This window comes from Amblyomma maculatum, chromosome 6, assembly GCF_055883805.1.
Source record: "Amblyomma maculatum isolate TAMU_Amacu chromosome 6, ASM5588380v1, whole genome shotgun sequence".
NCBI classification, from domain to species: Eukaryota; Metazoa; Arthropoda; class Arachnida; order Ixodida; family Ixodidae; genus Amblyomma; species Amblyomma maculatum.
Window position 1 is genome coordinate 47,546,867 of NC_139349.1, and position 143,295 is coordinate 47,690,161.

General features: G+C 44.5%; 5 protein-coding genes and 2 long non-coding RNA genes across 16 annotated transcripts in view; 4 read left to right on the top strand and 3 right to left on the bottom strand.

Annotated features, from left to right (window-relative positions):
* Nucleotides 1-2,296: 2,296 nt before the first annotated feature.
* LOC146185667 (uncharacterized) lies at nt 2,297-42,453 on the bottom strand. 4 transcript variants are annotated; one of them, XM_084606571.1, is made up of 13 exons: nt 42,189-42,453; nt 41,315-41,361; nt 40,558-40,701; nt 36,907-37,104; nt 34,674-34,835; nt 31,880-31,969; nt 30,515-30,836; nt 15,890-15,964; nt 11,309-11,428; nt 10,259-10,365; nt 4,583-4,691; nt 3,888-4,015; nt 2,297-2,577 (listed from the first exon to the last, which is right to left on the bottom strand). In XM_084606571.1, exons 1-13 carry the CDS (start codon nt 42,196-42,198, stop codon nt 2,422-2,424), a joined length of 1,668 nt encoding a protein of 555 aa, XP_084462697.1. In that variant the 5' UTR covers nt 42,199-42,453; the 3' UTR covers nt 2,297-2,421. The 4 variants fall into 4 exon arrangements, with proteins under 4 accessions (XP_084462697.1, XP_084462698.1, XP_084462694.1 ...); XM_084606572.1 differs by lacking the exon at nt 42,189-42,453 and adding an exon at nt 41,965-42,122; XM_084606568.1 differs by lacking the exon at nt 42,189-42,453 and adding an exon at nt 41,607-41,881.
* Nucleotides 42,454-42,718: 265 nt separating this feature from the next.
* On the top strand, nt 42,719-59,745 carry Stt3B (catalytic subunit 3B of the oligosaccharyltransferase complex). 2 transcript variants are annotated; one of them, XM_084606574.1, is made up of 16 exons: nt 42,719-42,949; nt 43,798-43,906; nt 44,584-44,693; nt 45,954-46,042; nt 47,903-48,057; nt 51,550-51,649; nt 51,875-51,973; nt 53,485-53,631; nt 54,125-54,328; nt 55,091-55,347; nt 55,768-55,955; nt 56,332-56,503; nt 56,620-56,793; nt 56,917-57,030; nt 57,627-57,896; nt 59,554-59,745. In XM_084606574.1, exons 1-15 carry the CDS (start codon nt 42,786-42,788, stop codon nt 57,894-57,896), a joined length of 2,352 nt encoding a protein of 783 aa, XP_084462700.1. In that variant the 5' UTR covers nt 42,719-42,785; the 3' UTR covers nt 59,554-59,745. The 2 variants fall into 2 exon arrangements, with proteins under 2 accessions (XP_084462700.1, XP_084462699.1); XM_084606573.1 differs by having other exon boundaries at nt 42,720-42,949; nt 57,627-57,833.
* Nucleotides 55,278-75,142, bottom strand: O-fut2 (O-fucosyltransferase 2). Of its 5 annotated transcripts, XR_014708012.1 has the most exons (8): nt 74,815-75,141; nt 74,171-74,436; nt 72,566-72,818; nt 70,379-70,445; nt 68,348-68,654; nt 66,476-66,599; nt 61,679-61,900; nt 55,283-55,412 (listed from the first exon to the last, which is right to left on the bottom strand). XR_014708012.1 is itself a non-coding variant. In XM_084606578.1 (7 exons), the coding sequence occupies exons 1-7, from the start codon at nt 74,979-74,981 to the stop codon at nt 55,394-55,396; spliced, it is 1,203 nt and encodes a 400-aa protein (XP_084462704.1). In that variant the 5' UTR covers nt 74,982-75,142; the 3' UTR covers nt 55,278-55,393. The 5 variants fall into 5 exon arrangements, 4 of the variants coding, with proteins under 4 accessions (XP_084462704.1, XP_084462702.1, XP_084462701.1 ...); XM_084606578.1 differs by lacking the exon at nt 61,679-61,900 and having other exon boundaries at nt 55,278-55,412; nt 74,815-75,142; XM_084606576.1 differs by lacking the exon at nt 55,283-55,412 and having other exon boundaries at nt 61,451-61,807; nt 74,815-75,142.
* Nucleotides 75,143-75,306: 164 nt separating this feature from the next.
* LOC146185670 (uncharacterized) lies at nt 75,307-81,973 on the top strand. Its single transcript, XR_014708013.1, has 3 exons — nt 75,307-75,452; nt 76,194-76,301; nt 81,769-81,973. It is a non-coding gene; the product is annotated as an uncharacterized LOC146185670 (long non-coding RNA).
* Nucleotides 81,974-93,862: 11,889 nt separating this feature from the next.
* Pfdn5 (prefoldin 5) lies at nt 93,863-97,178 on the top strand. The gene is made up of 5 exons (XM_084606579.1): nt 93,863-94,058; nt 94,414-94,548; nt 94,797-94,871; nt 95,451-95,556; nt 97,016-97,178. Exons 1-5 carry the CDS (start codon nt 93,975-93,977, stop codon nt 97,102-97,104), a joined length of 489 nt encoding a protein of 162 aa, XP_084462705.1. The 5' UTR covers nt 93,863-93,974; the 3' UTR covers nt 97,105-97,178.
* Nucleotides 97,179-99,508: 2,330 nt separating this feature from the next.
* Start1 (Steroidogenic acute regulatory protein-like) lies at nt 99,509-133,082 on the bottom strand. The gene is made up of 12 exons (XM_084606580.1): nt 132,917-133,082; nt 131,925-131,968; nt 130,195-130,447; nt 129,247-129,327; nt 121,248-121,620; nt 118,994-119,115; nt 112,714-112,863; nt 110,042-110,137; nt 104,526-104,602; nt 104,256-104,360; nt 101,986-102,079; nt 99,509-99,718 (listed from the first exon to the last, which is right to left on the bottom strand). Exons 3-12 carry the CDS (start codon nt 130,411-130,413, stop codon nt 99,605-99,607), a joined length of 1,431 nt encoding a protein of 476 aa, XP_084462706.1. The 5' UTR covers nt 130,414-130,447; nt 131,925-131,968; nt 132,917-133,082; the 3' UTR covers nt 99,509-99,604.
* Nucleotides 133,083-135,152: 2,070 nt separating this feature from the next.
* The window catches only part of LOC146185673 (uncharacterized), a 9,563-nt gene continuing 1,420 nt past the window's right edge, over nt 135,153-143,295 (top strand). The window contains exons 1-3 of one of the 2 annotated variants that reach the window (XR_014708019.1): nt 135,153-135,321; nt 136,872-136,997; nt 137,477-141,521. This is a non-coding gene — a long non-coding RNA (uncharacterized LOC146185673). Of the gene's footprint in view, nt 135,322-136,871; nt 136,998-137,476; nt 141,522-143,295 lie in introns of those variants that run through there. The other variant, XR_014708018.1, reaches the window with a different exon arrangement.

Consider the following 143,295-nt stretch of genomic DNA (forward strand, 5'->3'; position numbering starts at 1 on the left):
GCTTGCATCACTGCAGTGATGGCACTTCATGAGCACTAGCATTATTCACACCACGCGTAAGCATGCTGAGCATCATTTAAAGAATTCCCTGCAGGTTTTTGAAACCGAAGCACTCAGGCATACTTGAACACACTTCCCATACCTTTGGATTTGCACATGGCCCTCCTGTGAATAAATTAAAGCACCACCAAAAATTTCAATTGCAAACTTTAACTGCTAAAGTTACGAGCTCAGCTCAAGCCTTGTTGACATACTTCTGAAATCATTCTGCTGATTCATTCTAAAATCATTCTGTGCCAATTTAGAATCAGTAAAGAAAGACTAGTACTACTGGAGGCTATTTTTTTTAAGGGCATCATTCTCACATTTTGTGCAGGTCTTATTTATGTTATCCGAACATGCCACTGTGTTCAGCAAATTTCCTTTTCTCCCAACTGTTCAGTGCAATTTTTTAAATAATGCCATAAAGTTGGAATTGAGACAAACAGTAACTTGCCTTTCTGAGATCATAGTGAGGCAAAATATGCTGCCTGCAAAAGGTGTAATTTAGCTGCAACTCTTTTTTTACATACAGCAAGAGGCAAAATTTTGTTACAAATTGCATTTTTTTCCCTCTGCCACAGAACCTGAAATTGTGGCTACAAATTGGAATTTCATCATCATCATCAGCCTGACTATACCCATATGAGTGGAGAAATATGGGAGAGGCGAAGGCCTTTCCCATATAGAGACAAAACTTCACGCGTACACTACTCTCATAAGGTCAGCTCTAGAGTATGCCTCCATAATATGGAATCCAAGTAGTGTGTAATTAATTAACCATCTTGAGTCTGTCCAAAATAAAGCTGCCAGGTTCATCCTTTCGTCGCACTCAACGTATCACAGTGCGTCTAATCTTAAAAAATCTCTCAATATGCCCGACCTTGTCATTCGACGCAAGTTCTCTCGTTTATCATTCTTTCATTCCTTATATCATGGTGACTGCCCATTTGCAGCTAATCGCATCGCTCCTGCCCATCATATTTCATCCCGGACTGATCATCTCTACAAAGTACAGCCAATATTCGCAAGAACGTTAAAATACCAAACTTCACCCTTACTGTTATCTATAGAAAACTGGAATTCAATACCGAGTGATATAGCTACTGAAACTTCTTTATCACAATTTCAAATAAAACTTTCAGGGCACCTTGGTTGTCTGTAATCACCGTTGTATTGTTCCCACTATTGTCTTCTTAAGCGTTACGTGCTGTTCCCTGCACACCTATGTATCCACTAGTAAATGTAGTGCTATGTACGTCAATCTGTGTGTTGTGTATATTTCTTAAGTGCATTTTTGTTAATTTACAGAACATCCATGTATCCGCTAGTGAATGCAGTGCTGTGTACTTCAATCTGCACGTTATGTATATTTCTTAAGTGCATTTTTTGTTAATTAACACGCGTGAAGGATATGTGTTGTGCTGTTTTTATGCTGCTCCCCCCCCCCCCCCCCCCCTATGTAATGCCCACTTGGGTTTTTAGGGTATTTAAATAAATAAATAAATAAATTTCTCCACTCAACCCAGTTCTGTGCTAGCTGCATCCACTTGACCCCCGCAAACTTCTTAACCTCATCCACCCACCTAACTTTCTGCCGCCCCCTGCTACACTTTCCTTCAGAAAGAAATTGGAATTTATTCTGCTATAAAAAGCCTGTTGTTAGTTCCACAACAGCTAAATGGCTAAACCAAGGTTACAACAGATCTACGACGCTAAGCTAGCCCACTTAGACCTAAAAATTTTTCTTCATTCTGTAAAGTTTCCCCTCTCTCGAAATTTAGACAGCAGACTATAGAATGCTATAAGAATTTTTTCTTGCATTATCTAGTTTTCTGACCACTCTATCGAACATGAAGGCATACCTAAAATTACCGCTTCTAGCATTAGTTGTCCTCTGGGCGACACAACAAAAATGCCAGCATCCCCTATTTTAGCTCATTTCTAAAAGCAGTAGCATCAGTAGTGTTGTCTGCACAGTCCACTTCCTGATACTCAACACTAAAAGTAGACCTAATACAAAGGACATTGAGTGAAAAACAAAACAAAAACAAAAAAACACGAACAATGTAATCTTGGAAGTTGGAAACCACTAAAGCCTATAAAAGGCCCGATTTGAACTAAGATAATGAGGCTGGTCTACTGTCCGTCCCTCATGCAGTGATTCATACACCACATTTTGAGACTTACTTTTTTAAAAAGTCTGAGCTCATTAATTTCTTAATTAGAGCTGTTGAATACTAAAAGACATCCACTGTGCAATTTAAAAACAATGGCTTCATTGCAATGTGCAGTATATACAGGCAAACAAGGAATGGCACCCCTCTCTGAGGGTTGCCAGGTGACTGGACGATGATGGCACTCTGTGAGCTCTTCCCTTCCTCAGCTGTTGGACTTCATTTGCTCTAGCTGCTTCTTGTACTGCTCAGCTTCGTGAGACTTCTGCTGCAGCTGGGCTTTATACTGCTCCGCTTGCTTCCTGAGGGCCTCCAGTTCCCGCTGGAGCTTGTGCTTCTCCTGATCTGCTTCAGACTTTGCCTATGGAAGGAGGAAGACAAATAATGGCCATGTTAGACCAGTGAAAAGCTGCGCAGATCACCTAGCAAGCCATAGTGGATCAAGCAGTACAGTGATATTTTAACCAGTGGATTTGCCTCATGCTATGCCACACCGCAATCATCTCAATTCTTAAAATATAGCCCAGTTGAGTGACCTATTTCAATGTTAACATTATGCTGAATGTAAGCATGCTGGGTTCACTGCAACCCGAGAGTCATCAGAACTTTTCAATCACAAAGTTAGCCCCCCCCCCCCTTTCCCCCCCCCCCCCCAAAAAAAAACAGAAACCAAGATCACCAAACATTTTCTGTTTTTTTCTCAAGTCGTAATTTTTTTCATTAAATTTTGAGACTGCAAATATATTACTTCGTTGGTTTCTGGTTTCATTTAGCTGCTTTTGAGGGTGACTTTCTGCCACTCTCAAGACTTTCTGTCAGTGCTTTCTATCACTGCTGGCAGTTGGCTTTTTCTCGGTGCACGCATGTGGCAAACAAAGTCAAGAGTTGAAATTCTAGACTGTTCACAACTCTAAAGTCAGAACTGTTCCAAGTAGTGACTTTTTCTCTCGAGGCATGACATCATTATGAAATAACAGTTTCCACGCCTAAAACTTGCGCTAACAGCACAAGATGTATATTTTTTTTTCTGCCCTCCAGTGCTGATAATTGCAATCAGTGCAAATGTCGATCGTAACTCTTCCCTGGTGGTGGGAACAGCCCAACATCACTAAAAGCAAGTATGAGTGGCCATTGGTGATACTGGTACAATCGCCCACAATGAGTACAGCTATGGGCTGGTGGTCAAAGGGTTAAATACATGTCGAGTATGAATATGTTACAAAATAACCTTTAGAAGGGGAGGAAGAATGCAGGGGAACCACATAAAGAATGATTAAATCCGCACACATAGCTAACACAATAAAATCCTGTTAATTTGATTCTATTAATTAGGAAATTTGGATAATTCTGACTTGCCAAGTTGTGCCAAACAACCACGTAATTCTGGTTTACATTTTATGGCATACTTTAGAGTGGAGAAAAACTTGACGTAATGAAAAACTTTTTTCTTTTTTCAGTTTTGTTATATCCAGGTTTAACTGTATCCTAAAAAATTGAAAGCAAAAACCCTTTGGCACAATGACAGTCTGTTTTTGTTCTGCTGCCGGTAAATGCTAGTTTTGTACCTGCCTACTGAATGGGCTTAGGTTGGAGCCATATGGCCAAGTAAACATGCATGCCACACACATTCATCTAGTGCAACTCTTAGCCCACAACTGCTGTTGCACTCACATGAGATTCTGACACGACAACAGGAGTAGCTGCCGATTTCCCATTGACCTTTTCAGGAACGACCTTCTTCAACCGCTTGGTGGGTGGCTCCATGGGGTTTTTGATGATCATGTGTGAAGTGCTCCCATCTGCACAAGAGTGCAGGAAGAGCGGGTGAAATAAATAGAAACACCGAAATCAGGCTACAGAGTTGAGTGTGCAACTGCGCGTGCAAATAGCTCTTCAACTACATTTCACAGTGACAGCTATATGAGCTACACAGAGGAATTTTGTTTAAAATCCTAGGTATCAACAAGGTTTAAAAGAGGGTTTGACACAAAGCTGGAATTTCTACCACGTGCAAATGCTTCAAAGCTTCACCTAGATCTAGGCACCAAGTTTGGCACATGGGAATGAGATCTAAGGGCATATTGCATAATTAAACGAGTATGCTTTCAGAAAAGAAGAGACCATAATGCCAATTAGTGAATAAATTGTAATATGCAAGTTTTAGTGTCTGCGGAAGAGTCCAAATTAATCTGTCCATCTGGCGGTGTTTAGAGTGCACAGACATCATGCAACACACAGGTGTCTTTGAATCTCATTTGTGACCTTGAAATCAGCAGGCGAATGTCAAAGCACTGAGATCAGCGGGCGTAGCAATTTCGAACAAGACTGGCACAGAGCAAAATGGCGAGACAAGAAGGCTCAGTCACCTGCTGCCTTCAGTGCAGCACCAGAAACAACGACAAATGGTGATTGGCCAGCACCCGCTGTGACTAACGACGGGATTTGCGACTGGTCTGTCACTATGGCGATCACCTTCTGCAAGAAAGAAAGGATAGGGCGCAGGAGGTGGGCCTGGTGAGAACAGTTACCCGGACACTCAAAGAGAACATCACATGCAAATCATTAAATACTGCGGTGACAAACGTGACCGCATATCTGAACTAGACCATAATTGGTCCTTTTCACATGACCACCGGGCATGTGCATATCTTTCTCCGTCTACTCTCTCCCAAAATCTTCTGGCCAAAAGCAAGCAACCAGCTAGTACCACACATGTGCAGCATACCCACAAAATTTTGGACATTTTCCAAGAAAAAGATTTTGAGCCTAATTCTTTGGACCCGCTTCCCTGCAATGACATGCTGCCCATTGGCATAATGGGAGCATGCCACGCAGTATAAGTGCTGATGAAGCTGGGGCTCGCATCAAAGCTGCAGCAAACCGTGCTTTCATAAAAGCCACCGCTGGTTTTAAGTGGTCTAATTCTGTTACTGGTATACTACAAATGCAATAAAAACAATTAAAATTACATAGGGCTGATTTCTGCGTCAGGTTCAGCAGCGAAGCAGGCCCCGTGACAGTCAGTGCAGGCCTTCAGTCAGCTAAGCTGGTTTCACTGCACAACAACTGGTGCACCACCGAACACTGGTTTCCCCGTGCTCAAAACGAGCAAGCTAAGCGGAAGACCACTTTCAAGCGGATTTGACGTTCACATCATCATGCAGTTTTACAGCGTTAAAGCTGCCAGCAGTGCCCAAGAATGCTCAGCTGACCTGGTTCCATGCGTGCGAGCGCCTTAAAAAACTTCCCTTGCAGTTCATTATAAAGGATATTTCATTAGAGGGAGTTCGATAAATGCAAATAACACTGCTAAGACCTCCTTCATTCCGACTACGTCACGAAGATGCGGTGCCGCTGTCGTCATCAGTGACTTTCGCGTGGTAGGCAAAACAACATTTCAGCCGCCTTCGCCTACCGTGAATGCGGAATGGGTTGCTGCTGCCGCAAATAAAATAGCCTCATGTCGACTAGTTGCGTCACCGTGGCATGTGCCGAAAGGCACAGAAAGAGAAGTTTAATGAGCTTGCACAGATTTCTTGGCGATGAAGGTAGCCGTAAACAGTGGGTCGCCGCGGTGAAGAGCCAAGGCTGGATACCGACATCGGCTTATCGGATGTGCGGCAAACACTTTGCCATGGTTAAGCTAGAGCTTATTCACTTTTACACTAGAGCTGTACAGCTGCTTAAAGCCAGTATATTGTAATGCGTAGGCCTGTTTCTTTGTTAGAGCATGCATAGTTGTGCTTACCTATATGTAAACAATTCCTCAATTACGTTTTTTTTTTTTTCACTTTGGTAATTGTACGTATGCAATAGTGAGCTACTGCACGAGTGATCAGTGTTGAACTCCTTCTTGGTTATGCTGCATGGCTAGCCTTCGTCGTGTTCACCTCAGATTATTTTAGTCTCATCAGTGATGAAGATCGCCACCGCGCATTGACAGCCGCTGATTTTCTCGATTGGAGCTGCATTTTTTTTTCTGTACCCAGCGGTTTTAGTTGTATTCAATGCGGTTGATTGTGATTGCGAGTTGGGGGGTTCAGCGTGGCCGAGTGATATATGGGCTCGTGATTCAAACTCTCTGAGGATTTTTATACGTACTGCATCGTGGTGCATGGCACATTGTGGCATTCTGAGCTTATCAAGCATGTTCACGTGGCCATGGTAGCCGGGACTGAACTGAGTCGCCTTAGCTACAGAACCACCACGACCGCTGCAGCTGGTAATTGTAATGCTAGCTAAAAACGTGAATACCCGGGACGAAGTTGCGAAAGTTAACGCTGACAGTCACCCACGAAGAGAACAGATACAACAGACGTGCGGCGTGGCGATTTCAACGAATAATGCACGGATAAGAAAATCCGTGCGGTGCCAAGGCGAAATACCTTTGCTACTGTTGCCATGCTTAACTAAAAGCTGCTCAAAGCTAGCGAGGGGCTTCGTGCTTAGCAACAACGTCATTTGCCGCTCGATGGGAAGATTCATCCGAGAGTGCAATAATATGTTCCGAGCGGAATATTTCGTACGTGGTTTGCGCTCGCTGTTTACGAGCGAGAAAAATCACTGTCTACTGACTCAACTGAAAGCAGTTGTAAGAACTCAAGGTTTTGAAATTCTCGACGCGTTCCGCGTTGTTTGCATGGGCGAAAACAGCAAATATGTAATAATGTTGCTCATTTTCCCTGGCAGGCAGCAAAGCTTCGCTTCTGCGTCTTGAACCCACGCTCCGTCTTGTACGGCATATGGGGCCGGGCGCTGCGTGCCGTGTACGTGATATATATGTATATTGTATCGCTTTTGTGTGCACCGCTGAGGCTCAAGAAATTATCTTATTTCTCCTGCCAAAATTTTGGGAGCCTGCACCTCCCAAAACACGCTATTGACAAGCTTGGCCACAGTGTCGCTCCCATGCTTTTTGCCTACCGTGGGATAGCAAACGACTGCAGCGCCACCTGGATTGCCTTGTTTGTTTGTAAACATGGAGGAGGTCTATACCTTAGCATAGGATTTCCAAAGGGATACTCAGGCAGTTTAATATAAGCAACAATTTGATTTACCTGTGTTCAATGTGTCCGGGTTTGACTGTAACTACCATTTATATTCTACAGTCAAAACCTTCTCTTGAAAATTCCACTGAATAGTATGGCACGGTAGTTCCCATTTATCAACTCCCGTTCACCAGAATATGTCACATTGTGGTGCAACATTCCGGCAGACAATAAAAAATTTCAAACGAGACTCTATTCGGATGACTTATGCCCAGAAGTAAAACAAAAATTTGGAGGTTGCAATATCAACACACACGCTCAGTAGTCGTCATAAAACAAAGCATGCTGCTCTCAGCTTTGCTCAAAGCTAGCCAGGAGCCTCCGAAATGAGGTGCCAAAAACATCATTCTGGAAAACTGAGAAAGAGTGCAAGGGGCTGCAACCATTTGAGATACATCTCTTAGCACCTCACTTCACAAGCAAAACGACAAAGCTGCATGCCAGCTTTCAGAATAATTAGGACAAACAAAAAAAACATCACAAAGTTCGATGCCAATACACTGAACAGTGTACTGCACCCCTGCACTAGCACTACTCTTAAAGGACTATAGACACCTAATTTTTGGGTTCATGTTTTATCTTTTTGTAATGATGCCTAGGACATTACTCTACACTGATCACCACATCGCATTTGCCTACGGCTGCTGAATAATTTATACAGTCGAACCCGGTTATATCGAATTTTGGTTATATCGAACTCGTGAAATACCCCTTGAAAATCCCATGTAAAAGTATAGGCAAGCCGCGTCATATATCGAACTTAATTTCACCGGTCGTTCGATATATCGAACTCCGCACCACGCACTGGAAAGTGTGCCTTCCCCAAAGACGATCGCATCATCCTTGGCCGTTTGCCGCGTGACGTTTTCAAGCCATGCGCGGAAGGAATGAGAAGCAACAGAGGCGACGGCTGGTCTGGGCAGCGCCGCGCCCATTCCTCAAAGGCGCGCGCATCTGCAGTTATCGTTTCCCGCGCGCCATTGCAAGCCATGTGCGTGGGTGTGCCCATTCTTTTGCCGAGCTATCTCTCTCCTTCAGCACGCGCTACACATGCGCCAAGCTAGCCCAGCCTGTTTTCAGAGAGACGTCCGACGCTTTCTGCAGCGTGTGTTGCGAACCCTCTGCGCGCAGCGGCGGCTGGCTGACGTGGCTATGGCGCCTGCGGACGTTAAGAAGCGGCAGCTCTCTCTCTCTCTCTCTCTCTCTCTTTTTTTTTGAGAGTCATCCTTTCTTATCGTTGTGCTGTTCGGACGTTAACCGGCGGCAGTTTTTTTTTTTTTCTTTTTTTTTTTTTCACGGGAGTCTTTATCCTGCACGTATGAATCAACGAAAGCACGCGGTCAGCTGCTGCGATCATGACGCCCGCCCCAAGCGCGGCGTGGCTTGTGCAATCAAGCCATCACGGGCACTCTGCCAAGTTCGCTCCCCGCCAGCGCAGGAGCAATAAAAAGATAAACGCGCCCGGACGGATAAACGCGCCCGGACGTTATCGCTGGGCAGCATCTTGGCACGCTGCCAAGAAATGAGCTGCGGATGAGACGACTGAAACAGAGTGACGCGCGCCATCGACATGCAAGCGAAAACGCTCGCGATTTCTGGATTTCTGCCGCGGCGGCACAAAAACCTTGTTTTGAGCTGCCGCGGTGGCTCGAGCGGCGATAGCGACGCAGTTCCAACAAGTTAGAAATTTTTCGCTCTCGCTGCCGCTCCTCGCTGAGATCGCTCAATCGCTTGCATGTGAGCGAGCTGGCCTTTACGCATTTTTTTTCTTTTTTTTTTTTTTCAAATTCTCGGGTGCAAAAGTGGAGGGTGCGTTCATTATGCGAATGGGTTGATTATGCGACAAATACGATATCGTTTTTTCGCATCGTAAGTGCCGCCACAAGCCAATTTCTGTATATCGAATTATCAATATATCGAACTATTTCGCGATCCCCTTCGAGTTCGATATATCCGGGTTCGACTAATTTCTTTTCTCACCTGTTTCGGTTTCAACATCCAAACGATGACTGCGACGTCACAGTCAAGTCTAGGTCACGTGAGGGATGAAAATACAGCGATACATTCATTGCTGTGTCATTTGAATTCACTATACAATAAGCCTGCCTCAAGAACAGGAATCCCTACAAGTGAAGAATGAGTGATTATATCGCTGTTTTTTCATGCCGCGCATCAAGAAAGGATTGTGATGTCCGCAGCCATCTCTCGGCTGCTAAAAACAAAACTGGTGAGAAAATAAAATTAAATAATGAATTATTGAGCTGTCCGGCGAAAACTGCGTGCGGATCGATATACAGGAATGACTTAAGCATCATTACCAAGAAGAAAAATGCCATCAAAATTTGGTGCCTGTAGTCCTTTAATAGCACTCTTTTTGACCACTTATTATGTACCTATATGGGTTGGCCGCAAGGCGTTAGACACCAGCACTATGCAAGAGCTGGTGTTGGCACTATGCAAGAGCGTGACTAGGTGAACGTAGGGTGTGCTCCATACAACATCGATGCCCCCAGTGCAGCCAACCTGACTAAAGCCCAGCAGTAGACGTTGCCGGTGAGCTTCATTGCCTGAAGTGTTGCACAATCCTACTACATCTTAATTTTATGAAAAAATTATTGTATTTATAGGACACTGGCAACAGGATTAGACCTTTATTGACAAGCAGTGGTTATTCAGAAGTGCAGCTCACTGCTTCAATTATAGATAAGATAGGCCTAGCTACACCTAACGAGCAGCGCACTGCCCGAATGTTGCCAGCCAGCACGGTGCTGTAAGAGGAGAATTGCTAAAATGGGTGTAAAGTATTCTTGCTTCTGAGATACACGTAAGAGTGTCTAATATGTAGCGCTTTTTATAAATAAACTATCCTAACACTGAACCACTTTGCAATCCTCTCAGAATTCTATATATTCGAGATTCATTACAAGCACCAACCCCAGTCTAAGCAATGAGCATTTTTATCCACAGAAAATGACTGGGAAGCAAAAGTGGTACCTGGCCCCCTGTGGTAGCAATATTGGAGAGAGATACTTCGCTGGTGGTGGCATCTGCACTAACAGTCTGCTGATCTTTCACCCAGTTCAGTGCCAGTTTTCCAGCATCTGGAAATGATCGGAAAATAATTAATATTAGAGATTGAACAAAATATTATGGCTCATGTGCAAAAAAAATGTGAAAAACGGAAAGAACTTGCATGACTTAAGGCCAGCCAAAAGGAAGTCATCCTTGGAGTCAACATATGGCTCAAATGACAAATTACAAGTTGTATGAACCTTGCCCCACCACAGTGGTGCAGTGGTTAAGATGCCCGACTACCGTCAGAGTAACCGGGCTCGAATCCGACCGTCGGCGATTGTGTTTCGATGGGGGTGAAACGAAGAGGCATCCATGTGCTGTGTGATGTTAGTGTACATTAAAGATCCCCAGCTGGTCTAAATTACTCCCTAGCCCTCCACTACGGCTCCTCTTTCTCTCTTTCCACTTTCTCCCATCACTTACAGCACGGTTCAGGTGTCCACAGAAACAAGCGTGACAGATATTGCGCCTTTCCCTTTCTGTAAACCAGTTAAGAAAAAATATATGTCTGAGCCACACGCTGACTCCAAGGGGACATTCCTTTCACATAGAGTCACACAATACATGCATGCAATAAACTCGGGGACATTCCTTTCACATAGAGTCACACAATACATGCATGCAATAAACTCGTCATGTTCATGACACACTAATATAGATAACAATTACAAGTGTTAAATTAAACATACTAATCAAAACTTAACAAGTGCAACACATCGAGCAATCTAGATCAGCATTCCTTTGCTTTGTTATGCTGCTGAATGGCCCCTCAAAACGAGTCGCATACTCCACAGCAGCTGAGGAATGAAACAAGGAGGGGGGAGCAAGCTGCAAGCCATGAGCGTATTCCAGCTCACTTGTCTTGGTGCAAATACGTGGCCCCTTTCGTAATTGATGCAAAAAGTAACATGCACACTGGAACTCAATTAGGCCTGCCTGTGCCATTCCCACGAAACAAAGGACAGTCACCTGTAAGCGATATTGTTTGGCCACCTTCCAGGGCTGAAGCCACAATGGTCGAGTTGTCCGCAGGCAGCATGGTGATACCATGCGTCTCTAACCACTGCACTGCTTCAGTTGAGGTCAACGCTGTTGATAAAAAGATGTAGCAAAGCAGTTTGAAACATACATCAGAGAGGCCTACAGAATAAAAAAAGCTAGCAAAATGGAAGATGTGAACTGCACATGAAGAAAAAGTCTGTTTTGACATCAAAACAAGCACGGTAGAGCAAGTTCTCCTTTGTTACGGCTGCCGAGGGCTGGCAACTAACATAACTGAAAAGAAAAACAACCACAGCCAGCTTTTCTTCTCTAAAACATCACCGCTCCGAGGTAGTCAGGAAAGCTCCTTATTTATTACACCAATCAATAAAATAGAATGGGCTGACATGAGTGATAATGCGCACATTTCACTGCACTTATTAATCAAATATTTACACACCAGTGAGCTTGTTCTCACCATTTGGCCTAGTAACATCACACACCACTTTAGATGCTCTTAAGCGCAATCTTGCTGCCACAACAAAGAAATCTGAAAGGCATAACTGCCACGCTGCCAATGTCAAAATTCAGGAGCGAACAGAAGGGCTGTGCAACATTAAGTTCAGGTTTTCAGAGGATTCTACTTGCCCACTTTTAAAGGACTACAGACACCGAATTTTGGTGGCATTTTTCTTCTTGTTAACGATGCGCAAGTCATTTCTGTATATCGATCCGCACGCAGTTTTCGTCTACAACCGGCAAATAATTTATCATTGAATTTTCTTTCCTCACCAGTTTCGGTTTCGACAGCCGAGAGATGGCTGCGACGTCACAATCATGCCTTGATGCGCGGCATGAAAAAACAGCAATATAATCGCTCATTCTTCACTTGTAGTGAATTTTGTTCTTGAGGCAGGCTGGCCTTATTATTGTAGTGAATTCAAATGACACAGCAATGATTATATCGCTGTATTCTCATCCCTCGCAAGACGTATGTCACAGCCACCACTCAGCTGCTGAAGCCGAAACCGGAACAGGTGAGAAAAGAAATCCGATTATAAATTATTCAGCAGTCGTAGGCGAATGTGACGTGATGATCCGGGTAGAGTAATGTCTTAGGCATCATTACAAAGGATAAAAGACAAACCCAAAAATTGGGTGTCCACAATCCTTTAAAGTGATTTTCCCATGCAGGACTCCATGCAACTCATAAATCTACTACAAATTTCCTGAAGGAATTCGTAAATGCGGCTGCACTTCATAACTTAAGTTTTGGAGTGTCTGGCAAATGTCACTGTGACCTAGTGGCCTCAGCTGCCTGTTTTTTACCCTCGCGTTGTGCAAAGTAAGAATGGCAGCGAGCTTGTGAAATACAGTTTGCGAGATTCATAGGTAACTGCATCAAATAACAGTAGAGCGTTGTTTAAAGTGCCTGTTTCCGATAGTTAACATTAACATCCCCAGTTAGCGCGTCTGCGATAAGTAGCGAATTTAGGCATTTTTTCTCGACATTGTATGTTGCAGCCAGAGACTCCCTTTTTGATGCTACTGCTGTCACAGACATCAGTAGCAATGGCAATATCATGAAAAGAATGACTATTTTACCTCATTTTACAAAGATATTGTGCTTAGCTCTGCTGAGGGCCCACCCCTAAAACGTAGACAGCACGCTATAATATGGACGCAACAATGCTGCGATCGACATTTTTTAAGAGAAGCGTTTCAGATGTGTATGCTACCGACACTAAAGGAAAAAAAAAAAGCAATCGTCTGATACTATGATTCAATGGATTGCTGCCATCATCATTGTGCTCCAATACCTGGATGCCAGCTCTTGCAATGGTGGCTCCCACACACATGCAAAGCAGGTTCAGTCCCGTGCATCTGCTGTTTATTTTGGTAAGCCTAAATTCTGAGCCCTTTCTCCTTTAAAAAAAGTTGACGAGAAACATAATACATAGTCCTGAAAAAATATGAACAAGTTTGAACTTTTTTTTTTTTTTGCAAGTTTGCAAAATTTGCCGTACCTGGTCTTCAGATTTTAGCCAGATAACATTCACATGCTAGTGACTATGGTTTGCTGATACTGCATGCAGCAAATTGTTTTTAGTGTGAAAGTACTAAATTGGAGGTTTAGTGTCTAGCAATAATTGGTAATGCTTGTATGTCCCCTTTCGATACTAAAAAAGAAAAGCTGTCAAAGTGAAGCGGATTCGAACCCAGGAATTTCTCGCGGAGAGTGAGTATGGAATGCCCCAGATATCAAGGAGTGCACACTATAACACATTCTCGCACTGTGCATTGCAGCGTCGCAGTCTTTATAGACTTCACCTGTACGCAAGAGCTTCCACACGTCTTACTTGGTTAACTATATCAAAACCTTACCATTTTTTAAAGAACAGTAACAAACAAAATCAGGGACAGTTTTAAGGTGAAACAAGACCATATTCATACAACCAGGAGGTTCAGTTGAAATTTGGGAGAGTTACCCAAGTTAAAGTATGCAGAAAACTAACCCAAAAACTATTTTGGACAGACACTAATTTGGCCGCCTAGATCCGTAACAGATGAAACAAGACAAAGCTAGTGGTTTAACTAGGTACACCAAGATAATATATAGGTGCGCACAGATATGAGACCTATTTTTTTTCCCTAATTTTCTAGCATCAGCTAATACAAGCTAATGCACCTCAAAATAAACAGCCTTCCTAGAAGTTAAGAACCACACTACAGTGTATACTTAAGCCTACTGTAGCATATAGGTTTAGCGACAGGAGAAAACAAATGAGTCCTTTATCAGTGACCTCGACCAGAAATGTGGAGCAGTGATCAGCTGTCACTTTGGCAAAAACAGAGAGGAGCATACCTTCAGAACTGCGGAGTTCACTAGCAAAACAAACCCACACTAATTGGAATCTATACAAACTGAGTACAAGCAGATATCTAATGCTGGCACCAGAGAACGACTTCTGATTTAGCACAGCTATGCCAACTGCGAATTAGATGTGTTAGCAATTGGTCATCACTTCAGTTTCGAGTCCCACGTGCTCCTTGGCAGACAGTCGTAATCTGCCAGACTTTGTGAAAGGCCACCTGGCATAGAGATATGAAGGCCCGCTTCAATTAAGCCACAATTACGTGCCCGCATGGCCTAGGAGTAGTACGTCTTGTCCGCGATTCATGAGTCCCGCCAGGTTTGATTCCCACCTCGAAAAGTATGCCTTGTTAGGCAAGCTCCTGCCAATTTGGCAGTCACACGCGACCTCATGACATCACATGAAGCACTGACCAATCATTGCTTGACCACGTCACCTGTCAATTACCACTTGCCAAATGCATTTTCGCGAGGAGGATCAAACAAACCAACAAAAACAAACATCGACGAAATGCAGATTGGGTGTCTTGGTGCTATCGGATTAAAAAAAACCATTAGTATGCATTGATCAGCAATCAAGCACACAAATACTACTGTATTTACTCCCATAATGAACATACTTCTCCCCCCAAAAAAACCTAAAAAGTAAAGAAATGTGGAGTAAATATATCCGGAAAAATTTTACTTTTTGACAGTTGATGTGCTAGTAAATCCGGTATTAATTTAACAGAATGTCTGCACCAACACACAACCCGTGTTTTGCTGCAGAACAGCTCAGCCATGCTGTATGCCAGTGTTAGAGACCCTTGCCCTTAGACCAGAAAAGAATGCGCAAACACACTGCTGCCAGGCTCAGAAGCATGAGGGGTGCTGCCTGCTGCAAGCATAGAAATAGTATTTTGGACCGCTAATGTCCAATGCAAGGAGCACGACCTCTGAAGAACAAAACTTTTGCATCTTCTCCCACCGAGAATACTGTGCACTATCACTGTGACTGCCTACAGCTGCTTAGGACCAATTGTTCTACATGGTATGACAACCCAGATATTACTGGTTCGCACAACTTTGTATAGATGGTACCCCTTCTGCTGACACAAGATTTAAGAGGGCAGCAACATTAACCCATTTTTTCCAGCTTTCTCAACAAACCCCTTTTGTCTCCGTACACACAAAGCTTTGCAATGTCTGGCATCTCAATTAATAGTCTGTTCCAGGTAGCATTGTTCCAGTGGTTGGGCAATCAATCAAGTAAATCATTTAAGAACAAAATAATAACTACCTCCCTGCTACAAAAGAACCTTACCATACGCACGATACCCTCACATAACACACTGGTCAGCAGTCCCATCACACCGCAGGTTAGGTAGAAGGTACAGTCACTCAAAACTTTAACTGCCGAAAGTGACAGCAGCATTTTCTGTGATCCTAAGCGTTACAGAGGAGTTAACCTGCTAAATGTCAAAGTATAAACAAAGCTCTTGCTTAATCTTCACCTTGCGGCAAGTTTTATCTACCCTAAGGAACAGGAGCACAGAAAATGCGACTGTCCACGCTAGCCAGTTAAAGATTTGGGCAGCTGTACATGTACTGTGCATGCAACAAGCTCGTGAAGAACAGGGACTGCCCATTAACCAGGGGCAGCAGGGAAAGAGAGAGAGAGAGGGTGAGTGAAAGAAGAAAGGGAGCCAGCTCACTTGCATTGGGGGCAGTGGCCTCTGCAAGTGCTGCCAAAGTGGCCAGGACAGAAGGGCTCCCCTGGTCACTGCTCACTGACACCACAGGGAGGAGACCCACATTAGTTGCACAGCCCCCCGCACAGCACCTACAGACACTGCCCCCTCAATGCACGCGCAAATGCCCAGAGCAGTGCAAAAATGAGCTCAGTTTCTGGATGACTGAGCATGAACACACGTGAGTGCAGCCTGAAGGTAACCAGATGCTGCTAAGACCTCGATGCCATTAAATCAAGCTGCGTGAAATGCTTTAGCCACACCAGCACCAAGCTTAATTGCTAAAGTATTTATCAATGCTTTTCATGTGCTCGCAAAGCAGAACAAAGGGGAGCTTGCATTCTGCATTACAACGTATCGCCAACACCTTCAAAGGTGCTTGTATCATGAGCAACGTTGTGCAGTTGGAGTTAGAGCAAAACACCGAGACAGCGCCCCCATCTACTCAAGAGAAAATTCGAGCAAAATATGAGGGGGCCCTTCTTCGACTACACACAATATTCAAGATCGCCACTGAAGAAACCCGAGTCCATCGAAAGTATGCAAAGCAGTCTGCACTCATTTAGAAAAACTGATTTGCGGGGTCTCTCATTGCGACCTTTGTGTTTTTAGCTCCTGGCAACACTATCAAAGTATTTCTTGGAATCCAGCCCAATAACAAGGTCCACGCATTTGTCCCTCAGCTCATTGCCATCTTCAGGACCACAGCACCATACTCGATGAGCCAATCATGCAGCTCACCATCCAAGGCCCGCCAAGCACACGCGGCTTTGTTTTCCTACATTCATAGACTTTCTGCGACCTAGCTCAAACACCCAACACGTTCCTATGCCTATGCCAGCGGATGACCTGTATTTTCTTTTGCACGGCATACGAACACATAACGCACGCAAAACTGCAAATGCCCCCGACGCTATCGAGCATTAGAATGGCAGGAAAGTGGCACGGGCAACAAGCCCACACTCATGTTGGCTTTAATACTCACATACACTAAAAAAAAAAAACATTTCATAAAAGAAGCTATTCTTTGCAGAATCTGTAGTAAGAAAAGAAGGGCAGCTGATTGGCAGTGCACGAAAATGTGAGATCCGCAGATAAAGGGAGGAAGGCCACTTATACGAGATGGGGCGATTGCAAGGTATTTTACGGCACACAAGAGTAAGCCAAGAGAAAGGGTCATTTCCGCCTTGTAGGCTCCACTCTGTTGTATGGACAGAGTGGTATCTCAAAAGCCTCGCACTTTCAAGGGAAACAAAGGAGAAGTTGATGTGCACCAATGTGGTGCCACTGACTTCAAAATGGAGCACATGTGATGGGAAATGAACCTTTTACAGGTTACAAAAGACCCAAGAAATAAAACACAGGTATAGCCCTCAAAGGCTGATTTTCCAAGTGAAATGCTAGCGCCAACTGACTTTTGTGCACGAGTCCAGAGGTTAAGTTGCACTGCCATTCACTTCACAACCAACAGACCTTTTCTCTTTTTTTCTTCCTTTTTGTTTATTTTGCAACCAGTCCTTTAGCTAAGGGTGCAAAGAGCTCAAATAGACAGTCGCCGGCAAGGTTTTTAAATACGATTTCTCATCACCAAAGTCTTTTGCTGCCGAAAAAACATCTACATAGCCATATGTCGCCAGAAGACCAATTTTCACAGAAACCATAAATGGATGGAGTTGTCTCCACAGTCTAACACCATATCTTCATTTCTCTCAGGATTAGGAGGCAATACTTGGCAGTGCAACGGATATTTCAAGCGGTCTTGAAACTGGGTGAAGTCAAAAAGTCAAGGCATGCTTCTAACAAAACACTGACCACAAAAATAGGTTTTGCCTTGCTTATAGAAAAAAAAGCTGCTCTTACTCTTCGGGGCAATTTTTCTTTGCATGCTAATTGTTATGTTATTTTATTATCATCCAAACCTCCAGCCGGTATAAGAAACAAAAAGGATGCTAGCTAGAGATGTGAAAGCTTATATTTGCAATGCAGGCAAACCTTATTATAATGAAGGGAATTTTAACCTCTTTTCTTGCCCCTGGAAAATAAGCAACCGTATTTAATGACAAAGAAACAAAAGTTGGTGTGAGTCAAGTCTATTGGCTGCAACGCCCCAAAGCAACTCGGGCTTGGAGAGATGCCATGGTGGAGGGCTCCGTTTTATGTCAACTTCCTTGGGTTCTTGAACATGCGCTGCCATCGCACAGTACATGGATACCCAAGTCTCATCTACATTGAATCTGCCCACTGCAATTGAATGCAGGTATTCAGAACCCAAGTTTTGGTGTTTTTTTCTGCAAGCATTATTTTTGATGAAAGCATTGCAGACATTTCGGTAATCTAATGTCACAAACCTTATTCCTTAGTTGTCAAGCCACTTCAAGTATGTCTTGACGTTTGTCTGTACAACCAGTGGTTTTACCTCTAACATGCAAATGATATTACATAGTGCTGTGCTCATGGAAGAAATTTATACCATACTTAAAAAAGTCACTCATAATTAAATGAGACAGCCGATAGACAAGAAACGTTGAAATTTTGGCGGTAAGTCATCAGGCAAACTTCCAAAGACAAATTCAGTATGCTTCTATTGGCTTCTATTGGATTCAGTCAAAACTCCCTAAGTGTACCCCTAACCCCTAAGTATATAGTACTACCAGAGCATTAAAATAATAAAAAACATCTAGAGATATATTTCATTCAGTACTATGTCAGGAATAAATTTGAAGTTACAAAACTTGATACTAAATTTTCAAGTAAGAAAAAAAAATATAATAATAATAAATAAATAAATAAAATTCAACTGCTCCTATGCAGCACTTTGGGCTACTGCAATGCCAAGCTCAACCCCAAGCCTCTTTACAACTGTCTACACACTGCTGGCGGCACAGAATTGTACAGAAAATGCCTCGTACCTACCTTCACAGCGGTAAGGAAAGCAATGAATTTTCTCAATGATGGAAGTGCCAATTATAGGCAGTACACGTTGACAGTCTGAACAATCATCTTCATGAATGAAGGATGAATGAACATCACCTTTTCCCCCACAGAAGTTGCTTGCATCTACAAAGTAAAGTTTCAACGATACGGGATCGCGAGAACACTGTCGTTGCTGAGAAGGGTCAGTGTGACATGAGAGAAAGCCAGCTTGGGCACCATGCTTGCCCTGCCCATCTCCATTTAATTTTGCCTGCTTGAACTCTCAGGCTGCCCTGATTTGATTAGCAATTTCCTCAGTAAATACCTTGTAACTTTGCAACTAGAAGATAGTAAGCCAATCTGTTATTTTTTTCAATTACTTGCATCTCTTTCTCAAGGACTAAGATCATGTTAGGGTCCCCCTACAATTCTGGTGTGCTCAGCATCATGAGGCATTACGTATACAAGGTGGCCAGTTTTCTAGCATGATCTAAGCGTGTTACCTGACCCTACCTTCTCCTTTGCATTGCTCCTAAGGTTTCCTACCTTACTTTCTCCTTTATTACCTGCAGAATGTATTATTGCCCTGCAATACGGCCTCTTTCATTACCACCCTGATTATTTCGGCCACTGTATAGATCTGTGCAAAGTGCCCTCGCCTGATTAATCCGTATCCATACTGGCAATGGCACAGCTCGCCTTGCCTTGATGTACACCCGATTTTTTGCCTATGCCCAGTTCGCATCTGGCTGCTTTTAGGCTACTTGGTTCTATAGTGTGTGCTTTATTCTCTTCATACCTTCTTCAGTTTAAATGCTCTGTCAGCTCTGTTGTGTGAGTGGTGCTAGAGGCTTTCAAGTTTTAACATCTTTTTAATCAGATCATTGGTCTCCTGGGAGAACTTAGCAATATCTTGTCTAACTATCATTTCGCCCACTTGTACTATGCACCCCACAAGACAGCTGCGAGATTATCTCTCCCTGCTGAGACACTTATATTGTCCCCTTCTGTTAAAGAAAGGCTTAGCATCTGTTCTGCACCAAGACCCCAATCCCTCAGCTTTCTCCCTTATGGCTAACTCCTTGGTTGGCTCCTTTCTTACCAGTCTTTTTTTTTTTTTTCGTTCTCTCTTTAAGTCTAGGCTAATTTGAAACCTTACTATCGTATGGTCACTACACCACACCTTTCCCACGACCTCCATATCTTGCTTGGTGCCGGGTGGGCATATGATATAAAACCTATTTCAGTTTTAGTCTCCCCATTCGGGTTCTTCAATGCCCACTTTTAATTTTTCCACTTGCTGAAGGGGGTATTTGCATGATCCGTATTATTTCATTCTCATACGGCTGGAGAAAAGAAATAGATTCTGAAGCTGAAGTACAATCATTCTGCAGTATACTGAATGAAGTCACTTGTCCAGAAACAACCAGACTGCTCAGAATGGGGAAAACTTATGTGCCAAGGAAGGAATCAGACGAGAATGTGTTCGTTGTATACGACGTTCATTTTTAAAAAGTGTGCGCTTAAATTTACCGAAAAACTTCCCCGCTATTCAACAGTGCTATAACTAATGTCACTCTCCACACAATTGCAAAAGTTGCAAAGGCAACCGAGCAAATGGTGTGGCGCCTTGACCCCGAGCTCATCAGCTGGCGCACACCCAGAATGGGGACAGCGATGTGTGAGCGAGCTGCTCCTGTCCAGCCTGACCGTGGCTGGTGGCGGTAGTTTATTCTGCTGCACGCAGATGGTGCCAGTGTACAAAAAGCACGGGCAATTCAATTTTTTTTTCTTTCTTGAGAGCGATTGAAAGATTGGAGAACCAAAACGTTATGCCAGGTTTTATTCCTTTTTTTGCCAGTATCACATACAGTCTACACATACACATGTACACAAATAATTTCTAAATGGTTGTTTGCTTGCTTTCAATTTATTATGCGTAGAAAGTGCCTTGCAACTAGCTATGTGTGCTGGTAAGCACGGTAAGCAAATATATTGTTACGGGGATGTACTTAATGTAACAACACTGCGATGGGCTGGACTTGACGCTGAGACTTCAGTAGCCGTGCAGTGTTCACTCTGTCAGCGTCGTCCTCTTTTTCAACGCTTTGTCGTGCCCGTGTTCCTCGGTCGTCGTCTTCGTCAGTGAGCACATTACTTTGGTCCCCGCGTTTCCAGGTAACACTACCCCCCCCTCGGCAAAAGGCAACGTCCCGGTGCGTATTAGGCGTGCGATGTGGAGGGGGAGTAATATGGCTTTAGGCGGGCGACATGTACGATTTCGGAAGTGGGTGTAGCAGTCGGTGCCTTTGGGTGGAGCGGTGAAATCTCATAGGTCACGTCAGTCACTGGGCGTAGTACACGGTAAGGACCTGTGTAGTGGGGCAGAAGCTTTTGACACAACCCCACACGACGGCACGGAAGCCAGAGCAACACCAGAGATCCGGGAGGATAGTGCACATCGCGGTGGTGAGCGTCGTAGCGGCGTTTTTGAGCTTCTTGAGAGATGGTGAGATGGTGACGAGCAATCTGGCGAGCAGCGTCGGCTCGGGCGATGGTATCGCGGGCATAGGTTGTGACGGGGCCAGCGGCGGGAAGCAAAGTGTCGAAAGGCAGTAACGGGTCTCTTCCAAAGAGAAGATAGAATGGAGAGTATCCAGCAGTTTCATGACACGAAGAGTTATATGCAAAGGTGACAAATGGCAGACTAATATCCCAGTCGCGATGACTGTCGGATACGTACATTGCGAGCATGTCGGTGAGTGTGCGGTTAAGACGCTCCGTAAGGCCGTTCGTCTGAGGGTGATACGCAGTGGTGAACTTGTGCCGAACGGAGCAAGAACGAAGTATTTCTTCAACAACTCGGGAAAGGAAACAGCGGCCACGGTCGGTAAGTAGTTGACGGGGAGCACCATGGTGTAGTATGACGTCGTACAAAAGGAAGTCAGCAACGTCTGTGGCGCAGCTGGTTGGAATGGCGCGAGTGATCACGTACCGCGTGGCATAATCGGTGGCCACAGCGATCCATTTGTTTCCTGACAAGGACTCGGGGAAGGGCCCTAGGAGGTCAAGGCCAACACGAGAAAATGGCTCAGTCGGGATAGCAATCGGCTGCAGGTGTCCAGGTGGTAGCACAGGGGGTTTCTTCCGGCGTTGACAGAGGTCGCAAGCGGCTACATAACGTTGGACAGAGCGGTAGAGTCCAGGCCAGAAGAAACGCCGGCGCACGCGGTCGTATGTGCGTGAGAGGCCAAGATGACCAGCTGTAGGGGCGTCGTGCATTTGTTCGAGAACGGCAGAGCGTAGGTGTTGGGGAACGACCAGCAAGTGCTCAGCGCCATCAGGTCGCATGTTGCGGCGGTATAGCGTATTCCCATGAAGGAAGAACAGGGCGAGGGAAGAGTCACGGCTGTGTGTGCGGAGGCGGTCGATAAGAGAACTGAGGGTTGGGTCCAACCGCTGTTCGTCGGCTATGTGGGAAAAGTCCGATATAGAGAAAACACAGGGGTCCGACTCATGGTCAGTAGAGGAAGGGGGATCGACGGGATAACGGGACAGACAGTCTGCGTCCTGGTGAAGCCGACCGGATTTGTATATAACGGAAAAGGTATACTCCTGCAAGCGCAGTGCCCAGCGGCCGAGGCGGCCAGCAGGATCTTTGAGGGAAGAGAGCCAACATAAGGCGTGGTGATCGGTAATTACAGTGAAGGGTCGGCCGAACAAGTAGGGTCTGAATTTTCCAACGGCCCAAACGAGAGCCAGGCACTCCCGTTCCGTAATAGAACAGTTCTGCTCTGCTGATGACAGGAGACGACTGGCGTAGGCAATAACGCAATGTTGGCCGCGTTGTCGCTGTGCAAGAATGGCACCAATCCCGTGCCCACTGGCGTCGATGCGAAGTTCTGTTGGGGCAGATGGGTTGAAATGGGCCAACACAGGAGGATTGGTGAGAATAGCGATGAGGGTGGAGAATGCGTTAGCCTGCTCTGATCCCCATGAGAAAGGAACGCCTTTCTTCAGCAGATCGGTGAGAGGACGAGCAACAGCGGCAAAGTTTGGGACAAACCGGCGAAAATAAGAACACAGTCCTATAAAGCTGCGGACATCACGGGGTGAACGGGGACATGGAAACGCACTGACAGCGCGAACTTTGTCGGGATCAGGTTGCACGCCGGTGGCATTCACCAAATGGCCAAGCACTTTAAGTTCGCGGCGACCAAAACTGCACTTCTTTGAGTTCAGTTGAAGTCCGGCACGGCGGAAAAGTGCCAAGATGGAAGAAAGGCGACGAAGATGGCTTTCGAACGAGGGCGAGAAGACAATCACGTCATCCAAGTAACAGAGACAAGTCGTCCATTTGAAGCCGCGGAGTAAGGAGTCCATCATTCGTTCAAAAGTAGCAGGGGCGTTGCAAAGTCCAAAAGGCATAACCTTAAATTGGTAAAGTCCATCGGGTGTGACAAAAGCTGTCTTCTCGCGGTCTTGTTCGTCAACAGAGATCTGCCAGTAGCCGCTACGAAGGTCGATGGAGGAAAAGTAGCGGGCTCCATGTAAGCAGTCCAAGGCATCGTCTATTCGCGGCAGCGGGTAAACATCTTTCCTTGTAATCTTGTTCAGATGTCGATAGTCGACACAAAAGCGCCAACTGTTGTCTTTCTTTCTAACGAGCACGACAGGAGAGGCCCAGGGGCTGTTCGAAGGTTCGATGATATCGTTGCCCAACATCTTGTCGACCTCCTGCTGGATGACTTGGCGCTCAGAAAGGGACACACGATAAGGCCTCCGATGTACAGGCTTTGCATCGCCGGTGTCAATGCGGTGAGTCACAACTGATGTTTGGCCCAGAGAACCGGCAGCAAAGTCAAAAATGTCGGAGAAGGATAACAAAAGGTTGTGCAGGTCCTGAGCGTGTTCGGGGCTGAGGTCAGAGGCAATCATTGCGGAAATAGGGTCGGTAATTGTGGTGGAGAGTACGGGTGTTGGAAGGACGCTTGAATGTGGGCCAGGAGTGAGTGCACAAATGGTGCAGTCTGTGAGAGGGGACAAGGTAGCAAGGGATATTCCTTCGAGAAGAACTTGGGGTGACAGACTGAAGTTCAGGATAGGAAGGTAGGTGCTGTTCTGTGTAACGCGTACGATTAGATGAGGAAGAACGACGTTGCGGTCAAGAAAGACCTCGGTGATAGGGCGAGCAAGATAGTCACCGTCAGGCACAGGCGGGAAAGGTGACAGAGGTAGGTAAACAGCAGAGTCAGGGGGCAGGCGAGCGAACTCAGTGGAGCGAAGGCGGGGTACAGATGGAGGGTGTTCTGAGCAGACAGGTAGGTCCAAACGAAGAAGGCCGCTGGAGCAGTCGATAAGGGCAGAGTGGGCCGTTAAAAAGTCAAGGCCGAGGATCACATTGTGAGGGCACTGGTTGAGGACGGTGAACAAAACAGGGATGTGATGACCGGCAAGGGTGACTCGGGCAGTGCACTGCCCAGTGACGGCAGCAGTACTGCCATCGGCAACACGAACGGTGGGCGAAGCGGCGGGGGTCTGTACTTTCTTGAGGCGGCGGCAAAACGATGAGCCCATTATCGAGACTTGGGCACCAGTGTCAATGAGGGCAGAGACGGGAACACCATCCACGAACAAGGAGAGGAGGTTACAGGGCGAAGAAATGGGCAGTAGAGGATTTCCAGGTCGGGGTACCAATGCAGCGTCACCTCTGGGAGCTGCATTGGCTAGTTTCCCGTGAAGCGGCCGGCAGCGGACGGCGAGGAACTGCGGCTAGGAAGAGGTGAACGGGAACGGCGGGCTGGCGGGGAAGGAGACCGACTGGACACAGGAGGAGGCGGAGTAGTATCGGTGCGGGGCGGCTCATAACGAGGCGTGAAACGGGGGTGACCGTAATTGGAGTAGCGGTCAACGTAAGGAAAACGTCGAGGTGGTGATGTCCAGCGGCTGCGGCAGTGGCGAGCGATGTGGCCAATACGCGAGCACGTGAAGCAGATCGGCCTGTCGTCAGGGGTGCGCCACTCATCAGGATTGCGGTATTGGTAGCGTGGCGCGTAGGTATTGCGGGGTGTAGCGGCGGCGACCATGGGAGGGACGGGGCTCGAACTGTGGTGTTGCACAGTGTGGCTACAGGGGACGCCCAAGTTGACAACCTCTTGACGAACGACGGCTTGAATGAGGGATATCGTCGCTAGGTTGCTGTCCGAGGAGGGCGGGTTGGATGCAGCAGGAGCGAGCGCTTCCAGTTCACGACGCACGATGCGTGTCACATTTTCAGTATTGGAAGGTTGCCGTAGGGTCGGCAGATCCTCGCACGTGGAGGTAGGGGCAGTGTTGGGGAGCCGATCGAAGCGATGTGCAATGCGTCTGTGTTTGGCCTGCTCAAAATGTCGACAAACCTGCAAAACGGAGTCAACCGTAGCACAGTCCCGACAAAGTAGAAGATTGAAGGCATCGTCGGCTATGCCTTTAAGGATGTGGCCCACCTTATCAGGTTCTGGCATGTCTTTATCAACTTTTCGGCACAGGGCCAGAACGTCTTGTATATACGTAATATAAGGCTCGGTAGATGTCTGAGCACGTTTGGCGAGGTCCCTCTTGGCGGCGAGTTGACGGCCAACCGGTTTTCCGAACAGGTCACGTAGTTTTTGTTTGCAAATCTCCCAGGAGGGTATTTCTGCCTCATGCGTTTCGAACCACACGCGTGCCGTGCCAGTAAGGTAGAAGATGACATTGGCCAGCATCAGCGTGGCGTCCCACCTGTTGTGCTGGCTAACACGCTCATAAAGCGAAAGCCAGTCTTCGACATCGACTTCATCTGTACCGCAGAATGGGCCAGGGTCACGGGGGTGGGCTACGACGACAGTTGGAGTTGAGGAGTTAGATGGAGCCGTGTCGGTTGTCATCGTGACGGTTCCGAGGTGACGGCCACTGCGGAGATCCAGCGTCAGATTGTGTCGAACCCGCGACCTCCACCAAGATGTTACGGGGATGTACTTAATGTAACAACACTGCGATGGGCTGGACTTGACGCTGAGACTTCAGTAGCCGTGCAGTGTTCACTCTGTCAGCGTCGTCCTCTTTTTCAACGCTTTGTCGTGCCCGTGTTCCTCGGTCGTCGTCTTCGTCAGTGAGCACATTACTTTGGTCCCCGCGTTTCCAGGTAACAATATAAAACAAAGTGCATAACTCCTGTAGACATACTTTCTACACGACAGCAGCCTCTACGACGGTCCAAGTCTGGCAGCAACAGTTCTCAAAGCAGCAGAATTATGCAAAAATTGATCCTTGCTAGACAAGTATCAGGGAAAACTGGAATCCCCACTTGCACAAGCTTCATGATGCAGTGGTAAAATAGGAAAAAAATAAAATCATGAAGATGCAAATGCCTGCCCTCATTACAACCGAAAGCAATTTTAAACAGGATCTAAAAAACATTTTTTCAGTGCAGCCATTTCTGTATCTCTAATGGCGATTTCCACTGGTCGCTACGGAGCACGTTTTCTTGCTCCGGGACGACGATTTCGATTTCCACTGGTCGATCAAGATAGGTTGCGCGTATTCCGCTGGTCGTTTGGGGCAGCTCGGGACGCTCCAGCTCGATCCGCCGACCGAAGTCGGATCTCGCCGGAAGTCCTAGTCGCTGACGCGGTCACTTCCGGATGCTGCTGGATTCTTTTGGCTGTTTTTGACCGTTTCAGCGACATCGGCAGTGGACGCTGGATGTCACCGTTTTTTGCGCGAATATGTCGAAGTGCGTCTATCGAAAAACGTCTGCAGCGTTAAAAAAATGAGAAAGCAAGTTGTTGAGGGCCGCACTCCTGCCTATTTATCTACCGCAAACATTTTGGCGCTGGGATGCGGCTACAACTTTCGAAACCGGCTCAGCTTTACTTCCGCCGCGCGCTCTACACGTTCCGCTGGTCGACCAAGGCTGATTCGCTCTGTAGCGCTCTAGGTCGGCTCGGGCGCCCTGCTCCGATCGACCAGTGGAAATCGCCATAAGGCTTTCCTAGACTTCACAGCCCAGCCTGCACACAGACAAAATAAGAGAAGCATGTGCACTACTCTTCGTTCCCAGCTGGCCCCACATGCCCTCGCTGTCAGTTACCTTTTTCTGATAGGGGTGTGTGAATAGTATACTAAATTTCGAATGCGAATCAAAAAACAAACATATTCTATTCATATTTGGATCCAAAAAACTTATATTTGAATTTTCCGATTATTCGGAAACTAATGAATACACTGAAAATATTTGAACCCATCGCAATTACACTGTACTGCATGCTTCACCACAATGCCTAACCGCATAGATAGCGCAGGGCCATTCTGTGACGAAGAACCTGCCCTTTTGTGAAGCGGGCCTTGCTGACAGTGTGTGCAAAAGTAAAGTGCTTGATGAAACTGGGAAAAAAATGTTCCCAATACAGTTTCATCTCAAATGCAGACAAAAGAATTCTAGAGGGCAATTTGGACCCCTGTAGGGCGGTAGATCATAGCCCTCCACTACGGCACCTCTATTTCCCACTTCTTATACTCCCACCTTCCTCCCTTCCTTTACAGCATGGTAGTACATGTGTCCGCGGTGAATTGCGACAGATACTGTACCTTTTCTATCCAGTAAATCAATTTCAAACGCTGCTGATGCCTGCTGTACTGACGCCTCCTAGACATCTTGTCTGCTTCTATTTGCTGTGTGGTGCGGCGTTCGAGGAAGCGGCAAATAAGAAGAGCCGTACGGACAACTGGATTGGACGCCCAGCGGGGTCAGCTTCATACTATATATGCATGAATTGCCTGGTGATTTCATGACCTGTAGTGATGGTACATCGCGTGCCCCATGTCGAACACAACCAGCATTCCAATGAACGCATCAAAGTTCACCAGCGTTCTATAATTCGTTTACAGGAAAGGAAAGGCGCAGTATCTGTCACTCGCGGAACCCCACTATCATCCTCACGGTAGACAAGGGGAATTATGAAGAGCGTTTCACGATCCGGGGCGTGGCGCAGTTGGTAAAGCGCTGGGCTGGGGATCCAAGGAACGGAGGTTCGATTCCCAGTAAAGACAAGATTTATTTATTTGTTTTTAACTATCTTCCTCATGGTACAATCTCGCGATATCCCGCGAAATGTGCGACACTTCTCTCGAACGGATGACAGTATGAGCCATTAAAAGCTGTCATCTTATTGTGACTCAAATGGGTTTGAGTCACAATAGTGCGACGCAGCCTGTAACCTAAACGCAAACCAGCTCTGGCACCAACATTTTGTGGAGACTCGCTTCAATCCATCTCTTTAAAGTCATTTTCCCTACAAGGGATTAAATATCCAGAGAGGGTGACAGTGTTACAGCAGCACTAGTACAACAGACATGACTGTTGTGGACACTAGGGAGGAGACCATCCCTCTTCGACAGTGAGAGTTTGATGCAGGAACACTCCTGTGACCTCGTGGCATTTGGCACCAGAGAACTATACTTATTGCCCTAGTCAGGACAAACATCTGCCCATAGCCCTGCTGGAGAGTTGGACAAGCTCAATAGATTAGCATGCTTCGTTGATAGACAGCATTATTGTTGCTGTAGCAATAAATGTCTGTCTGATAAGCACGCTTTGTTCCTTTGTTCTCAAGAGTACAGTCTGCTGTAGTCTGTGCACACTCGGTGGAAAAGATCCCGGAGTGGAGTCTGCTGTCTGAACAGTCTGCCAAGAATAAGCAGGGAAAACGTATTTGCCTCCTAGTTGCAGCCCTACAAATTTGAACTATGCATCAAAGCACCTTAGAAGACTGGGATACATGCGGCCTACCAAGCAGCAAACCCACGACGCTGCACCTCCGAGGTTGGAACCTAATAATTGCTGCTTATCGCTGCCCATTTTGAAGGTGCCAGCAGCCTGCTGTGCTGGTGTCTGCTATTGAGTGATGAATGATGAGACCAATGCAGAGATACAGTGAATCAGGCGAGTTGCCAGCATTGCAAAAGCACATCACGCGAGACCATTTACAGAAGTAACCTCACATTAAGTCTAAGATGTCTGCCACTGTGTTAGTTATTTAAAAATATTGTCTGTCCGAAGGTAATTACAATGCCAAAACGCTTCAGAAGAATGCTGAAACCATGCATGAAGTCATTCATCATCAAACCAGGATACTGCCTACTCGGGATCAGGAGACTGTAAAGTCAGGCAACGTGTGATTGTCCTTATAACTTTTTAACCTAAGCGTCAAGCAACCTCTGCGACTTGCAAGTGTGAATTCATGGGTTGCAGAGGTTACACAACTGTTTGGTTCAAAAAGTGGCCATCACGGACCGGTTGCAAGTTGTTAGATTTTCCAGCCTTGCGACCAAGCTCATAGGCTGTCATGTGCCCTTCGCTACTGCGGTGTACCCCTCCGTTGTGCAAACTGATGAGCTGAATGATGCCCACCTAATCAGTTTTGAAGGTTAAAAGGAGGCCTTCAGTTACGTTAAGGCTTTGTCACCTGGGAAAGGGGCATGAGGTGATGAAGGCATTTCTGGAGCACCTCGCACTTGCAAGTCCCAGAAGTTCCGCGATCATTTAGGTCGAAAAGTAAAGGCCACCGAAACAGTTACATGTTTCCCATTTTACCGTCTTCTGACCCCAAGTCACAAATTTTTCCTTAACAGTGACTGCATTGTACCACACTTTTTCTGTTAATTTTTGTTAGTGCAAACTTTGGCTAATCGGAATAGACCTTTCCACAAATCGCAGCGGATCCACGCAAAGCATGATGAGAGAACGGAGCGATCGCCATCCGCGTTGGCTGCTGGCAAACGTGTTGGTGTGCTGTGCTGCTGCTTTCTGCCGTCATGCGTCTTCTCGTGCGCATTGTTGGTGCTTTGCAAAATGCAGCAAGCCCCGGGTTGCTTTGATGGTTTACTGCTAGTCTTTATGCAATTTTTTGTGACTTTTGAAATGAAAGCTTCACTAAACCATGTAAAGCCAAGGTCGCTGTGCGTGGCACACGCTGCTACAGCGGACACGCCGTAACCATGGCAACGAGCTGCTCCTGTCACTGCTGGGGTGCTCATGGGGTGCCGCTGGGCTCCAGATGCGTGCGTTGGCACGGAGGTAGCGGAGAGGAGAAGGGTTGTTTCTGCACTGCGCATGCGCGCGCCACCACGAGAAGCTGCAATGGGCGAACGCCAGACTTTTTTGTGTCGGCTGATGACCCGTGGATTTAGAACACAACCCCTAACTGTACAACACGATGCAAAGAAACGGTGGGCACAGTGTAATTAAAAGAAAACAGTGGAAAGCAGCAGCTTCCTGCCGGACTGTTTTTGCTAAGAACCTTCCACTGGTGTTCAGCAGTTGGATGCCCAGCAGAAAAGATGTCGACTAGATTGCTGTGAAACAGACAACCTCATTAGATGTGTAGTATATGTTTTCCTTGTTCTTTTCGGCCTAACCCGATTATAACAATTATTGGTTATAACATTGATATTTCCATGGCACGTCGTCAGACTGAGGGCTCCACTGACTTGACATTTCAGCCTAACACTGCTGAAAAACCTCATGTGGCAACAAATGACTGCCATTCGAATCAAATAACATCTGGTTCACAGGCACTTTCAACCGTGCTGCAGCATGGGCAGGTAAGTACCAGCACGAGCAGAATGCACATGAACGAACGCATTTTCGGGGCTCACCTTCTTCGGTGGTCACTGTGGTGGTGGCTGCCGTCGTGGCAGCAGTCGTGGCGGTGCTGGTGCCAACAGTAGCAGCGGTGGTGGCAGCAGCGGTGGTGGCGGCAGCAGTGGCAGCAGGAAAGACCCTAGTTACCGTAGCTCGTTTGACGGTGTGAGGTGCCTTGGTGGCCACAAACACGTTGCGCGTTGTTGTCGCTGTCCCTGCTGCTTTGGCTTGAATAATGGTGGGGCTGGCTGTGGCCGTCACGAGTGCGGCTGCCGTTGTCACAGTGGGGACTGCCTTCACAATTTTGTGAACCATGCCTATTGCACCAGCTGGGACCTGTGAAGCCGATTTGAGACAGTAAAAATTAAATCTAGACCAGAGAATGGTAGCGAAATGAACTTCGTAGATGTGTGAGTGGCACTTTAACTTCTTCAATGCAAAGCTTTGTAGGCAGCAAAGCCGAAAACAGTTACTGCTCCCTTTCTGTTGGTGTTGACAGACTGGCTCCGGAACTTTAAAGGCTTGTTGTGCAAATGCCAAATTTTTGGCTCAAAGCGAATTTGAAGAAATTTTGCGTCGTGTGCGATGCTTCACCTCTCGACGCACTGAAGGGCACTTGACAAGCATACATTTTGGGAACAGCAGAAGAACTGCGACGGAAGCATGCAAAAACCTACTAATATCGCTGTCCTAAACGCTGCCCAACTGCTATCTGTCAGCTGGCTGATGCACAGCCAATGACCACCGTTGCTACAGACGACGAGATGCTCATAAAAGCGAAACTGAAACTATGTAGTCGGCCTACTAAGGCCGTTGCGTGAAAGTCAGAAGTGCGCGGCCAACTTCGCAACATGTAGTTCAGGTCTGAGGAGTGCTAGTTTGACGATCATGCAATCGTAACCGGACGTGGCCTAACCGGTGCGAGACTCGTAGCGCCCATCCCAATGCCATAGCCTTACATGGGCGTTAGCTGGAACCACGCCGACAGAAACTTATCCATATTTCCAAATGAACAAAGGTCAAGTTAACAAGAATGGAGTGGAAAGTGTCGGAGGTCACGTGGAATGGACAGCAAGGGTAGAGCTGGCAAGTCCTCTAGAGGGTAGGGGGTGTCGCGGGTCTCCAGTGCCGCCGCCCGCCGTGCCAGTCATGCAACGGTTAGGCTTTGCTTGCTCAATCTTCCATGGTTTTACCTGGTTTTTATTTTCTTTTCCGTTTTGGATGTTTCGAAACGAATTAAAATATATTTCAAACGTGTGTCCTTGAATCCCAAAGAAACCTACAGCAGGCTTTTTATAGCCTCAAATGTTGGTGCCTCAACTACATTAAGAGCAAGTGAAAAAAAAATAGAGGATGCCTGAAGCTGCAGCTTTGCATACCTTAGTAGTAGCAGTATTCACTGCAGCAACAGGTAAGATGAAAGTTTGTTCCACAGGCTCTTTGGTCCGATTTGGGTTGCACGCATGTTCCTGAAACACATTCGGAAGAGGGCAGTGTCACAAAAATATGCATTTTTGTTGTGACAGTAGCACACAGAAGACCCATGACAAGAAAAAAAAAAAAGTAATGTTAGCTCAAGCAATAATAAGGGATTAAATTTAGTAAAACTATGGTAACATGCCATCAACTAGCATCAAAGTTGCTAGTGCACCACCACGCACTGCAGCACTATCAATGCCAGATTTTTCAACAAAAATATAGTGGCTGTAAGGCCGCGGTGGCCATTAAGCTTCAAAGCACCCATAAAGAAAAAGAAAAAAAGATTTCAAGAAGCTTCATGTAGCCAGTGCAGCCAGATGCACGCTCCGCCGCTCTGAGCTTTCTCTTTGCTTCCTTCAACCTGGGCGCCAGGTTATCTGTCGACAGAACCGAACACGACAGCGTTCTGGAATGGGTTAGAAGTACAATCGAACGCATCCCAGTGCACAGCCCCAGCCCACCTCCTTGCCTTACAGGTGCCACTGAATATATGAATTCTGACAAACATTTCGTGACTGGATCCTGTTGGCTGCGCCAGCCCAAACGCTTTTGCCTTGCCTATGTTTGGTTGGTAAAAAGGCTTTCCCCGCGCTTGATGGTAGAGTACAAGAGGAGGGTCTCGCGATGAATCCAGAGGGACTTACTTTGTGACTGACGGCTGCAGGGCTGAGCACATATCGTCCATTGATGACTAAACTCCGATGCTTCCTTTTGATGCCGAAATTTATTAAATCTAATGCACTAGATTATGTGACACTGGGTTTAAGGTCAGTCGATGTGGAAACTTCTATCGGCCGCCGCCAAGGATGTCTGTTCAACTTCTGCCAACTCACCTATGACCCCGGGCAACCATGGGTCCTATGCGACAGGCCCGCACCGCTGTTGTCTACCCAAAAGCCCCTCGCACTCACCCCGCACACCGATCTTGACCCATTCCCCAATGATGATCCCTTCATACCACCTCGACCTAGTAGACAATCCTCCCTCCAATCACTTCAAATTAAGACACTCGCATAAAGAAAAAGAAAACACAATATTATCCACCAGCAGGACTGCTCGCTGCTTGGCTAGCCAGCCTAAAAAAAATAGACACACGGTGCCAGAAACCCGGTGTCGTCACGTCACGTTTGGAGTGACTACAAACAACAACACCCTGCTCGGCAGTTTCGGCCGAGAAACATGAAACTCAAAAGAGCCTCGGTGCTCTTTGACGGCCAAGCCCCCGCCTTCCTATGGCGCGGTGCTGTTTTCTGGGCCAAGCTCCCATTCCTTTATCCCCGCAACGCCTTTGGGTCCAGTCCCATCTGCCTTTCGTGGTTCAGCACATATTCTAGCTCTCCTTCAGATTGCAAGTGATGTCCTAAAAAGATTTTAACAACTCATGGGAAGTGCCCAGAAATCAAAGGCACGATGTTAAGCTTCCGGGATTTCCCTTGACCCAAATTTTCACACCCATATTCTCTTGACTTGAAGTGATGTCGCACCTACCGTGGCAATGCTCCATGAACACCAAAATAGCAGCACACTTTAAAGAAGCGTAAAGTCTACCTCGTGCCTCATTTGTGACCACTGGCCGCAATGCAAACCATGTGGTTTGGCTGAGATGTACACGTCAATGCTGAGCATTTGTGAATAATGAATTTTCAGTTCGAAGCTAATGGTTTGAACTCCAGATGTAGTAGGAAAGAAGAGGTAGTATTTTTTTAGTAGCATACACCTTGTAAGTCACAGTGCACTAAGAATCATAGTCTCAAGCACTTATCACGGGGTTCTTTATATGCTGCTGACTATAAAAATAAAATAAGTTGACAGATTCCTCAGTCACCGAAATTTTCACGCACGATTCACATTTGTGCGTGAATTGGTGCCACTTGCGTAGCATCGATTCACGCACCTAAAGAGCTAGAAAGTCATGGCTGAAATTTCGCGACCGCGCTGTGCACGTGTGTTCGTACTACTACCCAAGATGGATGCGGCCCGATTCTTCCGTTACACAAAAGTCGAAGGCACCGCGAATGTGCCAGAAACAACACAGCACACCACACGGCACCACTACAGCACTGTTTACGCTAAAACCACATGCCTGCATTGCGCTGTTGTGAACGCAAGCATGCCCTCTTACACTGCCAGATAAAAAGTGTAAACAGTAAAGCATTGCCAGCTTCGAAGTTTGTTCTGTATTCAGATCTTGCTCGTCCTCTTTAATCGGGCCTTCCATGTGGCGAGCGCATTGCTGTTCCCGCTGTCGAGCGTTCACCTTTGCGGTTGGGCTTCATTCCGTGCTTATCGGCGATACCGACGACATGCACGTGGCTGTCTTCAGCAACTCTATACTCACCGCACTTTATGCACAAAGAATGTCGACATCGGAGTGGTGCTATTGCGCGAAAGTCTCAGAGCAGGCTTCAACATACTTCGAAAATATTTGAAGTTTTCAGATTTGCTTCAAGCCTGAATTGAACACCACATTATTCACTTTAATGTTCAAGTTATTTGAATATTTGCACAACCCTAATTAATGTCTGTTTCAGTGTGGCATAATCGCCCAACATATCATGCAATTCCAAGCCCTTTTTGAAGGCTTTGAAGATGGATCAGACTGAGTTTAACTCTGACATTTTTTTTTAAACTTGCGAGATGTCGCTTCTTAGCGTTTTAGGGCTAGTTAAATGTGACGGAGGAAAGGGGACAAACCTGGAGTACCCTGACCACTTCAAAGTCGTTGTCGAGGGCGATGTCCAAGGGTGTCTTTTCAAACTTGCTACGCGCCGTCACATCTGCGCCCCATCGCAAGAGGCACTTGATCACATCCAGGTGGCCCCTCTCCACTGCCCAGTGCAAAGGCGTCATGCGCAGCTGAAAAAAAAAAAAAAAACATGCAGGAATCAACTAAAACTAGGTCATGCGAGTTTTGTCAATGAAGGAAACTTTTCACTCAAAGTTCACTCGTTCGCACTTCATGCCCTCCAACTCTAGACATAAGCTGGGCCATGAACAGACATACGGTGTTCTGAAACTTTATCGAAACCGTACACAAAGCATGTTCCCTGTCGTCCCTCTTGTTGGTAGCAAGTTTAAAAATGGTGTTTGCCTGGTTAGGCTACGCATAGTGTGAAACCAGAACCATCGGTGACAATACTGAGGGAGTGAAAGACACCAACGAAGAGTTTCCGGAGAAGGGCAGTAGTGATGCTACCTGGCTAGCAGCATGCATTGCAACACTCGTCTCAGCGGTTTTCGGTCATGCCACTTTCAATACCAGATGGTGCTATCATCACTGCTCTTCGTCGGAAACACTGCGAAGGCATCTTTCAATCCCTCACTTTCGTCGCAGACGGTTGTGGTTTTGCATCAAGCACGGTCGAACCAAATAAGCACTGTTATCAAGCTTACCATGCAACAAAGGTACAATAATGTGCAAGCTTTGTTGTATAGCAGAAAAATACAGTTGAGATGGGAAAATTTTTCAAAACGGTTTCGTAAAGTTGCAGAACATTGTACAATTAAAGTCTTCTTCAATACGTTGGTGCACTTTGCTGCTTGTAAATTTCCAACAAAGTGCATTTCTTTTTTAGCAAATGCAGTTTGTACATCAGCTGTTGCATAACATCGACACCAAATAGCAAGTATTCACACAGCATGCCATGTGTCATGTCTATCTCTGTGGAGTAGGTAATAGGCACAGTTTAAGATTCTAAGTCAAACAAAAAGACAGTACTTAACGACACTATCCCTTCCAATTTGTCTCCTGTACACTCCATCTGCAGAATGCGACAAAGATTTTTGAATTCCTACTGCATGCTTTGCCCCTCACATTTGCACTGCTCTTCTGAGCTATGGGTGGAAGCGTAGTCAACAAAATGCCTTGGGACCAGCTCAAAATACACAACATCGAGAAATAAATCATAACAGCACCAGAAATACCTTGTGATATTAACACCTAGATGTGAGAAACATTTCCTGTCACCGGATTGCACATATGGTTATCTGTGCTATACCGTCACTGCTGAGATTTTGCAGAATGAGCTAAATACAGCAATAGCTGTAAAAATAATTTGCTTACTTCACCAAACCTCGTGTAAACCGGCCCTTGCCAACTTGGCGTTGTTTCATTATTGTCGCAAAGTGACAAAGAGGGAAAGAACACTAATGAACGTCAGAAACGTGACACAATATGATACGGTCCCTTATAATGGTATGCGGGGTTTAGCATCCCAAAGTCACTCAGGCTACAAGGCACGCTGTAGTGAAGGGCTTCAGATTAATTTAGAATATCAGAGGGTCTGTAACGTGCCAACCTGACATCATACAGCCTGGGTATTTTTAGTGGGCAACGTTATTGCACAGCAAGTGGGGGCATTCTGCATTTCCCCTCCACCTACACGAAAATGCGGCTGCCGCAGTAGGGCTCAAACCCAAGCAATTCCAACTCAGCATCAAAGCACCTAATCACTGAGCCAGAGTGGCTAGCATAAACATGTGGCTGCTTGTTGCCAAAACCTTGCCTTCAAAGCTACTTTTGTGCCTGTAAATCATGGAGCAGAAGGTAAAACATGCCCGCAGCACTTCTTATCACGGCGTAATACCACTGTAGTAAAGGGGTAGTTTATATCTTTAACAAAATATAACTACCACAAAAGGAATACATGGAGGGTAAGCCCAACTTAAATATAAAGTTAGAAAAAAAAAAGCATGTCTGAAATGGCCCTGTCAAAACAAACCATGGCACAGAAAAAAAAAGGGGAATAGGAAGGGAGAAAGACTCCACCAGTTTGGGCTGGCTGGTACGCCCTCTGTGGAACAGTAGTGCTGCAGCAGACAAGGAGCAGAGAACAGACATTCTAGCGCTTTGCTACCAGTGTTTTTCCTCCGTCCCTTGTCTGCTATTGCCAAGGCACCATCATCCCTCTTTCCTGGCGACACCTACCATGTCCTTGGCCTCGATGTCTGCAGAGTGCTTGAGCAGCAGCTCAACCACCTCCAGGTGGCCCTCCTGGGCAGCCACGTGCAGAGGGGTGCGGTCCACCTTGGTGCGTGCATCCCGGCTGATGCCCGCCCGCAAAAGCACTTCAGCCGTCGCCACATGCCCATTCTGAGCAGCCATGTGCAGGGGAGATGTGCCTAGCTGCACAGAGAATACAAGAAATAAGCCAACAGCGAAAGAAACCAAGAAAAGCACACTGCAGTGTTTCCTATAGTTTTATTGCGATAGCATTACTACGCCAGGTTTCACCTCGTCACGTAGCACCGGCCGCAGTCACGGTTGACCTTGAACAGCCAAGACGAAAAAGAAGACGACGAAGAAGACTAAGAAGATGAAGAAGAAAAAGACGACGAAAAAAGAAAATGAAGAAGAAAAAAAACAACAAAGGAGAAAACGAAGACGAAGAACGCTCAGTCACCCGCAGCTAATGCTTTCGCTCCACATTCGGTTCAGCAGCATTGAACCCTTCTCATTTATATGTGGGTTGGTAGTTTACGCTCTCACGTCATACTCTTAAAGGATGAGCTTAAGTGTGCCCAATAATGTAGCATCTCCAGGGCGTGATAGGGGAATAATGTAGCAAGTAAAAGAAGCTTCCGTTGTTGCTACTGCAATTCAACTAGGGTTAACCAGAGCTACATTGGCCATGGTCTCACCATTTTGCCATGCCCGTCCGTGCCTGTCCGGTACCCGAAGAGCGAAGAAAGAAGAAGAAGTCGTGGGAGGCGGTAGCTGGCAGCTGACACGGCCGAATATTAACTGGATGTAAGGCTTCCTGACATTACATTCGGCAGGAGCTGCGAACTCGGGCCTCTCTTTTCATATGGGAGGGCGATATCACAATCAGCCTGCCGAAAACCTTGCATTCACATTATCCCTAGGCCCGCACACACGTTCATACGGCTCGGTTAAAGCGGGGCTTTATATGTTGATTGTAGCTTGCGCTATCGCGTCATTGTGAAGGTGGGAGTGAAAACAGAGAGAAATAGGTGTTGTAGTGGAGGGCTTCGGACCCCCGCGCGATAGAGGCTTTTGCCTCATCGCAGTTTAGTGTCAAAAGTGCAAAACCATGTCTTTACTTTCAAGCCAAACCTAAGCGTAGCCATGCAGATAGCTCTCGCGTAACTCCAGGTTTAACCACAGCTAATTTTTGATGGCTGTGTTTGTCTCAGTGTTAGGCACGCAGATGGAACTGGGAAAAGTGTAAAGTTGGTGCTACTCTCAGGTCAACTGTTCTCCCCTGCGGCAGACACTGGCTAGCCAGCATTTTTCCAAAAATGTGTCTGTGGTATACGACATGGCGAGCGACAGCAAGAAGGCCAAGATACCGTTTTAACAATCAATAGCTGCAGCTGGTGCAGGACACAGCTATGTGGCGAGGCCCTTGTTTGGCAGCGGACATGGCGAGGCTGATGATAATCACGAGGGTGCAATACTTGGTTGAACAGTCATTTTAGATAAGAGGTGCATCATCTTACAGAGAGCAGAAAAACACACTACTACATGCCAGCAGCAATGTCTGAACCTATAGCCTCCACATGTCACATACAGTGCTCTACCAAATGAGATGTAAGACAGCCACCTCAGAGTTCAATTCCAGACGTAACTGTGTTGCATATAGCCTAAACTTGACAGTGTTGACCAGAATGCCTCTCAACTACAGCAGTAAAAACGAAAACTTGTGCACATCGCAAGCACAGAGAGTACACTTCATATTTTGACAGCATCAGGAAGGCCCTTTTTACATCCAGAACCTGTCGTCATTGTCTGCATGAAATGATATCACACAATGAGATCATGCAACCCACTGCCAAAGCCCACAAGGTGCATGGGTCAAGTGACCGACTCCCTGGAAAATCCTTCTGCATTTTTTCTCGCACATTCATGTTTTGCATACAGAGCTGACAGTGAAACTCATGTCACATTACATTACCACGCCTTGCCATGGTAATGTAATTTCACATTACATTACATTACCATTCCAGCCCCTCATAATACTTGAAGCAAAAATATCCAAACATATGCAATACCGCCAAACTACCTCGCAGTTCAATGATTGAAATTGTGAAGGAACACACAAATGAACAACGCCGGCGAAGAAAAATACAGAATTCATGACCAGAGCAATAAAACCCGGCTTGAGTTTGAGACTATTAATTAAAGTTCATTGTCACCGTGGTTAATAAAGATACTTAAATTTTGCTTGGCATTCACAATACACATCACCTTTCTACTACAGCTGCAATGCCGAAAATGACGGTCGTTTCACAGTGTGTATGGGTGTGCAACAACTGCAAAAGTGAAAAGATTTTCATGCGCACTTAATGGTAAAAATTGACTGTTGCAAAAAATTATTGTCCACCTCTAATGCTCCAGCATTTTGAAAAGCTATGTTGTGGTAAATTGATTGTGGCCATCTGGACTTCACAACAGCAAACACTATTCCTCTGGGTCTAGACAGAAGGCTTATCAGGCCCACGCCTCCATGATGTTAACAACAGTTATAGCATTTTGATTCAAAATCTGTCCCAGCTGGACTATTCCAAAGGTTTTTTTCAGGAATCAAAATTAAGGGACGATGTAAATTTAAAGAGGGGAAGGGGGGGGGGGGGGGGGGGTAGAAGAGGAGCGGTAGTCATTTTTGGTAGCTACTAGCATAAAACAAATTGTTGCGGATTAGGCAGGAGTTTCCAGAAAGAGGATGTGTAGGTAAATAATGGCCGATACTGCTCTTTCGCTTACTCCTGTGTGGTGCTATTTATAGGGTGCAGTGGAGCTGCTGGCATGGATGAAAAATGCTCCTCCATACAGTACAACTCCACAAAACCTGTTGACCAATTTCCTCTTGGTACGTCACTAGTTATGGGCATACCTCAACAAAATAGTTAGAGCTCACTCAGGTGTACTCGCAAAAGTTTGGTTAATCTCCAGTCTCAGTTAGGCTCACACATGCTTGAACTCAGCGAAGCCGTGAACTCACGCATATTCACTCAGACTGAGGACTGAACCAGAATTAACCACTCGTAACTCAACCCATCCGGACTCGCTCATTCAGACTCACAGCTCACTTATGTGAGTGCACTAATCTATACTCGCTTATTTTGGCACTCATTTCGACTCACAACTCATTTAGACTCGCTCACTCGTGTCTCAAGACGCATAGGCTCACTGAGCTGAACAATTTCTTAGATATGAGTGCTACCAAACATGGCAATAATTTTTAGGCAGGAGGCTACACTTTTTTTGTGCTTCCAAGTGGTTTGGTTGATTTTTTTTTCATTATATGAGTGAAGCAGCTAGCACGATTATTACCTTCTTAGCAAAGAGAAAAAATACGCAAGTTATCACAGACAAAAACAGAAACAGGGAGGAGAGATTCTATTTGGTCAGTGCTACTCTGCACTAAGAGGTTTTACTCACACTCGCACTGTGTACAAAACATTTTGACAAAAAAGGAAACTGACTAAGGAAGCCATTCACTTTTTGTGACTATATCACTAGTTGCAAAACCACTTCTTGCGTCTCACTTCTGGTGCCAACACCAGTAACAGCTTCCATGCCAGAAAAATTCTTGTTTAATTCATCATAGCTCACCCAGTCTGTCGTGAAAGGGGCACCACTTGTCATGAGTTGACGAACTTCTTCAGTCTCGCCATTGCGCGCAGACTCCAGAAGCTGCTTTCCAAGGTCCACAAGGGACAGGGAAGGTTGTTGCACAAGTTGCAAAGGCAACGAAATCTGGGAGGCAGGATATGAACACCATGAAAAACAAGTAGCAACCTACTCTGCCTTAAACGAAAAACTCAAACAAACAGAATGAAGCATGACATGGTATAATGTCTGCTTTGTTTTCATGCTATAAAGCACCATTTCACAATGGTGGTCAAACGCATAAACACTGATGCTGCGACCAGAGTGTGATATGGTGAAGCAGGAAAGCAGGACGCTGATCCACTGTGACACATGATCAAGATTCAATACGCATCGCAAAGAACGAAACAACAAAAGCGTACACTAAAGCTTCAGCTTGGTAAGCGCATATTTAAGGCTGTTCAAACGCAATGACCAGGCGGTCAACGTAAGCTAAAAATGACATTGTTTCGTTCTTGCTTTAAAAGATTCGATGCTAAACACACAGTGCCCCGCCCACCATCATGCCGCTGTTCCTGCATTGACTGCATTAAGCTCTATTCTAAACAACCGCTATCACATGCATTAAAAAAAAAAAAAAAAAAAAAAAAACGAACACGTCAAAAACCTAGCCCGATGTCTCTCATCAAAAGCACCAATGGCCAGGTTTATTACACGTGCGCATAGCCTGCGCGAGTTTGTACGGTTGAAAGGATCTTACCTCCATTGTATCCTCAACGGGTTCCTCTTGGAAAACATCCAGTACTCCTGCATAACAAAGCAGATGCGCGAAATCGTGTCAAAGCTGTCAGCGCTGAAATCAGACAGCCGCTCCTTGCGGCTCTCGCCTCAGAACAGCGACGCGACAGATGGCACCCAAGCACACTGATACACATTCTCACTACACAACCGCGCCAGCAACCAAGACACATTTCTGAAAGCTAAAGGCTGGTGTCGAAAACTGGCAGCCACAACAGCAGACGAACTACACTAACATTACGTAAGCTACGTACTACAGAGTCCACCGTCGGGAGATTCGTCAGAATGGCACTCTCGTGGTAGTAAAGGGCCTGGGTTGCCATCAAGATGGAGAACGGCATTAGGCCAGACCATTGTAAAGCAACATCAAGCCTGGATTGGGGCACGAGCTGTCACGAGCGTCAGCATGCCAAATTTGATCATTCGCGCGGGGCAGACGCCACTGAAAACAGGAAAACGGAAGGGGAGCCGAAAACGGAAGCAAGCTCAGATGATCCGCCGAAGACGTGTTTCCAGAGGCGGGGACGCGCCTCACTCCACGCGTCCCGACAAAGCTCGGTCACCCAGCGTCGATTGAAAGGACGGGCTGCAAAAACAACGAGATTTGTTCACCTCAAGTGTTCGATTCGCCGATTCGGAGCCTACAAAGCGTCTCTGCTCTTAAAATTGTTTCAGAAATGGCCCAAATTTCCGGAAGTAAGACATTTTTCCGGAAATACACCTGCGTTGTCTCCGTTTCCTCCGAGCTACATTCCACAGGTATTGCGTCATGTATTACTACGCAAACTGGCCGAACTGGCTGAACGCATGGACGCATAGCGCCGCAAATTACGTACCGAAAAGCATAGTTGCGACATAGGTGTACGCGATAGGCGTTTGCTGATCACTTCACGACAACGGCTATACAAAGTACCTTGCACGTGCAGAAACTAGCCTTTATTCGTTGCAAGCTGCCACGAATCTATGAGGGAGAACTACATTTCTCCGGATGACCTTGAGATTGCGTCACGGTCGTTCCGGTCCAGCACTGTCAAAATATGTACTCAAAGATAGTCCTCTAAGAAACATCCGCACGTTTGACAATAATGAGACAACCCACAATTTGTGGGAGACTATGCCTGTACTATCCTTCGTACGTTTCGATTTACTATACCGCTTTTACGAAACTGCCAAGAATGAAACGTTTTCGGTTTTTAATTTCGGTTCTAAAAAAAGCGCACTTAAAGCACCGCAGATCAAATACTGGCCTGCATGTGCATTTCGGAAAATGTGACACTTTCGTCTTTTGTAAAATTTTAATCCGAACACGACGCGTGGCTACTGCTGACGGTGTCCGAGCGCAATGTTGGCGCTGTCGTCGGGCCAACTGTTCTCTCCTGTGGCAGGCTCTGGTTGGTTAGCATTCCCCTAACAACGTGTCGGTGTCTACCGACATGGCGGGGACCGGCAAGAAAGCCGAAGGTCTGTTTCGGCAAAGTATCGGTTGGCAAACGTTACTGCGCTTCACAATTTTGGCCCTAGCATGGCTCGTCGGTTTCAGCTCCCGCTTATTCGCTGTGATACGCTTCGAAAGCATCATCCACGAATTCGACCCATGGTAAGCTCGACCCCGGTGCTCGTAAGTCGCCGCCTCCAAAGACTGAAAATGGTCCGTACCGTGTGAGATGAGCGTAGAAGACGTTTTTTTGCGACATGCGAGCCTTAAAGTATTACCCAGCGAACCCGACCGGGCGGTTTCTTCATTCCGCGCAGGCGCAGCTCGAAGGTGGAACGCGCGAAACACGGAAGCGGCACTTTGGACATGCACGGTGTCGTGTAGCGTCTGCGAGGTTCTCCGTGAAATGAGTGCAGTCTTTCCTGTTGTTTGGCGCGTTTATTTTCTAGTGTTTCTGAACTATACAACTTTCTCAAGTGTTTTGAGTTGAGCTGGTCTAAACGCACATCCTTCCGAACAGCGCCTACGAGCGAAGGCCCTGACCGTGCTTGAAACGTGTCAGGAGGCTATTATTCTTTCCTTTTGTTTATTTAATGCAAGCCCGCAGAAAATGACTTACTTTGAAAAACGCAACACACTACCGCGTGACTTTTTGAAGTGCAGGCATTTCGATTGCTGCTGTAGTCGACGCGTTGAGCATGTCGGCTGCCTACGTGTCGCCCGAATGCCGTACATGCGTGAGCACTTTCAGAATGAACAGGTGCCATGCGGGCGCGTTGCAGTGCATCGCGTAAACGTTATGTATCTGCCCAGTGAAAAAAACACAATGGTCGCGTGCACCCGGCGTTACTCGGCAGCGGCGCTACTTTACTACGACTACTACTGTGTCATAAGGTTAAATAATTCTGCTGACAGATTTGCTGTGGTTGGTTGTGGCGTAATTTACAGTGTGGTGCTTGCGACTAAAAGAGTAGGAGTGCAATGCTAACCGGATGTTCCCGTTCGTTCAGGTTCAACTATCGGTCGACACACTACATGGTCAAGCATGGGTTTTACAACTTCTTGAATTGGTTCGATGAAAGGGCCTGGTACCCGCTTGGCAGAATCGTGGGTGGAACGGTAGGTCTGCATTTCTACTTTGCGAAGAAACATAGTAGTGCGCTGACATCGTGCTCTGCTAGATAAAACGAATGTTTGCTTGTGGAGCTTTCAGATTTCATGCTTTCTGTGCTTTGCATTGGTAAAGTAATAGTAGTAAGTGGTTTTATTGAATAAAATAATAATAAAGGAAGAAAAAGATTTTTGCCTGCCTCGGTATCTGCTATCGAAACGAACTGAAGCACCTGAACTGGGGCGGCGGAAATAAAGGGATAGCAAGGAGACAGGTAGGAGAAATCAAAGAGGTGAGCGACAGGGAGAAAGGACAGTTTAGGTTAAAAGGTAAAGGAGTATAATACAATAATGTACATTCCACACAGTATGAGTTTGTTTGAGGCCCGCCCGTGATTGACTCAGCACGCTGGAGCACTCTGCACTGTGGGCGAGCCTCCACAATGTGAATTACATTAGTAAACGTCCTGTTTTACGAGCGTCTGGCTTTTGTTTACTAAGGTGGTCTACTTGAACAGTTCATTTGGTGGTTTCAGTTCTGCTATTGAAGTAGCTGGTCTACTTGCAAGTTACATAATGAACTGATATACCTTGCATTTGTATCCAAATTTTCGATTTACTATTTCTTTGTCAAAGTTGGTGATTGTCTAATTGAATTGCTTGATTTTCCAATCTTGCTTCACTAGGTGTACCCTGGCCTTATGATAACTTCTGGGGCTATCCACTATGTCCTAAGTCTTCTCCACATAACAGTACACATACGAGACGTTTGTGTCTTCTTAGCTCCTGTTTTTAGGTAAGGCACCTTTTTTCACAATTGTGACACCTTAGTTCCATGCATAAACTTATATACTGCATTCTTCACCCTACAGCTTCATGGCACAATGTGTAACATCTTCTTTACTTGATTCATTCTAAAATCTTTCCTGCACTGTATTCACAAAGCTATGCTTCATGACTGAGTGAAAGGAGCAGAAATGCAAAAATTTTGGTTTTCTTACTGAAATTGAAATAGTGTTGAACCAATAAATGGCAGCCATTTCAATTGAAAACAAGCAATCTTTGGCCTAAATAGCATGTCCAAGTCTCAGAAAAGTCGGCTGCTTGATTTTGTGACAAAAGACACCATTGGTTAATTTTTACAACCACCACTACAAAATTTATTACAAACTGTCAGAGTAGTTGGAAAGAGTAATATAAATATGCAGGATCTATGGAAATCAGCACTATAGTGATTGTGGCATTATTTTCTGCCCAAAGGTGAACATGACTAAAAACATCTAGAAAAAAGCAAGATGTTGCTACAGGTGAAGAATTTTGTCAGCAACAAAATGGTGGAAGATGTGCTACCAGGCTGTTTTGCTAAACATCTTTGTTGCTGTGCTCACTAGTTGGCACTGACAAGTGCACTAATGGCAAAGATGAAAAATACTAAATTCACCTTTAAAAAAAGAAAACAGCCCTAGCTAGTGCTTATTAGAAAAATGAGCTAGTTTGCAATATACACATGTATGAAGTGCCTGAAAGTGTTAAGCTGGGTATCAGTGAGGCAGTTATGGTATGGGGCATCACTTGTTCCAGTGTATGCAATAGACAATTATGTAGCAGTTCATTCAGCCGTATCGTTTTCATTCCTGCGGTGATCTCTCTTCACTGTTAATAGAAAATGCTTATGCATCAGTAGGAAACATAACATGTTGTTTTGGTTTAATAAAGAAGTCAGCAGTATATTGCATAATGCTGGGAGTTATAGCCATTAACACGTCCTCTTTCCTTGTCCTGTGTCATTGTGGCTCTGTTTTTAACCATGGCTTTATGCTGCAGTTTGTGAACGCACACAACCACTATCACTGTTCGATACTGGCTTCAGAAAAGAGCCTGCCTTTCTTACTCTCTGCACAGAGCTCTGAATGCTAGTACAGCCATTTGAATTATGGGTCGTGGCATCTCCCATACCATGAAAAAACAATGTATCTTGAGAATTTCACTTGCTGTGAAAGTGTCCAGAATGGTCCTTCTGACACGTTTTATGAAAGGCTGTTTCTTGTCATTGCAGCGGGCTGACTGCTCTTGCAACATACTTTTTAACAAAAGAACTGTGGAACGACGCCGCAGGTCTTTTTGCAGCTTGCTTCATAGCCATTGGCAAGTATTCGTGCATTTTACCATACTTGAGCTGAGAACACTTGGTTTGTGCAGTCTTTATCAGTTCCCCTGCAAGGGTGCATTACCTAAGGGGTGGAATTATATACAGTATACAAATATCATGATTAACAATCACTGAACATAATGGTCAGTTAAAAGTTCAAAAAACGAAGCTTTTAGAATGGCTGACACTACAGGTGTTCTTACTGAGCTTTCTCTGTCTGCTACTAGGCTTTGATGAAGCTTAAGGTGGATTCACACGACGGACCGAATAGCGAATCGCTCTCACGATTCGCTGTGACGTGGCCCTACGTCAGTGATTTCCGCTGCTTCGCTTCAGTCCGCGAGCAGCAATTCGCGACAAGGTCGAGAGTCCTTTTCACAATTCGGATCCTTCACGGACAAGACATTTTTTTATTTATTTATTTCTCTCGCGGAACGCTTTCCAGCTATGCTCCCGGTGCCCAAGCATAGACAACGTAACATACATTGCACTAAAACGCTGGAGGAAAGCGAGAAGCGGCTTCTGACGACTGACGGCAGTCGTTTCTATTTTGGAGTCGAACTAGCCTGTTTTTGCCTTCATTCGCAGTGCATGGTTTTCACAGAATTTACAGTGACAGGCTCTTGCACTGCGCGATACCGAATGCGTAAGTTTTGTGACTGCACAGAGCAGTCGCTTGAATGTATTCATCGCTTTCCTCAAGCGTTTTGGCGCGCATCAGTTTTGGCATTTGGCACGTACCGGGAGCATAGGGGCAGCAGTCCGAATGGTCGTCTTCCAAGGGTTGAAAGCAGTATTTTCATGCAGCTCTCATAGAGTAAGCGCGATCGTTTGCACTGCAGAGAACTGCCTGCGTAGTATACCACATCGAGCGAAACAGTCACCACAATACTTTGGCAAAACGGCGCAGCAGCAGTAGCTGTAGGCCGCCGCAACCCGCGCATTCACCCACCGTCCATGCATCGTCCATGGTAGGCTACCCTCGATAACAGCGCGCCAGAACAAGGCTCTCCTCTCGCGCAGTGCCTGGGTAAGTCCGCTCTGTCGTCTGCTATTCTCTCCCACCGTGTGAATGCTCGCCGCGGACGGACGGACCTCGGATCAGAGGTCACGTGACCGATCGCTTCGCTATTCGGTCCGTCGTGTGAATCCACCTTTAGAGGTTGATGTATATCCATTTTCTACATTTCTTCAGAGGAAAAGTGAGGGTGTCATTTTAAAACATTTTTTCGTAGAGCAGCTCATGCTTTGAAAGAAATCCAGCATCGTGGTAAAGAAATGACATGTGCCCACTAGTGGTGTTCCCAGCCGGGGTGGCGCAGTGGTTACGGCGCTCGACTACTGTTCCCAAGGACACGGGATCAAATCCCGGCCTCAGCGGCAGCTTTTCGATTGAGGCAAAAAGCAAGGCGCCTGTGTGCTGTGCGATGTCAGTGTACGTTAAAGAACTGCAGGTGGTCGAAATTTCCGGAGTCCTCCACTACGGCATCTCTCATAGCCTGAGTTGCTTTGGGACCCCACAAACCAAACCAACCCACTAGTGGTGATAGATTTTCAGCTTGCTTTAGAAAAAATTAACAAACAAAATTGGCATTGTGTACAGAATTGAAGTCATCAGAAGCAAAAGTTCTGGGTAATTTAGTCTTTCAGGTGGGTCAGATAGGTATTTGCTAGTGGCTTCAGTGAATTGGCCACATTATAAACTTATATAAATTGGCTTATAAGAGGCATTATAAAAATGTAACAAGTCATGCAGGATACGTTGGGTGTTATCAATCTACTTGGCTGTTGCTTGTTGATCTTCTCTGTTGAAGTTTGAGGTTTTTTTCATTAATTGTGTATTATTTACTCCGCAGTGCCTGGCTACATCAGTCGTTCAGTGGCAGGGAGCTATGACAATGAAGGCATTGCCATCTTTGCACTCATGTTCACCTACTTCCTGTGGGTCAAGGCGGTTAAGACAGGCGCCATCTTTTGGGCTGTCCTCACTGCACTCTCCTATTTCTACATGGTAAGAAAAATTACACTGGACTTAGGACCAGTCGTAGCATTTTCTCCCAGCTTGTTATTGTTTGGAGCCTAGCGGGTCACTCTAGACAAATTTATGGTAAGAATACACTGCCCTGCAGTCGTAGGCCAACTTCTGTTTGTCTTCAATTCTCCCTTCTCTCACTAAGGCTGGGCCAGTTTTGCTTCATAAGGAAGACAAAAAACAAAAACTAGACATGCAAAATTAAATGGAGCAGACCCTCGGCAGTGAACGTCGACACTGTTGTTGCAATCTTGAATCTGATCGCAGAAAGAAATGTTCCCAACCTAAAAATTTCTCTCTAACAAAGTCTCCTATTCAACAAATGTCGAAACAGTCCTCGATCCTTGGGTGGGCCCTTGTTCACTCCCCTTGGCACACCAGACCATACTAGTGTTGCATCTTGCAATTCTACTTGAATTAAAAAAAAAAAAAAAGAAATTTGGACTCAATCTGCCATTTGTTGAGCTTTCGTTAAGAAAGCTTTCATGTACACATAGATATATGAAGGGCACATTCTGCAATTCTGTCTGCAGTGGTCTCGGCAGTTCTGTCCGTTTTTAAATTTCTTGATTCCGACGTGGTGGATACTTCTTTACTGAAGCTCTGCCTGAATGGTGCCGAAATTTAGGATTTAATGAACTTGTACTTGGTGGCGCTGAAACTGAAGAGTTTGACTACTATGTGACGACGATCCCCAGCAAGCCGAAAAGCCTGCAAAGCAAGATACCACTCTGATATAGACTGGAGCTTAAGTTGCAGTCTGAAACGTGTCCTAGATTGCCCGTTGTTTTCTATAAAACCTGCTATTACGCTCCTAGCACAACACTGATATTTGAAATAGGTGAAAACGCAGTACGCAGGGAGCAGAACCTCCCCATATACGTGGCACTCGAAGGGTTAAAGACGCTAATATCGAATTTTGTAGAAATGAAATGTGGCTGAAATTTTTGTGTGTCCATTTAGCCCAAGGCTTTCTTTTTTGGCTTTCGCTTTGTCCTGTCATAGGGTGTCTTCAAGCAAAGCAGGATGACTTTAGCAACTTAACCCACTGTTTTTACATACATATTATATGCAGGGCCTGTCTTGAAAGTAATGAGACTAGTCATAGCGGTGCGCCAGTATGAGTGTAATTGGGAAGCCAGCTTTGAGGAATGGTGGGGACTCAACTTCACAATTTGGTGAGTTCAGGTGGTTTTGAACAGGTGAAGCGAGGAGACAGGCTCGAGCATGTACCCGTTTCTTAGCTGCGTCGAGGAAACTGAAGTGGACAACAGAACAGAGATATGCGGTGAAGTTTTGCGACAAACTGGGAAAGTCGCCTACCGAGACACTCGTCATGATCTAGGCAATGATGTGATGTGCTAATTGCGACTGTTCTAAGGACACAAAGCATTTACAGACGGCAGTGAAACCGACTGGCCCAGGAACAACCCGGTAGACAGTAAACGACTGCTACGGACGGCAGTAATGATAGTGTGCATGTTTTACTGAAAAAATTATATGCATATAAGCTTCGTCATTACTGTAGAATCTCTAACTCTGCTGCAATCATAAGGACACTTATAGCAGATCCACCCCAGGTGGTCGAAATTTCCGGAGTCCTCCACTACGACGTCTCTCGTAGCCTGAGTCGCTTTGGGACGTTAAACTCCACAAACCAACCAACCAGTTTTGAGTAAAACACGCACGGTATCGTTATTAGCATTTGTAGTTGTCTACAGGCGCCCCAATGGTTGCTGAGCTGGACGGCTTCACGGCCATCTGTAAATGCTTTGTGACATTTCAACAGTTGAACTCAGCACATTGCATCATTGCCTTTATCGGGACGAATGCCCCAGTAGGTGGCTTCTACAGTTTATTGCAAACTTCACTGCGTATCGCTGTTCCAACGTTCGCTCCACTTTCCTGACACAGCTACGAAATAGGGGTACATGCTCAAGCTTGTCCACTCGCTTCGCTTGTTTGGAGCCAATAGAAATCGTCAGATTATGTAGCTGAAGGGCACCCCACTCAGCTGTACATGCGCAATGCCAAGACTAGTCTCATTGCTTCCAGAACAGATCCTATTTACAGTTGTGCCTCGTTAATACATAAAGCAAGGCGTTAGTAATAATGAATTGGAATTTTTTTTTCTGAAAAAAATGACAACACTAAGGATAAGGTCTGCTTTAGAGCATAGTGTAGACCAGCGAAGTTGGCATTAGGAGCTACAAGAACATTATTCGAGTCACCATTATGCTTCAAATGCGATGCAATTAAAAGTATACTGCGATACAGTTGCATATAGTACTTCATTAATAAATTACTTGACTTCTACTTTTCGTCTCCTAAAAATCCCTGCTACGTATCAGCATTTAGTCAGCTGAAAGTTGCTGAATTCAACTTAATGAAAATGCAAGCTGCTGTCAGAGTTTTGTTCAAGTGAATTCATGCAATACAAAAAACATGCATCGACTGCACAACCTTGCAGCGTCAAGTAGAAAACCGTAAGCGAAAAGAGCAATCAGTCAGTCACTGGCGCTGTGTTCATATGGTGCCTGTCAACAAAATCTAGAAGAGAAATTATCCTTGAAGCAGTGCAGCGATTTGGTTTTCATGACTGTACATATTAACCTGATAAAAATGCGTGGGCCCTAATGGTATCTGCATTTTCTCCTTGTCCATTGTCCAGACAGAGAGTTTCCATATTAACACGACGTAAATGCATGGAAAAAGTTTGGTCCTCAGAAAAACTGTCCATAATTCGAGTCCATATTAACGGGAGTCGTATTAATGAGGCATGACTGTGTGTGTGTGTACTGCAGAGTATACTTTTTTTTTTTTTTACGCAAACTTGCCATAAGGCATATCATATAAACTCATGTAAATGCTCTTAGCGTTGTCGGTGAGCCATTTAGAAAAGTCCTCTTCCCTTGTTGTGGTTAGACCCACTTCGCGCAGAATCTGTGTCCTTGATTCCCTTGTCCCTGCACAAGTCCATAGCAGGTGGCGAACATCCACTTCTGCAGCTGGTGTGGAACACTTTGGGCATGTGGTTGGTCCGATGTCAGCTTGCGATTCCCATCGGCATTTTACCGACGGGGTAAGGGCCGCCCCAGCTCTTATCCTTCTAAGGGAAACCTCCAATCTCGTTAAGTTACGAGGGAGTGGGAATGTACACGGGGGAATGAGGGCATGTGTACTTTTCCTTAAAGAGGATGCTAAAATGGAAACAGCGGAGCGGGCATCGAAAGGGAGCCTGGTGGGGGGCGCATTAGTGTGTGGAACTTCGTGTGTGAGGTGGTCAACTTTTCTCTGCTCAAGCTAAGCTCAAGCAGAGTATACTTGGCCACACAAAGTGTCACTTAACAGCTTTTTGTGCTATTCTTTAATGGCCATTCTACAGTTATAATGTAATTGCGGAAGAGAACATACTAAAATTATCTCACAGGGTTTATATAATTGCTTTTTTTTTCTGCTTTTCTTTGACAGGTCTCCGCCTGGGGTGGCTATGTCTTCATCATTAACCTCATCCCGCTGCACGTCTTTGTGCTGCTGCTCATGAACCGGTTTTCTAATCGAATCTACATAGGTAAGAACTCGCTCATGGTGCCCTACTGTATGCATCACGATGCGTTTGTACACATTGACTCCTACACAGGTGACTGATATGGACAGTAAGCTACTCATGTGATATTGAGTGCTCTGCCTTTTGCCATTGCAAAGAAAATTTGGTAGAATGCTTTCTTGCACGGTAATTGCTGCAGCTAATTTCAATGCACTTCAGTAGCCAGAACTTGTTTAATTTCTTTTTCAGCATACAATACTTTCTTCATTCTTGGCCTTCTCCTGTCCATGCAAATTCCATTTGTGGGCTTCCAGCCAGTTCGCACCAGCGAACACATGGCTTCTGCCGGTAAGCTGTTCTTCCTTGTCTGATTCTGATGGCCTCACGATTGTCAATAGACTGTTCACTTGCACACAACAGGTGGCGCCAGTAGTAGTGCCGCTCTATGCTACCACGTTAAGCCTCTGAGCCGCGAATTGCTGCTGCACTGCTTTTGATGCCGGTTAAGTGCCTTTAAAACATCATCATAAGCTGAACTATGACCACTGCAGGATGAAGGCCTCTCCCATTTTCCTCCCATTAACCCAGTCCTGTGCTAGCTGCATCCACTTGACCCCTGCGAGCTTCTTAACCTCATCCGCCCACCTAGTTTTCTGCCGCCCCCTGCTATGCTTTCCTTCCATTAAAATCCAATTTGTTACCTTTAGCGACTGTCGGTTATCCTTTTTTTGTACTACATATCTTGCCCATACCCATTTCTTCTGCGTTTTGGCTCTATAGCTTTGGCTGCATAGCCAGAAAAAGTTGTCCGGGAGTAAATTGAAATCAGACGTTGCTCTCATCCTATTACCGATTACTTTAGTGAACATCTTGTATGTAATGGATGGTAAGCTGATTCGTCTAATTTTTTCAAGCCCTTAGTGTCCTCTTTATTATGAATTATGATAATGTTAGTATTATTCCGTGATTCCGGTACTGCCAATGACACCAGGCATTGCGTATACAAGATGACCAGTTTCCTAGCACGATATCCCCCCAAAACAGGACAACGTGCTTGGTGGTCTCATCTGCTTGCTGGCACGCTGCGCACATTAAGTCTTCTGTTTGCATGCCATCCACCACACTTCGCCCACCAAAGCTTTGTCATCAGCACCCCCTGCGCGGGCTTCGAAAAGCAGCAAGCTTCTCTAGACAGAGTTGTCAAAGAACTGCTCCTGCTCGATCTCTCCTGCTTGATCTCTGCTCTGCCGGCGCAATATATGCGAAAGGCCGACTTCTTTTCAGTGGTCGACTTCCACCGTTGCGTCTCAGCTGCTAGTCCGCGCACTCTCTTCTTCCAGAGCAAGTATTCAGTCTACAAACACGCCTCGCTCCTAAGCTCTGTCTTTGCGCAGCCCTTAAAAGCTCGGAAGAGTGCCTTGCTGCGCGTTGCAAGCACACCGACAGCCACCCAAACAGGAGGCATGCAGTGGCGGCAGGTCATGTGACCAAATCTTGCTGAGCCGGTGCTACTGCTCTGTAAAATGTCTCTATCACACACCAGATGTTTTTTTTTTTTTTTCTTTTCTTTTTTTTTTTTTTTTTTTTTTTTTTTTACATTTTCGTTGTCGGCAATCATCAGAGTTGCTCTAAGCAAGGTTCTCGGCATGAACCAGTCGCCTGTCGAGTATAAATATTAGTTTGCAATGCCGTTGACAGCATAGCTGTGCATGCTGTAATAGGAGCTTAGCACTGGGATTAAGTACGCTAAAAAATTTTTTCCCTTATTACAGTTACTGCCAAAGTTATGCACTTATTACATCTACACCCACCAGTTACATGGGCTGATGTTGCTTACTTTTCTACACTTTTCCTTTCAGGTGTATTTGTGTTGCTGAATGCTTATGCCCTGTTGAAGTACCTGCAGACCTTTTTCTCACGGTCCGAGATGAAGACTCTCTTCTTTGGAGCAGTGGCTGCTGTGGCTGGACTGGTATTCCTCTCTGTGGTTGTCCTCACATATGCTGGTGAGTGCCACTCAGTGCTCTCGGAGGAGTGTTGTCACCTCTTGCAATCGAGAAGCACGTGATGTTTGCTTTTGCAACTCCACCATACCTTGCGTACCGGTAGCTCTCATATGAAAGGCAAATCAGTTTCTGCGCAGCAACAAATTCAGCTGTTAATTGTACACTAATTTGAAACTGTTCTGTGCATATTATGCAGTCTGAGGAAAGCTGCTGGAACGAAAAAAAAGGTATGCTTCTCACTCGTGCCTGCGGAATCGTTCGTTGAATGTAGGCACTACCAAGTTCCCGTGTGTTCATAAAAGGTGTGCCATCAACTAGGTGTCAACTAGGTGTGTAGCTACTGACGTCACTGGTTTTCTGTTTATATGTGGCCCTGCTGTAGCAGACTAAGCAGTGGTAGGAGGCCTCATTGGCTGCAAACCCTTGCCCCACGATGTTCGTTAACACTGGCTGACCTTTTTGTTTTCTTTTATGTTGTGTCTCCTGTGTGCAGGCTACATTGCACCCTGGAGCGGCAGGTTCTACTCGCTCTGGGACACGGGCTATGCCAAGATCCACATTCCCATCATTGCCTCGGTCTCTGAGCACCAGCCGACCACATGGTTTTCCTTCTTCTTTGACCTGCATGCCCTGGTGGCTACGTTTCCCGTCGGCCTCTGGTACTGCGTCAAGAACATCAATGACGAGCGGGTGTTTAGTGAGTACTTTGACCTTGATCTCTCCTGGAAAGTGAGCACTTTGCACTCGCTATGGTGTGGACCAGCTTGAAACTTACCGGACTGTGCCACTTCAGTTTTGGGAGCGGTGCTCGAAACGCACCTAAAATTGTTCTCAAAGCACGCGGTAAGTTTTCTGTCAAAGCAAATGTCAGACTTTTCCCCTTTTTTCTAAGCTTTTCTCTATTTTTTTTCACTGGCTGCTAAGAAACTGACAAACGTTGTAATGCATTATCTATGAGGGTTAACTAAGGTTTTCTTTCTGACCTGCTGAGCCAAAAATAAAACAAATATTTAAAGGGTACACAAGGTGTAATGCAATAGCGTGGCTTAGGCCCATTATCAACAGAGGTGTGGAAAGTTAACTGGGCAGTTTGGTGTGTAAATGGCCAGGGCCCCGCCATGGTGGTACAGTGGTTAGGGCCGTCGACTGCTATGTTCTGTGCGATGTTGGTGCATGTTAAAGAACACCACGCAGTGAAATTTCCGGAGCCCTCCACTATATCTCTCATAGCCTGAGCTACTTTGGGACGTTAAAACCCACAAACCAAACCTAAATGACCAGGACATGGATGAAAGCAGCATTTACCGTATGCCTTGTGTTCCTTACCTTCCATCTCTATCATTTATGAAAAGGAAATGTATGGCTCAGTAGCTCTCATGTTTCTGGCACTTTGGACATTGGAACAGTATATGTAATCTTTTTATTTTTTGACAGACGTCCTTGTTATTCTCCCCCACAGTTGTTTTGTATGCCGTAACATCAGTCTACTTTGCTGGTGTGATGGTGCGGCTGATGCTCACACTGACTCCCGTGGTGTGTGTGCTGAGTGCCATTGCATTCTCGAGCACCCTCAAGCTGTACCTTCAAGAGGAGGAGCCCAAGGGGGGCCAACAGGCCAACCACCACCACCACCAGGGGGCCAGCAGCAGCAGCCAAGGTGACAGCGAGGACAGTGATTCGGTCGAAGGCCGCGAGAAGAAGCAACTGTACGACAAGGTACCCGATGTGCGCCAGCACTCGATTCCATAGGCCATGCATGCAGCTATGATGTTGGATGCATCCTAGGAAAAAAAAAAGTGTTAACTAATAAGATGATTGCATTCAGCATTATGCAAGTGGATCCATTCAGAGGAGATACAATGTATGGCCCTTTGTTTGCATCCAGCCACCCCTTCTTGCTTTTAAATTCATTCTAAGCTTACTGGAACTAGAGAGCACACAATCTATTACATATTGTGCTTTTCTTTGAACAGGCCAAATTATGTTCCAGTACTTTCCGAGCCTTTTGCTAAAAGACTGAGAGCTTATCTGATTGAAAGCAAAGTCTGAACGGTTGAATTACAAGTCTGGATAGCTTTGCCAAGCAGTGTTTTCTCCTCCTTTATTTTTTCCCAACCCCTGCCATCATATCCACAGGCGGGCAAGATGCGCAAGATTAAGTCTGACCCAAGCAGAGAGAATGTGGGCCTAGGCACCAATGTGCGCAGCATCGTGGTGGTGGTGCTGATGATGATTCTCATGATGTTTGCCGTCCACTGCACCTGGGTGACCAGCAATGCTTACTCCAGTCCCAGCATTGTGCTGGCCTCTTACAGCTCGGATGGGTAAGTGCTACCAGACCAGCCTTCTCAAACATTATATATATAGCTGTGATATTGCAGCAAGTGTTTGTACATTTTCTTTTTTTTTTTTTTTACATATACTGCTACTCACTGTGTGGTTTGGTTGTTGCAGGGAGGGGCATACACAGGGCCAGAACGGTAATCGCTTTTAAATGAAAAGGAACATCTGACTGGTCGCTATGTTAAACTGATAACAAACATACGAAAGCAAAATACAGTGAACCTGAGACTCCAACAAGCCAATGCGGAGTTTGCACTGAAATCCAAGAGTTCTGCTGAAGAAGGTCCCAAGTGTCGGGATCTAGCTGGTAGCCTGTGGAAGATTCTAGCTTATGTGGGTACTTGTTTGTTCTTCTAGATCAAGGGCAATCTTGGACGACTTCAGGGAGGCCTACTACTGGCTTTCTCAGAACACCCACGAAAATGCCCGTGTGATGTCGTGGTGGGACTATGGGTACCAGATAGCAGGCATGGCGAACCGGACAACTCTAGTGGATAACAACACTTGGAACAATAGCCATATCGCTCTGGTTAGTGCATTGCTTTTTGCATATATCTGGCTTCTTCCAGCAGAAAAGCAAGCTGCCTACTATAGTGCCCTAGTTCCATTCAGGAACTCACACAAGTCCTTGTTTGCAATTTGCAGGTGGGGAAGGCCATGTCATCGAATGAAACTGCAGCATACGAGATCATGAAGGCCCTGGATGTGGACTATGTCCTTGTTATTTTTGGTGGTGTAATTGGTTACTCCGGTGATGACATTAACAAGTTCCTTTGGATGGTCAGAATAGCAGAAGGCGAACATCCCAAGGATATAAAGGTAACTCCCGGCATGAAACTTGAAAGCTCAGTGTGGGCGACACGAAACGACCAGAATCATCAGCGGCTTGCACTCTTTATACTGGCTCTGGTCTGCAGAAAATGATTTCCTTTGCATTCCCAGGAAACTGACTACTTCAACGATAAAGGAGAGTTCAGAGTGGATGAGTATGGATCCCAGACACTACTCAACTGTCTCATGTACAAGATGAGCTATTACCGCTTCGGTGAAGTTCAGGTCAGCACCTTTCAACATCTTCACTTTGCAGACTAGTTTCGGTCTTAATGGTCTTGAGCCATGTTTTGACAACAGTGCTGGTCATGCAATGTCAACTTAAAGAAGGTTATGTGAGATAAAATGTTCCAGTGACTTCCATACCACGCCCAAGAAGCCTGTTTGTGTGACCGGTGTCCATATAATTTAGCAGTGTCGGGGGGCTGATCGCTCTTTTTACTTTATTTTGAATCGTCCTGGATATATGTGAATAGCATCGAACTGGCGGATCCACAGAGCAGAAATGTGATTTACCAGTCAGTTAAGCCTTGGAAGAGTCCTAATATAGAGAAATGCCTATTTACATAAGTATATCAGTTTCTGTGAGAGGGAGCCTGACTTAGTCGGAACAAAAGCATGTCACCGTCAACATAGGCAAGACAAATCTGATATCAGGGAGGCTGCGGCGTAGTCACGATTCTGTTTGCTCTACAGCTCTCCCTGTAGCATACAATCGTGGGCACAATCACATAAACGCAATGTTTTACTGCTTGTGTTGCAATTGAACATTTGCGCTGGCATGCGAACCTTGGTGGACTTGTGTGACTTGCGTCCCACAGTTGGACTACCGCTCGCCGCCGGGCTTTGACCGCACCCGCAACATGGAGATTGGCAACAAGCACTTCACCCTGGAGCACCTGGAAGAGGCGTACACCACCGAGCACTGGCTGGTGCGCATCTTCAAGGTGAAGAAAGAGCCCAACCGGCCTCGCATCCCCTATGTCCAGCGGCAGGTCAAGACCCGCAGCACCTTCGTCTCCAAAAAGGTAAAGCCACCGGCCCCCTCTTCCTCCATGCCCCGCGGTGACGGGCACAGGCAGCAGCCCTAGGTGAGGAAGGAGGATGGCATGGCCACGCTTGTGCACCTATGCCTGCTGCTGCATCGAGCTGCCACCACCTGTGTGCCTGCCCGCTCTACCCCTGTAGCAAGCACAGTCTTGGCATTGCTGCATTGCTCATGCTTTTCTCGAGCAGTTCTTTTCGACGTTCAGTGTCCGTGCGGCACTCGTGTGCTAGTCGTTTCCTGCGTCTCTCTTTGTGTCCTTCGTAACTTTTCTTGTCATCATGGTGTGCTCAGAGGACAGGGTAGTGTGCTGATAAGCATTCATTGGGGGGGGGGGGCACATCATTAGCTAGGCATAAAGTACACTGGGCTTGCCCCTCTGTGCCTTCCTGTAGACGTTTCCAAGAGAAAGCATTGGAGGCCTCAAGGCAGATTTAAGGAATTTTCGTGATCTACCCAGAGTACACTGGTCCTATATTAGCATTTTTCAAAAATAATGGTAGTAGTGCAGTTGAACCTCGATATAACAACCTCAGTATAACGAAGTTTGCGATGCGACATACTTTTTTTGTTCTCTATCTAAAGTTAATGTTTTTGTGAGCATCGAAAGCAAATTTCAGCAAACTCTACCATCTGAAAACCAAAATGAACTTGTGTTTGTGAACCAAGAGAGTTAAGGAAATGGGAAATTTTCCCCCTGCGCGAAGCTGCGTCTACTTGACATGCAAATAGCGCATTGATATGTTTATGTCCGGAATGACTTTCTAACTGGAGCAACTCCGTCTAGAGCGTCATTTTTATTCGCTGGCACGCAAAGACACATTGAGGCAGTCATTTTATTCTCTTGCAATCGTGCCGCTCGTACTTGTGTGCTTTAGATAAGCTGTATAAGCTGTCATGTAGAAAATGGAATAGCGTTGTGCATTTGCTCAGGCTTCAAGGCATAATATCTCTTGTAAGTCTGAGTGTAGTGATGCAACAACTTAGATGCAATTTGGGCAACATTGAATTGGATAAGCAATTGATTGGAACCAAGAGCCTTTTTAGAATATCAGCTGTCACTTGGATGCCTGCACTTGGCTTGTAACCATGGAATGAAAATGCATTGTGTAAAATTTTCAAACCAAGTTGCATCTGCATTTGCAACAGTCATGCAGTTTTGATGCGTGTGCAACGAGTTCAAGCTTATCTGTCACCGGGCGCACAGAGTATGCCGACATGACGAGAACACTAAGCTGCCGTACTATCCTGTTGGGCACTTTGTGCATGTGAATGTGAAGCGAGGAGAGTGGCGAGTCGTAGAGCTCGTTCATTAACAGCATGCATCATCGCGGTAGTGCTGCAGTACCTCTGCATGTCATATTCAGCAGCAAACGACACTTTTTTGTGCACAAAACTACACAAAACATGCCAAGTTTGCAAATGAACAATTTGTATGTTTATAAGCTTCATGTGACAGGACTGATTTACTTCGCCTAGACTGCTACCTAAGCAACGGCTGTGCACTAAGCAGGCTAAATGGGGAAGTTTTGAAATAAAATCTGAGAAAGAACCTCTTGTGTTGGCAAGTTTATGTTGTGAAACCTGATTGCTGGTTCAGCAGGTTATCTTTCCTGTACAACCAGTGAAAAAAAATAACTTGTCGATGTTTGAAACTGAGTTCTAGGTGGACATTCCAAGTTTGTGTTCTCTTCCTTTTGCAGACCTCTCGCAAGAAGAAAGGATTCATCAAGGATAGGCCAGTTGTTGTCAAAGGAAAGAAGACAGTAAAGAGCATGTAGGATTTATCAAATTCTTTTCACAATGAAAGGGAAACGTAAAAGTCTATACACAAGTTACCCTGAATGTGCACGGAACAGCGCATAGTCATCATGCGAAGACTTTTTTTTTTTTTTCTCACATGCTGCGGACAGCCGTGGGTGCCTCCATCCATCCAGTGTGTTGTGTGTGTGCGCGCATCAGTGTGTGAGCTCACTGCTCTCGGCTTTCGTTCATCCTGTACGGGTGCAAACACATGAAGCACCAGCTGGCTTCTCTTCTCCACGTCCATTTTTTTTTTTTCTTCTGCATTGACAGCTTTTGTGCAGTTGATGAAGCCTAGAGATTTCATCACCCCGAGAGAGAGAAAATGTGGAAACCTAGTTTTTATTTACCACTGTTTTTGTTGACATTTTTTCGAACTCTTATTACGGTACTTGAGTGAGCAAGAATTTATGTGGTGGTTGTTTTGTTTTTCTCGTTTTGTATGAATGCTTCATACTTGGAGAAAGTGTCCGGGGTTGTTGATACAGTGGATTTGCTTTGGTAAATAAAAACACTAAGGAAGAAACTGCAGTTTGTGGTAATTTAAGCAAAAAAATGCAACAACAAATGTGATCCGATGCCATTCAAGTGACCATGAGAGGCGCAACAGAGTGGCAGAATGCTATAAGTTGCACATCGACGCTATAAGGGCTGCCTTAGTCAAAGGTGCCAATCACAAATTCTCAATAGCATTGCAAAGCCATACAGGGCTCATTGCCAGCGTGTTGGAATTGAGCCCCAGCATTTCAGTGAATTAAAGAATCTGAAGGAGGGAAGGGTTACCCTTGAGTTCAGTTTAATACCCCTGTCAAGTGCGCAAAATAAAGTGCACTTATGGCAAGTGTCACGAAAAGTGCACTCTACCACTGCTAAACAGCTTAACGTAAGTGCACTTGCCAAAGTGTGCACTCAAGTCTGAGTGGGTTCGCAAAACAGACTGAGGGCTGAATGCATAGCCTCGCTGGCAGAAATTTCTTCGTCACAAATGTATTATATGTAAAAGTTGATTTTACATGTTTTCTACATATTTTTATCCGAGGAATTGTTTCATAATAGCAATGGGCAAAATATCGCATGACAAAAACAATGTAACCGTATACTCAACTTCCACATTAAGCGTGGTGCGCCACTGTGGCGATGCCATTTTCAGCTAGTGGGTGGTGGCTGTTGTTCGTGGTGTTTGTTAATGTGGGGTCTCCGAATCATGGCCCGGTGTCAAATTTTAAGCATTTTTTGTGTGTTTTACTAATTTAAGAAGCAGTTCTCTGATCTTCACGCTCGGAGGTTGCAATTTCTTTCTTTTTCAAATGTTTTGCAGTTGCCAGTTTCGTACCGAGTGCACTCCGCTCGCCCATTTAGCACTGCATACCGTAAAGTGTCTTTCGAGCTGCGAAGTGCACTCCCCGTAAGTGCACTTTAAATTGCACGCTTTACTGGGGTATAACCTTCCTGAAGACCCTCCTGACCAGTGCCCAAACATTTATCGGCATAGGCATAGGATCAGAAAGGATATGCACAGGATGCAGAACAGTAATGTGCTGCTGAGTGACGTAAGCTAGTTCTGGTTCTTCAGTGTATCAAAGTTTTGAATCAAAACAGTCGAACATGACATTCATTTACGAAGTGTAGGAGCAAGCATACCATTGGCTGCTACTCTGTTCCAAATTGTTGCCCAGGTCTGTTGTGTTATTGTTATCTCTACATGTTTTGGCTGTTCATCTAGTTTCGTTGGAGATGCGTGTGTAAGCAGTAAAGCATTGAACGTTAAATAAAAAGGAATCAAACAGGTCATTTAAGTATGTTGGGAATAGAAAACTGCAATTAATTATTAATTGTTTTAACCTAGAACCATGCTCTAAAACACAATTCTAATGCTCCGAAATGCTCAAGCCTGCTTCCATCCCTGGAAACTGCAAATATAGACGTATGTGCCTCTCGAACTGTAAACTTACGTCCCTTAGATGGAAGGCATCAGGTGTCACTTGGCACGATCTGCTACCTGCTTAACACCAGAGAAAATATTACCATAGGAATAAGCAGGTGGCTTGTGAAGTAGCCATTCGTGTAGACCACAAATATCTGTTCCGTCAGTCAGCGTACGCCATCCTCCACCTTGTGGGTTGAGTGCACGTCTTTTGTCCATTTCCACACAGCCTGTTAAATGTAGTGTCTGGGTCAAAATTCATGATCTCCCTTTCCTCTTGGATACGGAAAGAGAAGGTAGATTCATAGCTGCCTACAAAGAACCTGGAAGAAATAGTCTGTGCTTTATATAGGCCATGAATACTTCGGTTAACCTAAACTCGAGAACTACTCTTGCCGGAAAGCACACAAAGCACCTTGGTAAGCATGAAAATGAAGCAAATTTTCGATAAAGATGACTGGACGATGACAGGTCACCCATCCTTGCACAGGCGCCAACACACTACAAAATGTGACATTTTGAGCTTCGAAGCATTAAACAAAATGATCAAATAGGAGGAGGCATTTGGAAACCAGCAGCAGTGCCAAAGTTCTAAACAAGAGATCTTTTTGTCACTCCTTGATGGCACAAAGCGTGGATGTTTTAATGCGGGAATGCATTTTAAGTGTACATTTTCTCCTTTCTCCACCACTATAAAAATTACAAAAGTAGCCAGGGAAATCTGTAAGGGTCAATGGGATTTGAACCCTCATGCCAGAAGCCTAAAAGAGAGGACATTACATCTGTTTTTAGTATGTATGCACAAAACGTAACTAAATTTGGCACAGTTTTGTAACTTCTTTATGCAGATTCCAGGACTTCAAGCTAGCCGGTTGAGTACGGTATAATTCAGCCTTCAAACCAGGAAAGTGTTTGAATTATCGAATGTCCCTAAAAAAAAACTGATGAAAATGGATGTGAGGAATATGTCTGAGACGAAAATTAGGTGCTATTTAGTAGCTTAGTCAAGTACTTTGCTTAACACACACTGCACACTATCAGGCATGCAAAATTGCTCCAAGATTGCAAGCGCCTCCGCAGCACTTTTTGCAGTGCCTCTTCACAAACGGCCCCATCTCATTGTGCAGTGAAGCATACTCAAGATGCGACAGCTCGACGTACTCATGAAGAACAATATTTCAGCAATAGGGGACTTCCGATCGTCGTCATGCATGCATGCCTGAAGTGCGTGGCCACCACTGTTCCATGCAATTAAAGCTCGGGGAGGTCTGTTTCGGTGATCGTTAGATGCACGGGTCGTACCTCGACGCAAGCCCACCCATGTTTAAAATAATAAGCATCTGAGGCCATAGATTAAAACCATGCTGCTACATTAAACTATCTGAATTAACTAGATCTTACTGTAATTACAATTCACACTTTCACAGATTCATGCTTAAGGAACATAAAAAAAAATTGAGAAAAAAGTGCACAAGTTTTTGATGTCATTACACTTGGTTCGATTTGTAGGGTTTAATGTCCCAAAGCGACTCTGGCTATGAGAGACGCCGTAGTGGAGGACTCCGGAAATTTCAGCCACCTGGGGAATTTTGAATGTCTGTTGTGTACAATAAAACTACTATAGTGGTGTCTTGAAAACACCCAGCTATTTTAAATACAAGTTAAAAAAACAAGTTCCACCATTCATTTTACATGTCAACCATGTTTTAAAAACTCAAGAACTTGCAGGAATATACAGAAATTAAGAGTTATGTTTTGAGAGTCATGGACAGCAATAACAGCAATAAACCATCTGTAACCAGTGGTTGCGCAATGCTGCAGAGATGACCTGCAGCAACTGAATAAAATGTGAAAGCTGAAAAAATTAACATGAGCATTTATTCCCATGTTTGCTTTGTTTATTGCCTTGAATACTTTTGCTTTTCGTCAGAGAAATGTGGCATTGCACGCAATGGAAACTATGACCTTCTGATCTCCCCTCACCACGGTCAGTCATGCTCTGTTGTCAGGAACCTGCGGAATTCGTGATGCACTGGTACCACTAGCAGAGCGGTTCACTCAAAATTACACACAAAAAGTCATTTTTTTAAATCTTGTACAACATATTTTGTTAACAATTTTTCATTGATACAGAAGATAAGGAATCAAAGAACTGAAAATTTTGACCAAATTTGCTATTTACTATTTTCATTTGCTGTTTCCCCTCAACCACTCTGCTGTCTCTGCAAGGCTCCCAGAAATGTTTACAGTTTTGACCTAAACCACTGGCAATTCAGGAAACATTTCACAGATGGCAGCACTATTCCACTTTAGGTGCCAAGCTTTGCCCGCAGTGGACTTAGCTGAAGGCATCATGAGTGGGGGGGGTATTTCCAGGAGCCTTCAATAGGAACCAAGGACCAATATTGATCATCAGTGCACTCCTATGTCTCAGCCACACAAAGCAAAAGGCCAGAATATATGGTAAGAAGAGGGAAACGGAAATTTGTGTGGCGATTTCGGCTAGCGCTTGAGAGAGCAGATCGATCGACCCTTAAAAAATTATGCTTGCCAGCAATGCTTGCAAATGTACCCAAGTGAGCTGAAGCAATACTGCACATTGCTCGAATGAGCTAAGCTGCACTACTGTGCATGTACATTTTGCCCAACACAAGATGGCAAGACAGAAGATTTCACGCTCGGCATCGTTGTACTAGACCACGGTTTTCAGTAAAAATTGTTTCTTGGCATGACAACGTTAGTCCGGCTACAATTATAAATGGTGCACTAATCATTGAGGAAATTCTGTTTTAAAACTTCAGGCCAGTCTATGGCACCAAAAAGTATGGGTTACCACTTTGAAGGGAATGGTGGTGCACTGTATTTAATGCATGCATTTTACTTGTGAAATTGGCTAGCAGTGGCAATGCCTCTACTATATTTTTTTCTTGCCTTTCCGTCTTACAGTGGTTCCATTATCAGTTTGTGATTAGTGCTGCCCCCCCCCACACCTCCCCCACACACACAGACACACACCAATGAGGCAACCTACAGGAAAGAGCGGCAAGTTATAATGGAACACTAAATGCAATTACACCCAGGCTTACAGCCCCAAGCAACCACATTCTCCGGCACTATAAAATGCTGGAGGTATGCCATATTATGGTGACATCGATTTTCTTGTTGAAAGCGCTTCATGCTGCTATCATTGCAAAACGTCCTCTTCCAAGTTTCTAAAATGCTGTGACACTTTGCTAACCACTACCTTAATACAAGCCTGTATGCATTCTTGCAGCATCCCCCCTGCCCCCGCGCTATTTGCGAACAGTTTGAATATTGGAAGTGCGGTTCGGAAACTTCCTAAACATTCAGAAGTTAGGAACTTCTAGTTGATGTAAACTGGTAGCGCAGCAATGGGACATTTGCAAACTGTAGTATCTTGCAGTTGCCCCACAATTTACCTTGCTTTTTCCCCAAAGAAGCAACTGCCAGCAAATGAACTGGCAACAAACATTTCACAGGTCATCATACACATGTGTTCACTTTATCTTTAAGCCACAACTCACACGAAAAGCGTTGGGCTCAAAGACAGTCCGTGAAATCACATCACATGCATACAGTGAAGCGTGTGCATTGAGGCACCTAATGGTGTTTCGTTTCCGTGGTTGAGGCTTATCATCGGACCTGACGTGGCAGGCAGCTCAGTGGTTAAGATGTTCGGCTACTGAACCGGAGTAATCGGTTTGAACCCGATTGCAGTGGCCGCGTTTCGAAAGAGGTGAAGTGAAAAATCATCCAAGACACAAAGGCATCCAGAACTGAATGGCAACTCAAAGCAGGAGTGACGTTATCCGACGTGTAGGGAACTCCCCCAAGGCGAAGTAGGCTTGTAGTACTAAGAAATTACGCATTAGCACCACTCCCACACCCACAAGGGAACGCTGCAGAGCTTTTGCAGGAACATTATACTTGAAAAATTCATCCTGGCCCAGCTGTCAAGCCCGAGACCACCACCTACCTGGGTGATCCAACTAAGGTAACTAGGAATGTTACCAGATGGCAGGGCAAGACCAACTTGCTTGATTACTGACTTGGAGTGGAAAAAGTTATTGGTAAGAGTGTGCGAATATTGAAATTTTTTAATATAAATCGAATACGATCAGGGGGAAAAAATGCATTCTAATATTGCATCGAATATTGAAGATGCGGACTGTGAAAAAAAAAAAAAAAAAATTGTTCATTTCAGAATTCACATGATATTTGCAAATAAAATTACACTCAAAATGCATAGAAGTGTATACCCTACTAAGAAATCCAGTATAAATTTAATACTGGATTTTGTATATCAGTTTTTTGTACAGGAAGGACATGCATGAAACCAGGTAGAGCTGTCATATTGCTACTTACTACAGTAAAATTTCATTCATTCAGGGACCAGGAAAAATGCACGAATTAAGTGAAAGCTCGAATTATCGAATGCGCCTGAACCGACTGCCAAAAACCGTTCGTGTCACAGTGATATTATCAGATGAACACCTGTGCGATGGATGTCTGCATTTGAGATGAAACCAAAGTAAGAACGACATTTTTTTCCCCAGTTTCGTGAAGTGCTTCGCTTTGTGCGCACTGTCAGGAAGGCACCCTTCACAAAATCCCTTTTCACTAAACGGCGACCCCGTTGCGTTTTGAGGAAGCTTCACTGCACAGCCCCCACACAGTCTAGCATTGCGAAGCACTCGGAGCAGGAGAAAATGTGGCGAATATGAGAACGTTCGGTGTATTTGGTAATTTTGAATATTCTGAAATTTCTAATCTCAATTTCTCGAATACAAACCGCAAAACATTTGGTTCACATTTGAAATTTTGAATATTTGCAGACCCCTAGTTATTAGCCTCATTCATTATCAAGCTGCACCCACCTTGCGTGTGCTGCTATCCACTGATCGACAATGGCAAGTCCACCATCCTTGAGCTGCTCTCGAACTTCGTTACTGGGCTCAAAGCGCACAGCCTCAGGGAGGTATGTTTTCAGTGTTTTGAATTCTGAGGAAAAAATAAAAAGGAAGGATATAACGGTAGTTAGAATAGCAGACAGCGACAAGGCTGTCTGCTCAGGAACTCGAGTGCATGCTGCCGCATGACGTTGAGCTGTTAAGTGCTGCGACAAGTACAGTTGCATTTACCTTTTCACCGAGTAAATTTCATTCAGCAGTAATGGACCACTGTGAACACACCGTCAAGCATGGAAGCAACCACAAAACTATTAGAGGCAGTGTTCTGCATTTTTCAAACATTAACTATGTGATCTTTGTTGAAAATAACAGTGAAGTCCACCAGCATGAAGCCAAATGAGGTTTTAAATGGCGACACTGAGACACCAGTGCTTGTGACTTGAATGCACTAACAAGCTGAGACACAAAGCAGCATGGCAATGAAATAACATCTGATACTAATAAGCATCTCTTGATACCACCAGACGAGACTAAACAATCTGCAGCACGCATTACGTGATCACACATCAGAGGTGAAGAGAATCACTTCACCTTCAATGATGATGATGATTTGGTTTTAAAGGCACAAGGATGACTTGGCCAAATAGCAGCATGGCTAACATACCAAGTTTCCAAGAATTTCATGAAAAAGAAGCTGAGCATCAGGCCAGGAGAAAGTTAGCACCCACTCGAAACCACTGAGTATCTGACGGCACTTTGTTCCAAACCCCACGCCTCCTGCATTTGAGGCGGATGACGGAAGCACTAGGCCACCGCTCTAATCTCTCTATTTCTAGCACAGAGCAATATGTACTTTCAGACTCTTGGATCAGATCAAAGCCACCTGAATGAAGAATGCTTTCAGGAGGACGGAAAGGCAGCCATACATGCAATTACACACACAGAAACACTGCATATTTTACGATGCTGATAATTGTGGCAACATATTTACCTAGCAATTTAAATTACAAACAAGTACTTTAGAACACATTCCAAAATTCAGTTGAGAGCACTAGCTGTTAAAGTGAAGCACCCTCTTCCGTATAGAGCAGACCAGGGCATCTGTGCAACGACAAAATGTCACACAGGCGGCTAGCAAAAAAAGCTACAGAAAAAGGACTTGCGATGTCCAGAGTATGCAAGCACGGCACATACATATAAAAGGCATTGGAGCAATCGGTGAAAAAGCAGGCAGAGCCCAGAGGATGATGCAAAAGTTAATGGGCGTCGAGAGAGCATACTGGTGCAGGGTATGCTGAAGTGGCAGGTAGTCCCAAAGTATGCACGTATGGGGTTAGTCCTGTGGCATGTATGAAAAATGGCCTTCTCCTGTCTGTGTGAGGTCATCACAATCAACATCATAATATCTCGTCTCTTACCATGGGTTTGATTGTTGTCTAATTTGTGCTGTCTCTGCAACACTGAAGCACAGAAGCGCAAGGCATAATTTTATTCTCTGCTAGCACAGTATGCACCATGTAACTCAATAGATTCCTCCCCATGATTTCTTTTAAGAGCCCATGTGCTGTGCGATGTCAGTGCATATTAAAGAACCCCGGAGCCCTCCACTACGGCGTCTCACATTTTGAGGTGTTAAACCCCATAAACCAAACCAAATCATCTTTATGCAATGTTATCAAACTGTAAGCCCCTGTGCATCCTGTAGGCAGCTTCCCTCTTCCCACACCCAAATATTTCTGCTCCACAACCCACCATCGGCACAATGAAGACCAGCATTTTCACTCACTAACAACTTGGATAAGAGTGGCCACAATAAACAAGCACAGTGGACGAGCTCACCTTCGTCTTGCGCATCTGTAGCAATAAACACCTTTCTCAAGCCATGTTTCTTAAGCAACACACGGATCTGTTCTGCCGCCCACTTGAGGTCAGGCACGTCCTTGGGGCGGCTGTTCACGTAGTCCTGGCGCCTGAGGTGAACGGCCAGGTACGGTCCACCCAAGGCATAGCGGGTACGATTGGGGACAATTTTCCAGTCCTCCTCTAAAACCGTGTCATCCCTTTTGTCGTCAGAATTCAGGACTTCTCGACGGAACTTATCAGCCACATCACGAAGCTTACTGGCAAAGCGCATACTTCGCCTTATCTGCATCAGAACCAGAGGAAAGAGAGTGCAGATCAATGTGGACACTAGCATCTTTGGAAATCACGGCAATCATATAACCCAGCATTTTAGCAGCTATGATTTCACCTTTTCAGCAATGCAATTCCACGAAAGCAACAAGCTAGTAATTTAATACTGGCCTTTAACATATATAATCAACGTTATATTGCTTTCCTCAGCACCGACACTGCAGCCCATTAGCCAACTTCAAACTATTCCGTGCCAATCTCGTTCTGCTCTGGACAAATAACATTGTGAATGCAGAACAGAAATGCAGGCTTAGAAAGCCACGTATAGGAAGCGAACAGATATTGCACAGTATGAAGTAGTCGAACTGACAGAAAGAAAATGTTATTTGCAGCAGATACTTTAGGTTTTTGTAGCAGAAAAAATCGCGCTTTGTAGCAGATGTTCTTACTTTCATAGAAGAAAAAAAAATTGTTTCATAGCAATATTTTGCCTTTGGAACACACAAAATTGGGAGTTGTAGCAAAATTTCAGCTGGGAGCTGTCAAGTTCATATTTTCACTGTGATCGCAGTTAAGCAACAATCGGTACTGCTTTACTGCACTTGTAATCCTTCAGGGTGAAAAATAAACAAATACATGAAAATCCCATCTGCCCACAATGCACGAATGGTATCCTAGACTAGCGCTTCCAGACAGTATTTCTTGGTGTTTTTTTTTTTCTGCTACTCTAAAGATGCACAAAGTGATGCATTGTTGGCGAAACACAGCAAGACATAGCAAGCGAGAAGCAGCAGCTAAGGCCCACAAATGCAAGTGGCACCATCCCTTACGCATTATATCGTGACACTTGGAGAGCAGCGTTTACAGAAGAATCCCATCCAAATGCTGCTTACTCGGTGAGGTGTAGCATGTTTAATGCTCGCATACCGGTTCCATCATATTCAGCCCTGCGATTAATTTTTAAGCAATGCATTTGAACAGTAAATAGCGGAACAATTTTGGCAACAGTACTTTCTTCTCAGCACATTGAGAATTTTGACTGATCTGTGCCTTAGAGTTGGCTATTCTTTATAAAGTTGCACGCAAAATTTTTTGTGCTGCTTTGTATTGTGTTAAGTTTTTGGCACATAGGCAACTAAGGCCATCATGCGCCAAACACAAGGTTTCTGAGCTTCTGTTATGAGTGAAAGTGAAAAGTGCTTAGAAAATCACAGCTGATGTAGTATCCCTAATTCTTTAAGAAAACTAAAAACAGATGAAATTTCAACAAGTGGGTTGTTTCCTAACAGTAAGCAGGGGTGGAATGAGATGTGTTCATTATAGAATGGAGTAAAATATTTTTTGTAGCGACAACTAGATTGCCCACAGCCTCGCCATTTCACCGTGCCTGTCTATGCCTGTCCGGTGCCTGTTGTTCGATGCCTGTCTGAAGAGCGAAGAAAGAAGAGGTCGTGAGAGGCAGTAGCTGACAGCTGACATGACCGAGCACTAATTGGACATAGGGCTTCCTGACATTACGTTTGGCAGGGGCTGCCAACTCTGGCCTCTCCTTTCATATGGGAGGGTGACATCACAATCTGCCTGCCAAGACCCTTGCATTCACGTTATCCCTAGGCCACGCAGGCACGTTCCTTTGGTGCAAAAGGCACAGCAGTTACATCACTGCATTAGAGGCACAAAAGCCTGCACACACATACACAAGCCATGCACAGGCAAGAAGGGAATGGGAATGCTAACCTCCCAATAAACAGGGTCCCCAAAAATATCGTGGAGGATAACCTCTGCACGGTCTAGCATAATGGCACTGAAAAAAAAGGGGGGGGGGGGGGGGGGAATGGAAAGGATGAAGGAGGGAAAATACATTTGCACAAAACACACGAATGAGCATATTGTGAGCAGAACGGAAATACTGGCACTGTTTGGTAGAGGTCAAGCACACCAGCATAACAACTTAGTAGTATTTCTTTACCACGCCGCCAAATGTTGGATTTACCAAGAATAGGGACACTAAAGATGCGATAGCTATTCCACACATAACTAGGTCAACACTCACATTTATCCCACCCCAATGGTTAGGCACTGCCAAGTATTAAGGTGGAATTGCAATTAATAGCATTCTGTATAAAAGCACACATGGAAATCAATATACTGTGATACAGATGCAGAGTTGTTTGTGTCATATGCACATGCGTCTATGCCCTCCAAAACTTCTTCCATGGTATGTCTATATGCACTACCTCGCACTTTTTTTTATTAATATGCACCAACTGGCCCTACAAGATGTCCTAGCTTTACCAAGCAAGAATGCATGAAATGCGAGCAATATGCTGTGCTCCTTATTAGCTCCTGCAATGCTGCTACAAGTTATGAGTGTTCAGCAGCTGCCACAAAATGCATGTGAGGCAGTAGAATGGGAACTCATGTTGAAGAATTGCAGCCCACGGCCTGACTCAAGCAGCGGAGGCACGTTCTTTCATACGACCTGCATACTGGTTGCGTACACAATGGAAGCTCTTCTAAGCGAGTTGCGCTCTCTTCCGCCATGAGGGGCGCGAAGGACCTACCCAACCCTAGCCGCTCGCTTCTGTGGCGGCAGCCAGTGCACGCCTGCTTTTGCGCCTTCACGTGCAGAGGATAGGTCATGCGAAATTGAACAGGCACCGAAAGTGAGAACAATTGAAAATGAGCATCGGGGAATGCAGACTGAATGTATGCATCCTTTCACTTCCTTTCCATTCACATCATATATGCAGACTAAAAACTTTCGCTGCATCAGTATATTACTGGTGAATACCTCAGGAAGTAATATATCCAAGTTAGTTCATCTGGCGCAGCTAAAAACTGTTGGTCAAGATTGGTGTAACTGGGTGAATGGTATAAGCCACTAATCGTTTAACTAAAACTAACTCCATTTGCCCTCCGCATGTGTTCAGTTGAGTGAAATCCTTAGAGAATAATGTAGTTTCAATTTTATGTGTGCAAAAGCGGTTCAGTGTAGTCTCAGACAACAGTAATACTTAATTTATGTCTTAATTCTTACAGTGCCCGAGACATGTGCTAAACACCATCTCAAAATTCAATTCTCTCTTGTATATATTTTGTGTTGCAAAAACAGCCAAGTAGCAGCATACTATTGTAAAGTGCTATACAGAAGTTGATTTTTTTCTTCCTGCAGTAACCTTGTTTTTTTCACGATATGAGAACTGGTGTTAATAAAAAATGTAATGACAAGGCTGCAGAAGCCCAGAACTTATCACATGAGCATATCTGGGTTCTCAGGTCTGCCCACTGTCGGAAACGAAGTGAGCGCTTGTATGCTGTTCAGATGTCCGCAGAAAGAAGTACGACAGATATGGTGCCTTTCCTTTCCTGTGAACCAATTAATAATAAGAATAATAATAATAATAATACAGTTTGCAAATTTTGTGCTAGTTCAGGGGTTCTCAAACTACTTTCTGCAGAACCCAGGGGTTTTGCAAGCTTGATTTGTGGGTTCCGCAAGCTCCCTCTAAAGTGACCCCTTCCCCACGCTATTCGTTTTCTTGCTTTAAAGCACTAGTTTTTTTCTTATCTTAGCGCCTTCCTCAATTTTACCACCGTCCACAGTGTGGACCATGGCATTTCGCCAAGATTCTCTGAGCATGAGTGAGAGGTGGGCATTTTATATAAAGCTGATTGCCAAAAGCAAGAAAACAAATAAATGCTTGCGAAGTGTGAACCGAACGACAAAGAAAACAAGACGGGTTCATTCATAAGCAGCATCACCAGATTGTTCGAGTAATGGGGAATTCACTGGCACATAACGATGGCTGTTAGGGTCCCTTGAGGCAAAAAAAGTTAGAGAACCCCTGTGCTAGTTCATTATTTGACTTGCAATGCCAAAATAACTTTCTCACGGTTTTTATGCTACATAAAGTTACATACGTGCAGTTTGAATGTCCAAGAAGAAGTGGCTTTAATGTGCTGGCAGATCCTTGGACAGAGAGGCAAGAAAATCTTTTGGTAGTGACATCGGGGTAGCCCCAAAACCAGCCACTGAATTCTCCACTGCCTTCTTCATAGTAGTGAGTTTCCTCAAGGCATGGTCCTTCTTCGTACTTTTCATCCCATGTTGTAGACGTGAACGTGCTTGGGTAGTGTTGCAGATAGAACACTTTGTCAAGGGTCGGTCCCACCGCTGAAAAACAATGCAGGCTATAGAAACAGGAGGTGTTGATATAGCCTTCATGCTCTGGGACCTCCTGTATATTCATTGATGTACTGTTTATATCTACGAATACAAAATCCTTTTAAACGTTGCTGCAGTCATAACTGAAAGCTTCTGTAAGCTTTAAATAACAGAGGCTAACCACATAAACGGGGCTACCAACCATACAAGGTCACGATTTTTAAATACGATGGAAAATGCAGAGCTTCAAAGACAAGGACACAAACAGAGTTGACAATATGTGCAACTCACATGCAGGAGCTGCAAGGTTCGATCCTCACTGGTGATGGGTACAAGCTTTTCCATGGCCTGGTGCTCGGCTTATCCGAGGTAAATTCTTGGGAAACGAGTCTTTGACTCCACCCTGTTTCTGTCCGTGTGTTTGAAGCACTGTGACAAATGACCTCGCTCAAACAGCCACCCAGATCAAGTTTACTTTTAAGCACACCACTTGTGGGATCTTAGTGTGCAGCCCATTATCCCTGGAGAATTCAGTCTTTATTCCAAAAGTGCCATGGCAATAACAAGTTTTATATATGCACTGAGTCTTTATTGATTATAGTAACGCCAACCAGTTGTTCACCGTGTCGTACATAATAAGCCTACTTAAAAAAAAAAGCAAGGAATAGTAATTTCCTCTATCTGCATAGCTTCTAGCAGTGAGCCATCATGTCAGTGTCATTGCGTCTGATTAGTCACAAGAAATGAAATGGTTGTAGGTGTCATGAGGGATGTTGTGTACTATAGGTTATATCTCCTTAACCTACCTAACTAAAATAGGTTTTTGTTCATTCAGCTTGAATAAAATGTGGTCAGCCTCAGAGTTAGCCAAAAATGAAGAAGCCAGGGTCCATGTCCTAACTTGTGCCCCTTTCGAAAATATGAGAATGTTTCGGCCGAAAGGGATGTTTTCAAAAGGAATACAAGTTAAAATAGAGGCCCAGTTCACCGTATGGCATGTCTGTGGTTTCTTGGACTATTTCAGACTACTGGCCCATAAGAGGCACAAATTTGTTGATTCTGCCCATGCCGGCAAGATGAATGCGAGACCCCTCATGCAGGTGGTATTCAAATTTACTAGAAACAGCATTGCTATTAACACTACAGAAACAAATGTAAGCCTCAATTTGTGACATATGAACATTAATTTTAAGGCACTGGAGAGTTTATGCCTTTGCACACTATGCACAGGCATGTCATTTCCTATTGGGGTCAAACAAGCATACGTTAGCTGTATCAGGTCAATCAGCACGAAGCCTTCCACTGTTTGTTTTAACTTTCGTTTAACAATTATGCTGCATTGGAGAAAGAATGATGCCCACCATGACGGAAGTCTTCGAATTCCATGACTGGCACATAACCCGCCAAGCTGTTCGTATCAAAGAATTCACTCCATTTGATCTTCATCTGCGGGCCGAGGTCTTTGCTGCGCCAGTGATACAGGGGACCCCAGGGTGGTAGAACTAGCACCCAGTCTGAGTGGTCTGGATCCATGCGAAGCGCCGCAACGAGCCTTGCAACTCGCATATACACATCTCTTCTCAGGTTGAAACCTTCACCGGGATTGACGTCGTAGAGGAGATGCTTCCTGTGAAAGGCACGAGCATTAATGGTGACGGGAGCAACAAGTAACCACCAAAATGTTAGCTGTCGTTGGGCACCGCGCGGCGAAACGCGGGTATGAATATAAGATCTCTAGAACACTGCTGAAACTGGAATCGCAAGACATTATGCATGGTCATAGGGGTAAGATCTGCACATCAGCCGACTGCTCAGCAAGTTGTGCGGCCTAGATTAGTGCAAGAAATGATGTCGTTCTAGTAATTTCAGCATGGGCTCAACTCGTGTGCCACAACTTAACAGTACCGGTATCGTAAGGTAAAGCAGAACCAACCAGCCGTCATTAACAAGCTAAAAACTGTATGTGTGTATGGATGTACACAAATATATCTTGAGCCAAACATACCGAAGACAAGGAAGCTTTTTATCGGGTGTTGAAGCAAGAGTGAAACACGATTCCTCTGGCGGGTTTCCATCAGGGCATGAAGCGTGCTTCTTGGCAACGGCGAATAGGACGATAAAACAGAGAACTATCACTGTTGGTTTAATCATTAAACGCTGAAGTAACTGCATTGCGATTTTGCATCGCACACGTCTGCGCAAACATTTACTACACACTCAGATTTGCACCATAGTTTTGAAACAACCCGCAAACAAGCAGGCGAACGTTGACCTCGTAACGGCTCCACGGCTCGGTGGCTCGGTGACGGAGTTGGCTTGATCTATTGTCAGTAAAATATACAGCAAATTTCCCTCTAAACATTTTTGCAGTGAAAACTTGACTAAAAAACATAGTTCTTTATAATTTATTGCCTTCATTTTAGCAAAAAGGTAAAGCACATTTGAAGTTGGCGCCGTCTGCTGCGACCCGGTTGCAGCAGCGAAATGCTTCCTGCAACCCATGACGTCTTATCCGGTTTAAGAAAAACGTCACGTCCGGCTATTGTTTTGTGGGTAGGTGGTTGTTTTTAGTAGCAGAATGGCTGGTCGTCGGAGCCGTGGGAGCTGCGTCGCCGTGCCAGCCGTGCGCTCTCGTGTTGTACGGTACGTAAGCAATCTTTTCTATTTTTTAGATATTTCAGTATGCATGTATTGAGTCATTGCCCGCTGTCTGGAACTCTACATTTAGTTTTCAACTTCCCTGCGCCCGAATGTTCTGTTGACGACCATTGAGCCTGCTTGGCCGGCAGTGGGCCCGAACGGCCCAAAGGTGTATTATAGAAAGTTTCAATCGAAAGCTCAACGTAGTTCGACACCAAGGAACATACGGTTAAATACCGTTTATTAGGCCAACCGCACGAAAGTCTCAGTCATGTAAAACACGCCTGACTACCAGTCTTGCGTGCGCCTGAAAACGGCGGGAAACTTGGGTAAGCTTTCCTCAGCGGTCTGGATGAATAGTTAATGATTGTAACGTCTTTGAGGTGATGGAGGGACCTAAGGAGATACTAGGACATGACAAAACAACGCGTAGAAACAGGAAAGGCGAGGATCATACAGGCCTGTGTGGGAAGCTTTTGTTTCGGTGCATCACGACGTACTAACCATTTGTGCGACGTGACCCTTTGTGTGACCCTCATTGCTATGACGCGGGGTAGAATAATGATTTCATACCTCATTTTATGACTGCGCACTGTCAAGTGTATGCAGGGCCACTTTCTAATTACGGTGAGGTAAGCGATTTCGCCTTGTGTTTAAAGTGCATCAACATGTACATACTTGTCTTAATTTCTTTTGTGTGTGTAAACATCGCTTATAAGCTGACGTCTAATATTTGGTACGCAGGGACCTTCCTGATATGTGTTTTGGAGTCTAGCATCGGCTTGCTGGTTGCTGAGGCTGAACAAATGGGACTATGAAAAACGGAGGCAGCCTATGCTCCAACGCCACAAGGTGAGCCCTGTACTTAATTTCAAAACAATTGCTGTGCCACCGGGACTGGTCATTTGTTTTAACTTTTACATGGGGAACATGGCGCAGGTCACCAGTTTGCATAGGGTGCATGAATGAATCGAACAAGCAAGCATCCCTGCAGCTGCGGTGTCCAGCTTGTAGTTCGCAGCCTTTCTTTCTCAGCTGCAATTAATGCATCGCAAACAGTGTGCAATGTAACAGTTGATTCTGACTAAGAAAACCAGACTAGCTCCAAAAACAAACAAATGTTTGCACGAGATGGAAGATCAAACCACGCTATATTGTCTTCTCGATTCGCTGTGAGAAACTAGCAAAGCTGCCTTCTTTAACGAATGGTATTCCTGCAGAGATTGGTTGTCGCTTTTTTGTGCGTGTGACAAAGTTGCTGCAAGAACTTTATTTATTTATTTATTTATTTATTTATTTATTTATTTATTTATTTATTTATTTGGTTACTATCAGGGTTGTTGAGCAGCTAAAAACAGTGACAGCTTCTCCGGGCACCGATATGCCTACCATCCGATTGTGGCAGGGTTGCTTCACATTAATCAAAGCAGCCTAGCAAATGAGGCTCACTGTACCAGCAAGAATTGTGAGCACGCCCTCGCACTCACTTGCTTTGTCATCTCCTGCATCTTCTGGCGCAGCAGCGCTGGGCAGTCTCTTTCCGCTCATCAGAGATGATCCTTTTATGCCAGGGGTCTTGGAGCACGGCCAGCGAGCTGCGTGATGCAGTCTGCCCAGCTTAATTTTCAGCCGACGTTTTGAAAGCATTACCACCAGCCCTAATTTCGAACTAAAATAAGCTCAGACTTAGTACCTATTTAGTACGCATTCATTTTTGAAAAGGCGTTGACCACTTAATCTGCATGAACTTTCATTTGACATCACTATGCCTTCAAAAGCAAGGAGCCGGACATCCTGCCTTTTCTTTTATTTCCAAGTGTGCTTTTTTTTTCTTGCTGAGGATTATAAGTGTGGTATTTATTAACAGGTATGTCATTTCAGTACCTCTCTCCTAGCGATCCTGAAGCTGCTTTTGTCCGGCATTCAAGCGGAAAGGAGCACACGTTGCTTTTCTTTTGCAATAATCGAAGGGCTTGGTCTGGAAAAAAGAAATTTTGCTTATTTTTGTTCATTTTATCGTTATTTATAGTACTTTGTTTCCTATTGTTTCGTTATTTTCTGGCTCCTGGATCATGAGAGAAAAGGCTTTGTCAATGCGGCCCACGTAGCAATATGAGTTTGAGACCGATGCCCATAATGGCATGGCTATCAATGGATATTTCATAATGAGTTTGTCTAAGGTAAATGTCAAGCAAAAAACTACCATATGCCACTGGTCGGCCCGGACCCACAACCTCCGCATCATGGTGTTAGAATAGAAGTGCGTGAGCGGGCTGCTCCGCACTGAACAGTAAGTGGCGATACCGATGCGCTGATTTCTGTAGGCTTCAGAGAGACTGCGTTGACTGTTGGTGGCCGCGGGTTCGCTGGTTGCCGCAAGGAATGAGTCAGTTCTCAACTTTCGCTGACGCCCCCGCTCCACGCCTTTCTTCGATCATGGTATATTCTAAGTTGTAATGTAATGTGGAAAAAGGTGCATTGTTCTCCACTGCGATACAGGCTACGTATTCTGCAATGAAAAATGTCAGCTTTTTTCGGTGCGAAAAGATGTCGAACAGCTTCAGCTATGGCGGCCGGCATACCAAGATAGGACCGATCTATACAGTCACTGTTTGTGAGGGGCATTTGGAGCCCAGGTTTGTGTCCAAAACATGGATGACAGAGTTAAATGGGCATGAGCTGCAAAGTGTTGCGCATTGCTAGCAAAGGAAGCGGTCCCCACGATATTCCCTGCCGGCCTTGCCTACCTTTCAGACTTCGAAAAGTAGAAAGCAACCCACTGAAAGGTAGCCCCAGGAACCGAAAAAATAGAAGATCGTCAAACCTTGCGTAGAAGTGTCAGGTGAAGGTAGCACGTGCTTCACACGACACTGCGTGGGCATGGGCCGGCCCAAAAGCCGGGTGCAGCTCAGCCCACGGGCCATCTGGGCCAACTCATGAACATATTTGCTGGACCCGGGGTGGGCTTAAACGTGCGGGCCCAATCCGGATTCGGGCTTGTACACAGAGAGCCGATGTCCGATTTATAGTCACTTTGTCAGAGTAAAATACACATCCGCGGCATCGCAGCAGCGAAACGGATGAAATAACCATGGTACGCTCCGAGAAAAAGGTTTAATCTTCATAGCTTATTTATTTACTTATTACGGCACCGCGGTGGCTTAGTCATTAAAACTCTCGAGTACTGAGCTGGTATACCCTAGTCTGATCCTAATTGGGAGACAGCATTTCGGTCGGAGCTGAAAGCATGGCAGGCATATGCTTATAGATGACAGTTTCATTGAAGAACCCCATGTGGCCGAAGTGATCCGAACGCCTGTGCTACGGCGTCCGGTTTGGGACCATTGGGACCATTACTCCAGACATAGCTCTTTTGTTTTTTTGATGTCATGTACACTTTTTTTTTTTTTTTTTTTGAGAAAATTCAAAACCAAACGTAGGTATGGTTTTCATTTTGAGCTGTTGATTGGAACGTCTCATAACAGAAATAGCCGCAAAGGCTTGATAGAGTTTAGAAATCTCCTTGACGTTGAAATAAGATAAATCTTGAATGAGCAATGTTTAAATGAGTCAATTAATGTCGTACACAATTAGACATGCGCCGGCCACATTGAACGATTCAAACGAATATATGAAATTACTCCCCTCTGTGACTGAAGAGCAGCGGTCAGACACCACTCTTGCATGTTTTAAAGCGTAAAATGCCATGTGCGGGTTACTCTAGTGTGGTGCAGCGTGGCGTTCGCCTAATAAATTAGAGTAGCGCTGGATGAGGCTGTTTCAGCTATCAGCGAGCACAGACAGTCTGGTCTGCGTTAAGGTGCTTCCGCATATGATCAGTTTTGTATACCACTGGAGACTAGGAACTGGAAACCTCATACAAACCACTGGGAAGGGCCGTCTGAACGCTTTATGAGATGTGGCCTTTTCCAAGGTTGCTGTTCAACACTCGGGACGCCTCAGCCACAGATACAGTCTTGCTGCCGCAATGGCGCCATCTTTCTCGAAAGGGGAAATTGGAGGCGGGGGGGACCTTCTACATGCAGAATCAGCGGAGAGCATTGCAGCCAGAACACATGCCGGCCCTGGCGGCGGTGCGATAAATATAGCTATGATATAACAGCACCTCTAGCACACCACAGGGCGGACACGCTGCCTGAGCTTCTTGTCTTTCTTCTACCACCGTCGCCTCCAGTTCACAGATACATTAATTCGAGAAGAATATTGGCTTTCTCTTTCTTTGACGGAAGTGATACCTACGCTTGACGAACGGCCGTTTTGGCATGGCGTGAAGACTACATACGCCTCCAATTGGCTACTTTGGGTTTCCTCGAGATTTTAATCAGTTATATCTTGCTGCACGCGGTGTCTAAATATTAAAGCCTCCTCACAAGAAGTCCGATTACTTTATTTATTTATTTTTTTTTCCCCCGAGGCCCCCTCGAAAGTTTAGACTTGGTGGGGAAGGAGGAAGCCGCTGTGGCAGTGTAAAGGGCAGCACACGAGGAGCTCACTGACTGCTGGCGTCTCACAGTCTGGCACACACCTGCGTCGATCGGCGTCTGTCTGCGTCCCATTGTCGGGGGCACATCTATACATGTTTTGGCTGTTAGTCTTGCATTTTCAGCAATGCATTGATCTTTGAATAAAAATCAAATAGGTTATTTTGGTATGTCAGGTATAAAAAATTCAGCTAATAAAATCTTTTGACTTTAGAAACGTGCTTCAAAACAATTTGAATGTTTCAAAACTCTCGTTTTATAGCTTCAAAGTGCTCGAGCCTGCTTCCACCTCTCCAAGTTGGTTTGTGGTTCAGGTCATTATTGACAATTCTGCATGACTGAATTGATGTCTTCAATTTGGAGTTTTGGGGAGGGTTGCATCCATTGGGAAGAGTGAAAAATGCTGGCCGAAGATAAGGAACGCTGCATTATGAAAATTCCGATTGCTATTGGGCAACCATCTCATGGATGATGGCACTTGAAAGCGTTTTGACTGGAGGTACTCTCACTGCTTGGGCTAGGCCAGTGCAGCACTTCATCTTACAGGAGCATATGCACCTAATTTTGGTCGCATTTTGCTTGTTAACGACATGCAAAACATTACTCTGTACAGATCATCACCTGGTTTTTATCTTCAACCGCTAAATAATTTATAATTGAATTTTTGTCATCTGTTTCAGGGTGTCTATACTCCATTAACACACTGAATGTTAGTAGTGCTGCTACTGCACTTAAAATCAAGTGTTGGTCTCTGTTTGCAATATTTTTTAGCTGCTTTGAGAAGTATGATGCTCATGGACAGCCTCCTTAACAACATGAACTGGTGTATTTGTGATGAGGACCATATATCAAAGACAGCCAGAGGTTTTATGATGCTAGCATTGTAGCAACTGTTGTGGTGCTGTAGTTCAGTGAGGGATTTGGCCATCTTGTGGTTGTTGCCTGTTTGCTGTGGCCACCCTCACAGTAAATAGCTATGGTCCTGTCACATAGTTTGATAACTTTTTGTTACTTGTATGGAAATTACTGTTTGGCACAAAATGACTTATGGCTGCCATCATGTGCGTTATAGAGGGCGAGCAACTACATTTCGGTGGAACAGTTCCTCATTCTTTTTCACAGCCCATAGGAAGGATTTCGCAAGTTTAGAAAAATGAAATGTTCACAGCTGAGTCAGTCACAATTCTGGAATCATGCTGTGTAGTCAACAAACGCTACAATCCGAGAGCAACGCATGTCGTCTAATGAACAGTGCAAGCGAAACTTCTTGGATTCAGCAGCAAATGAAAATGTGCGCACATGGTTTTCAAGATGTCTCAATGTTTATTTATATGCTTCACAACCTACCAAAGCCCGCACGCTTGCGTTATACCAAAGCACAATCAGCTGTCTGTTCTGGTGTCTGCGGCCAGTGTTGATAACTTCATATCAGTTCTATACCACCCATGGTGTCCATTTCTGCTGTGCATGTGCACTGCAGTGATACATTGTCACACGCATGCAGAGAGCACTAGTACTGGCCTTACTTAGGGTAACCTTTTCGCTGTTTTGGCTTTTCTCATTCTTGAGCTATGCTACAGGGTGCACACTTTTCTTTTTGTCTGGTTCCTTTGACAAGTCATGAATTCAGAATTTGTGCTTCTTTCCTTTTTGAGGGTGTAGTGACCATATGCAAATCCACTATTAGAATATATGAGCTGCTGCATAGTCTGCAGTCCTGTTATCTTTTTATTTAAATTTGGTACGTCTCTGAGTTTCTCTGGGTGTTTTGTTATTGTTCTGAGCTTGCATTCTTTTGTTTTTTCTCCCCATGACAGCCGATCCTGCACGTGACTGATACTAGCCGAGAGATCACAACAGCTGCCCACCTTTCAAAGCACGGCATTCCCTGGCCCAAGTTGACTGCTCCGTGTGCTACTGGCTCAACAGTGTACTCACAAGTCTGCACTTCACTTACGAGCGTAATGGCAACACACACACATTGGCCATAGCTTCTGTGTCAAAATAAAGTGTTCCTACTTATGTGCCTTTTCATTCATTATTAGCGCACATGATTGGAGTAATAAACACTCCAGTGCCAAAACACCATGTTGACACACTCATTTATGTTTAGACTGCCTACCTTCTGCATTACTTCCCTTTTGTAACCTACCTAGAAAGGTAAGTATTTACTGTATGTGGCATAGAACCACATGTATTTGTTATTCCTTTTGAGACTGGAAATAATCCGCAAAACCAGTTAAGTAAGAAAAGTTCACAGATGTTTCGTAGACAATTTTTAGAGGTAAGCCCAATGAAGATGTTTCGAACTGCAGACAGGGACTGATGATAAAAAGGTAAAGTGGGCGGTGTTTGTTGAATTGCATAAGATTGGTTATTGCTTTAATTCAGTATTTTGCAGATAAGCAGCAACTTTCTTAATTGTAATGCCCTTGTCTGTGGGATACTTACACCCATACTGTCACCTCATGTAATGCTGAAACATTTGGCAGTGCTAATCACTTTACTAAAATATTGAAATCTTGGCCCTTCAATGTGAATTGTGTTCAATAGCGAGGTGACATGCTTGTAGCAATGAGATTCCAACCTTGGATACCCTCTCAATATGCTATTGCTGTGCCTCTATGCTACTGGAATGGTGAGGCAGCATACTAAAAGGGCATAAAAAAAAGCGTGTGCAGTAATTCTTTGCATGTAAGGATAGTTGAAGCCCTCGCCTAATTTAATGTGACTGCATTAAAAGGCCATATTTACCAAATAAGGCGATTTGAGCGACAAGGATGAGTGGCAGATAGTATGACCGGATGGATTGGTCTGTGTGATGTGGGGACCATGGTATGGTCCAGCTGCCTACCAAAGCAGCTCCTTTGACATGAGAAAAACTCATTGCCTTTCAGAATCCCAAGTCAGATGTGTGAGTTGGGAGTTCATTTACATAATGTGGTAATCAGTAATTTTACAAATTGGTGTGTGTGATAAAAGCGCAAACTAATATCGGTGAATCAACAAGTAGCCAACTAAATGTACAGGGATGAGGATACAGGAGTCGTAAATGCTGTGGCATGTTTTCCTAAAAAACGGTGCTGCTGAACTCCAGAAATATTTGTTGCATTTGCTCAATTTAGGTGTATTTCAGTTTCTGGTATAACCTTTCCCACACCTTTAACCTTTAGGCACAGTAATTGTAAGTAAAATCGGCAGTTAAAGAAATAGCATTGTCAAGATGACAGCGTTCCAAAAAATTGAGAAATAGTAATTAAGGTACGTATAGCAGCAAAAGTTGCTACACTGTACCGTCAGCATACACGTGTGATCCCAGCCATTTTTGGAACCATAAATGCAGTATTAACATCAGTAGTTTATCAATTCAGTTTCGGACTATCCTTATGTTTGACAAGATTTTAATGATGAAACCTTCAGCTTAATGCCTCCAGTAGCCTGAGTATTCTGAAGCATAGCATTGTTGCCTTACTTAATTACTTGGCACACTTTCCAATTTTGCAGTGAGAAATTTTCTTAGCTTAAAAAAGTGAAAAATTTGGCAGTACTCTGTCAGGGACGAAGCAAGCTCTTGGAAAAGGAAAATAGAGTAAATGTCTCCGAGTGGACACCCCATGTGCACTGTGAATGAAACTAATGAGCAAAAAAAAAAAAAAAAGCATATGCTTTCAAGCAAAGTATTGCAATGCTTAATATTACATAGAATTCCTCCTGGCACACATGGATTTCATATTTCAAGCTGCCAGTTTCCACCATGCAAGGACGACATCTGCTAGTTTCTATACAGCACCTTCGTGCTTTCGCACTGGCATGCCATGTTTTGCGAGAGGGTACCTTTCTAAGTGGACTCGGCTAGGCTTAACCTGATTTCCATGAAATATATATGGAAGAGTGCTTAAACCAGATGCTATCAGGCTTTAAGTATACCTGCAGGTAAGGGCCCTGCCAACTACTATTTTTAACAAAGAAAATTTGATATATCTTCGTCACTTAGTGTTTGTCATATATACTCCCTCAAGCACAATTAATGTGGTCTAATCGAGCTGCTTGGTTGATACTAAAAATGAAAACGCAGCACTGACACCAAACATGGACGGGCTACTGCTCAATTAAAACGCCTGGAGAGAGTGCAACGTAAATCAATTTAATCTCTTTCACTTCTTTCTTGTCGACTGCGACGTAAAGTATCGGCAGCACTTGAGCAGTGGTCACCTTTACAAACCAAGCATGCTATGCGTCTGGTCATCGACTGGCAGCTGTCGGCCGGCGCATCGTCGCCGTCGATTCTCCTAGCGACGCCACGCCCTCCGCGGCACGGATTCAACCCTCTTTCCAGTTTGGTTGCTAATGGCCATCAATTTTTGCTGATTATTGCACTATAAGCAGGTAAGCCATCTCTACTAATTGAGCACATAAATAAAATATTTTATCGAGTTTAGTTTACAGCGCAGCCCTATGGCAGTCGCGTAATCGGCGAAGCGAATAAAGAGCACATCAGAGGATGAAAGTTCGGCGATTCACTCTGATGCATATCTTACGCACTGGATTTGTTAGAGACCAACATGGAATAATTTGAACAAATTGTTCTATATAAACGGTCATTTGGCTGCTGGATATATCATTGCTTGTAAATCCGGCAGTGCAAAATATATAGTAAAAAAAATTACTTCTTTTTCCATATTTTATGTTCACAACAAACATATGCATAACCACGCACTGAGATCAAGTGCCACATGAAAATTCGCGCTTCCACTTCAGTTCGAATAATAGCTCTCGAGGTCAAATGTTCGAATGAGTCGCGTTACATATGCTGTGTATGCAAGGTGGGTACGTGGGGGACGAATTAAACTGCACTGCAAAATATGGTTTGGTTTGGTTTATGAGGTCCCGAAGCAACTCGATCAGGCTATGAGATACGCCGTATATAGTGGAAGGCTCCGAGAATTTCGACCATCTAGCTGGGTTTTTACCGTACCGCGCAGTACACGCGGGCGCCTTGTTAGTATTCGCTCCCATCGAAAAGCAGTCACCCCAGTCAGGATTGAATCCCACACCCTTGGACACAGAAGTCGAGTACGCCAACTGCACCAGCACAGCGGGGGAGGGGGGGGGGGGACTGCAGAAGACACTGTTGCGTTGTTGGGTGCTTGGTTTTGCCCGCGGCTGCTACATTTTTGTGACATGGCCATGCAGTCCCGTTCCACCTAGCTTCCACTGGGCCATCGCAATTCAATCTCGACTTCCTATAAAATCGCAACCATGCAATTCCTGGCACGAAGTCGCCCCCTGGTCGAATTAGCATGGCTTACCCTGCTCGAGTCGCTCGTTTATACACGCTGGCCAACAAAGACGTACGGGATCTGTTGGCTCTTAAATGATCACAACGGTGCACTGCAATGCCGATCGACGCCACGTACACGCTTACGGGCGGCATGCAATTCGTTGCAGCCTCCGCTGCTGCGGGTGCGGGTCGTGAAAAAAGAAACTATGCCGGGACTGCGGGCATTGCAGAATCAACATGCAGTTTCACGGGTTGGTTCGGCTGGAGGCTTTTAATTGTGCCCGTGTATGTGGTGCGATAACAATTAATTAAGCAGGCGCTGGTATATAACTGATAATACTTTTTAACTAGTCATGCGCACTAGCGCCTCATTTACTAACAGCTATAGGTTTGCTGAGGTCGCAATTATAATATCTATATCAGTTTTTTAAATTTTCGAAACACCATTATCGTCCCCGCTTTTAGCACATGAATTTAGGCCGCGCATGACAGAAAACGAAACCTCTCGGTTGAGGATAATTTAGTACGCGCGGCATATATATGTACGGGTGTACGTTGTACGATCGCTTCGCTAGCCATTCCTCCCGGGCGCTCCCGAATATTATGAAAGGAGTGACACCCGCGGCGGTGCGTGGCGCGTATTGAGTCGTAAAGATCAGCATGCATGACTAGCATAGCGATTTGCGCTCACCCGCTGTATAGTTTCGGTTTCGCCTGTGTACGGCCGAAACTACCCGAGCAGGTAGCGTAGATGGCAGCGTACTGCTCCAAAGTTGTCACTTGCTCCTTCGTAGCGCACAGGAGGGACGGCAAGCTTCGAGAGCAAGGTATACCCGCACATATGAAACGGGCTCATAAGAGAGCCAGGTCATAGCCTCCTCTATTTTTTCGAAAAAATAGAGGAGGTTATGGCCAGGTACGCGCTCGATCATCACAGTGGTTTCAATTTAGCCCGCGCATAAAAATTTCTTGCGCTAAATATGCCAACAAAATTATGTTTTGGGAAAGTTTACACTGATATAGATACTGACATGGGCGTCGGCATGAACCCCTGCATGGTGCCAACAGATTCTTATTCACTGAAACTGCATTGTCAGAACACTTAGTGACATAATTTGTTCATTCTAGAAGGACAAACTCGTGGAAGTTTAAATTTTGGGGCTTGTGTTATTAAATTAAGGAAAAAAGTATGGGAGATGGAATAAACCCTACCCTTTACAACCCCCTTTACTGATACATTATCAGAAGGTTTGATTTGGTTGTTTAATCTGATGCAAAAATTCATAAGAATAGCAATAAATGGACAGCAGAAGACAATTCAGTAGTTCAGTTTGGTTCACTGTATCAAATGTATTTTGAAGATTAAGAAAAGGTAGCTAATTTTATTTGAGTTGAACATGCCCATGCTTTTCATTTAGTGAATCAGTATATACAAAGCATTCCTCATCACCTGATGGGCCAGCTCATCAAGACACTTACAGTAATTGCTTAACTGTGGCTGCTTCCTCTTTGCATGAAATAAAAAACTAACTTGAATTTGAGGCAAAAATTTCTAAGAAAGGAAAAGGCGCAAGTACCGAGTCATCAAAAGTGCCTTAAAATTGAGATACTCGCTTAAAATCAAGAGAATTAGCTGCAGTATATGCAGCCAAAGAAGAAACAGAAAAAGGCTTTTGAAATGTCAAAACAAGTGATTTTAATAGCACCCCCAAAATTCAGCAAGAGTACTGGGAAAAGCAGAATTCATTTTACCAAAATTTAATACTCAACTTGGCTGTTCTGCCAATGCCAAATTTTTCTAAAAAATTGCAACACTTAGAAGCACAAAAAAAGCCTAGCCCTGACGGCTTTTGCTTTCTTTTCTAGAATGCATTCATACCTTCAGTTAGAAATGTTAAGGTATAGAAGCACGATCAAAAGAGACCATTCAGTTTCATTGGAACTATCCAAAATATAAGTTATAAACTGCAAAATAAAACGACCCACGTTTAAGGTCTTATTGTGTTTTTTAAGTTTTGCTCTCAGCTATGCTGGTCCCTGTAGACCTTTCCTCAACTCTTCAAATTGTACTTTAAGACCTAGTAGAAGTAGTAGTAATAAACTTTATTTGGCTACAAAAATGAGTGCCAAAGAGGCTTGCAACTTGTAGAACCAGGGCCATCTGTCACTTCGACATGGAGGACTCCAGCCAGGTACACTAATTAAAAGGAGGAGAGTCAAGATAAATGGAGGACTGAATGGCAGTGGTGCAAAGGAAAAGCAGTGTTCTAGGTTAATGCAAATGGGAGATATAGTTGGTACAAGATGCTTTAGGTGGAAACGGTACAGAAAAAAATGCACTGGGAGAAGGAGGAAGAAACTTAAATGACACGGAGTATTAGGCACCGAGAATGTCCTGAGTACGGGTCACCAAAGCCAACCAGTCCGTCAGCTGGTGCAAGACTAGCCAAACCCACCAAGTCGGGGAAGAAAAGTGCGGAAAATGAAATGTGCCGGGATGGAGAGAAAATTTGTTCCCATTTTACGTTTGACATGAGATTCATGTGACAGAGGAAAGGAAGAGGTATCAAAAGAAGAATGAGATAATCTCGAAAATTCCTGGAAAGCAGCTTCATTCATCAAACTGACAGGTTGAAAGAAGCTGGCTATCCGGAACATGGTGTCATCTCAGTTGCTGAAGGAACCTATAAAAAAATGAAAACAAACAGCAAGGAAACTATGCCTAACACAGCGTACAGAATACAACAACAAAATCTGGTTGCAATAACCTATCTGCACAGCATATCGCATGATTTGAAACAAATAGGCAAAAAAGTAAACATCAAAGTAGTTTTTACCGCTTCGAAAAAGTTATCGAAGCTTTGTAGGATCACTCAAACTTGTGGTGTGCAGCGACGCGCATGCAGCATAGAACACCAGACTTTATTTGTACCCTGCAGCACAGGTGTGGTGTATGAGACCCCATTAAGCTGTGGAAAAGTTACATTGGACAAACGGGTAGATGCCTCAATGAACGGTTCTAAGAACACAATTATACCTATGAAAAACTTGCAAAAAAGAAACATCTGCGAAGGAAACGTTGCTTTGCACTGCAGCAGGTGCACAGATTGTATGCCCTGGCTTCTACGGGGCTTAAAGCCAGGGGGTGTGTCAGAGAACCCCCCCCCGGTAATATTTAAGAGGGATCCGAGATCCCCACAAGCTTGAATTCAAGCATGAGGACTGTAAGAATACAAACCAGGTAACCATTGTTTTGTTCTTGTCAGTGGTGTAATTGGAAGATTTCTTCTCTATCGTTTTAGCAGTTTAACAGTTTCACATTGAGTATTAATAAAAACCAGAGATGGAGAAAAATAATGATTTCTCCCCTTTGTATAAAATGATTTGCAAAACAAGCAACCAGCCACTTTCTTTATTTCCCTTTCCACCAATGCTCAAACATTACAAACCCCCTCCGATTGAGCCAGACTTTAAGCACTGGGCTTCACAAAACAAGGATTATTGGTAGAAGCAACAAGCAGATTACAACAGAGATTCTGGAGGCAAGAGTCATCAAACAGAAAAAGGGCTTGTGCGTCAGTGCACCTTCGATAATGCTCAGTGAAAAAGAAATTGAGATCCTGTAAGTAGCGTAGGTTTACTCAAAATGCTTAGTATGTTATATCTTTTCTTGTATGGCAGTTTTCGGTTCTATATCTGGTGGTTTTTAAGGCTAATGACACGACTTAATCCTGCTCATTCATACTTTACATTTTGACAACAGAAGCCCATGTACAGCTCAACCTGGCTTTTTCATTTGTCTTCATCGAATGTTTAGCGGTGAGGCATGTGCTTGCTCATGGTGTATACTACTTCACTTGCGTTTTGGATTTTTGTGATTTCTTGTTTATTGTTACTTTTTTTTTTGTCAATGCTTTGTTAGGAGAGAAAACTGGTACACGTGTATATGACATTTTGACTTCGGCTGAGTCACATGTTATGAAAATGTGCATAAATTCCTCCGTTTTCCAATAAACCTCAGTTGACAGTCAGTGCTGTGTTCATCTCCCTACCTCTGACCACATCTATCTCAATCTCAAAGACCTCATTCCAATATAGTAACATGCACAAGTATTGATACAGTCATAAATTTATTACAATGAATAAGACTTTGCTGTCAACCATGATGAACTTGACTTTCTGCAACATCTAACGTCGAAGTGAAAGTGATCGCTCCTTCTGCTTATATGCTTCGCTTATTATTAAGGAGATTATTAAGTTGGTTAAGACCTCAAGGCAGAATATTAGTTTAAATAGTTTAGTCACACAAACAAAAAAACACGGGAAAGAAATTATAACCGAGTTTTTTCTTGGTTGAAGCGCCGTACAGGGGAAGAAAGTAATCATATTTACACAGGTGGAAGCAGGCTCAAGCATTTTAGAGCAGCTCAGGGAGCAGTAATAAAGTAACTTCGGAGCAGCTTTGAAGCAATAAAGCGAGAGTTTTGGAGCAATCACATTATGTCTTGGAGCAAGATTCTTTACTCGCTTTTAATAATAGAATTCTAGCTTCCTCACTTACCTCTTTGACTGTCGAATATTCCGAAAAAAAAAAAAATCACCTCCAGTGTCGAGCTATTTCAAACACCATGCGTTTAGCGCAATACCTGTACTGCAAAAACGCCGCGGGACGGCATGCGGCCGCAGCACCTGTACAGCAAAACCAGTCAAAGGGTTAAATAGCAGCAAATGGAATGCTACCTTCTACACTTCATTGAAGATCGTTTAACTAAGAGATTTATACTGTTTTGTAAGATTCAAAGGTGGACTTCACCACTTTGATGCACTCAAGTATTGCCACTAGTTCGAAGTTCACATCAATGAACAGTACATTTCTGCTTTCTGTCTTGTGCATATTCTTTTTGATCCTGCGCCTGTGCAGATAAATTTCTGGGTACTGGCCAGTAACGCCTTCAGGGAAGATAGGTGGCACTTTAAGTATAGGCTTTTTCCCCTTCAAATTCATTACTTTATGGCCCTCTGTGGCTGCTCAAATTATTGCTTGAGCTATCTTAGTTTCAACACACTGGCGATAGGCCCTGTATATGACTTTCCAACACTTTTGAAAACACATTTAGTGACTGGCACCTAAGTGGCATCACCTCCATAAGAGTTCCAAGTGTGCTTTTGTCTGTCGTAGGCATGACAGGCTAGATGGTGAAGCACCTGCTTGTATTCACAGCAGAATCGCTAGAAACAAACCGTGTAGTTTATTGCAGCTGGACAAGTTTCCAATGGCTCGTAGTCATCATCATTGGCCAGGCTATATCAACTGCAGGGTGAAGGCCTCTCCCATACTCCTCTACCTGTGCTAGCTGCATCCACTTTACTCCTGCAAACTTTTTAACCTCATCCGCTCACCTAACTTTCTGCTGTCCCCTGCGACGATTTGCTTCCCTTGGAATCGTTTATTACCCTAAGCGAACATCAGTTGTCCTCTCTACACATTACATGCCCTGCCCATGCCCATTTCATCTCCTTGATTTCCACTAGAATGTAATTAACTCGTTATTTCTCTAACTCACTCTATGTGCTTCCCATTTTTTAACGTTACACCTACCATTTTTCATTCCATAGTCATCTGCGTTGTCCTCAACTTAAATAGAACCCTTTTCATTAGCCTCCATGATTCAGCTCCATAGGTGAGTAAGTGTAAGATGCAACTGCTGTATACTTTCCTCTTGAGCAATACCGGTAAGATACTTGAATACTTACCAAATCCACTCCATCCCAATCTTATTCTTCTAGTTATTTCCCTTTCATGATCTAGATCTGCGGTTACTACCTGTCCTAAGTAAACATATTTGTCTACCACTTACAGTGCTTCGCTACCTCGTAGGTGCGCCTGCTTCACTTGCTGATCTCATTTCCCTCACCACAGGCGATTCAAAAGGCCGGGAGTAGGTGCTATATCAAGTGCACAGAACATTTTCTGTAACGAATTCCTCAAATTTGCTTATAAGCAAACATTATGGTGCATACTGAAAGTAATATTAAAATTTTATATGTATTAGGCTCGGGTGACATGCATTACACCTCTGCTAACGGTGTGCTGCCATCGTTTTGACTACACCAGCCACATACCCTGTATACAGAACTCATAACAGACCATTGCCCAGCTGCGCTTCTCATAGTCGCTTAACTTAATTGTCTCGGATTGCGATTCTTGCTGTCAATACCAGTAATGGCCCACTGTGCGGCAAAACCATGCTCCACTAAATTTAATGTCAGAACATTGATGCAGTCAAGTTGGAGCAATTTTGGAGCAGGGAAAGCAGGCTGGAGCAGAATGAAGCAGCACTTCCACCCCTGCATTGAGGATGAATGCAAATAAAGGAATACTGCAATCAAATTCTAAATTCTAAGTTCATTCTAAGTTCAAAAGACAAGCCACCATGTCAGTGTTATCACTCAGTATCCTAATTTCTAAGTTCAATATCACAGGAAAGACAGCTTAACACCGTTCAACATGATCCAGTTGCATATATATATATTCCTGCCGAACGTAATCACAGTTCCCATATTGTAAGGAATCTTTATCAACCATGCTTTTATTTATGTGTTTATTGATACCTCAGAGGTCCTAATGCAAGACTTTACAGAAGGAATGGGCTTGTGCACAGTGATAAATGGCGACAGGCTAGTGGTATACATGGCTATGATTAGACAGGTTCTTCGATGGCAGTATTGAAGCTTACAGGATCACTGATGAGGGATATGATTCCAGTTGTGAACAGTGCTTGCAAAGAATGACTCCTGAAATGTAGTTGTGCGGGCATGCGGTGAAACGCCACTTTTACGATGACCTGTGCGAGGTGTTCTGTACACAGGTTAGCCGAGACGACTGCCATGAGGTCTTGTATGAAAAGCTTGTGATAAAGGCAGGGGCATGCTGAAGGAGTATTTGAGGGAATGAAACTGGTGGCATGGTTTTGAACAGGCTCATAAGGTTCAGTAAAGTTACAGTAGTGTGGATCAACTATATCATTGGCATATTAAAGTTGTGATCACACAAGGATTTTGTAATCTAGTAATTTTACACAAGAAGGTGCCAGCCATGGGTAGGTTACAATAGAGGTATCCAACAGTTTTATTAGAGTAATTAGTTACATGGCTTACAAGGTAAGACAATGTTAAGCCATTAGTGAGGTGAACACCAAGGTACTTAAACGAATTCTTTGAAAAAGTAATACTAGTGTTAATTTTGTAAGTAGGATGTGTTGTTTTGGCAGTGGTGAGAAGAAATCAACAGTTTAAAGCTTCTCAGGGACGGAGGCCACATAGCACATCACTATTGTATGCAAATTAGATATAGATATAATGCAGAAGCGTCGGATGAGTTGGTTACAGAGCAGCGAAGTACACAGTCATCAACTAAAATGTGGATGGTAGAAGTTACTGAAGGGAGATTGTTAAGAGTAAGGGACAGTGCTTTGTGGAACACATAGCTAAAAGAAAACTTTGAAAAAGAGGACTGAGTATTAGCAGTATAAAAACCGCGAGCGGTCGGTCAGAAAGCCTTGGATCAAACTAGTGGATAGAGGTTTGCTCAATTCAGGCAGCTTCAGCAGAATGCGGGCAACGTGAAAAATGCGTGCAGACAGGCGACGCAGCTTGAGAAAAGCGGTAAAAGAAAATCCAGTACCGAACCTGCTGGATATTTTTTTCGAAGTTAATATTGGGATATATTGAGGGCGAAAGGCACCATTTCGGCTCCATCTCTGTGCGATTCAGGGAACGTAGGAACGGGTGAATGCTAAATATTTTTTACACACTCTTGTACACTACGCGAACGCGCACACCTCGTGAATAACGCGAAATAGAAGTGTCCTTTCGCTAAGGCAGTTTTGGGAAAACTGCTCGCAGCTTCGAAAAGACCCGTTTTATCTGGAGTGCCCGGCATTGCAAAAGAAAGAGCACATAAACACCCTTCCAAAATCAGCCAAGCGATCACATACGGTGATTACATAAACATCGCAACCTTCAAAACGAAAGCCAAGACCACCTACACGTTGAGAATATTCTTCTTCCATGGCAGCACAAACCAAATCACGATCCCCATACACAGGCCTTTTACATACGCTCTTGGTTTCTAGTATGCCACACTGTGCACCACTCATGCTTCAAAAATAAATCCAAGATGCCCTGTTCGTGAAGCAACACGCAAATATGATTTGTTGCAGAATGAACGGAGAGACCGACGTGGTCCGCAGGTAGGAGCACTCTTTCAACTTCCGTGGATGCACGAAGCCTCTACTCTCTACTGCGTCTGTCGCCTCTGTCGTTACTAACGTAATCCATGAAGAAACTGCAAGATGAGCACTGAGGCACGAAATGTGCACGGCGCAAAAATCGCGATTCACACGACCACACATTCCAAACCTCGTTTACAAACACACGACACGTGATCTGCCTTTGGCTTTCCTGCAAAACCCCAATCCGAAAATAATAAACAAAGCCAAGCCAATCCATGGGTTGCAATAACGATTTGCTTATTTTCACCCGGTTGCACCAAGCTTCTAGCTTATTCCAACCGGGTCGCAGCAACGCCGGCCTTTGAAGTTTGAAGCACTTGAAGTCAAAACAAGTCGAAAGCTGCCAAATATTGTCGCTAGTTCGTCGCTTTTCTGCTCGTCAGTTCTTGAAGTTTGTCAGCGTGCTGGTGGTGGGAGTTCAATCGGTATCTACCCACCTGACAAAGAAATGGCTGGGGACAAGCAAAATGTGCTCTCAATCTCTATGCTTGACATCGGGGCCCTTGCGCAGCTAAAGCAGCACATTGAACAGGTAATGCGACTGAGGAGTAACTGAAGTGACCGGTCAAAGGCCCCGAGTTGAGCTTGTGTGAGGACTGAGTAACGACAATGCTTTTTCGATCAGTTATATAGTAACGTAGTCTGCTTGTGTGGACTGGAAACAGCGCGCCAGGTTAGCTTCTGTTTATGTCGTAGTGGCTTTTCACTATTTATGCTCTGGAAGATAGATGAACCACGCCTTTAAGTAGCCGTGTCTTGGGGTTGAGGCTGTGCATTGGAATAATGGATGAGTGTGCATAAAATTTGCTGAGATGGATATATCAGCGCATTCTCTTGTGCACTGTATGATGTTATTTTGTTTAATCGCACGCTTATACTTCCTCTAGGAACTCGATTTCTTCAGTACTTCACTGCAGCAGCTCAAAACCGCGCAAACAAGGTTTCAGGAATCTGAAAATTCCCTGGACATGCTTAAACCTTCATCTGAAGGAAAAGACATCCTCGTGCCTCTAACAAGCTCCGTATCCTTTAAATAGCATGGACGATGTGAGTTGTGCCCACTAAAGTGAAGACGCCCACACCGACATTCACTCGTTGCTGTGGGCTTGCCGTACTGTGGGTACAGCACAAATGGTGGGTGGGCTGGAGTATCCATAGTCTGGCCGCTTGTTATGGATGTTTGTTGCTGCAATTCTAGGAAGGGGGACGCAGCATGAGCAGATAATGCGAAATGCCCTCGTTCATCTTTCTTTAATATTTAAATATCCAGATGTATGTTCCGGGTAGGCTTGTGGACGTCAACAAAATTACTGTCGACATTGGAACTGGCTACTACGTAGAAAAGGCAAGTTCTGCGGTGAATCCAAAGTGATTGTGTGTTCTAGTGACTGTTTTAGCTGCAGCTACATGTTCTGTAAATTTATGTGCCACGGCACTTTGACGCTTTGCGACATAGAAGTATCAAATTAAGTAGAGTTAATGTTGGGCTAGTTAGTATTTTCGATATAAGCTCGTACTTTTCAGCGCAGCAGCACATAGCCAAAAAAGGAGAAGAAGGAGGACGAGTATACCAAATTCCCCATTACTTTATTATAGTGTTTATTTGTTGATGGTCAACTGTTCGTCCTTTTTAGTCATTCCTTTTTTAACCATGTGTCTTTGTAATGAAAACTATAAGCTTAAATCGAGAATACAAAATTCACAATTACTTTATTATAGTGTTTATTGTCAATGGTCGATCTAGAGTTTAATGATAGAAGCTAATGCTATCAGAAGAGCATCATCGCTTGTGGCTTGCTGCTGTCAAATCTCCTGTGCAGTGCTTTTTATCAATCATTAAAACTAGATTGAAAATTGTGCATTCACTCTGTAAATATTGCTACTCCTTAAACGTATGTTTTTGAAACTCTATGCTCTTCTTCAGGACATCAGTGGATCAAAAGATTATTTTAAACGACGTGTAAAGTACATCACACAGCAGATGGAGAAGATCCAAAAAGTTGCTCAAGAGAAGGTAGCACTTCGAGAGGGTAAGTGGGGGTTCAGTGACATGCATAGTCAGTTATCCTTGCTAGGTTTCTTCAGACATGGATGTGAAACGAAAAAGAAAAAAAAGATTCACCTGTTTATAGCATGCATGCAGAAAATGCCACTTGACTATTTTAAAAAGCCAGATTGAACAAAATCTTATCGGACTTGCCACTTTTCTTCCTATGCATATTCCTTTGTGATTTATTCAGGGATGTTTACTAGACAGTGGCATAATAACCACGATTCTGCTGTTGTAATTCTTGTAATTCTGCTACATTCATTTTTGTTACAAAGCTACAGATTTGTAAAAATAAAAGATAGAACAGGTGAAGGATTGCAACATTTAGCAGTACCTGTAAAATAATAAAAAACGAGCTCAAACCCCGTTTTAAGCAGCAGGAGAGGGAGAGCTACGCCAGTTGCACCATTTTGATGCAAATACAATTTTCTGTGTCATGCTCTGTCAAAAGCATTCAATTGACCGAAATTGTGCCAGCTTGTGCCAGAAAGGCTATATAGGCAAGCACCCCATGCAAGTCTGCCGTCAGACGCTTGTCATTCTACATGTGGAGTGGCTCACACTGGTTAATTCAGACAGGGTTGTGGGGCTGGAGCCGCATTTAGGTACAACCCAGGCAGCCAGAGATCGTCAATATAGTCTCCCGAATCTAATTTTAATGAAATAGTGATGCCCAGGCAGCTCAGTGGCAAAGCATGGGCATAGTTTCGGTTTCCTTAACTTCACGCCAACCTGTGACTGCGATCAGGCACGCTTCGGCCAGTCACGCCTTTCGAATGCTGCAATGCTGCTTGGCATGTCACTTTTCTTGTATTTTTATTTGTAGATGGTGTCACACATTCTAAAACCTGCGCATATTCCTTTCACTTGCATTCATGTGCCTCTTCCAGTGCACTGAAACTGCACACTGGTCATGCACTGTTTATAGTCCATGCAGTGAAGCATCCTCAAAACGTGACAAGACAGTTTGTAAGCAGGCAGGCATGACTTCTACCGCGTTGCATTCCGAAGAGGGTAGTGGGGGCCTTTACAATTTTAATGAAGATGTTGGTCTAAAATGCTGATATTGCTGCCCCAAAATGAGAGTATTTCTGCTCCCTAGAAATGCATCTTTTCTTGCTCCAAGAGCTGCTCCAAAACCTGTTTTGGTCACCCACACCCCTGAAGCAGCCAGTACGATTGCTTTAAATACGAACCAATATGACAGCTCCTGAGCAAGATTATTTTTCATTTACTTATTAAACAGAATCCTGTATGAAAAATGCAGTGTGGATCAAAGACGCACTGTTAAGAGTCTGGCATGTAGCACTGTCGTGAACGCAAGATGCTGCCACAGCCTTAAGGCTTGCAGCAAAGGCTTGAGCACTTTTCATATCACGAGCAGTTGAGTGTCAAAGCTAAGATCATGAGCAGTCATTGTGCCTCCGACTTTTTTGCAGTCATTGTCGAGACCATGGACAGGAAAATTCAGGCTACATTTGCATCTCAAGCTGCTGCTGCTGCTGGTGCTGCCGCATCTAAAAGCTGAGACAGATGATGCAAGAGTGGTCATCTTATTTATGCTTGTACCTCCTGCTTACAGATTAAAAAACTGTGGGCTAAGCTCTTGCCTCCATTTATTTGCTGCTATAGTCACTCTTGCATGTACACAGGTACAAGAGCCTTCACTACAGGGTCAAAAGAAAGTAGGGCATTAATGTAGCAGCGAGACGTGCAAATATTACTGAATGTTAGGTGAAATAGTTTGCCTCTCAGCAAAATAAAAAAAAAAAAGGGAGGGAGAGAAAATATAGCAAAACCAATAATATAACTTCCTCCTCTGAAAGTCTAATGCACAGCATTAGAAAAATGTGACGAACTGTAAGATTTATCACATGTAATTGTAAACATTGGACGCTTTATCACTCACCATCCATTACTTCACAGTGATTTGTTTCATTCAACTCATGCCATCTTTCCATGACGTGATCATTATTTTAAAGTTCAATGCATAAAATGTCATTCATTGTCTTACCCCAATTCATTAATACTTTTTTACCATCATTGAATGGAATAACTTGACATTGAATATCGCTACAGAAACTTGCTCTGAAAAATTCCTACAGCTGCTTTGCCGAGATGAAAATATGTACAATATTTTGATGTTCATTTTTTTCCTCCATTTCATGTTATGCTAAGATTTAATTTGTTTCTTGTTTCACTCGTTTTTTTTAAATGTATCGCGATTATTAAGATTCTGTTGCCACCCCCCATGTAATACCCTCCTCTGGAGGGCCTTTAGGGGCAACCTTAATGAATTGAATAAATGCCTCTGCAGAGCACTTATTTTAGATCACATTCCTTAAGGTGTGTAATCACTGTCACCAAGTCAAGATTTCTTTTTGTATTGTACTTGAATATCAAGTGTTCATTCCTTTTAGAAATGTGGCACAAATGAAGCTTGTTGCCCATCCTTGCTAGTTCATACTAGTGGCATTTTTCCAAGTACTAACATTTAGCTCTCCGTGTCATGGCACTTTTTAGTGTGCTAGCAATAATGTGTCACTTTTGAAGAAAAAAACTTGCCGAGTAACATCTGCATGCCACTTGCAAACTGAGCCATGGCAGATGCTTCTTTCACACTTTATGGCGATTTTATTTGCAAGCAGGTTTACCCGAGACTTCAGAGTCCGTGCACTCAGGCACGCCAGGTAGACGAGTGCCAAAAAGGCACCACTGTAGCAAAAGCTTTTACTTCATGTTGCATGCTACCAAACATACGGTATGCCAAAATCCAAAATTAAGAATTTGAAATTGCACACAACAGAAATTTAACTGTTACCCGCATAGGAACCATCACTTTGTCATCACATACTTTAAAGGGACAACTCCATGCAATTATTGTTCTCTAAAAACTGATTCTCTGGTACCCCACTCTTTTGGAGAAGAACAAGGAAGGTGGAGAAGCAATATAGTTGCAGCAGCCATGTCACTCTTTCCTTTGTTAACTAGAAAACCCCATGTTTTTTTAGTTTTTATCGAATTCAACAAGCACAGGAACTTCCCTATTCTTTCATAACATTTTAGCTTTTTTATTTTTTCAGCAGTGTGCCTAGTCTACACACAGTGTCACTGGAATGCTTACAATGTGCAAATTTTTTATTAAGCATCATGATGGCATTTTCTGGGCTCTGATAGCATACGACCACACAGCACAGTAGTTCTACATTACGGTTTTTACTTCTCAACCAGAAATGCAGGTTAAGGTGCTAGTATTATGCTGATCAAAGATCTCTTAGCTAAAAGGTCCGATTCTCAGCCCTGTAGTGGGGCAACTATGGCATCCCTTAGGTGCAAATTGTGTATAGTACCAGACCTTGCTAGCTCCATAAGCAATGAGAGATGAATGTCTAAAAAATTGCCTTTTGGCATAGGAACTTGAAATGTTAAGTCTTGCCAATTTTTTGCAAACAGATGTTTTGCAGTGGGCAGCTCCATGTCACCCGACACTGTTAGGAATATATCCAGAAACACTGCTGTACTGTCAAAACGTCATGCAGAAGTGGTATTCATGGCATGGCCACACAATATGCCACTAGCTCAATGCTTTGTTAGGAACATTTTACAGGTGTATGTTAATTATGGGGACTTCTGCTAATATTAAAAAGATTGCAGAGTTTGTCCATTCCTGCAGTGGTCTCGCTCAGTGGACAAAAATTGCAAAATACTATGTGTTCGGTGGGCGAGTAGTCTTTGGTACAGGCACGCACTGGGAACTCGCATTGATAAAGTTTTTGAAACTACAAAATTTGGCCAGCTCATAACTTTCTGATGTTGGCAGCTCTGCTTTAATCACAGCACTATTCACAATCTTCACTTGATTTTGAAAGACCCCAAGTCTCACCTGTCACAGCTGAGTAGTAACACTGGAATGTACAACTATACCTACAGCATTTTTCATCAAAATAATATAAAAGTTTATTCACTTTGGGATGTGTGACATTATAAAAACAAAAAATAAACTCTCTTCAGTGGATGTGATGACTGCTTCAGATGATGTCTTGAGACTCTGCAAGGCTGCTGAGATGAGCTTTAAGTGCATCAGCATACTCCAGCATGCTCTTTGCCATTGCTTTGTCTATTATGTACTGGGGAAGCCAGCCCTGCATGAGAAAAGGAGGCATGACAGAGTGTTGCAAAAGGCCAAGTAAAGATACGACGGGCTTCCCAGCAGTGGATCCGTCCGCTGATAAATGACACTTGGTGGAGCAGCTTCTTAATGAACCGGAGAACTTTATACAGACTATATACAAGAGATGATACAAGAGTCAAGCCGGATTTGCTTCCCCAAGGGAGCAACAATCAAAGACGAACGGCAACTGGCCGCGCCGGCCGCGCCGACCGCTAAAGCAGAGCGACAAGGGACTCCGCGTCCCCGCAGTCGAGCTGGCGCCTCTTGCCCCAGCTCCAAAGCAACCACTACTCCCAGCGCTCGCCAGCGCGAGCGTCCTATCCTGGGAAGTAGCTCCGGCCAAAAAAAAGACACCCGGGCGCAGTCCCGCGCTCCTGAGATGAGCCGGGAGCATGCCCCCTTTCCACAAGTAAAAAAAAAAAAATAAAAACACATTTCCTGCAAACTTTCTCCTCGGCAACCTTCGCAAAGCGCACCAACTGCACGCTACACATCGCAGCGCAGCGCGACAAAAGCCTGACCCCCCTTCGCGGGTTTTATGGCCTCCGGTCGCTCCCACTCGTGCGACGGCACAGCGGGAGACCGCGCTAATAAGGTCCGAGGAGAGGCAAAAGGGACGCTTCTCCCATCTCCAATAGCAAAGGGAAAATAAACTCAGAGGGGGGTCCGAAGGAAGCGCTCGCATTTTAGAGCTAATGCTCTCCTTCTAGGAACTAGAACGCGACACGCAGTTCAACACTAGGCCACCCAGCTGAGAAATTCTCCCAAAACACAAGTACAGATATACATCAACACATACACGAGGGTCTGGCATGGAAACTTACACAGAAAACCCAACAACCACTGAGGCCGAACAGAGCACGGGCCTTACAGGCCACATGCTACCACAGTAATTCGATCAAATTGCGGCTGAAGCCAAGGCAAAGGGACGAGACATTTAACATATACCGCGGACAAGCAGCAGTCCATTATGTAGTGCGTACCTGGCTAGAAAAATGTGGCTGAGGCAGTAGGGTCCGTATTCCGAGTACGCATCGTTATCGAAAGTGTCGCTATATCATCAACCTCAAGTGATCTGATTGATGGAAACGCCGAACCGGAAGTGGTAACAACATCTGGTTCAGGTGTTTTCACCAATCAGGTGACTTGAGGTCAGAGAGATAGCGACACTTGATAGCGATGCAGACTCTAAATACGAACCGAGGTCAGGGGTTCGCTAACTTTTCTGCCTCAAGAACCCCACCATCAATCAATATCCATCGTCACAATCGGACAGTGTTGGTTGTGCATGGACCACTCCTGGCTATTTTTTCCCTTTTCGTTACTTTGTAAGCATTTTTGTTTCTCTTTTTTGAGTTTGGCAGTCAGCTTTTTATAACATCCTTGCTACACACTCCAATGAGGCGCCCATGCCTTTCTGTCTTGGCTCAGTTAACTCAGCTCTGTGGAGCCCACGGTTTCAGCCGCTACACTTGCGAGTGCACGTACCTCAACAAGTGTCTCCTTGTGGGCCATGCCCCCTTACATGTAACACCTTTCTGCTGGCACTCTAGACATACATATGACAACAAAGCAACTTCGCCCGCTGCCAAGTTCACTGGGTGAGCCCATCGCAACTAATGAGCAGGTGGCACGGTGCACCTTAGCGTGATGCCAAAGTCTGTTCTATGGATGGTGCCTATGCTAATGGTGCAAAACTGAGAAACGAACTAGGATAAGGAAATCTAACGCTCTGAAACGAGTTTCAACGAACCATGCACTGGGTCTGGCCCGCTAGCGCAGCAAGAAGTAGGACATGGGTGCAGTGGAGGAGGGGTGAAGTCCAGTGGGTGCTCGTAGAACGCAAGAGAGCAACCCGCGGAATTTAGTTTGAGAGCCCCTGTAGTAGATGGTTGTATGAAGTAGTGGTGTTGCAATATGTGCACATATTAAGTGGCAGGTGCAATCGGTATGGAGGAAAAAATGACGAGAGCACTAAGAGAGGGAAAGCAGACTTAATTAGGCAAGTGATGATTTTGATAATCAGACAGGCTAACAGATAAACATATTTTATATGCAGGGCAAGCAAGCTGCTGTTAGTACTGACGCCTTTTGTCTTAAATCATGCAGACTTGCATAGATTAGGAGGGCTAAACATAATAACTTGCTCTTCTAAAAACAGTGCCTGCAAGTCTCGGCAAACTATTAAAGACAGCTACAAAATAAGTGAGTAAAGTTGACTTTAAGCATATTTCTTACCTTAAGGTTAACGTTGAGTAGCCACTGGAACTTGCTGCGATGCATCTCAGTATCTGAAGGTGCTAGCATGTACAACAAAGGTCCCTGTTCACCCCTGCAAAGTGAGAGTTGGCACCAATACAATCACTACTATGCCGCAAAAACAAGCGGAACAGCAAGAGACAACCAGTAAGCTTTAAAACTTCAAAGGGCACCCACTTTCCAATACATCGATTATTGAGAGCCACACATGTAAGAATAGTAATACTACTATTTCATTTTGCTAATCAAACTGCTCACTAAAGAAAGATAACTAATGCAATACCATTAACATGAAAGTAACACTACCACCAGAAATTGCATGACGAGTCGCTGTGAAAGCTCACGCAGTAATCAGCTCTATGCTAGTGTTAAATAACAAATGCCCTGCTTATACCCTGAAATGTTTTCGACTGTCTAAAACGAGTAAATGATAAGAGTAAAATTTTGATCCCTGGTAATTAGAAAATTTGGTAATTTGAGAATGGAACGTGGTCCCGACTAACACCCAATAAGTCTACGGCGTCAGACTTGTTAATTTGGATATAGGCAGGATCGAGTCCATTAACTCAAATGGGGGCGGGTCATATCGAGGTACAACCCACAAAGCCTGCATTAGTCCGAAAGGCTTTCCTGAACCACAATCCATGAAACAACGGCACTCGTGCACCACAGGCGTGCGCACTATGACAGGCGTGCGCACTATGACAGGCATGACGACGAATGGAAGTCCCCCACAGCCAAAACACAACCCAGTTTCAGTTTCGAGTCTTAAATCCATGTATGCTATCCTGCCATTGTTATCAGGTGCACATAGCGGACAGTTTTGCCATTTTGGACACTGGTCCTTCAGTTTTATGCTGGGATGGCATCACACTACTCTAGTGCTTCCGCACGTTTCTTTCTCTAGCAATCACGTGCTTTCTCCGCTCAAGTATGCTGATCCATAGAGCTTTGAGGATGCTTCACTGCAGTTTGAGTGACGAAGCATCATCAAAGCGTAATGGGTCAGTGAAAGAAGCAGCAGAGGAAATTAGGATTTTGAAGAAATTCTTCGGAATCGATGACAGAGTGCTCAAAGCAAAGCACTTAAAGAAAAACAAGTATTGTCACTGTCGCTTAGTTTTAATTTCAAATGTACACATAACCATATGGCAAGCACTCATTGAACAAAATGAGATTCAAATAGTTTTTCAATTTTTCAGGAACATTCAATAATTAAAGCTTCAGAATACTTGGAAAATTAGCATAGCACAGCATAGCAATAGCATAGTATACAAGAGTACAGTATAGCATAGTACACTACTGTACAGTATAGTATGGAATAGTACAGTAATTAGTAAAACCTCGTTGGTATGTTTCTTAAAAAATGCGGGGGAAAACGCCTTATTCAGGAAAACACATGATCAAACTGCCCGATTTCGCAAAAGTTACCTGTTGAATCAGGTACAAAGGCATTAGAAATGAGACTTTCACAGCATGAAGGTGTAAATTAGAATTTATAGACGTCAAGCACGAACAGCTTCTTTGCTAGCTCTCGGAGAATTCAGTCCACATTTGCATTGTCTTAAGCGCGGAAGAGATATAATAAAAAATCCGGTTCGTAGAAGGCAATCATGAGCCGGGATCGCTTCCTTGGTTGCTTCTGGCTGCTTCTCCCCCTTACAACAGTGACATGTGGAAAAGCCATCGCGATGGCTTACATTCGCCGTGTTCTTTGCTCATGCTGCGTTTCCCAGCCCTGGCCCGCTCGCATGCAAGAGAATAGTTGTAGTTCTCAAATACCCCTATGTCCCTAAGGCACTGCAAAGAAGCCACCGCATTTCTCCCCATGAAGTGAAGTTTCCGCGGCAACGGGTGCCTCACATGTTGGCTCGTTGGCTTTTTTATGATGCTTCGCCCCTTTGCACCTGGGCATTGCAGGAAAGCAACCGTGGCGAGGAGTGTCCCTGTTCAGTTTTCCGTTGATCACAAAACGTATTACATGACCACAATTCGTAAAAATTTCGAACCTAGTTAGGTAACTGAAAAATCATGTTATCCAAGAGAAAAATAGTGCAGCTCGTAGAGATTTTTTTACTGCCCGTGATTTTGAGTGCATGAAATGGAAAATAAGAACCAGGAACGCATCAATGAGGTTCTACTCTATACAGGGTGTTTAACATCCCAAAGCGATATGACCTACGAGAACCACCATAATGGACAGCCCAAGATTAATTCTGACCATCTAGGGTTTCTGAAGGGGCACTGACCTCACAACTGTGTCCTTGGGTGGCTGTTTGGCGTGCTCGGCGCTAATGGCACACAGTAAGTAGGACTCTCCACGTTTCTGCCACATCCGTAGGTTTACGAAATCCCTGAAAATAGACGTTGCAGACAATGGCGAAAAATAGTTAAAAAGCCCACAGAACGCTGAAGTTTCAAATAATGGCAACGCTTGTCAGCAGATTAGTGAAAAGGGGTGACAGTTTTTTCACTCAATGGTCAATACCTTCCAGACAGGCGGCACAGGAGAAACATACCTGGACGAAATGACTCCTTTCGCACCATCTGAAAGTATGTACACTATGTCTGTCTGGCTGTCTATGCTTTCTATAACCTGCAATGAAAAAAAAAAAAAAAGGGAAGCATGCTGTAACATAGTGACAACAAAACTTTTCTGAAGTGTAACTTGAAACTGGCTATGCAGATCATTGCATCTGTAATGACAGCTCACTAAACGACCAGTCAGCCAAGATGTGCAGCAACAATAATTTACATAACCTTGTTTTTATCACTGATCATGAATTCTTGGCACAGGCATCCTGCTCCTGAACTCCTGAAAAATGGCCGTTTTTATACGTCCCTGAAGATATTTTTTTGCCAGTACAAATAATACTACAGCGCACATTGCAGCAATGGTTGATCCTGAAAAGTGCATAAAAACATACGGGAAAACAGGAAAAGACTGACGTGTGTGTCCGTCTTTTCCTGCTATCCATGGGTTTTTATGCACTTTTCAGGATCAACATGTCTAACCAACTAGCCCAAACGCAGCCATTATTGCACATAATGGAATGCTCTTTCCAAAAACATAAGTTACAAAGCAGAAACTTTATTTTATTAGGGGACTCGCGATTTGATAAAAACAGGATAGAAGAGGCTCTATATCTACAGGTGCATTATTAACAAAGAATACTTAGAATGTACATTTTGATGATAAATGACCCAGGAACACAGTGTAAAAAAAATAAGGTACCTGTACAGCGCCATTCTTCACCTATATAAAAAACTACAGGTGGAAACAGCCTAATTTCTCATGCCATGCGCAGCTCCTGGTTTTTATGGAGGAACAAACCAAAACCACTGCAAACTGGCTGTAAAGTCCTGGGGAAAAAAAACAGCGCACTCTTAAAACATGGACAAAGAAACGACAACACAGTGCCGATTTTTTTTTTTTTTCGGTCATTTGTGTTGTTTCTTTCTGTTCATGTTTACGTCTCAAGAGTGCGCTGTTTTTTTTCCCCAAGATGAACAACCAACTAGTCCGTTCTTCCACCCTAGCTGTAGAGGCCCGATATACATGTTGGACATGCGGCAGACCTTCAGGAAAGCATTTTTGTGGAATAAAACCACCCGGGCTAAGAGTGAAAGCTCACTAGCGAATAGCTGGTGCCATCTTCGGGTAATTATCACCACTCAACGCCGTCAAATAACAAAGCCGACAATATGATTCGATATTTGACTTGCTGAAGTCTTTTGATTAGAAAAATTTGATGTTAATGCTGAACTACCAAGAGTGCGACATTTATGTTTTTTCAAGCGCAGCCGCTACGCCCTCTTTCGAAATAACACATGCATATTAGTTCTCAAAAAGGTCTATCAAAAATCAAAAGGTCGCTAGAGCGAGAAAATTTAAACGAGCTCTACAAGTGCAGAACCTGGATTAGCCACTCGGTGGCGCTAGGTTCACGAGAAACAATTCCAACATGTTGAAATTGGAGATTTTAAAGCATCGATCACCGGTGATCGGTTTGAATGGGCATGGTAAAAGAATTAAAGGGACACTAAAGAAGATAAACTCCAGCCATACTGAGTCAGGCACAAGCTCTCAGATTTATTTATTGCTTTAAACATTCGAGGTATAATGCGTCAAGAGAATGGCGTCCATATGAGCCTCCCCTTTCAGCGTGGGTTCTCTTCTCCACCCTTTCTACCACCCCACACACCCGCTTTTGCCTCGCGGCAGCAAGCTGGCCATTCTATGGAAAAAGAAAACACTTATTTGGCTTTTCGTTTTCCTCATAGCAGCAATGATTGTGTGTTTGCAGTCTGTTTTAAGTGCAATGCTGTCACTGCGACTGCATTGTAATCGGCAAGCTATTACGGGCTGTTGGCCTATGAGTGCACTGCCGGCATTGAATTTTGGCTGCAGCTATTTCGTTTTCCTCTGTATTCATGACTAAGTATGAAGGCCATCAAACTGCATAGGATTATGCAGTCTAGCCCAGTTATAACGAAGTCGGCGGGAATCAAAAATAAATTCATTACATCAGCTACTCTGTTATACTTGGGCTATGAAGAAAAAGAAAAGATACGGGCAAATTTCTTGCTCCTGGAAGGAGCAGTCCCCCATTTCATGAATATCTTTCGTGTATCTGTCGGTAGGTGTTTGATCACTCGGCACCAGTAGTGGACCTTAAAGTTGCCAATAACCCCCTGGTTCATGGGCTGCAGCTAGGCTGTAGTTTTTGGAAGGCAAGAACCTAAAGCACAACAGCATTCAAGTTTGTGCTGACGTGATGTGCACTGCAGCTGTCAAGCAACATCAGTGCCTCACGCTTCCTTCAGACCATTCCTCCGTTGAAGTCAGCGAACCACTTGCCAAAAACGTCTCGCACCATCCAGGCCTTCTTGTTGCTCACGTACATCACTGGTATAGAAGAGCACCGTGGAGAACCAGTGCAGTTTCTTAGCTTTAGCCAGTGAGCGAGTCTCTTGTCCGAACCAAACATGTTTGTGCAGATCCGGAGTGTAATTAAGTTGTCGCTGGCTTTTCTTTAGTCTTGACAAGAGTTTTCAATGCCAACAAATGGAAGAATCATCCTGCTTCATCTGAGTTGTAGATGTCCTTGCCGAAATATACAAGGATCCAATCGTGGTGCTTGGCCATCCACTGCTGGAGCGTTCCCTCATCAATTAAAGCAGCCTCCCCTATTATAATCTCTCAATCTGATAGTATTAAAGGCCTTGCTCACCACAAAACCTGGTGCCGGAGCTGTCAGCGAAAAATCATGGGCATGGCTGTGGCAAGCGGTAATTGGCAGGTGACACGCCAGTGAACTGACTGTTCGTCAAGAGCACATGACAAGGCCACGTAAGAAGGCTAATGCTGACATCAGTTTTTGGGGAGCGTTCACTATGCGGGGGAAAATAAAATTGAATTCAAAAAACCTTTTTTTTTTTTTTCAGGAGTCACATTTTTAAACTGCACATCTGTTCAGCCATCCATTATCAATAATGCCACACAGCCTGCCGCAATCATGTCGCTGGTTTGAAGAGTTGAGATACACTAGTGGCTAGAAGTGGGAGGTGTGCGCATCGGAGTGCCGGAGAGAGTCACACGAACACATGGCGAAGCAGTGACGCTGCTGTCGGCAGTGAGCTGCCTTCCACACACCATCCAGACTTCACCACAGGGATTTCCTTCTGATGTGCTATAGCTGTGCGGTGCTCTCTGGCCTTGTGGCATTTTGTGACATATGATATATGCGTACGCTAAAACGATAATCAAGCCTCAATCAACCTAGGACATGGCAGATGACCAATCCTGGCACTGAACTCACCGAGTAGATTGTTGTGTCTGCATAGTCATATAACAGACGACGGTTACAGAGTAAGCCCCTAGTGTGGCTGCTGACTATGGTCGGTCATGCTGTTCACAAACACGCTTCTGGCTTTGTCCGCATTTTCCTCCGATTGACGATCTTGCCTAGACATTACAGGAAACAAGCAATTCAATATTTGGACAATACTATTAATCTGACCAAGCTGGTTCTACAGTTGCCATGAGGAGGTTAACAAAAGATTCTTGAATTAAGGAATGTACAATGATGATGGGGTGAATAGGAAAGTAAGTACGGGCCCGAGACGGCGGAGGATTGTTGGCAGATCCCCCGGTGTGGGAGCATGTGTATGTGTGATCCTTTGTAAGGCCAACAACTACAAATGAGAGAGAAGCAAGAACAGATGAACCATATTTGTGAAAGTTTGGAGAAAGCGAGTAGCTGCAACCAGCAATAATAAGGAAAGGTACATGAATAACTGGATCTCATATTAAATAAGGTTACAAAAACGGAGCACTATAGCACCCTCTTGTACTTTACTGTGAAAGATTTGGGCCCCTCTTGGGTATCCCTTTACCACATTTGCACGTGTCAAAATGCGATGCACGTCCCCTTCATCACAGCCCTTCAAACACATTTATGTTCCACCTAGCCCTTCAATTTAGAGCGGCTTTAATTAGTGCAATTTAGCGCGCAATTTAGTGCGGCTTTAATTATTCGTACCAAAGACACTGAAGTGGCACTGTGCAAATTTATTCAGCTGTGCATTATAGGAGTGGTTCATCGGAATCAGCCTTTCTGCACAGGCCACAGAGATGGTTTGACAAGGAAGATTGCATTGACACCTGAGCTTCCTGCAGTTTTCCACAGTTTTCTACAGTTCCTGCAATATATGCAACATACTGGATGGCTGTAGTTAATTGTTTGAAGACTTCTTTGGCCTCCGCCTCACTTCAAGATCTTTAAGAATGGCCTCTGAAGCACTATAAACGAGGAAAAATAGACAACCTTAACTCCTCTAGTTAGTCGACATGTACACGATGGGAACAGGATCTGATGACACAGTTGTTTACTGCAGTCACTGCCAATTGCAAGCGCAGTTTGTCAATTTTTCCGATGAATGTACGAAAAGGTATTTTGTTTTTCTTCCATGAAGAGCACTCTTTTTGAAAATACTGTGTAAAACTACAATCGGAATAATATTGTCACAATATTCATGAAAAGGATCTCGCGACATCTGAATATGCGACCACAACAACTGGACGTGCTAACATTTCAAAGAAGTGACAACACAAAATAAATTGGGCAGACAGTCTGGCTGTGGTCCAGACGACACAAAAAAAGGAAAAGAACAGCTCTGAGTGGGTACTAAAGGAAACTGCATAAGCCGACTCTTGCATGCACGCGGTTTTAAAACACAGACAGCGACTACAACCTAGCAAGCAAGAGCCTGGTTTCCACAAAGGTAGAAATTCTACGTCATCCCAATGCTTCCGTCAAAGCAAGGGATTCCATTGGATCTGCTGAGATAAGTAACGTCAAATTCATGTATATTGTGCATGGATGGTTGTTTATTAATTTTGTTACTATGTGCCTCTACCAATGTTTTCTGCATTTCTTACTAAGCTGCGTTCTCATGCCTTATATCTTCATCTTCGTAGCCTTCTGCTCCAGCTACGAGGATATGTGACAATATGGGCCGTAAAAACTCATAACGCTGCCAGGTAATTAAAGCGCAATGCAAAGAAACAACAAGCTCGAATGAAACAACATGTGCACACGTGTGGTGAGCGGCCCGCCCAAGGCATCTAACTGCGGACAAGTGCTCCACCTATCGGTGTCATGAAAAGGTGGTACGCCAATGCGCACGGCATGACCCACTCAATCTGCACACCTCCCCCCCTTTAGCCACCATAGTCAGGACATCAGCAATGAAACAAATGTCACTGGAATTTTGTAGGGACGAAAACGGCGAGGGATTCTGGATACTCCGTTTGTGATTCTCTCAGCAACCCATTCACTAGCAGACAAAAACACATGGTAGTCAAATACAATCAGCTCAGTACACCTTCTCGCTCCTGTTTAATATTTTCTTTCAGTCCCACTTCTGATCCTACATTACAGCAAAAACTTACTACTGTACCAATGCAAAGGCTAAATAACATTGTAGAAACGGTGCCATGCCTAACAGTACAGAGTCAACAGCAGCATACCCTGGCCTCTTTCACCGATGGATTCCACAGAACCTGTTCCTCCAATCTGTTGAACAGGATGTCCAAAATAGTTTCTGGAGTTGCTGGCAGTGTCCCCTGCAATATAAAAGAAAAATAGCAGGTTCTTTTGAACACATGCGAGAATTTGAAGTCATGAGTTACAAATACGCGAGAAAAAAAGTGACAGTGCAATTTGAATTTCTCTAAAGCTTTTCATTTTCAGTCTTTCAAATTGCTGACATTGCCTAGAAACTTACCCTTCAACACAAACTAGCTTGTTCTAACTTTCCATGTAAGTGGGCTTGTGAACTACGAAACATGACCATGTCAAACATTGCCTTTTCCAATTAAAACACCAAAACATGAGCCGCTATATGACACCAAAATGTGCAACTTTCGCTTCGCATGTTTTCAAGCAGTACAACCTCACTGATGCATTTATGAAAGAATGTGTAAGAGAAAAACATTATCCAGGAAAATGTGTTATACAAACATTCCCAACTTTCGAAAAATGTCAACGTACCATAAAAAACTAAATACTATAATATGAACCTGCATATAATATAAGGCGTAATTTCGAGATAGCAAAAACAACGAAAAAAAAAAAAGCCTTTCATCCGCGAGCGAGGAAAGATCGGCAATGAGATTCATTTACACTACATTTTGCAGTTGCCGACATGCTCGATCAAAGAATTTCACACAACATGAGAAGAGCAGCGCACATTCGCCCTGACAATCGCGGAAGCCACACAGTCCTCCAGCTCTTCTAAAACTAGTAAGCCACTTCGAATTTGGGCGCAGGACGGCAGCACACGAGCAGCCAGACATCATGCACCGCACTCGCGCCTGTTCGCATCTAGCACCGCGTGCAGGCCAGCGGCGTGTGTTCCCTGGATGTGTCCTTAGATTCGGAGTTTTTGCGATCACTGTCGTCCGGTATGTGTTATTGTCTGCTGAGAGTCACCTTTCTGTGTAAAACATTTTTCAGTACCTCTAAATGCATTCGGTATCCTGCATTTTTCGAAAGCACGACCAATGCGCTCCTTGGGAATACTGGTCAAGCATCCACGATTCGGCTGTAGGGCATGGCCAGCATGGCTGCAGTAGCCCGTGAGAGATCCGTGCAACATGCCGATTGATCCTTTCCTCATCCCTAATCATACAAGGTGTGCTTTGCATGCTTCCGGTCGTGTATGCATCGTGAACACCGTGGTCTCGAGGATCATGGGGCCAGCGTGGTGGAATCAAAACCATCGAAACAGTCAGCCATTGCCACTGCTAAAAAAGCACCTTGTCTCACTGGAAGCCTGGTGCTGATAGTGCTGATTAATAATGAGGCGGGAACTGCGAACTTAAGCTGAAATTTGTTCATATCCGCATATAATATGAGGTGGAAAACTGATACGATAAAATCAGGGAAAAAAAACAACTTATTGTAAGCGGGTTTTTACGATAACTGTTGAATGAATGAATGAGGGCAGCATGTAGACCGACCGGAAGATTTTTTTCTATACAAAGCATAGGCAATAAATCATTAACTGACGAAAAAAAAAATGGCATGGAATCATGTGATTCAGTTATCAAATGCCCTGCATTTGGTAAAGGAAGAATGGCCACATGTATATATTACCATACCTGGCTTCTTGCAAATACATATAGCTGCTATTCATTACATATGGGTGTCAAAATGGCCTGATCGGGTTCAGTCAGAACAAAATAGACAGTACAGTGACTTATACCTCGAGATATTGACATTTTTTCCCATTTCCCTCCTCAGTGGCCTTGTGCCTTCCCATCAAAATAAAGGACTTTCAATCAATCAATCAACCAAACAATCAATCAATCCATGAGTGTTTACTGACAATTTCATCTCATAAACATGCAGATTACCATTTCATGCTATGCAGTCTAACTGGCTCCTTTTCTAGTGTTAGCATAATTCAGAGAAAAGTTATGTAGTCCTAAGTGCAACGAAACTTGGAGACAAATCCAGTCTATTGACATCAATCGTACAAGTATATAGCCTCTCTTCCTCAGCGTTTTCAAATACTTTGCCCCCTTGCCAATGAAATGCAGGGAAGTCACCACAGTGACTAAAGGTTGCAGTGTTGTTACTAAATAAACCGGATTGTTTGATACCTTGCACAACTCTCAAAGTAACATCTGTCTGTGCACTTCTAAAGAAAAGGAAAAAGGAAAATGACTCATTATCGCCACTTTACTTTTGGTGACTGCTTCATCTCTTTAATCATGGATGCCACACTGCTTTCCTTTACATGTAAGATTGCACAACACTAGCTATACTCCTGTCACACAGGCATTTGTAAGGCCTTGAGGACTGAGGTTCTTTGCCTCAAAGGCGGTTGACGCGCAGCTAGACGGCAAAGCCTCAAGGCCTTTGCAAAAAACAGCCCAAACGTAAGTGCCAGCAAGCGAGCTCAAAAAATAAAAACACTGATGCAAATATATGTTAGTTTGTACGCTTTCAATGCAGCTTACTGACATATGTTACGTTGAGGCAGAAAAGGAAAGGAAAATAAAGAGCCTCGGCCCGTGCCACTTAGTATAACGGGCTGCAGCTTACTGACAGTCTTTAGAAAGCCAACACAGCTCTCTGTAAGTCCTTGATAAAAGGGAAAAAAAGTAAAATGCACGCTGAACGGGAGACGCACCGCATACTTGTAGATCTTTCCAAACTTGGAATGGCGGCAGGTCTGAATGGCCCCATCATGGTCCATCTTCTCAGTCTTCCAGTTGCTCTCATGGAAGATCTTCAGAGCAGTGTCCAGAGCCTCCTCGGCCTTGCGCTTGTATGAGCGCTCCTGGAAAGAAATGCAGGCTTTAATGAGAGGCCCAGGCATTGGCCAAAAATATGACTGCCCATACTCAAGGGAACCTTGAAACACTTCTGACAGAAACAGCAGTTTTTCTTTTTCCTCACTCTAAGGTCTCTCTCCCTTTTGTCTTATGTACAGCTAGAAGCGAAAGTCTACGGCAGGTGGGTATGGGCAAAAAAATTTGCCGATGATTATGTTACTTTCTAATGCCTCATCACCTGTTTCAACTTTTCGATACATTGAAGTATGTGTTTCGGCTCGGGCGGTGCACACATAGAGATCCGCCACCACCAATCCGGCACTCTGACTGCCGCCGCACAGGGATGGCATTGGAGGAGGACCGAAGAGAGCAATTAAGTTATCGGTACTAGGAGACTAGGTCACAAGGCAGGGCTATAGCAACTCTGTTCCCAAGTATGATCACTTCACAGATTTTTTGGGGTGCGCAAATACTGAAATTATCGAATATGAATTGAACAGGAATATGGGAAAAAAAAATGCCTTCAAATGTTCAATGTCTGATCAGTGAAAAAAATGCAAAATTTAAAAATAGCAAACACTGTTTTGCCTCCTTCAATATTAACATGGCATTTGCGAATAGAATTAAACTGCAACTGCAGAGAAGTGTAAGCCCTGCTGAAAAATCCAATTTAAGTTATACAGGATTCCTTATAGTAGTTTTTTGTACAGGAAGGGCCTACATGAAAATGACTGGAGCTGTCATATCACTGCTGAATACGGTAAACCCTCGTTGATTTGGCCTTTGAGGAACCAGAAAAAGTGAACTGATTGAAAATTCGGTTTTTGAATAGGCCTGAAAGAACTGCCAAAAACCGTTTGCACCACAGTAATTTTCCCTGATGAACACCTCTATAATGGATGTCTGCATATGAGATGAAACCGAAGTAAGAGCAACACTTTTTTTCCCCTGGTTTTATCAAGTGCTTGCGTCAAGCAGTTTCAGGAAAGCCCTTTTCAGAAAAGGGAAGGTCCCTCTTCACAAAACGGCCCCATTGCGTTTCGAACATGCTTCGCTGCGCAGCCCACGCAGTAAAGAATCGCGGTGTAGTGTGCAGTGCAGGGGATCTACAGTCAAAATCACATATAACAATACCGGTATTAACAATATATCGTATATAATAATGGGCAGTCACTGTACCGTCAGGTTTGCCATGTGTTTTATGGTAAAATAAACCATTTCTTATAATGTTGTCATATTACATTATCGGTTATAACAATCAAATAGGGTCATGGAGTCAACAAAAACACGGAAACGCCACGACTACAAAAGCATGTGCGTACAGAACGACGCCTATGCAGCGGCAATAAAAAAAAAAAATCGGAACAGAGTGCGAAGAGCCAATGCGTTGGTCAGGTGCGCTGGGGAAGCTTACATGCCGTGGAGACACGGGAGAGGACAGAGGACGGAGCACCCTCACGCGAAGGAGGAGGGAAGGGGTAAGGTGCTGCTAGGCACAGCCATTTGAGTGTGCTCCTCCTCGAGTGCTCCTTGAGTGCTTTGAGTGCCCCTCCTTGAGACCGCCCATTACATAGGAAACTCCGTGCTCTCTGCCTCCGCACAGTGGAGCAGTTCTATCTGAGGGTGCACTGATTGTGGTGAGCTGCACTATCCTTCCCTATTTGCTTTGTCCAGGCCCCCACTTCACGGGTCACATGTTTTGTGGCAGGCACGCAGCAGCGTTCTACATGAGTCTTTCTAGCATGGTTCTCCTAATGTGCCAACATCGTTGCCACGACCTTGCAGGCCCTGGATTTTCTGTGAACAGCAATGGAGGATTGTCCAAGAATGCCGACCGGCACCAGACTTGAAGATCTCGCTACTGATGGCAGTGCAGTTCATTTTTGGAGCATGAGAAGAAGTAAGCTCCTCCACCATCATGAACTGCTTCAGGAAGGCGGGCTTCGCTGAGGATGCCAGCAACGCGGAAGGGCGCGAAGCTCCCGCCTCCACAGCGATGACCGAACTTTGGTCCGCAGTAAACAGTAGTGACGGCGACGCGTCGGGACTTGAGGAATTTTGACATGCCAACGACACAGTCGCGACAGATGAAGAGCTGGCAGCCGGGGCTATATCGTCGCAGCAGTCACTGGCGTGAAGGACGGTGACAGTAGCGACGACGACAAACCGAAACCTGTGCAGGTTGCTTCTCACCATGAGGCTTTGAGAATGATAGACTCCCTGCAGGACTTTGTTTTTGCTAAGAACCTTCCACTGCACTATGTTCAGCAGCTGGATGCCATGCAGAAAGATGTCGGCCAGATTGCAGAGAGACAGACAATGCTTACGGATTACGGGTTTCTTCCTGCTACGAAATATTAAGTGTAAGCTCCCTCGTCCTCATTAAATCTGTACTTTATAGCATCTTTGTTTCAGTTTAATTCGGTTATAACAATTATCGGTTATAACAATATTGTTGCGAAGAAGATCGGCAGTGGTGCGAAAGGAGTCCTCGCGCTAGGCCTGCCATTAAATTATTGATCATCCTGTCTCCACGCTGTGCCTTCTTGCTTGTCACCACGTAACATTTTGGTTGGAGGTGCGGCGTACATCATCCCAATCCTCGCCTTGGAGCACCGACACCATCCGTATGCCAGGACCATCGACCGAGAGCCCTGGGATATAGACGCGCAGCTTTGCCCCAGTCCTTCTTGCCCAGACCCGACCAGCCACAACTACCGCCACCCAGGCCCCAGCTCAGATCTGAAGACAAGGCGCACACACGAATTTACCAGAGACCAGATCAGAGTAAAGGCCCGATGAACCCGAAGAACCAAAAGACATGAACACGCAACCTCCGCCCTGCCCATCCGTCCGACGCGACCTCGAGCCATCGGTCCCACGAATGCTTGGTGGCAGATGGCTGAAAAGCTCCAGGGGAGGCGATCATCCAAGCATCATCGTGGTCATCGTCATCGTGGTGGAAAGCGCATCATTCTCTTCTATCTTTTCTTGAACATCCTCACTGTCACGTCACCACCGCCTTCAACCGCATGATCAGGATGATCGCTCGATGGCCCCAGGAAGTGTTGCAAAGAAGAAAATCGGCAGTGGCACGAGAGGAGTCCTCGTGCTAGGCCAGCCATTATAACACTGTTCATCCTGTCGCCATGTTGTGCCGTCTTCTTGCTTATCATCACATAATACTTCCATGGCACTTCAATATTTTTATAAGCGGGTTTGACTACGGTGAATTTGAAAATTTTCAGTGTATTCGGTAACCTTTGCATATTCAGAAATCAGTGTTTTTCACAAGGCCGCTCTGCGCATGCGTGCCTTTCCCCTGGTTGAAAACAAACCACCAAACCCAGCTGCATATGTGCAGTTCTTGGCTTCTGCGATCGGCGGAGCAGGAGCTAATCTCGGAGGCCATGTGCAGTTAATATTCGTGAGAGGGGTATGCGACAGATGGCGGTAGCTGTCAAGAACACACATCGCCATTTTGCTGGCGGCTGCTTCTCCCAAGGACGTTTTCAACCAGCAGCAGAGAAATTTTCAACCACTTCCAGAGGGCGGCATATTATGTGAAAAAGGCAGATTTCGAATATCAGTTTTTCGAACACATAGAAATATCAGATTTATATTTGAAATTTCAGATATTCGTACACCCCTACAAAATTTTTCTCATAGCTGCATATCACAAATCAATAAGAAGGTGATCACTATAGGCTTTACTTGTTCAGGTTAAGGTGCTTTTTTGTTGCTTGATTTTTCAAGGCTGAAAAAATTTCAGAAGCGTAGAGCTGGCCTGCCCATTCCTCTATTCCGCACATTTATATATGAGGGCTGGTAGCAGTCACAGCAGAAAAGAATTCACCTTCATTACAATATGTGCCACCCTCTAAGGAATGCTACTGATTGAAAACAAATGCGCGAAGCAGACACAGCCATGAGGCACCAGCTGTGCCTGTGAAGTGACAAGCGAGCGGTTGACATCATCTGTCACCTGTCACTTGTGTATGTCACTATAACTAGCTTTATATGTGCACTGAAAGCTGGTGGTGAGGAGAAAAGGCGCACGTCCTCAGTGTGATCGTGAAAAAGATGTATTATTGGTTCCGTTCGGCCAGTGTGATCAAAATTTCCTTATTGATTGGGGAAGCACATGACTGTCAGAGGATAGGCACACCTGGCAGAAAGCATGCAAAAGTGCAACACAGTACATCAAATTCAATCACACTGTGCTATTTTTACCTTAGTTATTAAGAATTAAATTCCCATAATTTTCGCAACACGGGTAGAGATAGCAGAGACAAAGGAGCCTCAAATGGCTTGGTCAGGCTCACAGCTTTGCTTACAACACATCACTGAGCAAGCAGCACATAAAATCAGTGAAAAGAAAAAAAAAAAAAAGAGAAAGGAAAAGAAAGAACTGAAAGAGTCTACAACAACCACACCTACGACAAATTTGGAAATTATAGAAAGGATGCTTGAAGGCTATAAGCCATAATCTCAGCACAGGTATCAGCTTGCATACTAATTGCAGGTTCAAAAAAAGCCCAAAAAATCTGTGCATTTGTTTTGCCTTTTCATCTTTGTTCGAGCCAGCCAAAGCGTGACGAGATACTATATACCAGCTGCAGTTCCCACGACAGACCTATGCCCAATGGCTGCAGTTGGCACGACGCTCCTCGCTTCCATTGGCTGCAGTTGGCGCAAGGCCACTGTCCACACCCTCTTCACCAAGTCCACCATGCCTACTGCTCCAAGGCTCCACCGTTCACAAGGGCTTTTTTGAGAGTCAAAAGCCGTAAGCTAACACAAACATATTATGTGAGACTATCTGACATTGATATAACGCTTCGCTTTAACTGAACCATACGAATGTGCCTGCATGGCCAAGGACTAGCGCACCTGAATTAAGATTCCTAGGTTTGATTCTATCTGGAACCTGCACACTGTGCCTTTCATTTGTAACGGCAGAATCCGAAACCACAGCTGTTTTCCAGTAGATGGCAATTTTCATCAGTTCACTTCGCCACTCCCCATAAAAATTAGCAGGGGTAGAGTATGTGAATTTGGAAGGCGTACAGTTTTACCATCCTAGATCTCTGTTAAGTCTCCAGCACATGGACTCACGATAATGTCAGTGCTATCATTACTGTTGCTCTGAGGCATCTAACCTGTGCGCACAGTATCATAATGTAGTAAGTATACCATGGAAGGCATGTACTTCTTGCCAAAGCTCTCACGAAACAAGATGGCAGGCCTTCCTGCTTCAAACAATCAACACAAAAGCGCACATTTTTGTTTCAGTGTTACAAGCTTAATGACGACAGCCACGGCACTAATCCTGTCGTCTTACCATGCCCTCCCACCCAACACAAACCCTGCCATCTCGTCTAGACTACTCTGATATGCAGAGAAAGCCACAAGCTTAATTTTGAGTAAAGCTTCTAAAGTACAGTTTTATCTGGATATAATGAACCTCCATGTAGCGGATCCATTCCTCAATCCCCCCTACTGCTCCCATTGAAGCGCATATATTTGGAAATGCATAAAATGAAGGTGCTAAAGTGGTCAACCTTTATATAATGAAGTACCCCTAGGCCACGCAAAAGCTAAAGCTAAACAAAGCTAAAGCTGGACATTTTACATCATGCGTTTAGTTTCAGATGAATTGTTTTCCGCGACAGCCTTACTGATAGAGATTTTGCGGATTGTTCATACTGCCCTCCCGTGGTGGTATAAGGTACCAGTGGTAACCTGTGGTTTATATAGTTTCAAAATTGGTTTGCAACAAAATCCATATTCTGTAAAATTTTGGAAAACATCAATAAAATTGTAAGGCAGGCCTGCATTCGGATACTTTACGAAAAATTCTGAATAGTTGACAAGTATGTATTGTGCACCAGCCAGCGCAAACTGAGGGCAATTCCTCCTCCTCTTCCTTTCTACCTTACGCTTCCACTCTGACATCTTCCGCAGCTTCCCTGCACACTTTTTCATATTCACTCTCCTGTCTGAAGTTTACTAAGAGCACGAGGAAAGAGTGCGGTAATAAATACAAGAGCATCAACCACAAAACACTCTTCATTCATCCTGCACAAAAAAAAAAGGAAAAGAAGACTCCTGCCTAGTGCAACCAGGACCCACCTCAGGCCCTAGCTGCTTTGCTGCAATTTCAGGTTGCTCAAACCTAACGTGCAGGTCGTGAGGTAGTTGAAGATCACTTCGAATCCGCACGTCATCTCCTGCTTGGGACTCATTCTCAGATCCTGCAATAAAGTACATGTTCTGCATGCAAGGATGCATGGCTATCTCACCGCGTACACTGAAGAACAAAAACATCCAGATCAAACTGTCATAAGCAGTGGATTTTCACTGAAACAGTGCATTTTCCCGTGACTGTCCAAGAACTCAGTGTGTCAGAATGCATACCTCTCAAAGCCGGGAAATGCGAGTACTTGGTAAATCACAGGATTCCACTTCGATGCATACTTGAATTAGAAATAAGCATCAGTTGCACCTTACAATTTATTTTAGTTTAGTGCTCCACATACCTGTCTAGAGTGCACATTTACACACTCTTAATGTCAACATTGGCAAAGTTCGACAGTACGTCCAGAGGTCAATGCATACAGCTATTCGGGGGATTAAGTGTAAAGCACGGTCAATGGACAGTGGATGCTTGACAGAATATTGTTTTGAGTCGAATGCCACTTTTAGGTTATGATGCCAGTGTACTCCATAGTGCACTGTTGAAGCCCTCTAGACGTGTGTACAGGACCCCAGTTACTGCTAAAATAAATACTTTTTCAACGCACCTTGTTTACAGAGACCAAATACGCAACGATCCCATCACAGAAACTGTCACAAAGCAATCAATAGCCTCATTCTTATTGGCTGACATTTCTACCTGTTAGGGACAACCAATAGAAGAGGGACTAATTAACAGGTTTATCACATTTTTATGATGTAGTTTCTACACAATGCAGATTATTATTATTATTATTATTATTATTATTATTATTATTATTATTATTATTATTATTATTAATAAGCTTATACCTCGACCATTACAGGCAGTTGACAACACATTTGCTTCGATAATGCCCGAATGCACTCGTAGGACAACTGCTGTAGAAGAAAGGGGCAGTTGACAACACATTTGCTTTAATAATGCCCAAATTCACTCGTAAGACAACTGCAATAGAAGAAAGGGGGCTAGGGTTGTAAAGCACAATCCTGAACACAATAAAAAAGAGAAGCCTCAGACAATAAGCAGCATTTCAACAAGGAGCCTGTACTCATCAGGGCTGGGCCACAGCAAATATTGCCTTGTAGGAACTTTAGTCAGCACACTGATGACTCTCTTCCTTCTCTTTCTTCAAATATGCGCTGCCTAGACAGCATTAGCTAAATAATAAAAACTGGGCAGGACAAGCTATAATTTCCATCAGCAGTAGATCTAGAATTTTAGGGCTACAATAGCATGAATATTTAAAACAAATCCGGACTGACAATGAACAGTTGTAATGAATTTAAAACTGCTCTTTGTTGAGTCTCAAAAAATAATGACTGTTCCAGTCACAGTAGGAAGTTTCATTAATGTGTCATATGCATTTTACTTGTAAAAGCCAATTATCCTCACAATAAAGAATAAGACTATACATGGCGTGACGTTTGAAAAAAAAAGGAAAGCTGACAGCAGTCAAGAGGAAGAGTTGAGCTCGAAAGACTTTTTTAAAGAATTGATATATAAAATACATTCGTCTGTTCATCCATCATCAACAAAACCATGTGGTTTGCCGCAATCATGTTGCCAGCTTGCAGCACTGTTCACTTCAAAAAGTGTTTGCTGTTAACACAAAGCGATCTGATCATTTTGAGGTAGTAGTTCGACGGTGCCAACCAATTGCGGCGAGACAAAGTGAATGTGCTGAACATCTGGCTTTCAATCATACACCGGCGCAACTAAGCGCGCAGCAGCGCTCCAAGAAAGCTGGAGCTTCTGGCACTCCAGTCATGGGCTCAGCATCTCAGCGCTCTGCCAAACTGACAAAGTACTTCCCTCCTTCGACGAGGCAACCCAATGCCACGGGGTTCATTTACAAGCGTGTGCCACCATTGCAATGAGTCATCGCCATTCAAGACATCAGCAATATGCAGTCTGCACACCACTTATCACTAAGTGCTCGAGGCAGTGGACATGGTCCACATGTTTACCATCCATAGTGGTGCATCGAAACGTTTCAAACACCCGAAATAATGCACACTGTATATGATGCACTGCCGCCAAGGATCGTACTGAATTTGTACAGTCCTGAAATTCTTTCCAACCGATGTGATCCTATAATTGAGATACTACTGCACATGCACTCTGCCGGCTCACATTTGCATATCTCACCACTGTCAGGCGAGTAGAAAGTGGTGCCCCCATCCTCGCTGCGCACATTCTCGCGGAGAAGAGCAGCTGGCACGGGGGGGAAGGCGTCATTCACTATGCGTGCCAGCAGATGCGAGGCCCGGTTCTCGCTCGGAACCACACGGAAGTCCAGAAACCAGGCCTGGCCCCAGGGAAGCACAAACGAAGTAACCAGCAGCAACACCCCGGCCAGCACGCCCGAGTTTGCGGCCAGGGCCTGCCAGTCGTAGAGGAAGGTCTTGCAGATGACCACAGCCCCGCTGAGCGTTGTCATCAGTGCCACAGGGAACCAGTGCCTCATTCGGAACACAATGTATGCGGCGACCAGCACCAGGAAACGAAGTGCGGACAGGACCTAGGGATTGGATGATGCATGAAGAGAGCACCCACTTTTACTTCAACTGATGGTTTGGTACTCCTGTAGTGTTTACTACGTGCCGCTACCTACGATCCAATGTTCATGCATATGCAACACAACCCTTATCACAATGCCCTATCAACATTGTCTATCCACAGGGCACTAGCGTCACATTAGAAGACAAAAACAGTTATCTACAAGACACCAGGATCTCATCAAATGACAAATTGCAACAACAACGGTAACAGTCCCCTACTGGCCATCATATCCTTCTCAAGTCTTGGTGGAAAAGCTGTCATGCACACTTTGGGATGCTTTATCTCATCTGACGCAAAGGCATGTACCTATCATTATACTTTAGAACACATACAGTACTGTCAGAACTTGGTCATTTATGTGCAGCACGCCGGGTGTTTAATGACTTTTAAGAATTTCCTGTAGATTAAATGACATCATACCTGTGCTTTTCTCTGCCCAAACCTAAAAGTGACCACGTTATACTCGAAGACACTTTTCCTTGGCAATGACGCCAAAGCTACGGAGCCGAAACGCATCATCTTTCCACGCAGCTGAATTATAGTCCCTAGTTACATGAGCAGTTTCCGCAGAAAAATTGAAATTATAGCGCGTTATTTATGGTATATTTTTTATCATGGAACCGATTCTCTGAAATGAAACTGTTATGCCTAAAACGCTTTTCTTGGTTCTACCGGGTTTTCTCATCTGCTGTCTGTCACAGGTTTTCGAGACGCCCCGACTGTACAGACAAGATGGCGACAGCTGCCTGTTCAGGTCGTTCCGGTTGTTCTGCTTCGTCCACTCCGCGAGGGTTGGGCGCTTTCATCAGACAAGATTCAAGTCACGTTCAAAAGACACTGGCTGTCGAAGCAAACGATGGAAATGGTCTGCAACGTCTATGCAGACCGAAAGCCGTGCGGTCGAACTGCATGCTGGAGTGACACGCTTAAAGATGCCCCACCTCCCTACCTTAGTGCCCATTGGCAAGAAAAAGTGTCCCCAAGTACAGGCGAGCAGAAAGGCCAGTGGAAACTTTGCCTGCTGATAACATGTTGCAATGACTATACTAGTTTCACGAAATTCCAATTGCGTGCTCTACTTTGTACCAAGTAATGAACTTTCTTCTGCTTAGTCGCTCTGAACTACAACTGCCTCGCAGTTAGTGGTGCTCACAGTTAGTGATGGCTGCCCTCTTCCTTGCACCAATCAAGAAAGCTAAACAATGCACATGATGTTGCATAACAGCATATGCAGTTCGAATTAGGTGTTGTAAGCTCTGCACTTCATAACTAGTGGCCAGTGGGCATCACGTTTCCAACAGAGTTTCCTGCATGTCTAACGTACTCATTTTTGGTTTTGTACAAGAAAAGCAGTGGATATCCTAGCGCTGTAGAGGTTCAGCAGAAAATCAGTGTTTCTTTGTTTCCAAAACCGCCATAGCATTGTTTACACCCATGACTTCACCCCCCTCCCCCCCCCCCCCATACCGAATTTGATATTCAATCCTATATCCGAAAGAATTTTTTCCAATATTCTTATTCAATTAGTATTTGAAAATTTCAATATTTGCACACCCCTAGAATTTATAGTAAATTACAACCAATACAGCTGTAAATTTTCTTTTTTTTCTATTTCAAGCCCCAAGTTTCTAAAATGTTTACTGACACACCAGGTATATATAAGATTATGCAAAATCATGCAGCCAGAGTGCACATTTGCAGCATCATCAATTCTAAAGACAATAAATAATACCACTGTGCAACAGACACCCTCCATTAAAGAAGGATGGACAGTTGAACAAGTTGGTAATAGTTCATTATGGGTGGGGCCGCATGGAAAACCCTATCAAACAAAAACCAAACACACATGCCCCCACCCCAAACAGTCTACACCAGGTAAAAAATAAAATCGATAATTATCCAGAAAAGAAACCTCTTTATCAACAAGCAATAAGGAAGGCTGGCTGACACACTGTGACTGCTTCTTGCTGATATGATAAGCCTCAATTCCTTTTTTGCTTCTTTCCCACAAGCACTGCAATGATCTTCAAGGTGAGAATATCTGGTATCTGACAGCAAACTGAGGTGTTCACACAGACGAAAGTTTATACACCGACTAGTTGGACCTATGTATACCTTATTGCATGACAGTGGAATTTCATAGACAACAGCGCACTTTTTTGACTTGATGTCAAATAAGTGCTGCAAGATCTCGTATCCCATTCTGTATTTCTTGCTCCGACCGATGAGTGTGAGGTACTTAATGCATATATGAAGCTTAAAAAGAGGATATGTGAGGATATTAATGGCCTATAGGTTGAACCAGTTATGTTATCGATCTTATCCTCCCATGCTTAACTCATATATATAACCTAGCTTTAGCCACAGGAGAATTTCCACAGAGAATGAAGAATGCGAAGGTTACAGTTTTATACAAAAGTGGCAATAAAGACAACATCGGAAATTACAGGCCAATATTTATTTTACTGTTATTCTTGAAACCCCTAGAAAAGATTATATTCATAAGGTTGTCCAGTTTTCTCAATGCTCATTCAGTAATCATGCTGGTACAGTATGGCTTCAGAGCAGCTCTATCTGCAGAGGTAGCCTTACTACAACAAAAAGAGCTAATATTACATAATATAGAAAGTAAAAAATTAACGTTACAAGTCTTCATAGCCTTTTCAAAAGCTTTCGATTGAATAAATCCTGAAATTTTGCTTAAAAAGTTATTCCACTATGAATGCAGAGGCGTCGCACTAGACCTAATAAAAAGCTACCTAACTGACAGATACCAAGGTGTTAGCATCAAAAGAGAATTATCTTCATTAAGAAAGATCCGGCATGGTGTACCACAGGGAAGTGTTTTAAGGCCGTTTCCTTTTAACGTTTACATAAATGATATCGTGAACACTGGTAATACAATCCAATACATTATTTATGCAGATGACACAAGTTTATTTTCTCAGGAAAAGATGCCAACGACCTTGTAAAGAAAGCCTGTATAACTGAGCAAATTACATTTCATGGTCACTGAGAAATTCCCTAGTAATAAACTGTGCAAAATCTAAGGCTGTTCTTTTTTGTTCCAAAACAACAAGATATTGTTTAAACAACGCTTTGATGTTAAATGATTTTGAAGTCGAATTATGTTCGGCAGTAGTCTTTCATTCATGAACATATGTTTAGGGATTCTCATACAGATTATTTGCGTACTAAACTCTGTAGGGTTCTAGGGATTTTAAGAAAATGTCAACAGCAACTGCCTCCACTAATGCGCGTGTTGTAAAACTCACTATTTTAATCACAAGTCCAATAGTATTGTCATCTAATTTGGGGTAATAGCACAAAGCAATCGCTACATAAGTTGCAGATTTTGCAGAAGAATGCCCTGCGCACCGTAGCAAATTTGCGATGTCATGCTCGCAGTGCCATTTTATTTAAGAAATACAAGGTTATAAAAATAGATCTGCTCTATGAATATCAGCTTCTACCGTCATTTAATCATGAACTACGCAAGTAAATTACCAACTTAAGTAACACTGCCAATTTGAAGGAAAGCACTTCGTCTCACTCCACAAGGTTTCGTGAAATCTGGCACGTACCTCCCCCCGTATTATGGTCTACAGATGCTGTAGTCTGCCTTCCGTGTGCACTTAAGTTTAACCTCACATTTGAACAACTTCGTCTTTTATCGAAGAATGATTTGCATGCAATGTTCAGTTAAAGAAAAAGTCTGTTCTTTTTCATCCATCTTCATATTGGTTTTCTTTTGCCTATTTTCGTTTCTAGTTTTCCCCATGTCTTAACGTACATTCAACCTTTTATGTTATTGAGCGGTTTTGGTGTCCTGATTGCCAACTTTAAGGGAAGGCTGGGCCAGTCAAGCTGCATCGCACGCAGATTGTTTTCCAGCTTTCCGCGCCACATGTAGTTTTTTTAAATCTTCTGTACATGTGTGGTGAAAATAAACAAACTGAAATTGTAGACGGGCCCCTTGGGGGCGGGGGATGTGTGTTTGGTTTTTTTGCTTGATAGAGCTTCCCATGCGGCTGATGAGTGAAAAAGATATCTCGAATTTGCCTGTCCAAGGGTTCCATTCTTGGTAACGTCACGTGATCCTTTTGTACAAAAATCCACTTTCTTCTTAATAAAAAATTTAGTTGCTAGTCAGCGCTATTCTGTTGTGTTTCCCTTCTTCGTCCTTCATGTCTTCGGGCTGTACCCACAACGAGACACCCTTTATGCAGTGTTGTGCTATTTCTTAGGCAGGGTGATAAAATTTCCAATATTCACTGTAGTGCTGAGATGTTATGAGTGCCCACATATGGTAAGTATCTCAATATAGAGATCCTGGAAGGCAATGTAAACTTGCTAATTAAGACTTCTAAGCTGTGGTGTCCAGCTTTACACGCGCACCTATTTTATGGTGTTCCCAAAGCAACAATAGACACATTGAGAACAGAGTCTTTACCATTGTAGCGTGCCAGTCTTAAAATAAACAGTCAGTCCTGGATATATCAAATATGAAAGGAATCGTGATATAGTTTGATATGTACAAGATGACAGTGAATAAGATTATACACCGGGAGCCTAGAAGTCAGAGCATGATGCACCAAACCTAGGGATGCGTGTCCGCAGACCGTGTCCGCAGACCGCAGGATGCAGACCCTGTCGGCAAAACCATGTCCGCAGCAGTTGCGGGTAATTGAGAAGTGGTAGAGGTTAATTAGTGGTGTCAATAGATAGAGGCTGACGTAATATTACTGGAGAAAAAATAATTAAGCCAATAAGTTTAATAGGTAAATAATTAAAATAACTGGTTCACAGGAGAGGAAACGCACAGTATCTGCCACACTTGTTCTGTGAACACCTGAACCGCACCTTAAGGGAAGGGAGGAAGGTGGGAGTGAAAGCGGAAAGTGAGAAACTGGAGCCGTAGTGGATATGACGTCAAAGATGTGACGTCACGCAACCAGAAGTAGGGCCGAAAAAGGGCATAGGAAAAGTTTGGCGCGGAATTTGAAAGTATTAAAGACTAAAATGAGCAAACAAGAAGTGAATTAAGCTACTAGAAACAACCAGAAGCGAAGCAACCAACAACAACATCTGTGCTTTCGCATTACTCCAAAGTAGATTCTGCTGTGTTCGAATTTTTTCAGCTTACCAGATGAGAAACTTTTTTTTAAGAAGTAACTAGTTTTGCTATGCACTCTTTACACTCTGAAGGATTGTAGCGCCATCTAGGAGCAGCCAATAAAAGCTATCAGTCATTGTCATAATTGCCTTCCAAACAAACACTTTTCTTTTACCTCTATCATCTCTACAGCTGCTGCTGCGGCAGCTAAACATTATTGCTAATGCATTTCAACTGATTTTGATACCAGGCAGTAGTACATTTATCAACAATCTCAAAGCCTGCTGCATTGACACAGATTAATTTAACACCCGGGAGTGTTGCCACCATCTGTGTACACCTGAACTTTAACCAACATGGACCGCTGTTTTTTGATACAAAGGCCCTATAGGAAGTTTTTCAGCTAGTGATATTAGTGAGCGCTGGCTTGCCAAGTGTCACTAGGCCAAGCCTGCTTAGCATCAAAGCAGATGCGCATAATGCTACCTAGCCGCTACCTAGCATGAGGTCTAATTGAATTACTGGTGCAGTATAAACACCATAATATTTCATCAAAAAAAATTACCGATTACGTTACTTCCTAATGCGAAATTTGAGCGCAGCAAATAAGCTGTTTCACCTTTTCGATAGATTGAGGCAAAGAAATCGAGCAACACATGTATGCGCTATCACAGAATCTTTTTTATTTTTCACACGTATTCCTTTAACAAAGACTCCACTAACAGTTCTTGACAGTCATGAAGGAAGCTTTGTGGTCGGAGAAATAGACTGATATATGTTCGACTTGGTACACCAATGCTTGATTCTCAAAGAAGAGATCTATACAAGTGCCTCGCGAGGTTGTCACAGCCGTGGGACGCGTTACGAGCGAGAGGAACGGGATGTTCTCCCGCATAAGTGTGAAGAAATTCCTGTTTGTCTTTATGTCAACATTTGTCTCGCTCATGGCTCAGAAAGAACTGGCAGATAATTTCGCAGTGGCGAACGGCAGCGGCAATTTCGGCTCGGGCGGTGCACATATACAGATCCGCCGCCACCGATCTGGCTCTCTGATTGCCACCGCACAGGGGTTGCATTGGAGGAGGAGCGAAGAAAGGAGTTAAGTTCGAGCCGGCGCTTTGACAACCGGAGACTCGCAGGAAGAGGCGATAAAGGGAGGAGGGAAGAGATAGCAGCGACTGACTGATGCTGCTGACGCCGATAGTGAGTCAACCCCAGCTGCGGAGTTGGTTTCAGGGACAACGCCGCCGATGCCAATGCAAACAATATGATACCCTCGCTTCCGCAGCGCCAAGAACCAGGCCTAGCCGTGGGAAGGTGGTCACGTATTCGTCGACATGCCGGGGCCTACGTGAAATAACCGGCGCGTCGGCAACTGAAGAGCACCCTATCCGCCACACAGGAACAGGGGGGGGGGACCCTCCCCTCCTCTTTCTGCATGGCGGCGACGGTGTTCTATGCAGTCACGTTATCTTGACTCTCTAGCGGCGTTAGCGGCATCCAGCGGTATCAGTCGGTCGCTGCTAGCGCTGGGGGGATGAAAGGGGGGCGGAGCTAGTTACGAGGCCGACGCCGACACGAAACCCAGGAACGGACGCCAAAGAGCTGCGCTCTAAAAGGTATATTTGATTTTGCAATGCCATAGGCAGTAAGGCGAGTGAAGCAAGCCTCCCGAAATCCACCGGTACCCTTCAGTTAACAGTGTTAATTTCACAGCGCCACCAGTGCTGGACTGAACACTGGCTTCCTCACATGGCAGCAGCGTTGTGTGAAAAACAGTGCCGCCATAGAGCAGGCTATCACCAATCGCATCCCAGATTCCTCATGTCACGCACTTTTATGGTACATTTGCATGCCCAGGTGGCCAACAATGCTATGTGTGTGAGAAGTGAACATAACAGTGCCTTTAGGAGCGAAGCCCCTTGAAACGCTATGCGCATGAGAAGTAAACGTAGAAGTAGCACTAGGAAAGGCACTCCTTGCAAAGTAGTGATGCACTGTCCCATATATCAGATGTTTCGTTTAAGAAGGCCGGTAATTGCACTCAGAGGTGCCATACTTTTGGATGGGATTTTCAAGGTGATTCTTTGAATGTGCCATATGAACAATAATTTGATGCATCCAGGTTCGATGTATCTGCGATCAACCATATGTTTCTCTCTTTTTTACCCTTAAAGGTAAGTTACAACCTGCCATCTCCCACAGTGCTGGAGGAGGCAGCCAATCATTATCAAAAAGTTTTTGTCAACCAGCCTGGCATGAAAAAGCTAAAGCTATACTATAGCAAAAAGAAAGAAAAAAAAAAACATCAGCTTTTTGCCTTGTCATCATGACCTTTAAGAGTAACCCTCAACAGCACTGGGCCAGCAGGTTGTTTCTATCAATTAAAAAAATAAGTCTCAATTGCATCAACACTTCTAAAATAATAAAAACATGTATTTCAATCCAAGACAAAAAACTGGTACTTACAGACATGTCAAATAAGGAACTTGAAATATGATACCCAAGAATTTCATTTTGATAGACTAGTTTGACTGACTTGTACTGCAGCTGAAACAGAACACAAGCAAAACACATTGTCAAATGATTGTGAGAATGCAGTGAACTATGGACGAGCAGGCTGGCATGGATCACAGAGTGCTACACTGGGCTAACTTGTGCCCACAAAGAACTGCACACTCAGCAGAGGTGACAGCAACAAATGTTATCCGCAGTCTAAAAAGAAAAAAAACAATGCCACTCTAAGCTGCGCTAAATGTTTGAGGTAAGGTGTGGCAACTACCAACAACAACCTTCAATAACAGAACTAATAGTATGCAACTGCGAACATTCATTCCACATAAATCTGGCAGCATCTCTCGTCAGAAACAAAGCGACATGTGCCAGCAGCTTTTGGACATGAACATATTAACATTATAAAATTTTTCAGGATTAATTATCCCCTCCTGATGATACTTTACAACAAAACGAAAGGTAGACAAAAGCTGAGCACCTTTTAGAAGAGCATAATATGCAATACTTCTGTGTACTCATCATACTTCCGGCATCACGTCATAATAAAATTCTCAAATTTGACAAAGGATTTTCGGAGGGCCAATGTAGTGATACAAAAGTATTTTACGGAGTCCATTGCTGTGAATAGGCATCCACTCCCATACATGGAATATAAGGTACTGCATATGGGGGTGGACAGCCTTTTGCCACTGCGAGCTCAGTAAAAAAACTTTTGCACCAATGCTTTGGTTCAGAACACATAAAGTCAATACCAAATAGCCCAAATTTCCAGTTCACCGAAAATGACCTTTCAGAAGCACTACTCCAGCACTGCACCTTAATAAGCCAGCTAAGCACTGTACCCTTGAATGGCTGCATCATTGTTTTTTGATGCAGCAAGCTCAGCAACTCGGTCCTACTCACCATTGCACAGAGGATCCAGAGAAAGGATGAGAAGCAGACATCAAATGTAGCCAGCAGGGCAAAGAATCTACGCACGGGAGAGATCTTCCTCCCAACAGAGGCCCCAACCTTAAGCGCCTCGGCTGGTATCTCATCTTCCAGGTTGATGGAGCCATAGTGGACCCAGTGAGGCTCTGCTCTGGGGCCACTGGGATGCTGCGAAGAGCTTGATGCCCCCATTCAGAATCCTTGCTCCCCTGCTCCCGCTTGTCACCTGAAGCAGGGGTCACCACAAATTTTATGACCATGGTAATGAGGAAAGGACAGGAACAGTGTAACTGTCTCACTCAGGGCGGACATCAAGAACATATTATGAAGAAAAGGAAAAGAGACTAAAGAGAAAAAATTATGATAGTAGAGAGCTCCCAAATAGTTTCTACTATTTGGTGTTTCTTGAAGTGCACAAGCATCACAAAACTTTTTGTGTGTGTGTGTGTGTGTGTGTGTGTGTGTGTGTGTGTGTGTGTGTGTGTGTGTGTGTGTGTGTGTGTGTGTGTGTGTGTGTGTGTGTGTGTGTGTGTGCGTGCGTGCGTGCGTGTGTGCGTGCGTGCGTGCGTGCGTGCGTGCGTGCGTGCGTGCGTGCGTGTGTGTGTGTGTGTGTGTGTGTGTTTTTTTTTGCATTCCAGCTCCATAGAACCACAGCCAAAGTGACCAGGCTTTTATCCCACAATCTTGTATTCAGCAGCCAAACATTATAGCAGTTCAGCCATCATGCTAAGTGGCTCATTGCCAAACAGCACTCTTAAGTGTCATTGCATAATGTATTGCCATACCAAAACTACACTACAGAATATGAGAGATGGCTGCTGTGCTGGAAACTCTGCACTGAAACCAGAACAGAATATACCAAGGCTGCAGAAGCAACAAAGCGTATCATATCAAGAGGGTGCCATTACAGCGATCGTGATTCAATATGCAGGAGCCTAACCCCAGATGGTGAGCTTTACCTGGCTGCTAGGCCTAGCATACTGGGAGTTTTAATTCACTAGTTACTTGGGCACAAAGCCAGCAGATCATCCCAAACTGCTGCACAATTTCTCATACAAAGTATTCTAATAGTCATTTATAAGTGTGGTATTTGTTTCAGCACACTGTTCACAGACAGAAGCAGCAACATATTATCAGATAAGACGGTACAAACTGCAATATGTGAGCTAAATTCCTTTCGGAAGTGGCAGGACTTTGGATCACGATATGATAAAAGCGCAGCTACTGCCACATACAACTACGCCAGCTATTTATTACTTGAGAAATAGCTTGCATAACAGAAAACTGCATTTCACGTTACAGATCATAGCTCATGGCCCAACATTTTATGAGTTTGGTCAAGCCCAGCATTCACTGAGAATATCCTTTCACACTATCCATTACCCAACTCAGGTACTGTACTACAGATTGCATTATTGATGTATAAATTGATTATACTATGTTTCATGCTACCAAGCACACAGATAAATTTACTAATGTTGCCAAATCTGCTTGCACAGTAGATAGGCTATCACTATCTCATGGGAAAGGGAAACAAGTCAAGCAGCTATTTAATTTACAGTCAAAAAACTTTTACTTAAACCAATGTTTGACGCAGTCTGTTGAATACTATATATATCAATGCTAAAATTTTCTGAGTGCCAATTAAAACAACAAGCATATATGAGGATAATCATCCTATTTTGTTTAATATGAATACAGACCTTTTCATTTCAAAGCTAGGCTCTTGATTTCAGCATATTTCTGCCTGCAAAAAAAGAAAAAGAAGTAAAGTTACCGGGTAGTGACAAATGACTACTTCGCAGATACGATTCGTAGAACATAGAGTGCACGCGACCTTTATATTAAAGTGCCTTCAATCGGACGGACGCAATCATGTTATCAATCACAATGAACACAGGTACTACAAAGATAATCCTCAGCGCGTTCACTCTCATTAAAAGGCTACTATGATCAATAAAAGCATGGTGCACAAATTTATGATGCACCCTTGTCCATATTTGCTTTCCCTCAACTTTTTGAGCAAGCTAGCGCTGTAATAACAAGAAACATTTGGAGATTCCAGCTTTTGCAGCCCAGTGCATGATTCTGGTATATGTAGGCCGCTTCTAGCGGTTAACTGAAGAGACCATGCAAAAGCATGGTTACAAAAGAGGATAGCATGACTTGCACTCTGTCTTGTTTTTATCCTAGTAGAAAACGCAAAATATACCGCAGCGCTGTTTAGAGGCGTGAACCTACGAGAACACAGCATACAACCCTTTGAGAGTTGAAGTGATATACGAGCAGACGTCAACACAAACTTGGCACCGCCCACAACTGCGTGTTTTGGCGCTGTCACATGACGGGTAAGCATTACCAGAACATGGCACTGTATACAAAAGAAGCCACAAGCATACGTGTGAAATATGAGCCATGTGAGGGGCCATTTCAACGCAGCACGTTATCCAAAGAAGTAACTTTACCCAACTAGCAGACAGGGGTCGATATTACACGCGTTCGACGGAAGGTTATTAGATGATGCTAGCTTTTCCAGACTTCTAAAGTACACAAAACAGTGGTTTCTTCAATGGGTTTTAAACTTTAACCACGAGTTCCAGAGGCCAGTCCAAAAGCACCAAGTGTCATGCGAAACCTTTTGAATGACAAAGGCACCTCCCGCGAATCAGCCCAGGTGTTCGTAACGCAAACTTACGTTCCTGAATCCTCAATTTGGCCCAAACGTTGTGCGTCCCGGCACTTAGTCTGATAGCGCGTCCATTTTCACTACCGTAGCGGCTGCAAATTTTGTGATAAGCTGACAAGCGGTCATTCCGCCTGTTTTTGCCTGTTTACATTTCTGCGCCGCCTGGCGGGTGGATATCTTTCGGATATGGCTGATGCGGCTTCGAAGCGTCTCATGTTTGTCGCGAGCAAATAACTTCGTCTTTTACTGTCAATAAATGAAAAGGAAATGTGATAAATAAGCACACTAAGTTTTGTACTACGCTCTAAGTGGGGATCAGCAACTTCGTGTTCACAGAGCTGTCCAAGATCTGTTCGCAAATTTCGGTTTCTAGTGGCGCGAACGGAGGCGCGCGCAGCGGAGCGGCTGTAGCAGAACGCCTCCGTGCTGCTGAGGCTGCTGAGCGCAGTCAGAACGGTTCTCCGCACGTTGAACTCTTGCGGAACTCTATGAACCAGCTTCTCTGCATGGCTTGTTTTCTAACGAAAAGGTCTCCTTCGCTGACGCCACTCGCGAATTATTCGAAGTAAAAAACAGAGGGAAGTTCTCCTCTCATTTGGTTTGTAGGGTTTAATGTCCCAAAGCCACTCAGGTATATGAAAGACACCGTAGTGAAGGACTCCGGAATTTTTTACCATCTGTGGTTTTTTAACGTGCAAAGACATCGCACAGCACAATGACCTACTCCGCTTAGCCTCCATCGAAACGCAGCCGCCAGTTGTCGGGATCGAAACCGGTAACGATCCGGCACAGAACCACGTACTACCACCACGGCGGGGCATTTTTCCTTTCTACATAAACCTAAGAATGTCTCCAGAATATTCAGGTAGAGGGATCAGAAGAGTACAATATTTGAATACCACATATTTATATGCGAAATAGAGGATGAATGTTTGGAGATTGTCCATGCAGTGCATGCTTCTCGAGCATGGGTTCGGCCACTCTTCTTCGGCTCATTCGTCGCGCTCGCTAGGATCTCCGCGACACCTTCGCGATTCGAAATTATGAATGTGCCCGAAAGAAGTACCTGGTTCTTCATTTAAACAAAGACTGTGAATGCCGTCTGGTAATGAGACTTTTCGAGTGGAAAATAAGCCAATTCCCTATCAAAAAAGCAAGTGACTCCAATTGGGAAAGTTCCAATTGGTACTGATTGAAAAATATCGTCGAAAATTAGCAAACAATTGAACCGTTGGACCAACTAAAACTTGCCATTTTCCAGGTTTCATGAAGGTAATCCAGTAGACGCGTTGACAAGATGTCGCGTTTATATTGAGGTGTGCAAAACGCCCAATACGAGAGATATCCCAGACGGACATAGACGTCCGTTTTCGGTCGTTCGGACGTCCGACGGAAATCCGGTTATGTTCGATAAACGTACCGCGGACGTCCGTCGGGCTATCGTTCGTGGATCCGGATCGCGTCCCACGATTTCTGACGGAGAACCGGAGGCGGACATTCGGACTTTTCCCGGAACTTAATCTTGCAGGGCCCTCTATTGGTGTAAAAACATAACATTTGTGTAAAGCTCAGCAAGCATGTGCCATGGAAATTTCAATCACATATAGTGCCCAATGCCTTTGTCGTAAGAGTAAACAGACGACAGAATATGCAACAGGTTCAAGTTTCCTCTTTACTTTTACACAACAAAGCACTGAACAGCAGTGTGCAATTAAAACTTCCGTCAAAGAGGCACATATGCTAGCAGCTTTACACAAATGCACTATACCCAGACGGCCACTGACGTCCGACGGACAACCGAACTCGGCCGCAACTCGGCGGCCGATTTCGGACGTCCGCCGGAATTCCGGCGTACGTACGAAAGCGGATGGTCGAATCCGTTCGCCCAGCGGACAGCCGCCGTACGTCCGCCACTGGATTTGCTTTTACACAGCTATGATATAGTTTGTAGTCGTCGAGCTCGTCTGAACTGCGTATAAATCAGTAATGCCGTCAAGTCTGCATTATATGATACCAGAGCGAATCGATGCGATAGAAAGCGTTTCCATTAAACAGATTTTTTTTATTTTCCGCATGTTTCACCGTTGCATTCTTCCATCAAAAATTTTTGATGAAAAGTTAAATGACCATTAAACATTTTTCTATCGTGATGCTTCGGTGAAATTTTAATCAGTGGCTGAATAGACGCAGCAAGCAGCAAGCTCAAAAAGAACGAAACCGAACCTATCTTCAAAAAAATCTGAAATGAGCCAATCCAATCCACCTGACAAGTTAGTCATGGAAGATGGCTTCACGTTTCCGTGTTCTGCATTTTCTGCGCAGTTACAAATACCTACGGCTGTAATGCACTGCTAGCATTGTTTTTGCTGTGGCTTGGTGCGGCTGGCACACTTTGTTCACCCGCCGATTCCAAAGTAAGTATTTCAACGAACTTTTGTTTCTTTAGTGGAACTTTTCGATGCACCGATGGTGCTGAGCTTTTGGGTAAGGAAACAGCTCTGTACAGCAGCCGAACGGTCGAGTGTTTTAGGCGAGACTGACAGGATGGCTCCGCGCCGACTAACTAAAGTGCAGCCTCAAGTCTGAGGGCGATCTTTCTCGGCATTACTGGACGCTGCGCCAGTAAGCCGCGCAACTTCTCTGTCTCTGATAAAGGAGTGCCTGCCCGAGCTTTAAAGGAGTTAATTTGTTAACCATGCGCAACGTGCTGAGCTGTAAAAACTATACGAGAAAACTTATGCACTCGAGCCTATCGTGCGACATGCCTACACTTGTGAAAACGTCGCGAGGTTTTTATTTCATTTTTTAATGGACAGCCGCTGATCTTTCTCTCTTGAGCTTTACGGCAACTACAGTTTCTAGAAGGAACGGCTGTAGCTACTAAATAACTAAAGGTTTAATACTCTCCTTCAGCTTTGACAAACCAGGACAGCACCTTGCGCATTCTAAAACAGCGCAAAAGAACAGGGACGAGAGAACGAAACGTACTACAACACGAGCGCTTTCTCAAAACGTACAACACGTTTCGTTCTCTCGTCCCTGTTCTTTTGCGCTGTTTTAGAATGTATACATACCAACTCGCCCAGGCTTCTATTTTGGCACCTTGCGCATGTTGGTTATGCTTGTGGGACCGAACCGCGCAGAACAACCGGACAAGGAGATGAGAGAAAAAAAAAAAAAGTCAGCACTTGCCTTTTTCTTGACCCGTTGTTCTGCGCTGTTCTGGCACGAATTTGACATACCGCCGCCGCGATACAGTTGGGCTGTGAGCTCTGGTGCCTGCAACGCCTTCTTTTACGCAAAACAGGTATACTGGGAGGCCATGCAAGCCGCGGGCTCAAAAAAAAAAAAAAAAAAAAAAAAAAAAAAAAAAAACGAGCTGAGCAAAAGTGAGATGAAAACAAAATTGCTGTTGCTTTGTCCTTATAGATATTCAAAGGCTCCTAAGAACTTCACTGCATTATTGACAGCGAGATAATGCCACAGCTACACTAGAGCCATGCAGCACCTTATAGTGCATGATACTGAGCTTATGTCTTGCACTGAAAGCTCTTACCATGTTCTTAGATTATCATATTAAAGTAGCTTTAAACCCATGCTTGTTAATGCAGTGATAGCCATAAATTGAATCTAGGGCATCATGCTCACATACAAGGCTTCTGATAACCGCCGGTCACATGATGTGGGCTATAGCAGAAACCTGTACCTGGTCATCTTACAAACATTTGTGCAATTGATGCTTTTAATGTGTTGTAAAAGTTTTTGTGTTCTGTTTCTGTATGGGAATTCTTTCATTATTGAAGGCTAACATTTGGCTTGCTACAGCAAAACCTGTACCTAGTCATCCTAAAAACAGCACCGCAGTTGGTGCTTTTAGTGTGTTGTAAAAATATTTGTGTTCTGCTTCTGTATGGCAATGCTTTTCTCGTTGAAGACTAGCATAAGGCTTCCAAAAATTTTTCAGATGCCATTTGCTGTAGCCGATTTCATAGGCCAACAGGAAGCAGCACTTTGAGCATGGAAAACTGTCATCCACGGGGGAAAAACAGCAACATCCCTTTGCATTCTCATTTCTTTGGTATGGCTAAAAGTGAGTATTGTATCATTATCTATATTATTAATATTGAATCATGATTGTCAGTGTTGAAGTTGTTTGAGCGTGATGATTTTAAACACACAGGACATCCCTTCGACAGGTTTTAGCTTGTTTACATGTAGGATGTAGAACTGGTTTCAACAAACTTTATGCAGCAAATTCTTTTTACATTGTCCACCATGTTACTTTTTGTCATTGTCCATTGAAGTAAATAACCATTATTTTACGTTTACACAGTCGTCCACTCCTAGCTTGAATGGGAAGGTGTGGCATGCAGTTTGCAAAATAGCAATGCATCCGTCACAGCCATGCATCAAGGATAAGTGGCTTGTGCGTAGAGGGACCAGTCGCTCCAGCTTCACGTCATCTGCCTCTTTGCTCCGGTGTGCAGACGTGCATTGAGGCAAAGTGGTTTATGTGTAGAAAAACCAGGAGCTTCTTTGTCACATCTGGCTGTTTGTTACGGTGTGCAGATGCGCATCGAGGCAAAATGGCTGATGTGTAGAGGGACAAGGAGCTGCTGCTTAACGTCCTTCGCCTCTTTACTACAGTGCACAACCGTGCATTGATGCTAAGTGGCTTGTGCATGGAGGGCACAGGAGCTGCAGCTTCACGTCAGCCTCTTCGCTCAGGTACGCAGGTGCGTATTGAGGCAAAATGGCTTATGCATAGAGGGACCAGGAGCTGCTGTGTGGCGTAGTCTGTATATTTGCTATAGTGCGTATCGAAGTACAGTGGGGGGGGGCTCATGTGTAAAGGTACCATGAGCTGCTGCGTCATGTCGTCTGCCTCTTTACTATGGTGCGCAGGCATGCATCAAGGCAAAGTGGCTTATGCGTAGAAGGACCAGGAGCTGTTGCTTCACATCTGCTATGATGCGCAGCTGCGTATTGTGGGTGGTGGTGGAAAACATTTCCATCAGATACAAATACAGGAGGTTACGCACTAGCTGACCCTGGGGGGGCCTGTCCTGACAAAAACAAGGGGTCCCTAGTTTGGAACCCCAGTGGCGGTAGAGGGACTAGAGGCTGGTACTTCACGCTGTCTGCCTCTTCGCTACGGTGTGCGGCTGCGATGGATGCAGTGGCATCTCGAAAAGTGCATGCCACGCACTCGCATGTTCAGCCTAAGAGTGGGCGACTGTGTACCTGCTATAGCTTTGTTATTCATAGAATAAAGCTAGGCCAAGTTGGATAAATTATAGCTCACCTCATATGTGGTCAGCAAAGAAAAGCCACTCCAGATAATCTGGTGCATTTACTGCCATAGGATTGTTATTCATATACATGCTACTGACAAGTCAGATTCTTCACCATCAGAAATGCCAGAAAAACAACCAAGGGTGCGTCTGTAATAGTCTAGATTGCTCTTTCTCTGCAGACTTGAGTCAGATGTGTGTTCCATTGCTGTGGGTGGGGCAGGTGTGAATCTGATTTTAAGCTTGCAACAAGTATGTTATTGTAGTTTAAAGGCAAAACGGTACTAATAATCGTAGCCCCCCGTGGCCTTTATCCCCTTTTAATAGTGTTGCCAGACACTGAGTTATTAGTTTACTCTGCACTGTTTCTGTCTAGTTAATGTGCAGAGATGTACAATATATTTATATAATACTTGTAGTTGTCGACTTTGCACTTAGAAACATTGTAGCGTTATCTGATGTGTTGCTTTCATTCTTTTAATGATTTCTGTAAGGGATCGGTGGGTATGCTAGGCATCATTATTACAGTCTACTCTTTTTGGGTCACTTGGTCAATGCCCAGCTGCGGCCGTCTCCCACTTGCCCTCGGGCAGGAGGCGGGGAGATGCGCACAGAGAGGCAGCTACAGTAGCTACAGTGCTTAATGGAAACGTAGGCAGAGATGGAAAGAAGTCCCTTCTTCTGAGGACTTTGCTGTCGCACTCGAAGACGCGGGGACAGGCAGTTCTCGTTGCTGCGTCATGTAGGGGGCTCATTTTTATTTAAGGAGCTTTACGAACAGTATACACCAACTAAGGGGTCCTTAGTACGCTGACTGGACCCATCACCCGGAGGCAGCACAACTTTGAAACGCGCACCTCTTTTGGAAGAACTGCTTATCGTTCAAAGAAAAAACACTCAATTTGAAGGGTGTAAGGCCCTCTTCCTTGTTGGGGAGCCCACAAAAGTGACAATTATTCAGTGCAGGCGCGCTGAGGGGGGTCTCGTTGAGGATTCCAACCCTGGATGTCAACAATGGTGGGAGATGGCGGCGTTGAGAAAGGGCAAGTGTGTAACAGTGACGGTATGATGCGGAGCGGGAGGATGTGGGTTGGCTCTTCTGATGTGGTCCGCAATGGTGCTGACTCGGACGCCAATAATTGCAATAATTGCCCTGTAAAAAGAGCCGCCAAGGATGCAAGCTTTGGGCAATGGTTGCGCACGTGGAACACCGTTTTAATGGGTTCTAATTTTTTTTTTTCTTTTTTTTTTTCCTAGGGGAGAGAGTTTGGCATGTGACCTAGTGAGCCAATCATTTCGAGGTCCATTCTCTAAATTCCGTTTGTTGTCAAACGAATTTGTTGTCCTTTTTGCATTGCTTGTATTAGGGAGAGGGTGAAGAACCTTATGTAAGTGGAAAGACATGCCAAAATGTTTGTTAGCCAGTCATGTGTGAGTTCGTTGTCATTGGGGATGAGAAGTCTGGGCGGAGTCCCGAAGTTAATGAAACGGCCCCGCGGCCTGTAGAACTCGTTCTGAGCTTGATTTGGATCTCATTCCTCTTCAGCATAGATCATGGTCATTGTTTCACCTGTTGTAAATACGTACATTCATGTATAAAATTTTCAGTTCATCTTCCTCTCCGTGTGCAAGTTGTTGTGGCCAGATGCAGTAAATTCACTATTTTCATTTCTATATAACATGCCTTTCTGAAGATGGTGAGCTCTTTTGTCCAATCCTGTAAGAAAGCAGCAAAGCACTCCCAAATCTTTCACAAAACTGTGTGATATCTTTAATGCTAACTGCGGCTTGGTGTCACTCAAAACATGTAGTTGAGGTAGATTTCTTCCCCACCCCCCCTCTTTTTGTTCGTTCAAATGAGGACCAGCGGACACTAACTCTTGCTTTTGTAATGCCCTAGGCCCCGCCTTAAAGGGCAGCTGCATCACTTTTTAGAAAAAAAGAGTTCGGAATACAGATATATTGTTTACGACCCCCTGAACACGAATACAACGTTAAATTTAGCCATAAGTGACCGCAAACTACTTTTTAATCAGAAAAACGTGCACCAACGCCGTGGAGCGTTTTGAAAGTGGCGCTCTTGCCTCTGATTGGTCAAGCGCGTCGTGACGTCAATGACGGCGTGCCATTGAGTGGTAGCGGCGGTCCGAGCGATTGTACATGCACGCACATGCTTTTCTGTGGATGTATGCCACTAAACATGCAACGATCACGCTGCTCAGGGGAATATGATATTGAGCCATACTTGTTCGAACCAGCGGCGGCTTCGGAACAAGGTGACACTGGCGGCAGCGGCGACATGATGAGCGAGGAGACAGCGCTAACCATTTCCCGCATGGGAAATTCACACTGGTACGCATCGCTGCGCTGCACTGCTGTATGCGACTGTGATCCGCTCTCAATTGAACATATCTGCGTTACTCGTGCCCTAAATCTCCTGCCTGACTCGAACGAAGCAGTGTCACATCAATGCGCTTGATGTGCCGATTGTAAACAAATGAACTCATCCAGACGAGCCGTCACCCCAGTTTTGTTGCGTGAATTTAGTCATTTATATGTCAGCAAGAGCAGCCAAAGTCATGCTCTCAGCTCCCGCAACCTCGAGTACGCATACATTTTATTCTGGCGGGATTTAGCAAATTAACGCGGGAGCGCGGTATCGACGAGAAGCCAGGCCGCTGCCTTGCCTTGCTGCGCGCGCGTAATCCCATTTAGAGCTCCGGTAAAAATACCGAAACGCTAGGACAGCTATCGGCAGTCACGCGCTGCCATGTCGCGAGTTTAGCGCACTTCATTTAGCTGCGCTTAACATCGCGACTTCGACCACAGACATCAAGCTGCCCCGATTTCTTTTCTTAATTGGGATAGTTGTTGAAATGAGTCTGACAGTGGGTAGCTCAAAAGAAAGATGAACACAGAAGGCAGGGGGACGAGACACACACTAGACTTGCGACTGAATTTTACTCCTGAAAGAACGAGTTTATACGCATTTTTTTTATCTTTATCCAGGTGCAACCAAGGAAGATAAAAAAATGCATAAACGCATCCTCTTCGGAGTAAAATTCAGTTGCAAGTCTAGCGTGTGTCCTTGTTCTACTGACAGAGATATATAACGCGCCCCAGTCCGACGCGCGCGGCTAGCGCGGTCGTTCGCGTTCTCCCGGTTCAAGTTACGAAGCACGGCGTGCACTTCGTGCACTGGGTGCGGCGTTGAGGTTCCTGGCTATGCATGAGCGCGTGGAGAAGGTATGGCACTCCTCACATTCCACTAATTGCCCACTCCCTCCTCTTTAAAAAAAAAAAGAAAAAAAAAAAAACGTTCTACTCTCTGACATTACTTCTCACAGTTTTGCAGCCGCGTCAGCGTGCGCCAATGCTGAATCGTTTTACTTTCACCTGTGCCTTCATCTGCCCAGACACCCCTCTGCCCCACAGAACAAAAACGTAAACAGAACAGAAGAGCAATATGATGTATTGGGCCTCTTACTTCGAGTTTTCTTCTTTTTGCGAAAGCAGCTCTTGGCGGCGGAGAGGTGCTCTTGTGTGCGAAGACAGAAGGCACAGCACCGATTTTCAATCGCGCAGATTTGATCGGTATCCCAAAAGATCGCATCAACGACAAGCTTTGGTGATAGTCACTGTCGCGAAAATGATCTGAGCAGATCACCGACGATTTTGTAAGCTTGAAATCCTTCCTTTTGATCGCGGCAACCCACTGCGCCGATAGCTTGCGTTCCTTTGGGAATTTATGAAACGCGACATCCTCACATCCTCTCGGCCGCCAGTGTTCGTGCAACCATAGGCTGCGCAGAACCACGGCATGGTCGTTCTTTTCGTGAAGAATGGTGCAAGATGCACTGAAAAAGCTTGCGGTAACGTTCGCAAGAAGAAAACAAGCGCGAGACAAGAAAACGGTTGCACTGCGTAGCCTACAAGCGACAGGTGATGCACGGCCTGCTCGGGCAATAGAAGCGGAAGAGAGGTAGACGCCGTCCTTGACGTCACTACCGCCTGTCGTACTCCTGTCGTCTGCTACTGACATCCCCCCCTCCAGCGCTGTGCACTGCGGAGAAGCCTGAACGCGGTAGCAACTTTAATCGATGATTACGTCATTATTTCAAAAGCTAAAGCCAAAATATTTCGTATACTTAACATACAAACCCTGGAGATTCGACCCTCTGAAACGCATCAAATTCTAAAACCGGTGCAGCTTCCCTTTAAGGCAGTACTCCAATGTCAATACCATTTTTATAGCTAGGCTGTCCAGCAGCACTAATGTCTTTTATACACTTCTTTTACTAATCTCTTACCCAAGTGGTGGCTTATACTGCGGGGGCGAAAGTCTCTGGACAGTATGTCTGGAGATTTTGGACTAGAATCGTGATGTAAACGAATTGTGACCTTATTTCTCTTGTACACATGAAAGAACTAACGTTCAACTTTCACATTGACAAGTGTGGTCCGAGTTTCCTGGTCGATGTGAAAGTTATGTGCTTTGATAGCAGTTTGTGTAGTCCACGCACTTTTGTCCCCGATATTACATAGGGGCAAATTAGGCGCCTTTACAGGGGCAGTTTCTTTGGCGCCCACTACCTTCCCCATAAAAAAGCTAGTGTTTCTTGTGAACAGCTGGCTGCATATATAAAGACCATTATTTTTTTTTGTAATTTGTTGTGCGTAGTTGAGAAATCCATGACATACATGCACAGCTGGTTGCCAGAATTATGCAACCATATTTCAGTAACTAACATCCATGCTGCATGCTGCCGGTAATACATCAGGAGCTTGTGGTTGTCAGCTTTTTGTGTTTTGTGTAACTATAAGCCTTGCTATTGTAATGTCACATATTGCGATGTGGGTAAACAAATAACTTTACTTTTACTTTTAACTCTTGTAGAAGCATGAACACTGCGCAATCACTGCAGAGGGCTATGCTTCCACATTGGGCTTTAGCCACATGTCAAATGTCTGTCTTTATTCTGCTGCAGCAGCTTGCATGTTATCAGATAAGTTACTTCGTCGCAGCTGCTCTAAGGAGACGCTTTCTAGACGCTTGTAGCCTAGATGTTGATGTCGATATACCCCTGACACGCC

Coding starts and splice junctions, on each gene's coding strand:
- O-fut2 (XM_084606575.1), bottom strand. CDS start 74,981: ATGCAGTTACTTCAGCGTTTAATGATTAAACCAACAGTGATAGTTCTC. Junction 72,819..74,170: donor ATTCGAAGACTTCCGTCATG/GTGGGCATCATT, acceptor ATTGTTTTTCAG/CGGTGGGACCGACCCTTGAC. Junction 61,901..66,475: donor TGGATAGCAGCACACGCAAG/GTGGGTGCAGCT, acceptor TATTTCTTCCAG/GTTCTTTGTAGGCAGCTATG.
- Stt3B (XM_084606573.1), top strand. CDS start 42,786: ATGGCGGGGACCGGCAAGAAAGCCGAAGGTCTGTTTCGGCAAAGTATC. Junction 44,694..45,953: donor TTCTTAGCTCCTGTTTTTAG/GTAAGGCACCTT, acceptor TTGTCATTGCAG/CGGGCTGACTGCTCTTGCAA. Junction 57,834..59,553: donor GCACCTTCGTCTCCAAAAAG/GTAAAGCCACCG, acceptor TTCCTTTTGCAG/ACCTCTCGCAAGAAGAAAGG.
- Start1 (XM_084606580.1), bottom strand. CDS start 130,413: ATGGGGGCATCAAGCTCTTCGCAGCATCCCAGTGGCCCCAGAGCAGAG. Junction 121,621..129,246: donor GTTCCTTATTTGACATGTCT/GTAAGTACCAGT, acceptor TCCAATCCCTAG/GTCCTGTCCGCACTTCGTTT. Junction 99,719..101,985: donor TACTCAACGTTAACCTTAAG/GTAAGAAATATG, acceptor TTTCTCATGCAG/GGCTGGCTTCCCCAGTACAT.
- Pfdn5 (XM_084606579.1), top strand. CDS start 93,975: ATGGCTGGGGACAAGCAAAATGTGCTCTCAATCTCTATGCTTGACATC. Junction 94,059..94,413: donor TAAAGCAGCACATTGAACAG/GTAATGCGACTG, acceptor TACTTCCTCTAG/GAACTCGATTTCTTCAGTAC. Junction 94,549..94,796: donor TCGTGCCTCTAACAAGCTCC/GTATCCTTTAAA, acceptor TTAAATATCCAG/ATGTATGTTCCGGGTAGGCT.
- LOC146185667 (XM_084606568.1), bottom strand. CDS start 41,706: ATGGTCTGGCCTAATGCCGTTCTCCATCTTGATGGCAACCCAGGCCCT. Junction 41,362..41,606: donor TCCCGACGGTGGACTCTGTA/GTACGTAGCTTA, acceptor TTTGTTATGCAG/GAGTACTGGATGTTTTCCAA. Junction 11,429..15,889: donor GGCCACTGCCCCCAATGCAA/GTGAGCTGGCTC, acceptor TTTTATCAACAG/CGTTGACCTCAACTGAAGCA.